Source organism: Eucalyptus grandis, chromosome 9, assembly GCF_016545825.1.
Source record: "Eucalyptus grandis isolate ANBG69807.140 chromosome 9, ASM1654582v1, whole genome shotgun sequence".
NCBI lineage: Eukaryota > Viridiplantae > Streptophyta > Magnoliopsida > Myrtales > Myrtaceae > Eucalyptus > Eucalyptus grandis.
In genome coordinates this window covers 39661944-39790221 of record NC_052620.1, presented here as the reverse complement: position 1 = coordinate 39790221, position 128278 = coordinate 39661944, and the positions used below count along the sequence as shown (strand labels likewise).

General features: G+C 39.8%; 4 protein-coding genes and 1 pseudogene across 5 annotated transcripts; 3 read left to right on the top strand and 2 right to left on the bottom strand.

Moving 5' to 3' along the window:
• The window catches only part of LOC104420807, a 20916-nt pseudogene extending 2482 nt beyond the window's left edge, over positions 1–18434 (bottom strand).
• Positions 18435–39377: 20943 nt separating this feature from the next.
• On the top strand, positions 39378–73169 carry LOC104419800 (serine/threonine-protein kinase TOR). Of its 2 annotated transcripts, XM_010031575.3 has the most exons (57): positions 39380–39797; positions 41458–41796; positions 41870–41944; positions 42146–42318; positions 43085–43183; positions 43585–43744; positions 43830–43973; positions 44499–44668; positions 44754–44958; positions 45037–45231; positions 46840–46992; positions 48097–48218; positions 48411–48510; positions 48588–48683; positions 49813–49943; positions 51547–51649; positions 51746–51928; positions 52079–52171; positions 52316–52351; positions 52447–52545; positions 52632–52721; positions 52833–52995; positions 53477–53601; positions 54603–54655; positions 54949–55072; positions 55166–55351; positions 58062–58214; positions 58284–58436; positions 58651–58722; positions 59011–59145; positions 59268–59329; positions 59974–60071; positions 60803–60912; positions 61006–61179; positions 61251–61316; positions 62160–62228; positions 62322–62432; positions 63446–63586; positions 63680–63805; positions 63911–64076; positions 64157–64371; positions 65421–65627; positions 65937–66050; positions 66129–66332; positions 66550–66630; positions 67838–67912; positions 67994–68060; positions 68148–68308; positions 68470–68643; positions 68778–68906; positions 69027–69110; positions 69627–69688; positions 69760–69832; positions 69948–70082; positions 70423–70581; positions 70660–70919; positions 72223–73169. In XM_010031575.3, the coding sequence occupies exons 1-57, from the start codon at positions 39681–39683 to the stop codon at positions 72239–72241; spliced, it is 7389 nt and encodes a 2462-aa protein (XP_010029877.1). In that variant the 5' UTR covers positions 39380–39680; the 3' UTR covers positions 72242–73169. The 2 variants fall into 2 exon arrangements, 1 of the variants encoding a protein (XP_010029877.1); XR_005546524.1 differs by lacking the exons at positions 69760–69832; positions 69948–70082; positions 70423–70581; positions 70660–70919; positions 72223–73169 and having other exon boundaries at positions 39378–39797; positions 69027–69234.
• A 67-nt stretch (positions 73170–73236) lies between these two features.
• LOC104419801 (inositol-tetrakisphosphate 1-kinase 3) lies at positions 73237–78501 on the bottom strand. The gene is made up of 11 exons (XM_039301743.1): positions 78062–78501; positions 76908–76989; positions 76773–76805; positions 75685–75805; positions 75433–75525; positions 75010–75129; positions 74730–74906; positions 74061–74116; positions 73864–73948; positions 73562–73722; positions 73237–73483 (listed from the first exon to the last, which is right to left on the bottom strand). The coding sequence occupies exons 1-10, from the start codon at positions 78232–78234 to the stop codon at positions 73604–73606; spliced, it is 1059 nt and encodes a 352-aa protein (XP_039157677.1). The 5' UTR covers positions 78235–78501; the 3' UTR covers positions 73237–73483; positions 73562–73603.
• A 4572-nt stretch (positions 78502–83073) lies between these two features.
• LOC104419799 (pyruvate kinase isozyme A, chloroplastic) lies at positions 83074–87645 on the top strand. The gene is made up of 7 exons (XM_010031574.3): positions 83074–84307; positions 84497–84584; positions 84671–84861; positions 85693–85811; positions 85931–86174; positions 86451–86685; positions 87120–87645. Exons 1-7 carry the CDS (start codon positions 83792–83794, stop codon positions 87446–87448), a joined length of 1722 nt encoding a protein of 573 aa, XP_010029876.2. The 5' UTR covers positions 83074–83791; the 3' UTR covers positions 87449–87645.
• A 1010-nt stretch (positions 87646–88655) lies between these two features.
• LOC104419798 lies at positions 88656–91638 on the top strand. Its single transcript, XM_010031573.3, has 4 exons — positions 88656–89066; positions 90050–90264; positions 90423–90530; positions 91271–91638. The coding sequence occupies exons 1-4, from the start codon at positions 88853–88855 to the stop codon at positions 91391–91393; spliced, it is 660 nt and encodes a 219-aa protein (XP_010029875.2). The 5' UTR covers positions 88656–88852; the 3' UTR covers positions 91394–91638.
• The last annotated feature ends 36640 nt before the right edge of the window (positions 91639–128278 follow it).

Below are 128278 nucleotides of genomic sequence, written 5' to 3'. Positions count from 1 at the left end.
ATGAAGATTTGGTCGAAAGTGCCTTTCAGTCTAAAGTAAATATACGGTCTCATCAAACTAAAAATGGTGGAAGGAACTCATGGAAAAACAAAAGAGGAGGAGAAATTAAAAAAAAAAAAGGAAAATTATCTACCTTGTGGTATTTGCAAGAAAACAAATCATTTGGAGAAGGATTGTTGGTTTAAAAATAAAAAACAATGCCGGTTTTGTAAAAGATATGGCCACGTAGAAAAAGATTGTCGCCGAAAAACAAATAATCGAGCAAACTATGTAGAAAAAAAAAGAAAGTGAAGAGAATACATTCTACGCAGGCCAAGCGGCAAATGACAATAAAAGCGAAACATGGTACATCGATAGTGGGTTTAGCAATCACATGACAGGGGACGAAACTATATTCACTAATATTGATAAGTCGGTGAAATCACAAGTAAAGTTGGGCAATGGTGCATTAGTAGATGTCAAAGGAAAAGGCACCATCGCCGTGGAAACAAATAAAGGCCCAAAATATATACGTAATGTATATCTAGTCCCTCGTCTTGCACAAAATCTCTTAAGTGTGGGCCAAATGATACAAAGTGGGTATTCTCTATATTTTAATAGAGATGCATGCATTATCTATGATAAATATAAAAATATCATTGCCTCTGTTAAGATGAAAAATAACAATTTTCCTATTCAGTGGAAATTGGTCAAAGATATAGCCATGAAAGCTCAACTTGATGATTCATGGCTATGGCATCGAAGATTTGGCCACTTCAATTTTGCTGGGCTAAAAATTCTCCATCAGAAAAATATGATGAGAGATTTTCCAGCCATCACAGAAATTTCAGATGTTTGTGAAGGCTGTCTGCTTGGAAAACAACAGAGATAGTCCTTCCCATCTGGAGTTTCATGGAAAGCTAAGGAGCCTTTGGAACTTGTCCACACGGACGTGTGCGGTCCGATGAGGACACCTACACCTAGTCAAAATAAATATTTCATCCTATTCATTGACGATTACACAAGAATGACGTGGGTATACTTTCTTCGAGAAAGATCTGAGGTTTTCTCTATCTTTAGGAAATTCAAGAACCACGTCGAGAATCAAAGTGGCCGAAGAATCAAAGTCCTAAGGAGTGACAGAGGCACAGAATACAATTCAAAGGAGTTTAATAAATTTTTTGAAGATGAAGGAGTCCATCATCAACTAACTATTGGCTACGCCCCAGAACAAAATGGAGTAGCTGAAAGAAAAAATAGAACCGTCATGGAGATGGCAAGATCCATGCTAAAGGAGAAAGGCCTTCCTAACACTTTCTGGGCAGAAGCAATTTATACTGCTGTATACCTATTAAACAGGTGTCCAACTAAAGCAGTTCAAAATAAAACTCCAGTCGAAGCATGGAGTGGACGGAAGCCTTCAGCAAAGCATCTCAAAGTGTTTGGATGCATTTGCTACGTCCACATCCCTGCTCAGAAAAGGAGTAAGCTAGATGAAAATACAGAAAAAGGAATATTCCTAGGCTACAGTGACCAATCAAAAGGCTATCGGATTTACAACCTAAGAACTAAGAAACTTATGATTAGTCAAGACGTCGAGTTCGACGAGAATGCTACCTGGAATTGGGAGAGCGAGAAGATTGACAAGAAGTACATCACCTTGCCAGATATACCACCTGCTCAAGAGGAGTCAACATCACAAGAAGAAGGAGAAGTACCGGATTCCACCACTCATGACATAACTCCACCAAGCTCTCCAAGAGTAACGCAAGAAGAATCTACTCCAGAGTCTCCAATACTAAGGGTAAAAGCCCTTAGAAGAATTTATGACACATGCAACTTTGCTATTTTAGAACCAGAAAATTACGAACAAGCATCCAAAGAAGAAGTCTGGATAAAAGCTATGGAGGAAGAGATCAAGATGATTGAGAAAAATGAAACTTGGGAGCTTGTTGATCGACCCGAAGACAAAGAGATCATTGGCGTTAAGTGGGTCTACAAGACCAAGCTCAATGCGGATGGATCAATCCAGAAGCATAAAGCAAGGCTTGTGGCGAAAGGATACTTGCAACAACCAGGTATTGACTATACTGAAACTTTTGCTCCTGTCGCCGGCCTTGATACTATTCGAGCACTCATAGCCCTAGCAGCACAAAAAGAATGGAAGATCTATTAACTAGATGTAAAATCAGCATTCCTAAATGGATATCTTCAAGAAGAAATATACATAGAACAACCACAAGGCTTTATCCTCAAATGCCAAGAAGAAAAAGTCTTAAAGCTTAAGAAGGCCCTATACGGGTTAAAACAAGCACCACGTGCATGGTATAGTGAAATCGATGAATACTTCATCAAGCAAGGATTCAGGAGGAGTATGAGTGAGCCGACACTCTGTTGGAGAAATCTCTCTAGAGTGTTTTGAAGCTGACAAAACGTTTCTATCAGTCTAGTCTGGAAGCTGTGCAGACCCTTGTACTTTGAGTCTGAAGACATTCAGATCACCAGACTCAGCACACAAGACTCAAGACTCAAGACTATTCTCATTGACAGTTTCTAATCTAGCGACAAAGACGATCCAGAGCTAAAGTGTTTGGTTAAGGATTTGGTCTTATCGACTGGAGAAGATCTCTTGGCTGGATTTGATACAACGGATTAATTATTCGAAATCAAGATCGTTTGAAGATCCGATGATTGACAAAATATTCTTGGAATGTTCTATTCTTGGAAACCAAGATCCTAATTGTATGGGCGAACGGGATTGATGGGCTATCGACATGTTCCTTTAATAGCTCGAATGACCTTCTTAATTGATTCTGTCCAACGGGAAGATTGGAAGAATTCCTTTGGTAAGTGCCAACGGGTATGATGGCATAAAGGAATATAAAAAGAAGACGTTCCAGTTATTCAAGTAGGTGCTCGATAGAAAAATTCCAGAGTCTGAAGCTCCTTGATTATTAGTCAATTCATATTGAGCGAAACTGTACACACAAAGAGAGTTTATACTTAATGATACCTTGAGAGAGTGTGATAGATCTTCTACACCAAGAAATCAAGGAAGAACAGTGCTGTAATATCTCTTTGTTCATAGTGGAATCCAGTCAGTGGGCTGTCAGTGCAAAAGAGTGGACGTAGGCTTGAAATAAGCCGAACCACTATAAACCTCGTGTTTAATTTTCTCTTCCCTACTCTCAGTCTTACTTTGATCGTTGTTTGTTTACTGACGAGGAAAAGTTGTCTCATTTCTATCAACTGTCTAGTATTGTGCGATTATCATTAGAAATTACTCGTTATACCTATTCACCCCCCTCTAGGTACTTATACTAGCTATATCAATTGGTATCAGAGCTCGTGTACTCACTTTACTTGAAGTGTTTTACTTTAGAGTAAAAGATCCATGGCTAGTATGCTAGCTCCAAGGCTGGTGGAAGATCAAAGCAATACCAAACCTCCTTACTTTGATGGAAAGGACTACAACATCTGGAAAAACAAAATGAAAGCATTTCTTCGATCAAAGGATCCTCTAGAATGGGACGTTGTAGAAAAAGGAATCACTCCTAAAGTTGCATCCGTCTCAGAAAGAGGGAAAGAAACTATTGAGACCAGCGGAATGTCTCAGGAAGAGATAATCAAGAGACAAACTCTTGATGCAAAAGCCATATATTCCTTATATTGTGCCTTGTCACCTACTGAATATAACAGAATATCTTATTGTGTTACAGCAAAAGAAGTCTGGGATAGGTTACATATCACCTATGAAGAAACTGATCGAGTAAAAGAGACCAGAATCAACATCCTTCTCAGTCAATATGAAGCTTTCAAAATGAGATCCGGAGAATCTATAGCCGACATGTTTAGCCGTTTTACGAAATTGTAAATGGTCTTGAAAATCAAGGACAACCAATTTCGATCCCATGAAGGTAAACAAGCTCTTGCGTGGACTCTCCAAGGATTGGAATCACATAAAGACTTCAATAAGAGAGACGCAAAGAATCATGCCATTATCTGTCGACGAGCTGGTTGGAACTCTTCAGTCTTATGAAGTAGAACGAATTAACGAAGACGAAGATCCAAAAGGTAAGAAATCCATTGCATTAAAATCAAATGATGATTCTGATGTTACCGATTTTGAAGATGATATGGACGATGAGGAGCTTGCTCTCATGATAAGAAAATTCGAAAGCGAATAGAAAAGGAAGAAGATTCAACTCAAAGAAACAAAGCTTTCAAAGACAAAGACCAAGTCTCGTTGATGATGATGAATCAAACAAAGATATAGTTTGCCTTGAATGTAAGAAAAAGGGACACATCGACCCAACTGTCCTCTTCTAAAGAAGAAGAAAGGAAAAGCTGAAAAGTCTCAAAAGGCTCTCAAAGCCGAAACCAGAGTGATACTGAGTGTGAAGAAAGTGATGATGAATATGCCAATTTGTGTCGATGGCGCAATCGGACTCGAGACTCAAACTCGAATCGACTCGGACGGTGAATTTGAGGTAAGTAATTTTAAAATTCCTGTCAAGGTTTCTAAGTATAATGATGAGCTGTGTTTTAGTCTTAAGACTTCTCTTAAAAGGATTTCTGAACTTAAAAAGGAAAACTCTGTTCTAAAACAACAGGAAAACGTGTTGAAAGAAAGAGTTAAATGTTTAGACATGAATGTTTCTACTCTTAAAGAAAGTGAAGAAAATCTTCTGAAAGAAAATGCTCTTTTGAAAATTGACTCATCAAATATTTCAAAGAAATATTCAATAGGGTCCAGAAACTTGAAAAAATTCTTTCGGCTCAAAGACCTTATTTCAATAAGTCGGTTTAGGTATGACTGCGAAAACTATTCCCTTGATTGATTTTCCTAAAGTAAAAGAAAGAATTAAGCAAAGACCCTCAAGAGGCCTACAAAAATCATTTCAAGAAGGTTTTTGTAAAGTCTCAGTAGATCGAAATGCTCTCGGGTGTTCAAAGTGCAATAGCCCGGATCACTTTGAAAAAGAGTGTCCTATGATTTGGAAACCTGTTAAGAAAACATTGGCTAATACTGTTTATCTTACTAACACCAATGGACCCAAGAAAATATGGGTACCAAAGAAAGCTTGAGACTCTATCTTAAATGTAGGTCTCCATCAAAGAAAATGTAAAGTGGTATCTGGACAGTGGATGCTCAAGACATATGACAGGAGACTCAAATTGCTTTATAAAGCTTGTTCAAGTAAATGGTGGAAAAGTCTCATTTGGAGGAAACAACAAAGGAAGAATTGTGGGATTTGGAATTGTGAAAATTGGAAATCTCACAATAAGTAATGTTTCCCTAGTAGAAGGACTCAATTATAATCTTCTCAGCATAAGCCAACTATGTGATCTTGGTTTTAAGATCTTCTTTCAAGAAGGAATGTTCGGAATCAAGTAAAGACTCTACTCAGTTTTTATGGGACGAAGGCATGGAAATATCTATCTTCCGGATGTGAAACCGGATGAATCGCAATGCTTAATTTCAATTCAAAACGAAGCAAGCTTGTGGCACGTAAAGCTTGGTCACATCAATATGAAGCAGTTAGCCAAAATCTCATCAAAGCAGCTTGTTCGTGGTCTACCCAATTTATCATACCAAAAGTCGATCTATGCACTCCATGTATATTGGGAAAGGTAAGAAATTCATTTAAGCCGTAAATCATGTCTCTACTAATCATGTACTGTAAATGCTGCATATGGATCTCTTCGGACCAACCGAACTCAGTATTGGAGGAAAGAAATATTGCCTAGTAATCTTGGACGATTACTCCCGATTTACTTGGGTATATTTCCTTGCAAGTAAGTCTGAAACTTTCTCGTATTTTGAAAAATTTGCTAAAAAGGTTCAAAATGAAAAAAGGATATGTTATTTCAAATATAAGAACAGACCATGGAGGTGAATTTGAAAATCAAAATTTCACAAAATTTTGTGATGAATCGGCTTCAAGCATGTGTTCTCCTCTCCATACACTCCTAAGCAAAATGGAGTTGTGGAAAGAAAGAATAGATCTCTTCAAGAAATGGCTAGAACTCTTTTAATTGAAAATAAGATTTCTTCACAATTTTGGGCTGAAGCTGTTTCAACAGCGTGCTATATCATAAATAGAGTCTTTTTAAGACCTATTCTAGAGAAAACTCCTTATGAGTTATTCAAAGGTAAGAAGCCTATTGTTTCGTACTTTCATGTATTCGGTTGCAAATGCTTTATATTGAAAAATGCAAAAGATTGAGTTGGTAAGTTTGAAGAAAGATCAGATGAAGGCATCTTCCTTGGATATTTTACATCAAGCAAAGCCTACAGAGTCTATAACAAGAAGAGTCAATCAGTGGAGGAATCAATGAATGTCAAATTTCAAGATTCAATGCAAAATGAATCCAGACAGACTCAACATGAAGAATCTGAACCTACTCCAGACTCTTCAAAGCTTACATCTCAAGAAGCATCTTAGACTCTGGAAGACCAGTATCAAGTTGTTCGTGAAGATTCAAGTAAAGAAATAGATCATCAATCAGACAAATCAACCAATAACTGGAAGCAAAAGTCCAGTCATCCCAAAGATCTCATTATTGGCGAAATTAATGAAGGAATTCGCACCAGATCCAAAAGGCGTGAAGAGTCTAGTGCTGTGGCACTTGTTTCGAAATAGAACCCAAAAGCATAGAAGAAACTTTATCGATGAAAGCTAGATTGAAGCTATGCAAGAAGAGCTCGGGCAATTCAAGTATCAATGATGTACGGGAATTGACTCCTAAACCAAAAGGTAAATATGTTATTGGAGCTAAATGGGTTTTTAGGAACAAGATGAACGAGAAAGGAAAAGTCGTAAGAAACAAAGCAAGACTCGTGGCCAAGGGATATACACAAGAAGAGGGGATAGACTATGATGAGACCTACGCTCCAGTAGCAAGGTTAGAAGCTATTCGATTATTGCTTGCTTTTGCTTGTTATAAAAATTTCAGGTTATTCCAAATGGACGTCAAAAGTGCATTCCTGAATGGATTTATCCATGAGGAAGTTTATGTGGAACAACCACCATGGTTTGAAGACCCAAAGAAACCGGACTCGGTCTTGGACTGAAAAAGGTCTTGTATGGTTTAAAGCAAGCACCTCGAGCTTGGTACGACCGGACTAAGTAAGTTTTTAATACATAATGGTTTTGTCAAAGGTAAAGTAGATACTACTCTATTTATCAAAAATGAAAACAAAAAGCTTTCTACTTGTTCAAATATATGTGGATGATATTATTTTTGGATCCTCTAATGAAAGTCTGTGTAAGAAATTCTCTAAGTCTATGCTGGATGAGTTTGAAATGAGTATGATGGGAGAGTTAACCTTCTTTCTTGGACTTCAAGTAAAACAATTGAAGGAATGAACTTTTATTCATCAAGAAAAATATGCTAATGATCTTGTCAAAAGGTTTGGACTGGAAAAGTGCAAAAAGACCGACATACCAATGTCAAGTTCTTTGAAGATAGACAAAGATGAAGAATGGAAGAAAGTTGATCAAAAGCTGTATGGGGAGTATCATCGGTTCACTTCTTTATCTTCTTGCCTTTAGACGACATTTTGTTGAGTGTGTGCATCTGTGCTAGGTTTCAATCGAGACCCAAGAGAATCTCATCTCGGTCTTGCGAAACGGATTATTAAATACATTGCTTCATCTTCAAGCATTGGTCTTTGGTATCCTAAGAAGGGAGATTTTAATCTTCTTGGATATTCGAGCCGATCTAGCCGGTTGCGGGAATTGATAGAAAGAGCACCTCGGGAACTTGCCAATTGCTTGGGAACAGGGACAGTGTCTTGGTTTTCAAGGAAACAAAACACGGTGGCTCTCTCTACAACGAAGCGAGTATGTAGCTCTTGGAAGTTGTTGTTCGCAAATTCATGGATAAAACAACAGCTACAAGACTTTGGAATTGAAGACTCATGCACCGAGATTAGATGTGACAGACACCGGCGCAATCAATCTTACTAAAAATCCAATCCTTCACTCGAGAGCAAAGCATATAGAGATTCGCCATCACTTCATTAGAGATCATGTTCAAAATGGAGAAATCTCTATTCAATTTGTTGAGTCAAAGAGCCAACTAGCGGATATATTCACAAAACCTTTAGAGAAGAATCAATTCGATATCATCTGTTCCAGACTCAACATTTTAAAGCTTGAGGAAATCAAAGTCTAGAGACTCGAGACTCTCGAGACTTAATCATTCACCGCCATAGACGTAAGTTGTTTAATATTCAATCTCGAAAAGGTACAATCATTCGTTCAGTTATATTTGATTTATCTTTAATTTCCGAGAAAAACGGAATCTTGTCTTTTCAAAAAGATAACCTCTATTTAAAAAGGCAGTTATCATTTTAAAAAGGAACATTTGTTCACTTTCCTTTGTGACGATTTTTTTTTAAACTGGGTTATATACAGTAAGTTGTCTTCTTCGCTTAACTCCAAAACCCTAAAAAGCATTCTCCTCCCAATCCTGTCTCGATTTCGTGTTCATCTTCGAGAAAGTTGTCATCTTTTCTTGGGAAAGCGAGTCAAGGAATCTTTCAATGACAAGAAACGATGTCTTCTTCTAGAAGGTCTTCAAGAATCGCAAGCAGGGGACCACAAAGAATGAGGGAGGGTCCTACCCATTTCGATCTCACCGAGGAAGAAGAGTTACCGAGACAGCAACAGAGCCCGATTCACTCTCAGCCACGTCAATCTCCATTATCTACCCCACAGAGTGTGGATCATCTACCACAGGAAGAAATAATCGAGGAAGCAGACCCTATAAGAGTCCAAAAACCCTATTTTATTTATAAGCTCTATCGTGCCTTGAAAAGCATAGGAACACCGTTGAACTATGTAGATGATTTCCTTAAAGACAAAGGGTATGGAAATGAGTATGTCTTTTTGCGACGGATGGAGGATTTGGGAATTGCTCCCAAAGGAAAGGTGAGGAAGCACTTGCGAACATTCCAAGTGACCCTCGTGTAGGGGATTTAATCCACTGATTTGGAATGACGATAATAAACTGTTTAGTGAATTCCAACTCAGGATGGGTGTTGCTGCGAAGGTAAAGGGAAAAAGAACAGAGTTGTTCAAATCGAAGGAACAAGAAGATCTGTTCTTCAAATTGTTGAAACGTGGGGTGATAAACCCCAGGTGCGTTGATTTTGATTTTTTGGATGCAATCAATGTGAACTTGAAGGAGAAGTTCAATCTGCTTCAACTAGAGCAATTTTGCTCTGACACCACAGACGGCTATGCACAATTGACAGCATATTTCTATTCAAATCTCAGCTTTTTAGATGCGAATAGAATATCCTTCAGTGTTCGAGACCGAGACTATGAGATAGATGTGGACATGTTGGCAAACATAATTGGAGTTGAAAGAGGTCGATATCAACCGATCAAGGTTTCAATCGCTCGTACCACACTGGAACTTGTCAAAGATAGAGTACGAAAGAAGAGTTACCTACACAAGAATGCATGCCATCAACATCTTACCGCACAAAATCGTGATCAAGCGTCTCGGGCCAAAATCAACATCCAAGACAGACGTGTCTAATTACGAAGCGAAATTGATGTACGTGATCAATTCGGGGAAGAAGTTCTCTCTTCCTCACACCATTCTCTTCCACATGTACAGAGCAATGGTGAAGGATAAGGGCCAGTTGCCTTACTCAGGTCTTGTGACTAAGATCTTCAGACACTTGAACATTGAACCTCCACAGACTCTTTGTGTTCGACCATGCGACAAAATGGTGGTGGGTTTGAAAATGCTGACAAAAATGCGTCTGAAATAGCTTGATAAGGTAATGAAGAAGTTCAAAGTGAAAACTCCAGTTAAATCTCATCCAGTCTCTTCTGCGTCGAAAAGGAAAGGGAAGGAGCCCATGGGTGCTCCATCCAAAAGAAAAGAGCTCTAATCTTAGGGGATGAAGATGAAGAGGATGAACTCACTATCTCTGCCTTGGCATTGAAAAGACTCAGTCGTTCTGTATCCGAATCAATGGAACGATAGGAGAAAGGAAAAGAAGCAGAGGAACAAGAACAAAGAGAAGCAGAGGAGAAAGAAGTTGAAGAAGAACAAGAAGCGAGTCAAAGAAAAGTCGCGAGATGAAAGCTGGAGAGAAAGGCAATCAAGATTCTAATGAGCATGACCATCACTATTCCCCAAATGAGGCCTTAGAAACAGGGGGAGATGACAAGCAAGGAAGGACTACACCATATCCTGATCACAGTGAAGGTGTGAGTCGCTCGCAAGCAAATCCAGAAGATATTCAGGCTTCTCAAATGCCTGAGGAAGGACATGACACCTCAACGCCAAATTTGCGCAATTACACCAAAGTTCCATCATCTGCCTTTACTCCATCTGATAGAGCAAATGCCAGCACGCGAGACGGACAATACCGCAGATTTTCGTCGTATCCTTGATCTTCTTACGGAAATGCGGGTCAAATATATGCTTTGGAATGTGAAATTCAAGTCATGAAGAATGCTGGACAAGTGTCTTCGATTACCCTATCGGATCAAATGCAAGACCTCGCTCATCAAATTCAAGCAAATGCTAAAGGAGTAGAGGTGGCTCGTCTAAGGGAAGACTTGAAGAAGTTGGAAGGCGTCATACAGTCGATGGGAGATTTCCAGATTGTGCACGTTCCCAAGCGGACTTGACTCTTTCTCATCTTTTTAATGATGACAAAAAGGGGAGAATTGCCAGCTTTGGCCTGAACTAAACTTTGACTTTGAATCTGCTTTTTTATTATTTTTGTTTGGATATTTATTTTTGAGTATGACTTGGGTGTGGTGGACTTGGCGAATTTGGTGACTTGAGTGTGTGGATTTGAAATTGACTTTGCATTGGTATTTGCATTTATATCAAGTGTTATTGAATGGCTTTACTCATGAAAGACTAACCTATTTTCTATGGATGCGAGTCTAGTTGAGTTATTAATCTTTATGAGATATCCATATTGCTTGAGTAATGTTTTGCGAGTCAAAGTTGTTCAAATCTACGAACGTTTTGTCACCATCAAAAGGGGGAGATTGTTGGAGAAATCTCTCTAGAGTGTTTTGAAGTTGACAAAACGTTTCTATCGAGTCTAGTCACGGAAGTTTGTGAAGACCCTTGTACTTTGAGTGCGAAGACATTCGGATCACCGGACTCGGCACACAAGACTCAAGACTCAAGACTATTCTCATTGGCGGTTTCTAATCTAGCGACAAAGACGATCCGAGCTAAAGTGTTTGGTTAAGGATTTGGTCTTATCGACTGGAGAAGATTTCTTGGCTGGATTTGATACAATGGATTAATTATTCGAAATCAAGATCGTTTGAAGATCCGATGATTGACGAAATATTCTTGGAATGTTCTATTCTTGGAAACCAAGATCTTGATTGTATGGGCGAACAGGATTGATGGGCTATCGACATGTTCTTTTAATAGCTCGAATGACCTTCTTAATTGATTATGTCCAACGGGAAGATTGGAAGAATTCCTTTGGTAAGTGCCAACGGGTATGATGGCATAAAGGAGTATAAAAAGAAGACGTTCCGAGTTATTCAAGTAGGTGCTCGATAGAAAAATTCAGTCGAAGCTCCTTGATTATTAGTCAATTCATATTGAGTGAAACTTGTACATACAAAGAGAGTTTATACTTAGTGATACCTTGAGAGAGTGTGGTAGATCTTCTACACCAAGAAATCAAAGAAGAACAGTCTTTGTAATATCTCTTTGTTCATAGTAGAATCCAGCCCGGTGGGGGGTCGGTGCGAAGAGTGGACGTAGGCTTGAAATAAGCCGAACCACTATAAACCTCGTGTTTAATTTTCTCTTCCCTACTCTCAGTCTTACTTTGATCGCTGTTTGTTTATTGACGAGGAAAAGTTGTCTCATTTCTATCAACTGTCTAGTATTATGTGATTATCATTAGAAATTACTCGTTATACCTATTCACCCCCCATCTAGGTACTTATACTAGCTATATCACACTCTACATCAAGACCCAAGGTAAGTCCGGCACTCTCATTGTCTCTCTATATGTAGATGATCTCATATATACAGGAAACAATGAGACAATGATCCGAGAATTTAAAGAAGAAATGATGAAGACATTTGAAATGACAGACTTGAGCTTGATGAACTATTTCCTCGGTATTGAAGTCAATCAAGATGAAGGAATTTTCATCTCGCAAAAGAAATATACCGAAAACCTCATAAAGAAATTCAAGATGAACTATTGCAAAGAAGTTTCAACCCCGCTCATGACAAATGAAAAACTATTGAAGGAAGATGGAGCAGAAAAAGCCGATGCCTCTCTCTATAGAAGTTTGATTGGCAGTCTGCTATATCTCACTACTACACGACCAGATATTATGTATGCGACAAGTCTACTATCACGATTCATGCAAAGTCCGAGTCAAATTCACTTCGAAGCTGCCAAGAGAATTCTTAAATATTTATGAGGAACTATAGATTACGGCATTTGGTATCAGCCAAGTACAAATGCCAAGCTCATTGGCTACACTGATAGCGACTGGGCTGGTTCAGCTGATAGGAAAAGTACAATTGGCTATGCATTCACATTAGGTTCTGGAATATTCTCATGGGCATCCAAAAAACAAGACTCAATGGCACAGTCTACTACAGAAGCTGAATACATCGCAGCTGCTACGACCGCTAGTCAAGCAATATGGTTACGAAGAATTCTAGAAGACATTGGAGAACCACAAACGGAATCAATGCCAATATTTTGTGACAACAAGTCCGCAATAGCAATATCAAAAAATCCAGTCTTTCATGGAAGAATGAAACATATTGATATAAAATATCACTTCATCCGTGAAGTGCAAAGCAAATGAGAGATTAAGTTGAAATATTGTAAAACTGAAGATCAAATTGCAGACATATTCACCAAAGCATTACCATCAACAAAATTTGAGACATTGAGAGGCATGCTTGGAGTATCACAAAAATGGATCAAGGAGGAGTGTTAAAATATGATCCATTTTGTGAAAACTCTAGAACTCACTAGACTACTCATGCCTAATGGAGAAGGAGCAAAGTCGGCAGCAACAATTTGTACAAGTTAAAGAAGACTCTCATATGTTGGAGAATTTTCTGGTACTATGTGGGCAGCAAGTATACGTATGAAGGAAGAAAGCCAGCTGGAAGTTGGTTGAAAAGTCAACAAAAGTGGCTGGGAGTTGTAAAGAATAGAAAAATGGAGAATAATGGAGAAGCAACTACAAGAATCGGGAGAAGCCGCAACAAGCAGAGGCAAAGAAGCGAGCTGCAATTTTATATTATTTCTTGTACTCAATGTCGGTGAAGGAAAGGCGGTGCTCACGCCTATAAATAGGGGTGTGGTGTCTATTTTAGGTAGCCGAAAAACCATAAAACACTCCCTTCTCGTTGTAATACATACTTTCATAATAGAAGTTCTGTTTTTTTTTAACCCATGCACCCTTGCCATTGTAGTCCTTTTATTCACGTACACACTTGCATAAACACACACGCTTCCGCAAAAACACCAACAGATTCCAAAAATTTCCAGAACCTTTTGTTGAACTTCGCGCTTGTAAATTCTCAAGCTCCCACCACCAATCTAAAGGAACAGATGGATGGCCAAGACAAATTTAGACTCTACTCCATTGTAAAATTTAAGCAAAATTTACCAACAAAAGCTGCTGAAAACGAAAGACGTGCCTCTACTCCATTGTACACCACGTCATAAGCCAAGGCACAAACAGAAGAAAGATTGTATGTCTTTAGGGTTTGGGGCGGTAAAAGAATGATGCAAGGCCTGCAAAAGAACAAGACAATGAAGACAAGATATAACATAAACCAACAGCTAAGAGTTACCAGTTTCTTCGAAACTGGTTCACTAATGAGTCATGAGAAATACACCAATGTGAGGTAACTCAGATCCGTATTAATGAGAATATTGTTATTTTTTCACCTTTGACGTCCACTTGTAAAAAGAAAAGGCTGCTTAACTAGTAAGTGCATCCTACCATGGTCAAAGCAGGGATAAATTTACCTATAAAATAATATGACATTGGTAAACCAAATTTTGATCATGTTCATGCTCAAGCACTCATGTCTGAAAACATAATGTAACTATGTCTTAGATTTTGGACAAAAAGAATTTGTATGTATAATCTCAAGATAGATGTATTTGCTGCTTGCCATCCAAAACTAGATTATGCCAATGCACATACAAAAATGTAGCCCCCCCCAAAAAAAAAAAAAAGAACAAAAAAAGAGTAAAAGAAACCACTTCATGTTATAACTACCCATTTCCCTTAAGTATATCTGAAATATTGCCATACTGCAATCAACCCCTTACATCCTTCACCAATAAAAAAATCCTCGCATATGCGTACAAGTAAAATTTATCAACATCTTGTAATATCTCACTCCATTTTCTAACGACCACATCTCAAGGACACAGAAGATAACTGGTTTTACAGAGCCCATTCCTTAATGCTTTGTTTGGGAAGAAGAGAAGGTGAGGAAAATGAGAGATGAGGGAGGAAATGGTTAAGACTTTGAACTTATGTGGAGAAATTTCAAACTTCCAAGAAATTCTCTCCCCTCTCAGATTATCCCTAAAGCTGAAGTGTGTAACCCAATAGCAATTACCTCAGCTGTGAACATTAACAAAATTCATCCATATGTGGAATCTACCAGATGTCATAGTTGTAGAGTTACACGGCAGATAGCATAGAGAGAGAGAGAGAGAAAAAAAAAACTGAAGAGCAACAAGATAATGACAATGCACACCACATGCAGGAAACTGACTACAGAAGCCATTCGTATAGAAATTTGTCCTCATCTGACTTCAATAGTAGGTAAAATAATGAAGACAGCAGCCATACCTCAAGCCTCTGCTCTGAATCGTTCCACTCAAACACTGGAAAGTCAGTCGACCGCAGAATTGAATGCCTGGACTACAGATTGAGGAAGAAAATTTATCAGGCAGACTACAGAGATAAGTCATGTCATTAGGTTAAATCAGAAATAGACAATTTGAAACCTTACATGATCAACCAAGCCTAAATTTTGTGCGTCAGTCCAGAGTTCTATTGACAGTACCAGGATCTCCAACTGCAAACAAACTAAGGTCACCAGAGGCTGCAGCACATCTTTTCATAGCAAATCTGCCCAAACTTCATATCAATGCAGGAATGCCCTCGATTTCCCCTGAAAGATTTCAATCGAGTAGATAGTTAAATGAGGTCAGCTATAATGAAAAGACTGAAGGCAACATGAATCTAATTATACCATTTTCCAAGACTCTCAGGAAAGGCAGGCCCTTTGCCCCAGATCTAATTGCTTCACTGTTAAGTCCACCTTTTTTTAAGAACTGTGTTTTAGTAAACCTTTGCACCTGAAGGAACACGTAATGCTTTAACAATCCCTCCACTTCTCAAGGTGTCAGAGAATACCTTAAAGGATGCCTCCACAAATATATCAGACACCTGTAGAAGACCATGATAGAGTTACCAATTAATCTGCTTCCAAGATGTCAAACAAGATCAATGGGTCCAGCATTGAATTTCATGATTACATATAAATTTGCTGTCTACAGATGGGTCAAAACCACGACCTTGTAATATAAGCAGCACCAACTCAAGACAAAGATCATGGCCACAATACTCAAAAGCAAGATCCATGTACAACTCATTTAGTATTTGTCCAATGTCTTACAAGGCACACAAAAACTCACAAAAATGGCACGAAATGTGGCTTTATTCTGCTTGCACATGCATTCAGAAAAATTAAAAAAAAAAAAAAGCCATCTACCATGAAAATGTTCCATTCATATACATCCACAATTTAAGTGGATGGTGAGGAGCAAACAATGAAATGTCCTCAAACACATCAAAGGAAATATAAGAAAAAGATTTCCACTATATTTACTTGCCTTTATCCCCATGTTTCAACTTATCTTTATCTCTATTACAGGGATTGCATTCAAATATTATCCAATCATTCACCAAAGAACCAGAAAAAATCAAGCATAATACCATCAGATCAGTTAATATTAAAAGAAAAAAAGGGCGTAAATAATAGGACCATGGCACAGAGAAAGGTCATATGAAGCTGGTCCTAGAATAAAGACAGACATTGCAACATCATTTCATCATTAAGAACGGGAGCTGTCTTATCATATGAGTGGAAGTAGGAGTATCCTCTTTAACAATGCTTTGCAGCATAAATTCAGCAGTTATATTCTAAGGAAAGGTAAATCAAGAATTACATCTTTCAATTCTAGCTCATAGCAAGTATCTGGTTCATCTGAACCATAACTGCTCATTGCTTCGGCATAAGTGAGCCTTGGAAAAGGGTCAGGTAGCTCGATGCCTTTTATCTCCAAGAAAACCTGTAAATCAGATTACTCAGAAGCATGTATTGGCTTATGCCGATGGAAAGATGCTATTAGTCATGTTGCTGTTAAACCATAGGTGAATTTAACTGAGCATATATATACAGAATAGAAATATCTATATAGCAGGACACAACAAATTTCAGGTCACATCCATCCAGAAAAATGCTTGGAGAACAAAGTTTGACGAAATATCTTTCTCTGTCATCCTGAGCAAGCTAAACATATTCATAGTAAACCTACAAGCATGGAATTTGAGCGCAGTTGCTGCCGGTCCCAACACAGGTTTATTATAAAGGTTGACTCAGACTTCCTAAATAATTAAAGATTTACCAGGTACTCAGATTCAAAAGAGCAGAATATGATATCTATTAGAAAGAACATTTCATCCATAGGAGAAAGTGTTTCTATATCAATGTCACAGATGCTTCATCCTTTTTCTACGTAACTCATTGGCAATTGGGATAATCTCCCAGAAAGGCGAATCACCCACTTCCCAATGACTGGTGAGATTGCAAGAAGCATAGTGGTGAGGAGTCAAACAGACCCATGGTGATGAGAGGCTGGTCCTTTGCTGCCACACTACACTAAACCCCACATGGGACCATAGTTAGATGCTTAAGTCTATTTGAATGTTTTGAAGTGCATGCCCCGAAGTTCATAATTTCAGCCCAAAGAAAGCTACTGAAATACTGTCTGTGCTCATAGTTTACCCATTTTTTCTTTTGTCAAAGTGTGCTCACATTCACCTTTGACATTCCTTCTCCCCATAAGCGTTTTCCCCTATGGGAACCATGCCAAATGATTAATGCAAACCCAGGTACTGACTGATCCAACCAAAAAGTTGTATCAACCATTCCATCTGGGATGAAGCTACCTTTCTAATTAAATCCTCATTGAGCTTCAGCATATCTTCCAAAGGCATGGAAGCCATTTCGATATCTAGTTGTGTAAATTCAGGTTGTCTATCAGCCCTTAGAATTTCATCTCTGAAACATCTGCAACATGAAAGAGCTAAATCATCATCAACACCTTTCAGTTAAAAGTAGAGTCATCATAATTAGATTGGCATTGGTTCCAGCCATTAGCTAAAAAAAGAAGCACCAGTCAATCTCCTAGACCAACATAAGCTTGTTTCGTCATTGACCCATTCCCTTCATCTCCTACATTCTTATAACTCCAACAATAGTATGATACTAAACATATAAGAGCAAGTGTTAGGCCAGCTAAATCTATATTTATCTCATTTTGGTGGGACAGGTTCAACCTAAGGACGCATCCCTCAAAAGAAAGCTCATAAACTACCACGAACAGGAACCTCTATTGGCACAATTAATCTAGATGCAGTCTTGCCATTAAAGTATAATGAGTCCAAAGGTTCCGTCTTTAAGCCGCAATATAAAATTGATATTACTCAGTTTGAGTCATATGCATATCCAAGTGATGGCTAATGGTGAGAACTGCATGCAAAAATGACAGCAAAAGGACAAATCGACACCACTTTACCTAGTTATTTGATAATATCTATAAAAAACAGAGACCATCAACATTTTCTTAAACAGCAGTAAACTCTGGGGCAAAGCATAAAATGGTCCTGGCTTCAAAATAAACAACTAAACAATCAGATTAATAACTCAACAAAAAGGCGTGTTTAGTAAATAATTACTCAAAAACTACTGTCCTTCCTTGCTAGAAGATATGCAAATCAGAGGTCCCCAATTGTAGAAGCAGAGAAATAAATAAATAAATATGGAGCTTATTATTCTCCTTTCACATTGTTTGGAGCACATCCATGTATCAGACTAAAAGACAATATTCATTTACATTATCCTCCTATTTCTCATGTGATTTGTTCATCAAAAGGGGTTACTCTCAGCTTCACACGTCTGATGCCAACTATAACTAAGAAATAGTATGGAACTCCAAATTTGATTGTGCATGTATGTAAGCGCAGGAGCAGTGGTGCATGCATTTCAGAAAGAGAAGGATAAAGTATCAGAGAACTCTTCCCGACACTAATTTCAGGAACACATTTGACTGGCTTCTGGAATTTGCGCTGCAAGCTCATGCAATCATGCAAGAAGATGATCTGGCTTAAGATTTTAATCTAAATCCATACTGAATGATTTACAATCTCTGTCAAGGTAATTCGCTTAGTTTATGTACAACAGAATCTACACATTTTTCTTACAAAAACATCTAAGTGGTTTGAACAACTAATCAACAGTTAAAGTTACCTACTCTAGCAAACTAAGCACTTCCTGGTTAGCCCATTCAAGGCTGTCTCCATTTGGTAGATTCATTAGTCTACCAAGGACTTCCTGAGGCTCAACCACTAGATTTGCTACCCTATTTATACCAGTCCATTTTCCAATTCAGACAAGTCATCATGTCAAATGGCATTTTATCTGCAAGATCAGAATCCTTTTTATGCCACAGTAATAATACAAACTTCCTGCAAAGCATCTTCCCTTGGAGGGGATCCTCTCATTTTCTTCCCCAAGACGAGTCTCCGCTACCCTAATCGGCTTTGATTTGACTGTCACTTGCTGGAGCTCCTTCTCGGCTCGGGTTCAACTATCACCTGCGGGAGCTGCTTGTGCTTGGGCCCTCTCGGCTCTGGTTCAACTATCACCTGCAGGAGCTGCTCGTGCTTGGGCCCTCTCAGCTCCGGCTCGGAACGGCTGTGGAGGTCCCGAGCGTCTTTGCTTTGGTTCGGACGTCGCTTGCTGGAGACCCGCTCGATTTTGGTTCGAGACTCACGGGAGCTGCTTGTGCTCGAGCCTTGCTTGACTCTGGTCTGAGGCGGCTGTGGTGGTCCAGAGTGTCCCTCCTCTTGGTAGCTCGGCCTGGTATGGAGCTCCTTACATTGGCTGGTATATAGAGTGTTGTTGACTGCTTGGTGATTCTATGGGGCTCAATGGCCTCTTCTTCGGCGGAACCTCAGCTAGGTGGTGGAAGGGGGAAGGAGCCAAGTTCCCCTCCTCACAAGTCTATGGACCGGCAAGCTAGCAAGTCGGGCCAGCAATCCCAACCCGTAGGAGGGTCTTCTTTGACAGGGGATGACTCAAGCTATGGGCCGATCTCTCGGCCTCTTCGGGAAGGCCAATCTCGGGGACGAAGTCGAGTTCGGGCTCCTACTAAGAGAGCCCCGAGCAAGCCAGCAAGTTCTTCAAGGCCCCCCAAGCCCAATCGTGGGCCAATGCGGCGCGATTGGCCGCAAAGGGCTACGAGCTATCCTATAGTCTTCCTACTGCTGTTGTGGGGGAGAAAGCGGTTGTAAATCTAACGGGAGAAGTGTTGCAGGCTGCGGATCCCAAATGGAAGGAATTCTTGGTAGGTTATCTTGTTGGAAGAAAGCTTCATTTTCAAATGACTGAACAGACTTTGAAGAATACTTGGGGGACAAAGCTAGTAGATATGATGGCCGATGACCAAGGTTTCTACTATTTCCATATCCCGGACCCGGTGTTCCGGAGGAAGATCCCAGAAGAGAGACCGATCACTATTGCTCGGATTCCTCTTATTTTACAACAATTGAAACCTCTTATGGAGTTGAAGAAGGCTAAGCAAACCTCCATTCCTGTGTGGATAAGATTCAAGAACATTCCCCTCGACCTATGGTCTGCACCGGCGATTAGTGCTATAACCAGCTCCGTTGCCAAACCCCTTCATATGGATCAACAAACCGAGGATACGAGGATGATTTCCTTTGCCAGAGTGTGCGTAGAGATCCAGATTAATCAGCCCAGAGTGTTGACGGTTGAAGCGAATGTTGATGGGGTCACTAGGTCCATTGTTGTGGATTATGAATGGAGGCCCCTTGAATGCTCCAAATGTGGGGTCTTTGGACATAAATGCAATGTTGCTCCTCCCCCTGTTCGGCCTCTTCTTGCTTTTGTGGACGTTGCTCGCCCCCTTGACCAGCCTTCCGGGGATTCTGAAGCCCCGGAGCAAGGTTGGAAGCAGGTGACAAACAAGAAGAAAAAGGCTCAACAACCTTTGGAGGGGACGCCACCCAGTTTAGTTAGTCCGAGCGAAGGAGAGAGGTCTTTGAAGCTTAAGACTGCGGCTGTAGAGAAGAGGTTGCCTTGTACATATTCACGCAAGCCCCCTAGGGGACCTTTGATTATTTCAGAGTAGGTTGATACTGTTCCAACTATTTCGGTAAAAGCTATCACAACTTCAATGCCAGTAGACACTATGGTGCCCCGCCCGGAGGTTGTAGGGAGCTCAAACATCTCTTTTTCGGAGGATGATCTCTCCCATGTCCCTTCACTGAAGGCATCTGTAGAGGATAAGAGGCCTGCTAAGACGCCGAAACCTTCTCCTTCGACTATATAGGACAAGCTGCTTGATCTTGCCCCAGATCCTCCCTCTTCGACGGTCCAAACAGCCCCGCCTTCTACTAGGCATAACTCCTCTAAAAGGAGGTAATGCTCTTGCCCTTTTCTTTTGTATATATATGTACATGGGTTGCTAGAACATTAGGGACCTTGGTGCCCCTCTTAAGTAGAAGTAGGAACTTTATCTTGATGAACCGGTTGGCTTTGATCGGGGTAGTTAAGACTAAAATTCTTCACAACCTCTTCAATACTATCTCTAGGAATTTGATTTCGAATTGGTGCTGGCGGGCTAATTCTGACTACTCTAATTGAGGTAGGATTTGAGTTGATTGGGATCCTACTATGGTTTCCTTTGAAGTTTTATGGGTCTCGGATCATATGATTCTTGGAAAGCTTTGCTGGTTGGAGACTGGAGTGGCCTGCTATGTCTCTTTTATTTATGCCAAGCATTCTTTTTCTACTCGTCGACCTCTTTGAGAGGATTTGGTGGCGAGAAGCTACTCTTTGCAGGACGTGTCTTGGCTTATTTTGGGAGACTTTAATGCTATAAAGGATCCCTCGGACAGACTGGGTGGCTCGGACCTTTGGTTACCGTGCTTCGATGAATTTCGACAGTGAACCGGATCAGCGGCCGATGACCTTCGTTATGTGGGGTTTAGATACACTTGGTCGACTTCTTCAGGGCCCTCTCGAAAGATGAGAAAGATTAATAGAGTCCTGGTAAACCCTTGTTGGAGTCAAGTTTTTTCCTTTTCGGAAGCGTCCTTCCTTGTGCCTGGGATTTCTGACCACTCACCTATGGTGGTTAAGGTGGAGAACCCGATCCTACGGAAAAGACCATTCGAATTCTTCGACTTCTGGATGCAACACCCGAACTTCGACTCAATTGTGAAACAAGTTTGGGAGAATCCGGGTTATGAAATGCCTATGTTTAGGCTGGTGCGTAAACTAAAGATATTGAAGGGTCGACTCAAGCAGTTGAATAGAGATTCCTTCACCAACATCTCCGGAAAGACTTATGAAGTGAGGGAAGTTTTAAAGCAAACTCAAGTTGGCCTCCTCAATGACCCCACCAGCATGGTCCTCGCGGACCTAGAGAGGGTTCAGCGGCGTACTTTAGTGGAGCTTAGGTCTTAGGAAGTGTGGCATCCCAAAAATCCAAGGCAAGCTCTAAGGTGTGTTAAAGCCCATGATTAGGTAATGAAATTACATATGGTTTATGCTTTAGCCATTAGTCTCCTTTTAGGACTAAGTGATATATGCATGTGTTCATGAGATTTTAAATTAGATAAATTAATGAGGATAATCTATGCTTGGCTATGCACTTTATAGACTAAGTTTCTATAAATAAAATGTTACAAGATTTTGGCCATGTGGAATTTAGTAATAAGAAAGGGTAAAACTGATTTTTTATTTAGGTTTGGGCCTTAGGCCCAAAGGTGGATTTTAATGGGCCAAGTTGGCCGGCCCATTGAAGCCCACAAGTGGGCTGCTGTCGACCATGAAAGGGGGAGGAGTGGCCGGCCCATTTGCTGGCTCAATTGCTCCCAAAGCCCATGCATGAGCCTTGCCAAGTGGCAAAGAGAGGCTTGCATGCATTGGCCATTGGAGAGGCAAGCTCATCATTGCAAATGATGAGGATTTGGGGAAATAAAAGGAAGAGGAGAGAGAGAGGGTGGCCGGTTGGTGTCATTTGGCCAAGTGAGAAAGAGAGAGTGAGTTGCGAGAGAGAGAGAGGGAATCGCCGAGAGGGAGGAGGAGTCGCCCGTCGCCGCCGCACGCCGTCCATTCGTTCGCCGGTGTGCCGTCCCTTTTGCTGCTGTTCATTCGGTCTTTAAGGCAAGTTGGGACTGATTTCCACCCTTGCATGTGTGGTTGAATTCTTGGATGTTTAGAGGTTAGAAATCGAAGTACATGAGGTTTGTTCTTGGTGATGCATGCTGTTTTCGTATGAACCGCCTGAACCAGAATCTTGTGAGAGCTTGCATGCATGTTTTGAGTTCTATTTTGACTTTGATTGCTTCAAGAAAATTGTAGCCAACATCATAAACTACAACATACTAAAATTTGGTGCAAAATGATGGATATTTAAGGGGTCAAACCCTCATCCTACGGAGACACTAGATCTGGAACTGTTTTGCTGACCTTGTGGTAGATATGTGGTTGCATGTTGATTTTTATCAAGAATATCTCTTCTACTTCTTCATAAAACTTGTATAGAACATCTTAAGGACTAACATACTCAAATTTGAAGTAAAATGAACAAGTGTAGCCTAGTGAATCGACTTACTCTTGAAGACGGTAAATCTGGAGACGCGGTACTGGACACCCGAGACTTCATGGACCCATATGACGACTATACTATGGCAATTTGACTTAGATCCCTTAATGAAAGTTGTAGGGGACCTCTTGAAGTAAAATATATCCAAATTTCAGGGAAAACGAAGAAGAATAAGTGGGTAAAAACTCAGTATTTCGGAGATACATACACTGGACGTTTCGGTGATAGATCTAGAAGCTTCGTACGACTGTATAAAATGATCTAAAACGAATCTGGCCTAGAATTCTTCATTAAAAATATACTTTAGCGTCTTATCTACAACCTGGTAAAATTTCATAATTTTCGGAGGTCGTTCGGATATTTTAATCGAATTATTTCGGAAACTGTGCATTCTGTTTTTATCCGAAATTGCATGCTGTTTTGTGAGAATTGTATCTTCTTGTGTGGAACTCTATTGGGCATGTGTTTTTCATGGAATTGCTATCTTATTGTCTTAGCTATCACATGCCTTGATTTCATGATTTTTGAGAAGCTTATGGATATTTAATTTAAATATTTTCTAAAAATGGTACATCCTGGAATTTTGTAAAAAGGGCATGAAATATGGACCATTTTAAATTGCATGGACTCCATGAATTGTATTGATTGGATGATGGTGTCTTGATGCATGCATGATAATGAATTGAGATACATGTATGAATTCAATGATGAATATGATCTTGAATGCCATCACATCACATGCCATGTTAAAATTGAGCTATTATCGAAGATGAGAATTGAGATAAATGAGAAGACCATCGGAGGTGTGAGCCGACGATGCCCCAGGAGTGTCGGGATGCCTAGCTAGAAGGGTACAGTCGGTTGCCCGGTGGTCATGAATGGCCAGATACCGGAGGGCCTCGGGAGTACCGAGAGGTGTCGAGATGCCCGGAGAGTGGGGGAGCCAGAAGCTCGGCATGGTAATTATGCCGAGGGATACCTCGCGATGCCGATTTGGGTGCGGCCGGTTGCCCGGTGGCCTTGAATGGTTGAATGCCGGAGGGTCCTCGTGATGCTAGTTGGGGTACGAGATGCCCGGAGAGCGGGGGAGCCGGATGGTCTGAATTTGTATCTTGGATACATGTGGGATGCAAACATTGGTCCCAGAAAAGAGAAATGTGGCGGTCCAAGATAAAAATTGAAATTGAATTATGCATGATGATATATGCATGACATGATGATGGTACATGTGATATGATGATGATATATGCATGGATGCATGGCAATGATGATGGTACATGTGATATGATGATGATATATGCATGGTAATGATGATGGTACATGTGATATGATGATGATATATGCATGGATGGCAATGATGATGGTATATGTGGTATGATGATGATGATATATGCATGGATGCATGACATGATGATGGTGCATGCGACATGATGGTGATGTTATATGCATGGAAGCATGGTAAGGATGATGCCATATGTGAGGTATGATGACATGTACATTATCCCCATGGTATGTTGTGCATGGATGCCTGTATGACATGTGATGCTATGATTGTGATGATTGCATGGCATGATGCGTTGTGTGGTTTATTGGTCTTTTACCTGCTGAATGGTTGTACTCACCTCTTCGGGAACCAACATTTCAGATTAGCATAATGCCGCTCCCTGCTGTCACGCGGGGCGTCTTTTACGATATTTCTTCCAATGTAGAGGTCGAGTGTGTGGAGATCGACTCTCCCACCATTCCTAGACTGACATTTATTCGAGTTCGCGCCTTAGTGATGTATGATGTGGGCTTGGCTGAGGGTCTTGTCATCCAGGAGTTCATATCTGTCCACGTACGACGAGATGGGGCAATGCGTGGGATGTTGCCACTGCCACTGCCTGATGCACCGGGATGGGTGTGAGGGCCCGTGCATGTCAAGTAAGAGCTGAAACTTTTTGGGATGGTTAGCCGACACTAGTGATGGGGGATCTTGCACGTTAGTCGTAGTGGGTCGAGTATTTCTTTTTGGGTTTATGGCCGAGTGTGGCTTCATGTTCTGGCATTTCTTTTGATGTACCGACCCAAGGAAATCCATCTTGAAAATATGTAAATAAAATGTCGTGGCTTTGTCTTTTCTCATGATGATTAGTGGTGTGCAATTGTATCATGGTTGGTGGAGGGGGAGATAGTGATGTTATATTTTACTTCCGCTAATGAGTCGCATTGGAACCGTTTTCAAAAAAAAAATGTCTATGAATTACAACGCTTCTTCTAAGAGATGTAATTAGGTATAACGTTTGGTGCCTGTGGCGACCTAAAGGGGTTCGGGGTGCCACAGGAAGAGTCGTTCTTTAGGCAGAAAGCTCGTATAAGATGGCTCAAGGAAGGTGACCAAAACACAAAGTTCTTTCACCAGTATGTCAGTAAGAGACAACTAAGAAACAGAATTCTCTCTGTGGTAGATTACTTAGGTAACCAAACACTGAGCCTCAACTGGTCCAACAGCATTTTGTGGAGCATTTTCGTGATCTCCTTTTGCCAAAGATGGAGCTAGACACCCCTTAGGTATCAGAGATTCGGGAGGTTATCCGCTCTCAGCTGAATGATGACCAGATTACCTTTCTTGCTCGCCCTGTGGCTGATCTTGAGATTCAAGATACTCTTTTTTCCCTTTCCAAGGGTAAGGCACCAGGTCCAGATGGCTTCACGGTTGAGTTTTTCAAGGAGAATTGGGATACGGTGGGTCAGCTAGTCACATAAGCTGTGAAGGACTTTTTCACCTCGGGGAGGCTTCTCAGGGAAATCAATAACATCATTTTGGTCATGGTTCCGAAGGTTCCCAATGCAATTATCGCTAATGACTACAAGCCTATTACTTGTTGCAACACAGTCTACAAGATTATTATCAAAGTGTTGGTGAATAGGGTTGCAACAGTGCTAAAAGACCTTGTCAACCTGTCTTAGAGTGCCTTCGTCAAGGGACGACGAATCAGGGATAATATTCTATTGGCGCAGGAGCTTTTCTTTGGGTTCCATGTCAAACCCTATTCTCCCAAGTGTGCTATCAAAATCGACTTCAGAAAGACGTATGATACTGTGGATTGGTGTTTCTCGAGAGTGTACTACTTGCTTTTTCGATTTCCTGATCAATTGGTTCACCTCATCATGACTTGTGTGAGGACTCATTGGTTTTCCATCGCGTTGAATGGGGAGCTACATGGTTTCTTCCCTAGTGGGCGAGGCTTACGTCAGGGAGACCTCATCTCTCGCTACTTATTCACGTTGGTTATGGAAGTGCTCTTTGGGATTTTTAAGGAGGTGCTCGCTATAGCCGAATTTCAGATTCTACTGCAGATGTAGGTCTACTTGCCTCACGCACTTGTTCTTTGCGGATGATGTCTTCCTATTTTGTGAGGGCCACTTGCAATCTGTGAAGCTTCTCAGGGATAATCTACATATGTTTTCTTCTTGGAGCGAACTTCTTCCAAACCCAAGGAAAAGTGAGGTGTTCCTCTCAGGAGGCCTGCCGACTTTAAAAAATCAAATCCTCCTAGAGCTTGGCTTTGTTGAGGGTAACCTTCCAGTCCGATATCTTGGGATACCAATTATCGCATCGAGGCTCCGGAAGGCAAATTGCGTTGAGCTTGTGAGGCGCATCACCTCAAAGGTACAATCCTAGACTCATTGGTTTCTTTCTTTTGCTGGCCGACTTCAGCTAATCAGGTCAGTTCTTCTCCATGCCATTCAGGCTTTTTGGGCAAGTGTCTTTATTCTTCCTACAACTGTACTAGACCAGATAGAGCATATTCTCAGACAATTCATTTGGAAATGACCTGAGTTGGGTAGGGGGTGCCAAAATCTCCTGTGAAGATGTATGCCTTCCTAAAGTGAAGGGAGGTCTTGGTATCCGGAGATTGCGTGAGTGCAATAAGGCGGCCATGCTCAAGCATATTTGGAATTTATTTTCAAATAAGGAGTTGTTATGGTGTAAGTGGGTCTACTTGACCTTCTTAAAAACCAAAAACTTCTGGGTAGTTAAAAAGCCAACTGCTTGCTCTTGGGCGTGGAAAAAAATTTTACAACTCAGGACAGATTCTCGGCTTCGCTTCCACTGGAGGTTAGGCGATGGCTTATCAGCATCCCTCTGGTTTGATAATTGGCATCACAGGGGTCTTTTGAATTTATATTTCATAGATCCCTACATCTATAGCTCTGGTCTCTCTATGTAGGCTTTGGTTGTTGATCTCTTCTCTAAGGATGGACAAGCTATCAGATCAAAGATTGAGTCTTGGGGTTCGCCGCTTCCTTCCTTGTCTAGAACCCAAGATCGGTTCCATTGGAGGGAGGACTCGACAGGCTCGTTCTCGGTGGCCTTGGCTTGGGAGGCCTTAAGGCGGAAGAAGGCCAGAGTCAATTGGCATTATTTCATTTGGAGTAATGCCATCTTGCCTCGATACTAACTGAACCTGTGGCTCATCACCAAGAGGTGGTTGCCTACACAGTCTCTTCTCATGTCTTATGGTAGGATTGATGATGCTTCCTGCCCTTTTTGCAATGAGGTGCCTGATTCTATCAATCATCTCTTTTTTGGTTGTCGCATTATCTCGAGTATTGCCTTCTTCTGGGCTACTAGATGCAATCTCCCCTGGACTAACAGGACTTGAGAGGAGACTCTCAGTTGAGCCATTACCTTGCTTGTCGGCAAGGATTTTTATAAGTGTGTTGCCCGGTTCTCCTTTGGGGCGCTGTGTCATATCATCTGGAGGAACGGGAACAATATTGTCTTCAGGGGAGAGCCATTATCTATTTTGGCCATGAAGAAGCATCTCCTCAAGGTCATTAAGGATAAGGCCCTTACCTTTAAGAATGTTGAGGACTCTCTTAGGAACAGGCGGATGCAACGCTCATGGGATGTGGACCTCATTATCTTCGCTTCCTCTGAGCGTAGTCTAACATAGGCTTATTGGTGGTTGCTTAGGTGTTTTTGCCAGGCTTGTTTGCCGTTGGCTTTCTGTTGGTCATTTTGTTGCTTTTCCGCGGCCTCCTTCCACTCTTAATAAGCGTGTTTATTTTGAGTGTAAGTTTTTGGAGCCGTGTTGGTTGTACAGTTGGACTTCTATTAATATATTGCTAACTCTTACCAAAAAAAAAAACTTCCTGCAAAGCTTCATTGTTCAACAAGGCTGTTGTTGCAAGGTAAACACCTTGTCCAAAATCATCCTTCTAAAAGCTTCACATATAGACAAGCCAAGCGAATTGTACAAAGAAATGAATTACTTGAATGACATGTGACTCATCATTCCCTTAAGTATCCAATACTTAATGGCGAAGTTAAGAACACACCGATCTCAATAGGATTATTAATATCCACTCAATAATCCATCGACCGGGAACGATTTAAAAATTCAGTCTAACTATGAACCCATCATATATATTCTTGACGTCTCAAAAATAGATCTAGTTACAACTGATCTTATGGAATCATTTATAAATATAAAATAATTGGACAAATGAATAAATGCGTCATTGCCATTAATTAAATAATAATAATGAAAGTACAACTAAAATCCTTAATATGTAACTATTACATAGTAGCTTTAAGGCATACATCCAACAATCTCCCACTTGCACTAAAGCCAACTTGTATGCTACCTCAAACCCATTTTGTCAATATGTCTTTCAAAAGAAGACTAAGGTAAGGCTTTAGTGAAGGGATCAACCACATTTCCCGCTGAGGCAATTTTCTGCAAGGCGATATCACCTCTCTCAACAATTTCTCTAATGAGATCTCTCAATATGCTTGGACTTTTGGTGAGACCTCGGTTCCTTAGCTTGAGCTATCGCCCCATTGTTGTCACAAAACAATGTAATCGGTTGCTCAATTAAAGGAACTACTCCAAGTTCAGAAATAAACTTCTTCATCCAAGCAACTTCCTTTACTGCTTCAAAAGCAGCTACATACTCTGCCTCAGTGGTGGAATTGACAGTTTTGCTTTGTTTGAAACTTTCCAACTAACTGCACCACCATTAAATGTAAAGACAAACCCAGACGTGAACTTATAGTCATTAGGATTCAATTGAAAATCGGAATCTGTATAAGCTATAACTTTAAATTCTCATTCTCCATATATCAAGAATAAATCTTTAGTCATTCGCAAGTACTTAAGAATATTCTTGATTGCTATCTAATGCTCTTCAAGAATAAATCTTTAGTCATTCGCAAGTACTTAAGAATATTCTTGATTGCTATCTAATGCTCTTCTCATGGATCAGACTGATATCTGCTAGTAATACTTACAGCATGTGCAATATCACGTCTAGTACATAGCATAACATATATTATGTTTTCAATAATGGATGCATATGGTATCTTTACCATCCGCTCTCTTTCTTCAGAAGTATTTGGACACATCTCCTACATCTCCTTAGAAAGACGGATCCATTGCCTAAAAGGTAATAATCCTCTCTTGGAACATTGTATGTTAAACCATGTTAATACTTTATCTATGTACGTAGATTGTGAGAGGCCAATCAATCGTCTTGATCTATCTCTATAAATCTTGATACCTAAAATGTAGATTGCCTCTCCTAAATCTTTCATGGAGAATTTCTGTGACAAGAATAATTTTATCAATGATATCATCAGTATATCATTCTCAATCAAAAGTATATCATCGACATACAAAACTAGAAATGTAATTGCACTCCCACTAATCTTCTTGTATACACAAGGTTCATCCGGATTTTTTATGAAGTCAAACGATTTGACTACCTCATCAAAACGGATACTCCAACTTCTGGAGGCTTGTTTGAGTCCATAAATGGATCTCTTAAGCTTACACACCTTCTGTTTTTCACTATTGGATTCAAAACCTCGTGACTGTTCCATATAGATGTCCTCATCGAGAAAACTATTTAGAAAAGCCGTTTTAACATCCATTTGGAATATCTCATAATCAAGGTGTGCAGCTATAGCCAACATAATCCAAATGGATTTTAGCATGGACACAGGTGAGAAAGTTTCGTCATAATCAATTCTTTCTTTCTAACAATATCCTTTCGCCACCAGTCGTGCTTTGTAAGTTCCAATTTGACCTTCAGCATTCATCTTCCTCTTGAAGATCCATTTACGCCAATTGGTATAATACCATCAGGCAGGTCAATTAAAGTCCAAACTTCATTGGAATACATTGAATCCATTTCAGATTTCATGGCTTCTAGCTATTTACCATAATCGATGTCTGACATTGCCTCCTCATAGGTTTTAGGATCACCAGGTTGATCACTATCATTCACAATGAATAATGGTTCAATATGATCAACCGAGTGTCTATAACGAGTAAGTGGGCGAGACGTTCTCGCACTTCTCCTAAGAGGTTGTGTATCAGAAGCTCCCACTGAATTAGAGATTGGTATCTGAACTCGGTTGTTTGGTACTTCATTTTCTTTTTGTAAGACTATTTTCCGCCCAGCACCACCTTCATGGACGAACCGATTCTCTAAAAAAGAAGCGTGCTTGCTCACCAAAATTCTTTGTCCGAATGAAAATAGAAATAATATCCAAGAGTTTCCTTTGGATATCCAATGAAGCGACCTTATTCGAGATCTTGCCTCCAATTTTTCCATTTTCAGCTTTTTTTCACGAAAGCTGTACAACCCCAAATCTTAATATGATTAAGACTAGGTTTCTACTATACCATATCTCATAGGGCATAGTTGGAACAGATTTGGACGGCACTGTTCGGTATATATACAAATTGTCTCAAGGGCATATCCCCAAAGGGATATTGGCAAATCGGTATAATTCATTATAGATCGTACCATATCTCATAAAGTACAATTTCTTCGTTCAGATACACCATTATGTTCTGGAGTTCTAGGAGGTGTTCATTGTGATAAAATGTCATTCTCTTTAAGAAAGTCCATGAATTCAGTACTAAGGTATTCACCTCATTGATCCGATTGAAGAGCCTTAATACATTTTCCTATTTATTTCTCAACTTCAGCCTTGAATTCCTTGAACTTTTCAAAGGATTCAAATTTATACTTCATGAGGTATAAATAACCATACCATGACTGATCATCGGTGAAGGTGATGAAGTAATTATAACCACTTTTAGCAGTTTCATTAATTGGTCCACATACATCTATATGTATTAATCCTTATATGTCAGTAGCTCGCGCACTTTGTCCCACAAAAGGTGCTTTGGTCATTTTTCCTAGAAGACATGCCTTACAAGTCGAGTATGACTCAAAATTTGATGAATCAATATACCCATCATTACTCAACTTGTTAATTTGCCTTCTCCAATATGACATAATCGGAGATGCCAAACATACTTTTTATTTGGACATTCTCTAGAGCGCTTATTAGTTATGGCATTTATATCAATTCTATTTTGCTTATTGACATTGATAATCACATTACTGGACATTATAATGGTATAAAGATTATTGGTTAATAAGCTAGAACCAACACATATTCTATTATGATAAATAGAACATACATTATCAGCAAAAGAAAATTCATAATTTTCTTTACCCAGACGAAGTATAGAGATGATGTTCCTAACAGCATTCTTATAATGCAAACAGTTATTTAAAACCAATACATGTTCAAAAAGCAAACATAAATGAAAAGTCCCTATAGCTAACGCAACAACTCTTGCTCCATTGGCAAATGTCAGGACAATCTCATTTCGCCCTAGCATCCTGCTTATTTCTAGATTCTGTAAAGACATACAAATATGTGAAGTTGCAGTAGAATATAGAACCCATGAGCTAGATTCAACACTAACCATAAGATTAGTTTCAATAAGTATAGACACCATACCTTCATAAGGTTGGTCATTGGGCTTGACCTTTAAGCTCGGGAGGTACTTCCTACAATTCCTCTTCCAGTGCCCCTTGACATTACAGTAATGACATTTCCCTTTATCAATCTTGGGTTTTGGTTGTACAACAAGTTTGGCAGGCCTCTTCCAGTTCTTTTTCTTTAAAATAGTCTTGCCCCTTGAAGAAGAAGCCTTAGCCATAGCTACTACATTTGGTCTCGTGCTATACATTTCATTCTCATAAACTACCAGTGTGCTATGTAACTTAGCGAGAGTTTTCTCCATCTTATGCATATGGAAGTTTTGGACAAAACCAGAGAATGAATCGGGTAAAGATTGGAGAATCAAATCCACAGCTAACTCGTTGTCCATAACGAGATTCAACTTAGCCAATTCTTCAATGTGCCAGATCATTTTCAAAGCATGATCATTAACAGATGATCCTTCAGCCATCCTCATACGGTACAATACTTTAGATATCTCATATTTAGAGGTTCGACCATTCTCATCAAAGTATTCCTTTAAATGCAAAATGATCGACCTAGCATCTTCCATAAATTCATACTTCTTCTGTATTTCATTATTCATCGAAGCAAGCATATATGACCTAACTTTTAAGTCATCATCACGCCACTTATCATAAATGACACACTCCTCTTGAGTCCCACTCTTAAGAAAGGAGGTTGGCATCTTTTCATTAAGTACATACCCAATTTTTTCTAAGAACAATTCTCAAATTCCTCACCTAGTTAGTGAAATTGGGGCTAGTCAAACAATTCTTGTCAAGTATAGAAGCGAATGGGTTTGTGGTCACCATTTTCAAAGTAATAATATATCTGTTGCAGAAAATAAATTGTTAACCGTCGTACTTTTCATAATAATTATTTCATTTTGATCTTTAAATGAAATAGATCCTTACACTAAATTTATATTCGAATCCCATACTCCTTAAGATGGGAAGCGGTAATCTTTGTTGGGTAAAGATTACTAGTGGGGATTGGAGTTCCACTAGCCCAAAGTCCACCTCACCCAACAGTTATTGTTCAACGCATCATATGCGAGTCCCAATCATAACTTCGGCCTCTAGACCATGAATGCCTCACCTAACAGTTATTGGCATCATAATCATAGTTAAGTCTAGCCCATCATCTCATGTAAGTATTGAAAGCACAAACGATTCCCTCACCTGACAGTTATTAGAAATCATTTGGTTCCAACCCCACAGCATCACATGCATAATGGAGTGATCCAAATATTATGAATGGTAATTAACCCTTATGTATCCATAGCCGGTCAATTAACCACTACAATATTGGATCAAACCACGACAATGGAAAGCCACGAGTCCGAAACCCGTTTCAACTTAATATTATTAATAAGGAGATTTTGGTTGTTATTAATGGTCTCATTTTGCACATTAACCGGTTTAACATGCACGATAACATAAACACAATAAATAAATAGATATCACATAAACATTTATCATACGCGGTGATCATAGAATTATGGTTCAATGGGTCTTGAGTCAAAGAGACCCATTTAGCCATTTTAATGTTTTAATAATATGGACCTGCTCTTCACTTTTTCTTCAATCTTTGAACTCTTCAAAGACCGACCTAGAGAGCTCACCGGTTTAATGACTCCTCCAATGGCTCTTCTTCTCTTGTAGTATTTACATCAATAATTGAAATACTAAACTATACTAGAATTACATTTCGTAAAAATAAATATAAAATGAAGGACGCAGCCTCCATTTAATAATTACAACCCCAAAAATGAATACCTGTAATCATCATACATTCATCCATACAACAATCATATATTAGGGATTTTTCTATGATCACCACCCTTCCTTGCGAGCCATAAATTCAAAATTTAAAGCTCTATAAGGCAAAGATAAAATTTTGCATTTAATCAAATTTAAAGTCGAACAACGCAAACCACGTCAAGAAATCAAAATCAATGAAACAAATTTCACAAGCATGATTTCGACGGAAGTTGCATTGTCAACTTTAAATTCACAATCACAAATCATTCGCAGAATATAAATACAAAGTATAACAAGTTGCAGATTTTTTATTCAAAATTAATTTAGTTCTAATTTTTGCTTAGTTGATTAAATTTATCATATAAATTAATCAACTTCTATAGGCCACATAAGAGCAAGAGAACCAATTCTCTTAACAAAAATAAATTGGTCATTAGAACGCAAAAATATATTTGAACTATAAATCAATTAAACGCACGAGAAACGCCTAAGGTTGGCTTTGATACCACTGTTGAGGTTTGATGAATCATGTATAGGTAAAATTAACAAAAAGAATGCAGCGGAAATAAATATATATTTTACACATGATTCTCCAAAGGCGTTATAAGTGCGTTTTAATCAAAAATCTGAATATAAAAAGGAAGTTAAATGAATTACCTCTCGAAGCGCGCTTTACATGAATTGGTTCGGATGTTTTACAATTCGAGCCCCACAAATGTCGGACCTCTAATTCAAACACACCAACAATGAACGATGAACAGAAAAGAGAATTTCTGAATATACACCACTATAATCGTGCTAGCAATCTCGTGGAGATAATCCGACATATCCTTGATATTTTAGTCACGGCCCGGATGAGAGAAATCTCTTCTTTCTTGCGTCTCGAAGACAACACAAGAAAGAACACGCACACACTTTCTCTATTTTCGGCAACGAGCCCTTTTTCTCACGCAACATGTTTCTTTTTGGACTTTCTCTTTGTTTATTCACAAATCAGCAACGGCTGTCAATCGTGGGATCAGCAACCATTGCTGATCCTCATTCTCATGCACGATCGTGCATGAACGGAACGGTCAGCAACCGCTGATCGTTTATGCATGATTTCGTGCCATGCACGAACAAAATGCTTGTATGATGGTCAGAAACCGCTGACCATCATGCACAAATTCGTGCGTGCATGTGCACGTATCGTGTGAAATGGTAAGCAAAAATTACTGACCATTTCCACTTTAATAAATAAATAAATAATCAATCATCTTAAAAGTAAAAAGAACATAATCTTTATATGTGCATTTGGAATGCATTAATATGTATTCACTTTGGGCATGCGTGTGCATCATAAGCATGTAAGCTCGTGACTATAATACAAAATTAAATTTTTTAATCGACTCAATTCAATTGTAGTAATTGCAAACACATTTGCAACAACATTTCTCTCTTGTTTCACGTTATACTAATTGTCTATGGTGTGTGACATCTCTAGGTTTATCAGTAAGCTGATAGTAAGACTTGTACTAACACATTAGTACTCCCAAAAGAATTAATTGTCCCGATTAATCTTTTAGGACCTACAAGCCATAATTGATATCTAGTAATATGTCATGATTACTCAGATAGTGTGAATATTTTAAGAACATAATGAATCTGTCAGTTTTGGCTATAGTGTAATTCAATCACTCTGTCTTACTATGTCCCGATCAAACAAAAACCATGGAATATTTGTCAAGTCATTAATTTGATCATATGCACAAATCTAATTGACAAGCATTTTATTTGAGACATAAACAATTTATTCTTAGTTACAACCTCGGCCGAGGATTTCAATGCAGTGTCATAATTAGATCGCATAAGACATCATTATTATACCTTACATGTAACAAGGAGACAGATTTCATATTACGCATACGTGCAAAAACGAACTATGACCATCAAGTATAAAAACGGACCAACGACCCGGCATTATGTGCACCCGTGAACCATAGTTGTTCAATACACAAGTTAACACTGTGCCTTAGCTCTAAGGATTATTTACATAAGACCAAAGCATGAACAATTAGACATTGACCACGCTAAAAGCTTCCATGTCGCTAATTATTCCATATGCGTCACGTTCAGTGAACTTGTCTAATACAAACACCTATGTTCTAACTCAGGTATCATAATACCCAATGAAATGTGACCCATCATTCCCTTAAGTATCAAATACTTAATGGTGAAGTTAAGAACACACCGATCTCAATAGGATTATTAATATCCACTCAATAATCCATCGTTTGGAAACGATTTAAAGATTCAATTTAAATATGAACCCGTCATATATTTTTTTGATGTCTTAAGAATATGTCTAGTTGGAACTGATCTTATGGAATCATTCATAAATATAAAATAATTGGACAAATTAATGAATACGTCATTGTCATTAATTAAATAATAATAATGAAACTACAACTAAAATCCCTAATATGTAACTATTATATAGTAGCTTTAGGGCATACATCCAACAAAGAGAAGAGAGAGAACTTCAAATCTCTCTCTCTCTCTTTTTCTCTATATTCGTTGTGTCTTCCCGAAAAAGACTATTCTTTTATCACTCGCAAGTGTAGACAAGATACGAGGTTGGGGTCGCCTCCTACATTTTGCTCGAATTCGTGCGCTTGTAATAGTACTTCGAAACATAATTATGATGTGAAATTTTTATTTTTTGTACGTGAAATTGGAAAATGAAAATGAGACAGTTTGGTAAAGGATTTTTATAGTCCGGTAATATACAGAATTTGAGTCGAGGTGGGTATGAATGATAAAGTTTGATAATGGCTGATCAAGTTTGATAAATACAAACTTTATTACTATGTTACGCCCTTCAATCGTATTCTACTAAAGGATTAAAATATGATTAAACGGGTATTGTACACCTTGAAACTCTATAAGAAAATTAGAAAAATAAAATGATTATTGCTGAAGGTTGAAATGACAATGGGAATTGCTTTGTTGAGCTTTGTGTATAAATCAATGCGTAATTCTCAAATCTATGAGTCCGCGTGTTTTGAGTATTTTTCAGGTCGCGTTAAAATTGAGATTATCAATGATTTAATTCAGGTACCAAATTCATATTTAACTATTTCGAATATTGTTATTGAACGATATGCTAAAGAGGTAGTGGTGACAAGCCTATCTACCAAATTTTCAAATTCTTGGTATTTGCAAATTTAAGGAAGCATTAAGAGGAGTTTTTGATTAATAAAAAGTGTTTTCAATTTAAGAGCTAAATCTTTGAATGATGATGCTTCCAATTATGAAATCAAGATAAAATGAGTAACCTAATTTCCAACTTGCACAATAGTTTAGGGCCTATTTGGTAAATGGCCAAATAGTGTCTATTTCTATTTTTTTGTTTTTAGGAATAGTTTTGGAATAGAATCACGTTTAGTAAAAATTTTATTCCCGGGAACAAATTTAGAGTAGAATCAATAAAAAAAAAAAAAAAGTTGATTTTTTGTTCTCGGGAACAATTCTAGAATCAAGTTTACCTATTTTTTCTCTTTTCCTCCTCTTTTTTCTTGTTTTTCTTCCATCTCTTTTGTTCTTCAAGTGCTATTGCCGATGCCCTCTGCCGAATGCTACCATTCACCGCCCATCGCCGCCAGTCGCCGACGAGACTTGGTATCACCAAAAACCAGCGAAGTCGAGCCTCGCCGATGGCCAGGCAAGCTCGGCCCAACCATGACTGGGCGAGGCTCGACCTCGCCCAAATCTAGTGAGGTGAGCTCGCCCAACCAAGGCTCGGGCGATGAGGCATGGCCTTGAGGGCCGGCGACGCTTTGGTGAGGTTATTGGCCCTCGTTTGGCCGTCGCCGATTGTCCCAAGGCTAGCAATCGGCCACCTTGAAGAAGAAGAAGAAGAAGAAGAAGAAGAAGAAGAAGAAGAAGAAGAAGGGGAGGAAGAAAGGAAAAAATGAAAAAATAAAATAATTTAAAAAATAAAAAATATTTGAAGTAGGAATTGGAATTTTGCTATATATAGAATACATATTTAATTTTGTATTTTAATTTATTATTTAGTATTCTAATTTATAGTGTATACTATAGTTTATTATTTACTATTTAATAAAAATTTGATTAGTTAACATTTTTTTATTACTTAGTATAAATATAATTAATCAATAGAACTTCTATGATTTGATAAAATTTTAGAATTTGAATAGAAATTTTATATAATTACCAAACGCATTTCCGTTCTTTTTTTTATTCGGAATTAGAAATTTTGTACAATTACCAAACGCGTTCTTTTACTTATAAATTGTTCTCGGGAATAGAATAAAAATAATAATTTCTAATCAAAAATTGTTTCCGATAATAGAATGATTACCAAGCACGCCCTTAGTAACTTAGGCCTCGTTTGGTTGGTTTTGGAGGAATGTCTTTAGGAAAATGTAAATACTTTTTAGTTAAGGGAGTTTTCTAAAATGCAAATAGCATTTGGTGAATTTTTTAAAATATATTAGAAAACAACTTGACTAAAATGCCATTTGATAAAAATTGCATTTATAAATGACTTTTACTAAATTAAAAGAAAAAAGATTTTTGCAATTTTTTGTTTTGAAGTCTAGCCAATAGGCCAAATCTAGCCGCCGAACCACCGGACGGCCAGATTTGGCCCCTAGATGGCCTCATATGAGGTCACGTGACCCTAGGCAATCGTTGCCTGGGGTCGCGAGACCTTAGGTGCCCGCTTGGGTTGTGTGATTCAAGTCATCAGTTGCTGAGTCACGCGACCTAGGCGTCACCTGAGATTCGGTGACGATCGCCAGGGTTGGGCAACCCTCAAGCGATAGTCCTCGGCCTCCGATTGACTTTTCCATGAGTTGGCATTTGGAGAAGATAAATAGTAACCGAGGTTAAGACTTGCATTCTAAAAATGCAATTTCCCAAAATAGCTTAGGACTTACTTTGGACTAAAGGCCTTTATAATCCTTTGGAGATGCAATTATATTTTTTTAAAGTTGAGTAAAAACACGAACTAAACATATTTGCATTTGCTCAAGGGATTTTAGAGTCTAAAGCCCATTGCAAATGCCAAACCAAATGAGGCCTTAGTCTCCTCAAAAGATTGTGTCTTCTTGATCTGTTGCTAGTATCCATAGATGGTTTATATGGTCCCGAGAGAAATTTAAAGATTTAGGGCCATATTTTCAAGGAAGCTCCTCCAATTGGTATTCTAATTGGACATGTACAGCCATAGACATCATCCTATTTTCTTTTAGTGTATCGAGTAATGTTTATATCCATGATCAATTAATTGTAAATTTATTCAAATGATGTTTCTTTCTACTCAAAATGGAGGAAGACCCAACATAATCCTAAAATGCTAAGAACTATCGTTTGTCCTACTTAAAAAGGTTGTTAAGAGTCATAGTTATATAAAGTCTATATCTCCTTCTGTGCTTATTTTCTACAAAAATGATTTTTTTTTTAATTCCATAAAAAAGACTATCGTTACAAGAACACATTTTAATGGTTGAAAATAACTAATTTTTTATTTTCTTTAGCTGAAAAACAAACGGTTCACTTGCTATCCATTCATAACTTTCCCTTTGAAACTACTTCTTACCTTCTCTTAAAAAATGAACGATGAAAATAATCATCTTAAAAACTCAATAATTCATAAACATTAATCAATTTTTTCACCTGTCAATATTTGATCATCTGGAAAGGCTTTAGACGCGCAACGTGTCATTCAAATGATGGAAGTACCAGAATCGGGTCATTTATAAAAGAAAGAAGGCTTAAAATATGGCGAGTGGAGGGGGCTCGGACGAGGACCTAGAATAAGGTCCAAAGTATTACAGAGAAGAAGGGAAGAGCATCCTGCCTCGGACGCAGCCTCTCAGCCAAAGAAGGGCCCGTCCACTCTCGCATCGCGTGCCTATTCCATCCGCGAAATCCCCGCAGCAGCAAGCTCTCATCTTTCCGCATACCCATGTCCCTTCTCCCCCGTGTCTCCAGCGAGGTGACCGGAGGCATTGCTAGGGTTTAGGGTTTGGCTGCTTTTTCTGGTGGTGTTGGTGGTGGAGGTGGAGGTGGAGGTGGAGGAATCGGGAGGATGGCGGCGGCGGCGCAGGCGCTCCGCTTCCTCGTCCCCGGATCGGCCGCTGGCGGCAGCAGCTTCGACGCCTTCAACCGGATTGTCGCCGACCTCTGCACCTCCGGTAACCCCAGGGTACCGTTCTCTCTCTCTCTCTCTCTACGTATTAGTGGTGTTCTCTGTTTTGGGTGTCGCCAGGTGGAGTTTGAGAAATTGGGGGGGGGGTGGGTCGAAGTTTTGTAGTGGCCTGCGTTGTGGGTCCAACTCCAATTCTTCTGGAGAAGACGGTGAAGCTGAGTTTCTGAGTTTAGTACGTGCCCTCTACTTTCTTAAGTATTAGTGGTGTTTTCTGTTTTGGGTGTCTCCCGGGTGGAGTTTGAGAAATTTGGGGGGTGGTGAGATTGAACTTTTGGAGCAGCGTGCGTCGTGGGTCCAACTCTAATTCTTCTGGAGAAGTAAGTGAAGCTTAGTTTCTGAGTTTAGTACATGCCGTCTAGTATCTTATTGAATTCTAGGTGGAGGATGGATGAAACTCTGAACACGGCAGGACACCGTTCTGTTTTATTTGTTACGACAACCGAAGGAAATAGGGCAGGATGTAGCTTTATATGTCTCGTCTCCTCTTTGGTGGGAAATGGGATGTATGGCCCGATCTCATTCATGTTTTTACGCTCATGATTGGACATGATGTTGTTAGTAAAGAGTGCACAGTAGTTGACAACTGACAAGTACTCTATCATATATAACGAAACGAGCTATGAAGGTGGTCTGATGTCATGTGGGTTTGGACGTGGTGGGGATGAGCCACGCCCCTGCTTCTTTATAAAACATACTCCTCATTAACTTGGTTGGGTTAGCAAAACTAGTTTGATAACAATTCTTGCTCTTGACCCAAAACTAAAATGATCAAATAGAACTTCAACTTGGGTTGACCAGAATACTATTTTGATTTCAACTTCATATTAGCAGTTTTATCCGAGGATGCCACCAAATCTTCCTTGATATGGAAATGATCTACCCTTGGAAAAGTGTTCTCTATGGATTGCTTTGAAGACTGAAACAAAAAATCGCTGCATATTATATGTTATGCGAGACGAATAGTAGAGTAATTGTTGTGAGACCGTGAGAAAATATCACTGACTAAAATTTACGTTGAATTGAAAATACGAGCAGATTACCAACGTAAGTAAGTCTAAGAAAAAGTGAAATAATCAATACCACTTGAACTTGCCCGATTTAAAATATAAGAGGTTGGAATCATTGAAAGATCATTTGAAGTTTTCCTCCAACAAAAAGATTATATATAGTTATTGCATTACTCTCTCCTTGAATGGAAGTGGTGCTGTTGGTGGTTGTGATGTTGAATGAGATGGATATGGCGGTGGAACAGTTGGCCGTGGTGATGTGGTGTTGGCAGAGGTGGTGGCCACGAGGTGGGATGTATAAAGGAGGTAGTGGCAATGATGTGGGTTGTGATGGTGGCGGCATTTCTTAAGCAAGGTAGGCATTCCATCATGAACATTTTTGAAGGTAAAGCACAAGCTCAAACAGCTGTTCGTCACCTCAAGGTTTGGGAAAGTATGACCTTATTCTATATCTTGTACCAATAGGGCTGCCATCAATTTAACGAGAGATTTGATATTTTGCAAGCTGATTGCTCCTCGTTATCCCAATCGATGGGGAATAATCTAGCAATATTCTTATGTATTTTGTCCATACTATGTTGCTCCTGTAATCACTTCCTATGCTATCACTCATCCTTTAACGCCTTTTGATTCCTTGAAAACCACTATAGGAGGGAGCATCATCAGCTTTAAGAAAGTATGTGGAAGAAGAGACTCGAGAGCTTAGTGGGGAAGCTTTTACCCGGTTTATGGATCAGTTGTATGATCGCATATCAGCTCTTCTAGATAGCAATGATCCCGATGAGAACTTGGGTGCTTTGAGAGTCATTGATGAGCTTATAGATGTTGGTCTCGGTGAGAATGCTTCCAAGGTTTCGAAATTCGCATTATACATGCGAGCGGTATTCGATGGAAAGCGTGATAAGAGAATTTTGGTCCTTGCTAGTGGTGTTCTGGGCCATCTAGCGAGGGCTGGTGGAGCAATGATTGCTGATGAGATGGAACGCCAGGTGCGTCGCTTTTCTATGTGTTAGTTGTATACCGTTTGGCATCGTATGTTACATGGACCTTTTATTCTTGTAGTTAAAAATTGCTCTGGATTGGCTTCGTGGAGACAGAGTGGAGCATCGTCTTCTTGCAGCTGTTCTGATCTTGAAGGTAAGTGCTTCTTTATCTATATTCATGCTAAGCAAGTTGTTTTTCAAGTGGAGGTTGCTCGGTTGCATTTGTCGAATTTCATTGTGGAAGAACTACTTGTTTGATGGATTATCTGCCCATCTTCTGGATTATATCAACTGCTTGGCTTGATATCTGACTGTTTTCAAATTTTAAGGATGTATACTCTCTGGTCTGGTGTAGGAAATGGCCGAGAATGCTTCAACTGTTTTCAATGTCCATGTTCCTGAATTTGTTGATGCTATCTGGGTTGCATTGAGGGATCCAGATGAGAAAATACGAGAACAGGCCGTGGAGGCATTACGTGCCTGCCTTCGTGTTATTGAGAAGAGAGAAACGCGTTGGCGTGTGCAATGGTCAGTTCATTCATATGATTTTCATTTTGTTCATGATACAGCAGGCAAGTGCATTCGTTGTCGTCATTATTTGTGGTACTTAAGTTATCATGGAGTTTTCAAGGAGTTTTATTTTTGAAATCAAGAGAGGATTGCTGTTGTCACAGCATAAGTGTGCAAATCTGCCCTCCTTGTTGGGTTTTCTTACTTTATGTTTAGGAAGTTAACTGTATCAGACATCTATGATATTACTGTTGCCAGTATATAATTCACATTAATATGAGGAATACATTTAATCTGTTTTATACTGCCAGGGTCAGTGGCCTCTTTTCTTTACTATCAAATTGCACCTCATTCTGAACATAATTAACTTTGTAAGGCTGATTAAAAGAAGATCTCTGAACTTTAACAGAATTTAGTCATCTTGCCTATCATCTGGCTACCTTTCAACGAGTTCCCTGTTCCAGCAGAGTAAACTCCTGATGATTTTGAATGTCCAGAGTTGAGACTTTAATGGGAAATTGACCCTGTCAAATCACTAATTCAGATGTAAAGAAGCCTGATGCTCCATCTTGGCTAATGAAACAATAATTCTAGCAATTCAATGGAGAGACTGATGTCTTGATGCCGTCTATATTTTAGTGATAGATCCGTATTAGAGGATCCTCGGTATCCTTAGCTTGAAAAATATCCAAGCTGCGTGCTCTTATATTTTTTATGCCAAATTTTTCTGTCCTCCACAGTGTTGAACTTTGATTTAACTTTCTGACTTTTTATTCTTTGACAGGTACTATCGTATGTTTGAGGCCACACAAGATGGCTTGGGCAGAAATGCTCCTGTTCATAGCATACATGGGTCATTGCTCGCTGTTGGGGAACTTTTGAGGTTTGTAATGATGGTCCTCTCTGCTGTAATTAGTTTTAATCTTTATGGCAGATTGATTTTATGGTTGAGTCAGTTAGTTTGAAGTTTCTTATCTTATAAATGTATCGTTTTCTTAGTAAACTTGAAAGCACTTCTGTTCCTTGTTAAAAAATTTAGAAATCCATGTCCATCCTGGGATCGTGATACATATCTGTTGTTCTTACAAACAGAACATAATTTCAGAGGAACAGTATTGCTCCCTATGGGTTATGCTAGTTTGTGAAAATAATGCAATCAACAGAGGAAGAAGTTTGTGGCCAAGTAGAGAAGCCCCAACTGTGGTTATAATGCATGGAAATGTCACTTGTGGTGTAAAAAGTCTTTTTCTTGCGGTAGAAGTTACTTTTTCCTTCCTAATGCAGGAATACGGGTGAATTCATGATGTCGAGGTATAGAGAAGTTGCTGAAATTGTTCTTAGATATTTAGAGCACAAGGATCGGCTTGTTCGACGCAGCATAACATCATTGTTACCTCGGATTGCACATTTCCTTCGTGATCGATTTGTTACACACTATTTAACGGTTTGCTAGCATCTCATCTTGTTTGTTTTCTCTATGCGGGCTCTTTGCTGCTCCTTATGTGGTTTCAAAATTACTTTTCCTACAGATATGCATGAAGCATATACTTGGAGTTCTACAGACACCAGCTGATCGAGCCACTGGGTTTATAGCCCTTGGCGAGATGGCAGGTGCTCTAGATGGGGAACTTATCGATTATTTGCCGACAATAATGCCTTACATACGTGATGCGGTATGTATTTCCTCTCACTTTCAATTGTTGCTTATAAAGTAAACTTTTTGGCTGCAGCAAATTTTTTTAAGTCAAGAGAGTTTGATCATGGTTATATTTTTGAGTATTCGGGCTATCAAGAACCACTTTCCAATTTTGGGTAGGTAGTTAGACTCAGTAGACTCTGTTTTTCTGTAATTTGATAAATGCTTTTCTTGTGTAAAGTTTCTTTGTTCTTTGCTTTCAAAAGAAAAGAAGAGACTTTGACTATGCAGGATAGATCTGCATAATGAAGAGATGCATGCTTCCTGTTGACCAACATGGAAGGATGAATACTGGTTAGAGGCTGAAAGCCAATATGTCCACAATCATGTACTGCCATGTTGGTGGAAGGATTGATATGTTAGCATAGTTATTCTTTCGCTAAAAAAGATATTTTAGCAAATAATCTATTTTTGTTGGTTCTGACCAACTTGTCCATAGTGAGGGAGTGCTCTATAAATGTTGGTGAAAATATGTTAATATCTGGCGTTTTCTGATTTGTAGATTGCTCCACGTAGAGGTAGGCCTTCACTTGAGGCTCTGGCATGCGTCGGAAACATTGCCAAAGCCATGGGGCTGAAGATGGAACCTCACGTTCGTGGACTGTTGGATGTTATGTTTTCAGCTGGTCTTTCTCCAACACTTGTAGAGGCTCTTGAGAAAATAACAATTAGGTACAAGATGGTGGTATATCTCTTGTCCTGGGTTAATGTGGTGATAAAATGTGAAGAATTTACTTTCCGTTTAAATTTATTTCAGTATCCCATCTATGCTACCGACAATACAAGTTCGGTTGCTCAGCTGCATTTCAAATGTTCTTTCCAAGTCACATCCTCCTCAGGCAAGGCCGGCTGTAGCCATGGTTCGAGGGAGCATGATGAATACTTCACAGCAACTCTCCGAGTTCAGTGGTTCAGCTCTTGTGCAAATTGCTCTGCAAACTCTTTCCCGTTTCAATTTTAAGGTGCTAAACGGTGACTGTTTCATTTGAAGCATCCATATTATATCTATCGTGGCTTGATGCTGACACTGTCATCATTAGGGTCACGAGCTTCTTGAATTTGTCAAAGAATCAGTTGTTGGGTACTTGGACGATGAAGATGGAGGAACACGAAAAGATGCAGCACTATGCTGTTGCAGACTGGTTGCAAGTTCTTTCTCTGATGGGACATCCACACAATTTGGTTCGACTAGATCAAATCGAACTGGAGGGAAGCGAAGGCGGCTGATTGAGGAGGTGATTTCTTGTAATTGTTGTGCATTCGATCTTCTTCTATCGGTTTGTGTGTAAATTACATGCATGTGGATTTTGTACATTATGGGTAAAAAGAAACTACGTTATAGCAATGTGAAACTATTCAGTGTTTTAAGTCTTCTTGACGTAGTCCGTTCAGTGTTCTTGTCCATTTTCTAAGGTGGTGTTGTATTATCATCAATCTCTTTTGCTGTTACTTTTTTCCTGACATGAAGATACATATTCAGATTGGCTATTCAAACTGAAACTGTGGTTTCCCCCAGAAACATGTCTCTTAAATGCTGAAGTACCATCCACACTGAAACATCCTTTTTGTAAATTTTGATCTGTAAGGTTAATATTTTGGGGTTCATTTGAAATTCTGAATTGGGCTATATGACCATTGTTGCTGCATTTGAACATCAGTACCATTTGGTTTGATAGGTTAGGAATAGAACAATATAAGATAGGATCAAATATCTCATATTGTATCTTCCGTTTGGTAAATGAATGGATATAAGGTTGGGTATGCACATATACTATCAAACTGGGTGTTTGGTGTGAATGGAATAGGACCAGATTAATAATAAGAAATCTAAAATACATTGTGAAATTGGGGAAAAAAACTCTAGGCTGAGAAGTAACCTCAATGGGGTGGTGGCCAACCCCTAAGTCCATGGACTGCTTCACTGTGATCAGTTGCTGATCTTGGATCAGTGTGTGGATACCGAGAGAAATAGAGATCTGGAGATGATCACTGCCGTGGTGGTGCACCTCAGAATGGTGACTGCAGGAGTATGGTTGCCTTTCACCATGGCCACAGACTGCTGCTGCTCTCCCTCACCTCTCTCTTCGAAGCCTAGTAGCCATGTTTTTTCTTAATTTATTATTATTTTTTTACTAGATAGGGGAAATACTGCCTGGTTATTCCTCCTCTAGGTGGGCTATTTTTTTTTTCCCCATGATGTATCCAGTTTACAACCCCGTTCGATGACAAAACCAAAAGCTTGGATAGGATGAAAAGTATCCTATTTGGTTCCCAAATGTAGCCTATGGGGTATAATAGCATGTTTGCATTGTGTTGGGACCAAGGGAAAGCATGTCTTTTGTGCACACACCATCATGCTTTTATATTGTGGTTTCCAGAAATTACCCTAGATATTTATAATATTATGTGATTAGTATTAATCTGGAGATCATACTTCTACCATTTTTTCCTCTGTAAAAAAAGAAAAAAGTTTACTGAGTGGCACTAGGGGAGTGTTAACCCCTTTACAGAAATCATTTACAAGTCAAGGTGTTCAACATATCTAACTTATGAACCTCTACCAATCTAGTTTGGTCATCAAACAAAGGTGATATAAAACAGCTGTGAATCCTTTATATGTGCAAAATCATCTTCCACACCCCTGAAAGCTCTCTTGTTTCTCTACCTCTATACTGACCAAAAAGCAGTAAGAAGAATCATTTGTGGTTTTCTGCTTGAATTTTCCTTTCCTTTTAACTTCGCGGCTCTCAGTTGGGACTCTACTATGAAAACTAAGTATTAAGATAGCTAAGAATGGAATCTGTGTTGCATTGACCCACTACAATGACTGATCCTTGTTACAGCTTGTTGAGAAACTCCTCATTGCTGCTGTTGCGGATGCTGATGTAACTGTAAGGCGGTCAATCTTCTATTCCTTGCATGTGAATAGAGGATTTGATGAGTATTTAGCACAGGCAGATAGTCTCAGTGCTGTTTTTGCTGCTTTAAATGATGAGGTACTCTCTCATTCCTTCATTTATTTCTTCTTCCTGAAGGATGTCATGAATTTGAAAAAAGTAATGTATAGCTGCATGCACACAAGCAGACATTTATAGTCATGCAAATACAGGTGCACATGTGTACATTTCTGCAAAGCTCAGATGTTTTTTATGGTAACATACTAGGTTAGCAATGTTGATCCTGGTTACTGCCCTTTCCTCAACCCTTACCAGGCATTGATTATTTATTCGAGGACCTGAAAAGATTTGGTAAAGGACCTATAGGGAAACTGGAACGATTTATTTGTTTGACATGGTCCCAATATTTAAGGGTTTACGGACAAAGAACAGAGATAATCCTCTAAGAGATCATAAATTTCTGTATAATGAACTGTTTGCTGTTTGTGATTTGCCCCTCTGAGCTGTTTGGGTGTCTTAGTTTTGAGAAACAAACGTCCTAGAATTTTGCACTTCTCCATAATCATTAGAAATTTTTTGTAATGGAGGATGAAAATTTGGAGAAGCCTTACATTCATCATGATGTTAATTAGTCTACACGTATCACCTAATTGAATTCAATAGTTTTGTCCTCTATGATCAAATAATCTTTCGCCTAAAGTTGACCCTTCTTTCTGTAAGATTGACCGGCTGATGTTCCGGAATGTTGTAGCATAGATTAGCTGGTAATAGTACAGTTACATTGTTTTTTTGCTAGTGGAAGTTGTACTTACATAGATTTAGTACAATTTGTGACCTTTAAGTGGTGAAGTTGTCTGAGTTTATTAAAAGTAAAATCAATACACCTTGATGCAGAATGGGAATGACAGAGTTGTCTTCCAGATATGGCTGTATTGTGACTTGTTTTGTTTTCTCTCTTTAGTTACTGGTGCCTGTTTGTATGTCTCAAATTAATGCTGCTGTCAGTTAATGAAACTACAGACTAAGGATGTAGATCATGTCACACTCCCAATCTTGTATAGCAAAATTCTGCATTTTCTTTTTGCAGATTCCTCTGTGTCATTACTCTTAGCTTATATTTTGTACCTAAGTCCTTTTTTGCGTTTTTTGTCCAATGTTGGGTGTTCATTACCTTTTACTGATGCATTGCACACTCTTTGGAAGGATTTTGATGTTCGGGAATATGCTATCTCAGTAGCTGGGAGGTTATCTGAGAAGAACCCTGCCTATGTCCTTCCAGCTCTTCGTCGCCATCTCATACAGTTGCTGACATATCTAGAGCAAAGGTCATGTGAAATGTTCTTTTAAGTTTGTCTTTAAATACTGGTGTGTGGTTTAACAAATACGTATAAATGTTAATCTGTTGTTTGTTTTGAACTACACTTTTCTTGACAAGTCTTCTTTCACTGATGCTCAAAATAGAAATTGGGTGCTTTTAAGGCAAGCTATTTGCTAAGATGCCCCTTCTCTGTCAGCAGTGCAGATAGCAAATGCAGGGAAGAAAGCGCGAAGTTACTTGGTTGCTTAATACGAAATTGCGAACGATTGATACTCCCATACGTGGCTCCAATTCACAAGGTTTCACTGATAATTTGATGATTGTAGCCATATTCAAAGTGTTTATTTCTGTATTTATTGAGTGAATTCCATTTCAGGCACTTGTTGCTAGGCTTGTGGACAGCTCCATGGGCAATGCTAATACAGGCATTGTAAGCGGAGTTCTTGTAACTGTGGGGGATCTTGCTAGAGTGGTGAGTTAAATATTACTTTTACTGTTCTGATAGTGTGTGGAAATTTTCATGTGCTCTTAAAAGGGTAACATAGAATTTTAAGTTGAGTATATCTATGAATCTCCACTTTCAATGTCAAAACTAATTTATCATCCCTAAATATAGAACTTTAAGTTTATATATATGATTCTTAAATTTCAACATAAAACAAATTCCTTGTGCATAGATGGAGATTGAATTGTCAATAATGATAAGGTTGTACTGATCTTAAATTGCTATCAATTAGGATTGAAATCCCTCAGAAGTCCTGGTGAACTTGATTCTGTGTGAAGTCTAGACCATTTGTTAGGTTTTTGATATAGGAATGTAAGACCGAGAATCATTTATGACCAACAATGATAGTTTTGGGCCCAGATGCAAGCTTGTCATTAGCTTGGTTCCATCCAGAGTTACTTCTTTACTCAGCCACTTCTTGGGGTTCCTTTTATTTCACAAGATCTGAACATGGAAATATAATGGTGTTGAGTGCATGGATTCTTTCTTTAGAGGCTGTTGAGGTTTCCTTTTTTGATTTAGTTAGCAGCAATGTCTTGTCCGCTTACTCTCCCTCTTTTAAAAGAATTTTTTTTCCCATGGTCAATGTTGATTTCATGAGGTTTGTTGTTTTCTCATGGATGGAAATATGGTGATACATTATAGAGGTATATTTCCTATTTTTCCAATATGATTATTTGCATATTTTACTGAGTCTGCTGATGTCCCTTTTTAACTATGTGGTTTGCAGATAATGTTCCATATAGAATGGCTCATAGGAGGATGAGACATTGAAAGACTTGGTTGTGTCCCCACAATTTTTGTCCGACAAACAATTGAATTTCTGGACTAGAATCCAATTAAGTAGGAAATCTCCATTGCTTGACCTTTAACAAGCTTTAGTGGTTGTGTATTTGCATCCCTATCGTTTGAAAACCTCAAGGATGTCTTATTTTATGAGCCCTGTGTTGTCCAAATTCTTTATGTTATGGTGCCATGAGTGAACTCTCTTGCTCTTTTATGCTTTTAGACTTTATTTGTAGTGTAGCACTGGCACCACTAGCAAATGTTCTATTTTCTTCAAGACATTAAAATCTTGGTCATGGTGTTTGTTTAGGGTGGTTTTGCAATGCGACAATATATCCCAGATCTAATGCCTTTAATTGTGGAAGCTCTATTGGATGGAGCTGCAGTCGCAAAAAGAGAAGTGGCAGTGTCCACTCTGGGTCAGGTTGTACAGAGCACTGGGTATGTTGTATTTTTCTTACGTTCTAAAATTTCTTTTAAGTATTTGCTTGAGGATCATTGCCAGTGTAACTTTGTTTTCTAGACAAGCTTTGTTGAGATCAAGACGTGTCCACTGCCATGTTAACCTATGAGTCACATATCATGATATCAAGAGTGCTTGTGTAAAGAAAAAGCTATGCTGGCAGTTTATGGCATAAAATTCTTTATGTCACCTCCCTTTAAAAAGACATGATGTATGCATTTTGATTCTGTTTTCTTTAGACACTCCAGGCTGTTGAAAACCTTATAACACATTTTAATGTTCATTATTTTCCCCTTTTTTTCCTGGTTTTAAATGCCACTCAAGCTGACTGGTCCAGTCAATGCTTACGTGGCAGTCCTTATTAGCATTTTTATTCTTATTTTCTTGAAAAGACCACCAAAAACCAAGGTCAGTAGTCTAGGGATCCGATTCAAAAGAATAATTTCAGGGATACAGCACCTCCTTGGTGCTGTATTGATTAAGTTCTCTTTGTTTACAAGGAAAATTGGTCAGTTTTTTGAATGTGAATCATCACAGGTTGTAAAATGGCTTATGGAGAAACCTATCTCCCAAATATAGCATTATCATCAGGAAATTGTGAAATAATGTGATATTATTTTGTATTATGACATATGCCAAATTAGTACACCATCCAAGGCTCTTGTTTGGTTTAGGAGAAATATGAGCCTAATCTTCATCTTAATATTTCCATTTAGCTCTGAATAAAGCAGAAATCTCAAAAGTATTGTTTTTTTTTTTCCTTGAGCAACACTTTTTGGTGAAATGGGAATACTTGTTCATATTTTCTTTAAATAAAATAGGGTGATGATGAAGGTAGTTTTATAATCCAGATCCTGTATAAGTGATATTGTTGGATTGCAAAATTTTCATTTTGTCGAACTCCAACAAAAAAAAAAAATTATGAAAGAGAAGGATGGTCAAGTCTTTCTTCAATGGTCAGCATGGTTATGGGAGAATCATAGTGTCTAAATGTTACACTTGATTGGAAGTTCTCCACAAGTTGTACCAAATTCAAGAATTGTGATTAAATCTTGGCGAATAGTATGCTTCACACTTGAAGTCAAAGTGTTTGGTATTTTTTGTTGATTTGAATCACATAGTTCTTATGAATTCTACATTTTGAACAATCCATGGGATTACACTAGAAAATGTATTCTAGAAATTGAAATAAATTATTGTCGTGCTTTCCCTGATTACTTAGATATATTTGTATTTATGCATTCACATAGCTGTAAAAAGGTTCTTCATGTCAATTTATCTAAAGATTATTCCATCCCATGGTAAATATGGCATTAAGTACTTTGCAATTTGCATTTGAATGTTGAGGATAACATAGTTGAGTAATCTATTATGATAAAATTTTGTGCCACTGTGGGGTCCTATGTTCACTTCCTTATGTCAACCTGGATCATGCTTCAATGGTGTATGTCTCTTCTCTTGTTCAATTCTTTTCATATGTGAATTTAATGGCTACTTTCAAAGAAAATGAGTTTGTGTTTTCTGAGATTAACTGTAATGCATGTAAAACCTTCAGAATGTTTTGATATTTGATCTTTGCAGGTATGTGATAACTCCTTACAATGAGTATCCTGCACTACTTGGCTTACTCTTGAAATTTCTGAATGGTGAGTTAGCATGGTCAACCAGGCGTGAAGTTCTTAAGGTAAATGAGTTAAAAATTCTTGTATATTTATGCCTACTTATAAACTGTGATGTTTAAGTAATAATGTGATTGAAATTTCTCCTGTGCTTATATCAGGTTCTTGGGATTATGGGTGCTTTGGATCCCCACATGCATAAACGAAATCAGCTCTTGTTGCCGGGTTCACTTGGAGAAGTTGCTCGTGCTGCTGTTGATCCAGGCCAGCACATTCAGACCATGGATGAAGTAGCCATTGATCTTTGGCCATCTTTTGCTACATCAGAGGATTATTATTCTACGGTAGGATATGGACCTCAGAAAAGTCACTCTGTTGTAGCAAGTATCAGATTCTTTATATGTGGGAATCATAGATTTCACTGATCTTTGTTAACAATGTAAAGTTCATGTATGTTTTCATGTGTGTTTATCTCTTTTTGTGAATGACTCCAGGTGGCGATAAATTCTCTGATGCGGATTCTTAGGGACCCTTCCCTCGCTAGTCACCACCATAAAGTGGTTGCCTCACTTATGTTCATTTTTAAGGTATGTGGTTTATTTAGAATTTTCGTTAATCTTCAATTGTTGTGCATGTATGATCTCTCTCTCTCTCTCTCTGAAACATTCCTTTTTCTTTTTTTGATCTGGCTCTCTCTGAAACTTAATCGACTCCTTTTCTTGCAAGATCAGTCGATGGGTCTTGGTTGTGTTCCATACTTGCCAAAGGTAAGTCATCAGAAAGCAGGAGGGGGGATGATGAGGGAAAGGTGAATTTGGCTATATTTTTCACAGTTATTGTTGAGTGTTGTTTTTAACTGCAGGTTTTACCTGATCTCTTTTACATAGTCCGTATATGTGATGACACACTGAGGGACTTCATAACATGGAAGCTTGGAACTCTTGTATCCATTGTCCGGCAGGTGTGTTTTATGTGAAAACTTCCATGGCATCATTGTATTGGGCTCCTATGAAGGTTTTTATGGGGAAGCTTATGTGGTTTATGCAGCACATTCGCAAATATCGGCCAGAATTGCTTTTGTTAATCTCTGAACTGTGGGCATCTCTGAGCTTGCCTCGTCCTCCACCTGGCTATCCAGTGAGCCCCTCTCTATATATATTATATTATATTATATTATATTATGTATAATATACATATATATGTATTTGGCAACATGTGTGGACTGATTTTCGGCGAAAATATTCTCAGGTTCTGCATCTGGTCGAACAGTTGTGCCTGGCTCTCAATGATGAATTCAGAACATATCTTCCTGATATACTTCCATGTTGTATTCAAGTCCTTAGTGATGCAGAACGGTGCAATGACTACACAAATGTTCTCGATATCCTTCATACCCTTGAAGTCTTCGGTGGTTCGTACTTTTATACTCTTCTGATGTTTAGTTTGGGTGAAATTAAGAGGATTAAATGAGAATCTTGCCGAATTAAAGCAGTTTGCAGTGTAATCTTTTGTCCCATTTTATCTGTTCTATTTTCTTGAATCCACTATAGAATTAGTCTATCTTGTATATTCATTTTGAGAGAAGGAAGGATGGATGGAGGAATATTGGAATGCTTGCATGATGAAGAGGGAGTGTTCTTGAAGAGATCAGTGGTTCTAGAACTAATGAGTTAGTACAGGAATTTGTATTAAATTGTATAGATAAGGTTTGAAAATTGGAGTCTTTTCTCATTGGAAACTTTGGGGTAGTAGGACTGTTTTTGCATTGAGTTATAAGTACTAGCAAGTACTCACTTAGTTGACTCTTTGAGTGAAGATCCTTCTGCTATTTTGATGTATTGAAGCATTATCACCCATAGAGGGACACACTCTTTACTCTTAAACAAATACAGGGACCTTGGATGAGCACATGCATCTCCTTCTTCCAGCACTCATTCGATTGTTTAAAGAAGATGCTCCAGTAGACAAACGACGTGCTGCCATTAAAACTTTAACCAGATTAATCCCTCGAGTTCAGGTAGGCAGTTTAATTTCTCATGAGTTAAGCTGGTAATACATGGGATCCTCCTATTGATAGCACAGCACATGTCAAGGATAGGACGATACTACTTTAAAATAAAGATGAGTGCCTCTCTTTTAAGGACTAAAATTGTGGAACTTACTTTTGATGGCAAATATCTGTTATGCATAGTGTTGGTTTTAATTTAGATGGGAATCAATCATGTGAAGAGGAAACTATCTTTGTTGGAGATATGTAAATTTCTCACTCAGGCATATTGACTGAAAATTGCATCCTCTGAGGTAGAGATCAGATAATAGGTTGCAGCTCCCTTGATTTGGATCCTCTTCACTTATTGTAAACATTTACATCCTTGAGAGTTGCTGCTGTTTGCCCCTGTATTAACGAATCTAGTGGATATGAACCTTCTACCTGAAAATATTGTAAGTGTCATGACATTTTCAGTCTTCAATTCTGGTCATATTTCTCAGAGGCAGACTTGATTAACTTAGAACTCTTCATTGGTCCAAAATAACATCGCAAATTGTTGAATGAGTAAAATTTATAGCATTGCTTCACACCAAAAAGGAGGGCATTCTTATCCTATCTCTCAATCTCTCTGTCTTAAGTTGTAATAGTGACATTGCTACTGTGTCAGGAAAGGTGGTTGTTCTGCATGTTTAATACTTCATTGTGGCAAATGAAAATCAAAATTCTTATGTTTCTTTTTGCTCATAGGCAAGTAGAATTTGTGGAAGTGTAGTTGAAGATAATTATCAGAGAATGGAAAAAGGGAGTATTTTTTTTGGGGAAGGATGGGATGATGCCACTTGTTATGTTTGTTGATTTTATGCATTTAAATCTATGAAACAGGTATAGATTATCAGTTTTTGGGAACACATATAACCTTTATCTTTCTTTCTATTCTCGCTAATAGCTAGTTCTTTGTTCTATTTTTCTCCATCTATTGTTTTGGGTGAATCTATTTTGACTCTGATATGCACTCTTTCTGTTATCAGGTTACTGGTCATATATCTTCACTAGTCCATCACTTGAAGCTGGTTTTGGATGGGTTAGTCCGTTCCTAAGTTTTGGAATTATATCTAAAAGAAGTAGAACAAAGTCTTCTTGCATGATGCCTGAATGTTGTATTTGTTTATGCAGCACATATTCTTTTAATTATATATTTCTATTGTATTCCCAGCTTTCGTTTTTCAATTCTTTTTGTTTGGGGTCAAGTTGAAAGTTAAATCTTTTCTGTTGACCGTCTTCTATTTTAAAAAGCAAACAGAAAATGAAGTATGCATATCTTTCTCTTTGTTGATTCTTTAAAACTTCTATCATCTGTTTATGTTCAACTTGCAGAAAACTTGATGAGCTCAGGAAGGATGCTGTCGATGCACTTTGTTGTCTTGCTTATGCCCTCGGGGAGGATTTCACCATCTTCATACCATCGATACACAAACTTCTTTTAAAACATCGATTAAGGGTCCTCTTTCTGACTAATGAATTCCTTACAGATTGCATCCTTCATGTTGCTTTTTTATTGATTTTTATATGACAGTGGCTAATCTATTTTCAGCATAAGGAATTTGAGGAGATTGAAGGTCGTGTCCATAGACGTGAACCGCTGATCTCAGGAAGCACGACTGCTCAAAAGCTAAGCCGACGGCTTGCTGTAGAAGTAATCAGTGACCCATTGAATGATGCGGAGAATGATTCTTATGAAGATGGGTCTGATGTGCAAAAAGAGAATAGAATTGGTCAGGTATACTCTACTCTCATTATTAGTGAAAAGGGGTTTTTGGGGCTTCACCTCATCAGTAAGAGGCAGGCCAAGTGAGTAGGGTTTCTTTGAGAGTAGTCTGGCGTCTTTCGTAAGACACATGGACTATTTAAGTATGAGGGACATTTAATTTTAGATGGAGTGCTAGATTGGAAAATGGAAATATAGAATTGGGTAAGGTGCTTCTTACCCACAAATAGTACGTCGTTACATGGTTACACTATGAAGTTGAGAAATCATTGGGAATTGTTCTTTCATATTTAAATGTTGGTAGTGGGCGAATCACGTGACACCCACTATAGAAGTTAATGAGTCATGGAATAGCAAAATATCACTTGAGTTTTTTTGAGAAATTTATGATTGGAAGTTTGAATCTTCCCCATCTATTTTCTTGATAAGTACTAATTAAAGAAAATTTCGCTAGAACATGGGGTTTCGTGAGAAGTTAAATGAGTAACAGAATAGCAAAATATTACTTGGGGTTTTGTGAGAAATTTATGATTTGAAGCTCGAATCTACCCCATCTATTTTCTTGATAAGTACTAATTAAACTAAATTTCTCTAGAATATAAGGTATTCATAAGAACCACAGATTAAAAGAAACCTAAAGACCCGTCCTTTTTATCTAATTGGGAGCTTTTTCCAATACTATATGTCTATATTGGAGCAGTCAAAATGGTTCACAGGCCCATATTTTAACTCATATTTATTGTAGTGGGTTGTAAATGGGTCACGTGGGTGGTAAAAAGAAAAGGCTAAAACAAATGAGTCTAAGTGGGTCTAAGGTAGACCCACTTTCAATCCACATAATAAATAGGTCTTAGGCTAAATGGATTACCTAACAAGTTTTAAGTTAATTACAAATAGGCCATTGTTATTTATTTATTTATTTATTTTTAATTTTCCATGTTTTATTTTTATTTTTTTCCCTGTTTTCCTTTTTGTTGGTAGCTGGCCATGGCAACGGCCAGCGAAGGTTGAGCTTGTTGATTCGGTCTCTGGTGAGCTCGAGGCTTGTAGACCTTTGGTGCTGGCGAGACTTGAGCTCATAGATTTGGCAAGGCCAAAGCCTTGCGGACCTCTGGAGAGGCTCCAGCCTCATCATGCTGATTTGGTGAGGTTGAAGCCTCATGTAGCGAGACTTGAGCTCGCTAGCCTTGAGCAAGCTTGAGCTTGCTGATTTGGCAAGGTCAAACCCTTGCCAACCTTTGGTGAGGTGTGCCTTGCTCGAGTCTAGCGAGGATCGAGCTTGTTTATAGCCAGTCGCCACTCGCTGCCGTGGCTAATGATCGGGCGAATAAGAAGGAAAAATAAAAGAAGAAAAAGAAAAGAAAATTAAAAATTAAAAAATTGATACTTATCAATTAAAATTTATTATTATTTATTTTTAAAATAAAATAGAATATCTGACCAAAATAAAATGTAGTAAAATAAAAGGCCATAGTCACCTTTGGTCTCTTTGATTCTTTTGTTTTTACATTTTTCATTTTATTTATTTACATCTTCATATTTTGTTATCTTACTTTTTTAATTTGAGATAAAATTTTATCAAACACATTGACATGAAGAGCTTATGGGTTCAATGTTGGTATTTATTTTCATAATTAGGGTTAAGAATGGATGTGTTTTACTTAAATGGGTCAAGTCGGGTCGAGTATGGGTCATTGAAATTGTATTGCATGAAAATGGGTCAATATGGGTCAGACCATTTTCGACCCAAACCTGACCTGCCATCCATTTGACACCCCTAGTCTATCTATAGTTGCAAACCAGCTCAGTACTTTGAATACGAAACAGCTAGGCTCTTAGCATGACTGTGCTGAGAGCTGTATTCCTTCATGCATTAAAAAGTATCCTTACATAGTATTTTTTCTTTCTCATGCATGGACTCATGCCTCTATACCTTTCATTTAATTTTGCTAGCCATACTTGTGGAACTCATTTTTGGCTGAAACTTTTGAATTGCAAATTGAATTACTGATTTTTTTTTTCAATGCCAGATAAATAATGATTCCTGAAAGGTTATGTTTTAGATACTGAATTGTAGTTTCTTCCTGTCTCTCTGTTCAAGTTCTGACTCAAAGTGGGTCATTATCTGTCGGAGTGGTAGTCTTGTATTCGGTCTTTTAGGTCCTGACATCGCCTTGATGTGATGTTAGTATGCATTCTCCGTTTACTCCTTTTAAGCTACTCTAGATGGTAGTAATAATTATTATTTGGTTTTGGTCATTTCTGCCAAATGTAAGATTTGGTATTTAAAGAAACTTAGAAGCAGTTTAACTTTTTATCTACTGCTGGTGTTTGGTCCTTGTTTGGTTTTGATCATTTCTGCCAAATATAAGATTTGGTATTTAAAGAAACTTTAGAAGCAGTTTAACTTTTTATCTACTGTCAGTGTTTGGTCCTTATTGTTTTGTTGTTTTTATCTATCGCTATGGTTTACTCGTCTAGGCTTGCTAATTTTTGGTACTTAGATTTTGATAGAAGAGCATCCATCTTTTATCAATTTTGGCCTTTTGGTCGTTCTCATTTTTGCATTCCACTTTTGCCTTTTGCTTATTGTAGATTTTGTTTGTGTGGTTCTGGAGCATTCATAACTTGAATCCACCTTCACATAATGCTTACATTTTCTGTCATTTTACTATGACATGATAATAGTTTTTATATAACAACTTAAAAATCTTTATTAAAGGTCAATGTTGGTCGTCTACTTGCTGCTGGGGAGGCTTCTCAACGCAGCACTAGAGAAGATTGGGCTGAATGGATGCGGCACTTTAGCATTGAGCTCTTGAAACAATCTCCATCTCCAGCTCTGCGAACATGTGCAAGGTTGGCACAGTTGCAGGTGGGGTTAACATTTCTCATCTCACACTTTTCTGGTTTTGGCTTGAAGATCTAACCAAATGATCTTCAGCCCTTTGTTGGAAGGGAGTTATTTGCAGCTGGCTTTGTGAGCTGTTGGACACAGCTGAGTGAATCTAGTCAGAAACACTTGGTTCGGAATTTAGAGATGGCATTTTCTGCTCCAAATATCCCTCCTGAAATTCTTGCAACACTTCTTAACTTGGTATGTCTTTAATATATGAGCTGCGTGCTTGAGTCAATCTGACTTTGAATATGGATTATGCTTTGATTTGTATTCTTTCAGAAAAATTATCTATCATTTTCCTTTCAGCAATGTTTATGCATTATTGATAATGAAAGCTGATGTTGGAATTCCTTCTTTATTCTTTTTTGGTGCATTTCAATGCAATTTGAAATGTTTGAGGCAATAACTGCAGGCTGAGTTCATGGAACATGATGAGAAACACCTTCCTATTGACATCCGACTCCTTGGTGCTCTTGCAGAGAAGGTGTTGTTGATGCATTCCTGTCAAGAAAGTTTTCTTCATTTTAACTTAAGCAATATCTGAGACCATGTTTAGAGTGTATTTTGGACTTTGTATATAGTTAATAATTAGCCATGGGCCCATATATCATTTGAAGAGAACTGAAACTTTTTAAATATTGCAGGTAGGCAGATTCGGAAATCCTAATTTCTATCTTCTGATTGCTTCTGACACATTGCCGTTGGTGCTGCAGCATCAATTCTGGTTTTACTCCATTGAATCACTCTTTTTTTGGTTGATGTAACGTTGCAGTTTCGTGCTTTTGCAAAGGCACTGCATTACAAAGAAATGGAGTTTGAAGGTGCACGCTCCAAGAAGATGGATGCTAACCCTGTTGCTGTAGTTGAAGCTCTAATACATATAAATAATCAGCTACACCAACATGAGGTCTGCTTTCATTATCTACGCTTATTGACAATCTACATATTGCTTCTTGAAATTGATTATGTCTGCTCTCTGATTTTCATCGCATGATCATTGTATTAATGATAAATGATTCCTACTATTAGGCGGCAGTTGGAATGCTAACCTATGCCCAGCAAAATCTTGATGTGCAACTGAAGGAGTCATGGTAATGTTGATTTTGACTATTCTATTGGATTTGGCATTTTATTTTGTTTGTGCACATGTCTAGTTTCTAATCATGGTTTTAGCTTTTCACTGTAGCCATGGCTTTTGGTGTGTGGCATGTAACATCTATTTTAGATTTAAAAATTACTTTATTTAAATAATTATGATGTTGAACATCTCGAATATTAAAAATATAAAATAAATATTTCATTTCTAGCCGTTTAAATTTTCTTAAATATGCTTTCTAACTAAACTGCTTAAGTGAAAAGCTAGAAAGTAGGTCCCAACTTCTGGCTTCTATGCCAAAATCCCTGTTGTTTGATAAATTGTTGTACTAGCATGGTAAGCCCAAATCATCAAATAATGCTGTGCCCAATTATCACTCGTAGTGTGCCTTCCATGCACAACAACTTCTGCAACTTCCTTCAATTTCTTTGTGATTTTGAAGTTTGGACATTGATCCACTACACAGTTGGATGGCTAGCTGTAATTGCTAGTTGTACACCACATAGATTGATGACATGTTGTGTAATGCCAACTCAATTCCTTTTGCGTATGATGTATGTACTTTCTTGGTCAATATGACAAAAAGTGGATCTTACCCAACCCATTGACATGAATGCTTATATAGGCCTGTCTTTTCAGGTATGAGAAATTGCAGCGATGGGATGATGCTCTGAAGGCGTATACTCTCAAGGCATCTCAGGCATCTAGTCCACATCTGGTTTTAGATGCTACATTAGGTTAGTGATTGTGTGTGTGCATTTAGTTGTTGTGTAGCAAGTCTAACTTATTATACCTTTAATCTTTGGAAGAATTGGTTCGTGATGAAATAGATTGGTTTTTGTGTTGTTGAGATTTTCCCATAGTCCATCTTGCCATATGTCTTCCTGGAAATGAACCGTCTCCCCACTATAAGGTCATGCTTTCGGGCCGAACTTCAAGAGCTTCTACGAGACGTGTATATGTACACCAGTCTTTGGATGGTGTATATTGTGTTTCATTACTACTTTGAGATCAGAATGATTGGACCTGCATGAGTGTGGTTACGAAACTGATATGGCAGGAAAGGTTTACACTGATGAAGTTTAGGAACAAAAGTGGATAGCACCTTGCAAATGTTATACTCATAAGAGATGTGGAAATGCTCAGTGCTTAGTAGAGTTGATTTGTAACTTTAACGATTTATCATATTGGTTGCTTTCCTTTTCCAGTCTTGCCTGGAGTTTACCCTTTTGCGTGTAGTCTCTAGTTAGTGCAACAATTATAATGTGGCAGTGACCTTTCCCTGAGTAGAATGATACTTTGTTGATTGACAATTTGATCGAATTGAATGTGCCCTATCTGTTCGCCATTCAGCAGGTGCTTGATCTGGGTTTTCTTGTTGCTAGATGTGTATAGAAATCTAAAACGCGTATGTGTCAGAACTTTTCTGCCCCTCGTTCCTAGCTCTTTCCACATGTGTGTATTTCAGGCCGGATGCGATGTCTTGCGGCTTTAGCTAGATGGGAAGAACTCAACAATATATGTAAGGAATATTGGACTCCAGCTGAGCCAGCTGCCCGTCTAGAAATGGCACCGATGGTTAGGATGTTTATCATATCAATGCTCCTCTTTATATCACTGCTTCTCTTCTTTCTTGTTATGTATTTTTAATTTTTTTCGTGTTACTCATAGGCTGCTAGTGCTGCTTGGAACATGGGAGAGTGGGATCAGATGGCGGAGTATGTCTCTAAACTGGATGATGGTGATGAAACTAAGTTTCGAGGTTTAGGGAACTCTGCTGGTGGTGGTGATGGCAGTAGCAATGGCACATTCTTTAGGGCTGTTTTACTTGTGCGCAGAGGGAAGGTAGTTTGCTGTGCTCTTCTGTCTCAATTGTTTAGATATATTCAGCATTGACCTTCCCTTGTACCTTGCAGTATGATGAGGCGCGTGAATATGTTGAGAGGGCCAGAAAGTGCTTGGCAACTGAGCTTGCTGCTTTGGTAAGTTTACTCTATCTTAAGAGCTTAATCCTTTTTAGTGAAATTTCTGCTGTCGAAGTTTGTACAAACAATTCCTGCTGCACTTCTTTCTCGTGCATATTTTCCATCATGCTGGTCACCCCTTTTTCTCTTGTATACTCCACTTAACAAAAGTAAAACTAATCTCTGTGATTTTTATTGATATTAAGACTATGCTGGAAATCAAATGAGTAACTAACATTTCACTAATAGGCATTAAGGTTTCCTACATATCTAAAAGAATACATCCAATAAATTTACAAAAATAACAAAAGACAGCACGGTGTATGATATTTGTTAGCACCACAACAGCGGTTTGTAATGGTTGCAGGGCCCACCATTCCTGTTACGTAACGGCCTTTACAGACTGATCTGTAATTCCTTGGTTGTAACTGCTCACTCTAGCATTTGGATCTGCACTTTGCAATTTAAAATGTTTTTTTTATGGCATTGGATAGGCCTGGTGAGAACCAGTTTGTCAGGACTCATGGCACTTGTATTAGATGATAAATGAAACATCGAGTATGTGAGTAAAATTTGTTGACGGAATCTTTCTTGGCCTCCTTTGTCACCTTGGGTGATCATGAGTCTAAATCTCTCCTTATGCGAGGAAGTGGTATCTTTCGTGACTGGTATGTAGGAAGAGAGGTTTTGAACACATTGGTGATAAAAATTATATCTTGCTTCTTGCTAATGATCTGTAGTCACTTTGTTAGCTTTGGTAAAATCTTCCTCGATCTAGACCGTAGGAGCTTTTTCTGGTTGTATGTCCATATAAAGTGGTTTCAGTTTGAAACAAATTTTTATTTGTTGATACCTGCTTAGGTCTTGGAGAGCTATGATCGTGCTTACATCAACATGGTCCGTGTTCAGCAGCTTCTGGAACTGGAAGAGGTTTAACCTCATTTCATCATCTACTACGGTTGGGGTTTGTATATGTGATCAAGGAAGTTACTTCTTTTCTTACATGTTCAATAATCTCGACAGGTCATTGATTACTCTACTCTTCCTTCGGGAAACCCTGTCGCTGAAGGACGGCGAGCCCTTATTCGGAATATGTGGACTGAGCGCATTAAAGGAGTGAAAAGAAATGTTGAGGTAGGCTATGGGATAGCTCGCTAGGTTTGTGATTCTATCATTTTCCACTCATGCATCTATAACCATTTAAACAATCCTCTTGCCTTAGTGGGGGTAAGACAAAAGGGTTGCGGTACTAAGAAGAGTCAAAAGTGAACTGATTAAATTTTCCCATATTTTCACATATTAACATCTGATAGGATCAACCTTACCAGAAAAAAAAAAAAAAAAAAAATCATCTGATAGGATCATTAGAGTCTCTTCACTTTTGTCGCTCTTGGTCATGGTTTGAGGTTTGGAGCCTTCCTGGCCCTGCGCAGTCCTCTCCTGCCTCTTGCTAGGTCTCCTTTGCCTGTTGTTTAGGCTGTTCTTTGCTTGTTTGTTCCATTCTTTGCGGACTTCTTTTGCATTCGTCTCCCTTCCACTCACTCTGACTTGTTGTCTTGTTGAGTGCAAGTTTTGTGGCGCCGGATCTTTTGTAATTGTTGGTTAAAGCTCAATACAATATTACCCTTTTACCAAAAAAAAAAAAAAAAAAAAACGTGTGATAGGATCAGATGTTCTTGCCGTCTGGTGCTCTCTTCTTTTTGTGTTCTTGTTGTAGCCGCTTGGCTTTTTCTCTCGGCTTCTTTCCACTCATAATGAGTTTGTTCATCTTGAGTGCAAGTTTTTGAAGCTGTTGTTGGTACAGTTTGGCCTTTACCCATTATATTGCTTACTTTTACCCCCCAAAAAAAAAAAAAAAAAAAAAAAAAAAAAAAAAAATCTGATAGAATCATTTTGAAATTGATGGACTTTAGGCTCTAACTTGACTTTTTAATGTAACATTTGATCTTATCATCCATCTCTCTGGGATTGACTTGTTTGGATTTATTTGCATTTACCTCGCAAATTATAGCAAAATTTATATTCTTTTCGCTGGAAGTTAAATGGCTATCTGTTTATTTTAGAGTTTAACATTTATTTTGAACTATTTTACTTCTGTTCTGGTGTAGTTTTTCATCTCTCACTTCTTCCTGACGCTTAATTGACAGGTGTGGCAAGGCCTGTTGGCCGTTAGAGCACTTGTTCTACCTCCGACTGAAGATATTGAAACTTGGCTCAAATTTTCTTCTCTTTGTAGAAAAAGTGGACGAATTGGTCAGGCTAGATCTACCTTGATTAAGCTCTTGCAGGTGAGTGGGGTATCTTTACAGCAGTGAAAGAAAAGAAGCATGCAGATATTAAGTTGTTTATCATGATCTGACATGCTTGGTATAAACAAGCAGTTTGACCCTGAAACATCTGAAAATGTGGGATACCGTGGTCCTCCGCAAGTAATGCTGGCATACTTGAAGTACCAGTGGTCTCTTGGCGAGGATATTAAGCGAAAAGATGCATTTCTTAGGCTTCAGGTCCAACGACTTTTATTGAAGGAATCATGTGCAATTTTGTCACATGAGTGCCCTTTCTGATTTTGTTGCTGTGTTTTTGACGGGGGCAAAAATATTGTTTTACAGAATTTGGCTGTAGAGCTTTCAAGTGCACCAATTGTTCAGACAACTTCTACAATAGGTCTAACAACCAGTAAAAGTCCCAGTGCTCGACTGCTTGCACGTGTATATCTCACACTTGGTTCCTGGCAGTGGGTGCTTTATCCTGGTTTAGATGAAGATACTGTAGAAGGTAGTCCTTATTTGTTAGTCCATACTGCCAAGATCTCTTGGGTTATTATGTAATAATGTAATAAGCTCCTTCGCTTGCAGAAATTCTCACTGCATTTGGAAGAGCCACTGAATGTGAACCAAACTGGGCAAAAGCATGGCATAAATGGGCATTGTTCAATACTGCTGTGATGTCGCATTATACCATAAGAGGTTATTCTGAGGTTGCTGCCCAATTTGTCGTACAAGCAGTAACTGGATATTTTCATTCGATTGCCTGTGGGGCTAATGCAAAAGGTGGCGATGATAGTTTGAAGGTAACAAAGTCAATTTCACTTATAAAGTATTCTACAGATGCTGTCTTCAGCAGTCGTTATGTCCTGATGTGATGTGAGATGGCTTTACTTCTATTCAAGATAGACATCTGATGCAATTTTTCCCTGTAGGGCACTGTGAAGTTGTAATTCTGGATTTATGCTGTTCCTTGATATTGTGCACTGAAGTCATTATTTTGGATGTTGGTGACATTTGTGGTCAGGATCAAGATGAATATTCCACTCTCCTTTTAACTATGACTCGAGTGCTTATCATTGAGAGACAGAGAGAGGATCCCCCACCCCTCTCCCGTGCCCCGGGGAAGAAGATAGAGAGGTGTTCTTGATGATTAAAACGAACCTATTAGAAAATTGAAGTTGGACACTTCCATGTGCTCTATGTAGCGGTACGGTGAGGGGGGAGGGGATAGCCACACTATTGTGCAGCAGTAGTAATGAAACCTCACTTTTCACCCCCATGTGTATAACTGAAAAAATCTCCCTACAGTATGGATGAGTATTAAATGCTGACGAGAAGTGTAAATTGGTAGACTTTCTCCCTGAAACTTTGCTTATAATTTTTAAAGTGGTTGCCCAGTCATATCATTTACTCCCTGTATATATTTGTTGGTTGCATTCATCCTGTTGAAAGCACCTATAAGATGTCCAAACACACGCTGCCTTTCGGCAGAATACCTTGCATTCTTTCGTGAGCATGTGTGCACAGTTGAATAAATAAATATACAGAAGGATTATCTCTACTATTGATTTGTTAGTTTAAGTGAGTCCTGTAATGTGGGGGTTTGTAACAAGATGATGCCTTCTACAGTCCTGTGAGATTCTCCACCTAAACAAAGTATCTGGGTTCCTTCTAGTATGGCTTCCTGTGTTAAATTTGATGGAGTTAAAAGAAAGTTGTTGAATTGTAAGCACCTCACAAATGGTTTTACTGTTTGAAGATCGTACTTGTTCTTTGGCATAGAGATTACCAAATCAGGATTGTTTTCTCGTCATACTACTGCCCATGGATGCATAATTTTATTTTACTTCAGGATATACTTCGTCTTCTCACACTGTGGTTCAACCATGGAGCTACTGTGGAAGTTCAAATGGCCCTGCAGAAAGGACTCAATCTTGTAAAAATCAACACATGGCTGGTTGTGCTGCCACAAATAATTGCCAGAATTCATTCAAACAACCAGGCTGTTAGAGAGCTTATCCAATCACTTTTAGTTCGCATTGGACGACAACATCCACAGGTTTGCATTGAGGCTTCCAAAGCTTGCAGCAAACTCCATCTCTAGTTCTTTTCTGCTTGTGCTTAATGGATCAGTGACCTAGAATTCCATTCGTTAATCCCTCTATTACATGCTGGATGAAGTTGCCTTGTATTTATCCTTTTAATATGACTAAATAACATATATTTCCCCCTAAGAATGATGTCAGAGGTGATGTGTGCAGTTATGCACTTTGGCTTGGACAGTCACTTGTTTCAATCTCTGTATGTGTTGTCCTTTGCTGCCATGTGGATCTTCTTTCTGTTGAAGTAATTTTGTTTTTTTACCTAGGCCCTCATGTATCCTCTTCTAGTGGCGTGCAAATCGATAAGCAATTTACGAAGAGCTGCTGCTCAGGAAGTTGTTGATAAAGTACGGCAGCACAGTGGTCTGCTTGTACGCCAGGTAAAATTTGCTTTAACCATGTAGATTATTGATTTGCAAGTTGTTTGTGCTGATCTCGAAGGTAAACCCTTTTGACAGGCACAACTTGTGTCGACAGAGCTCATCAGGGTTGCAATTCTTTGGCATGAAATGTGGCATGAAGCATTGGAAGAGGCTAGTCGCCTCTATTTCGGGGAGCATAATATTGAAGCAATGCTAAAGGCGCTGGAGCCATTGCACGATTTGCTTGAGGAAGGGGCTAGTAGAAACAATACAACTATCAAAGAGAAGGCATTTATTGAGGTCACCATCTGAATGTTGTCTACAGGATGTTTTTATTTATTTATTTGGTCATGATGATTGCATATGCACATGTAGAAAAACTAATCTTTCAACAGCATTGTACTTTTTATGCATCTGCATGACCTTAATATTCTTCATTTCAATTTTTATGTTGATTATTAGTCGTTAATCTGGACTTTCACAGTCTAATTAGATTTTTCTTCCTTTTGCAATGCAGGCTTACCATGCAGAGTTGATGGAGGCACATGAATGTTGCAAGAAATATAAGAGAACTGGTAAAGATGCAGAGCTTACACAGGTATGAGTCCTCATCCATAAAATGGGCATTCTTCTTTGTCAGATAATGGTCTCTCTTTAATTATTTACTTGATGATTTGGAGGAATATTAACATTGGATTTATTGCTGTCTGATGGTGTATTTTATTACAGCTATTGCTGATTATTTGCTTTTCATGTAACATCCTGAGAATTTGTCCTAATGAAGTTCTGCGTGTTACTTGCATCAGTTTTTGCCTGATTGTTCTCTGGGTTGTTCTTTGGTTTGAAAGTTCTGCTTGATGAAAAGATTACTAAAAGGAATGAAAGGAGTTTATTCCTTGGATGAAACATGTTGCCTTTTACACATTATCGAGTTGACTGCCTATTCTCTTTCATGGTGATAGCCTCATGTTATCAGACGCATCAAGCACTCAAAGGGTGCGGGGATAATATTGCTTCTTTTTATAGAATCTGTCTGCACATGCCTTCAGATTATTTGTTTTACCTTTTTTTGTTGTGCAAATTGACTAAAATAACATCAAAAGGGTAAAAAATGATAAACGAGTCATAATTATATGATGACGATGACAAACTAGCTTGATTATAGATTGCAGCTATGCTTCTAGTCTTCCAGCAATTGATATTCTGAATGCGGCTTTGTTTACCATCATTTCATAATTTTAAACAGATCATTTCAGTTGTTAATGACCATAGCCTTTAATAGTCTATTAGGAAGAAACCTTGGGTAACATTAACTCTTTGGGATGTAATAAAAAAATTGTGTGATCATGTGAATTTGTGTCGTGCCTGCTTGCACAGGACATAATGCCCCTCCCCTAAAGCTTGCAGCTATGCTTCTAGTGTTCCAGCAATTTATATTCTGAATGCGGCTTTGTTTACCATCATTTCATAATTTTAAACAGATCATTTCAGTTGTTAATGACCATAGCCTTTAATAGTCTATTAGGAAGAAACCTTGGGTAACATTAACTCTTTGGGGTGTAATAAAAAAATTGTGTGGTCATGTGAATTTGTGTCATGCCTGCTTGCTCAGGACATAATGCCCCTCCCCTAAAGCAGTCTTCCAGATTGGTAGGATTCTTTGCCAAGGCCAGGGCTCGATCAGCTGATTGAATATAACCACTTCCCTAGCCTCCTTTTCACTCAGGGTTCTACCGGTCAATTAAGAGTTTATGAATATCAGTATTACCATATGATACTTATAATATGTGCTACTTCTTGACCAGGCATGGGATCTTTACTATCATGTATTTAGGCGAATAGACAAGCAGCTTCAGAGTCTCACCACCCTGGACCTCCAGGCAAGAAGTAGATTCTGTCATTAACATTTGCACTCGATATCATTGCAATTATGCGCTGACCCCTATTTTGTGAATTATCAGTCTGTCTCTCCGGAGTTGTTGGCTTGTTGCAACTTGCAGCTTGCAGTGCCTGGGACATACCGTACAGGTGAAAAAGAGAGAGCAAATTGATAATTTGTTGTTAAAGGAGAAATAAGTTAGTTTAGTTGATACCAACGAGGTGTTTGTTTTCCAGATGAAGAAGTGGTGACAATTGCATCATTTGCTCAGCAGCTGGATGTGATAACCTCCAAGCAGAGGCCTCGAAAGTTAACTATTCATGGGAGTGATGGCGAAGAATACACTTTTCTGCTGAAGGGACATGAAGATCTACGTCAGGATGAACGTGTCATGCAGGTTCATCTTGATTTTCTTCACATTATCCTCTTTTTGGGCCATTATCAGGCATTTGGTGGCTGAGTCACAATCAGGCCCATTGTTTTTGCTCATGCTTTGTGTTACCACTCTCTCTCTGTCAAGTGAATATCTATACATCCTAACAAGTTTCTTCCTCTCAGCTCTTTGGTCTGGTGAACACTTTGTTGGAAAATAATAGAAAAACGGCTGAAAAGGATTGGTCAATCCAAAGATATTCTGTGATTCCATTATCCCCAAATAGTGGATTAATTGGATGGGTCCCAAATTGTGACACTTTACACCAACTGATCCGAGAATATAGAGATGCCAGGAAGGTCGGTTGACTTCTATATTATCTTCTTGTCAGTACAATTAACACTTTTTATTATGCACTTTCTGTGATCGAGCGGTTTTGTTTGGTCAAAGGGAAGCTGCCTTCATTCAAGAAATGTTTTATTCTTGTTAACAGATCACTCTGAATCAAGAGCACAAATATATGCTAAGTTTTGCCCCAGACTATGATCATTTGCCCCTGATAGCCAAAGTTGAAGTTTTTGAGTATGCACTACAGAATACAGAAGGAAATGACCTTGCAAGGGTAATCTATTGTTAACATTTTTTGGGGAAGAGGAAGTGATAGGGAGAGGGTTGGAATAATCAGTCTGAAATCTATAACCAATGATTAACAGTTCATAATGTCCTCTTTGGATTTTGGTAGGTTCTCTGGTTGAAGAGCCGCACTTCTGAGGTTTGGCTGGAGAGGCGGACTAATTACACTCGGAGCTTGGCAGTCATGAGCATGGTATATGCTTTCTGGCATCTCATATGAACAAAAGAGGAAGATGTCTCCTATCTTTTTTCTGATTCTGCAAGAACTGTAATTACTTGCAGTAGCAAATATAATATTATCTCTTAGAATATCCACGGTAAGCACTTAGACATGTGTGATATAAAATTAGATGTGCTTACTGTGCAAAGAGTGTGCTACAAATGTTTCATACATTTATCCTTGTTTTTTCTATTTAACTTCCTTATTTCAAATAGTCTGGCTCTCATCAAATTATTGGTGTCTAATAAGGAGAGAATAACATGTGATTACATGGACAAAAATCATTGGGTTCTCAAATGTAGGCATACATGAACAGGTTTGAATATCTGGTCGGAGTAAAACAACTGATTTTGAATGGCTTCGTATAAGAAACCTTTAGCTTCAGCACATCAGTGGAAAAACAATACGCATTTGCATTTTTTTAATTTGGTAAGACTTGAATTTGCATAACTTTGCGTTAGATTTACTAATTTTTGGATTTGATTGCAGGTGGGCTACCTTCTTGGCTTAGGTGATCGCCATCCAAGCAACCTTATGTTGCACCGTTACAGGTAATCCTGTGAAGCAAGGAACAAGGTTGGATTTTAGTTTCAAAGTATGCTGAATGTCTCTTGTGTCACAGTGGAAAGATCTTACACATTGATTTTGGAGACTGCTTTGAAGCTTCGATGCACCGAGAAAAATTCCCTGAAAAGGTAGAATGCTTTTCTCTGCGTCACGCTCTAAGCTAACAAACAAGGCATGATGATGTTAGTTCTGTGCATGAATTAAGTCATTGGGCTAATTATTAGAGTATATTCTGTGATCCAGGTACCTTTCCGCTTGACTAGAATGCTTGTGAAAGCAATGGAGGTTAGTGGCATTGAGGGGAACTTTCGTTCAACTTGCGAAAATGTGATGCAAGTACTTCGAACGAATAGGGACAGTGTAATGGCAATGATGGAGGTACGCCTTTCAGATTGGTTCCCTTTTTTTGTTGTCTCTTAATTTTGGGCATGAATTGATGGAACGCATTATTTAAGGCATGGTGATTTGTATGTAGTGAATTATGTATCCAAATATTTGCATGGTGGAAGGGACGGGGGAATAATTATTCGAGTACTAGGCATTTTTTTTCGCTCTTCCTTTCTATCTCTTTAACTAATAGCCATGTGTCTTGAAGTTTGTGATTGCACTGATGTAAAATTTTGCTAATTGTGCTCATGCAGAGATGATAGAACTTCTTCTAAGATCATGGATGATACAACTATTGAAGGAATTTAATTCCCGTTTCATCTGTTTTCAGGCTTTTGTACATGACCCTCTTATTAATTGGCGTCTTTTTCCCCAAGTATCAATGTTTGCTAATACTCACGTCCCACCTGTTGTGAATGCTGAAGAATCTTCTCAAAATAGAGAGCTTCCTCAGCCACAGCGTGGTGCCAGAGAAAGGGAGCTTCTTCAGGTAGACAAATTCAGAAGAGGAAGAGCTTGAAACTTCCATGATTTAATAGATGCTTACATTTTGATATGTTTTGTATAGGCTGTTAATCAACTTGGTGATGCTAACGAGGTGCTAAATGAACGTGCTGTGATGGTCATGGCTCGGATGAGTCATAAGCTTACTGGCCGTGATTTTTCCTGCTCTCCAGTATCCAGCAGCCCTAACCAACATTCCATGGTTCACAGCAATTTATTTTCAGGGGATTCTCGTGAAGATCATGGTTTATCTGTTAAACTTCAAGTTCAAAAGTTGATCATTCAAGCTACATCACATGAAAATTTGTGCCAGAACTATGTTGGGTATGGTGCTGTAATTTCACTTTGTTGGTTTGTGCTGAAACTGTAGCTGTCTTACATGCATGTGCTTTACGCTTCCAAATGTCTCGAGGCTTGTCTTGATTGCTTTTAGGAGTCAAAATGACTGGATTGGATGTTGGTCTAATTTTCCCTAGTGTATTTAGATTCTTACATGCATTGCACAAAGCTAATTTTCTAAAGATACGTTCGAGGTATAGATTTAATACTCAGCAAATTGAAGATGATCTGTGGAAAGTGGGTAGCTAGTCCAATTCTAGGTTTGGTGGTTGGGTTACTTGTATTTTGGCATCGTATAGTTTGTCGTTTTTAAATGTGTTTTTGAGTTTACAAGGGTCATTGCTTCTGCAAAAAATTTTGGAAAATCAAGTTTCCCGGGTTTTGCGTATAGAATAATCTGTCAACCACAAACAAAGCCTTATCCCACTAAGTGGGATTGGCTGAATGAATTCTACTACTCCATTGAGCTTGATGCTTCATTGGGTCCGCTGGAAGTTCTAAATGCTTCATTAGATCTGCTGCAAGTTCTTTGAAGTAGCTTTCCACATCTTTCTAGGTATTTTCCTTCCCCTTCGAACCCATGTGTCCATCCCTTATTCAAGTCTCCTCACTGGGAATTCAGAAGTCTTTGTTCAGCATGGTCAAACCATCTCAAACGACCTTCTCGTATCCTAATCTCGATTTCATCAAGAGATGACAAAAATCATACACTTGCTTATCCTGTTGATCTGAATTGTAGCTAAACTGTAAGAGATATTCACATCCTAGTGTTATATCTCATTCTAAAATCCATGTCTTGTGTTTCTCAACTGTTCTAAGAGCAAAGCTATTCTGATGTTTTAATTCTGCCATATCTATACTTGATAAACAATGCTTGGGTGGTCTCAAGGAATGCTCATCTATATGAAGCCTGATATTTTCTTGGTTTGCACCAATAAAAGAGTCCTAAATGAACTCCAATTGCAGAGCAGAGGCTTAGAGGGGCTGCTTGTTTGGTTGTCATGTTTTAGGAGGTGGCATAACATCTTTGGGAGTACACAGCTGTTTTTTTTTTTTTTTTTTTTTTGGGATGCTTAAGGTTATGAATCTATTGGTTCTTTCTAGACCATGTGATTAAGTTTCTTGTGTTGCTTGAGACTGTTTGTGGCACTGTACTCATGGGCCCATCATAAGTTGTCAGACTGACACATGATCCATCTTTGGCTGTGAAATATTCCTCCTCTTCCTTCTTCTTTTTTTCAAGTTACAGCAGTTCTTAGTCTAATTATCTGTAATCTGCTCATTACAGGTGGTGTCCTTTCTGGTGAGCTGAAGATAATCATATGTTGTATATATCTTGTGCATAGCTGGGATTTGTCTTGGTACCTCAGAGGTAGCATAATGTATTATACGGTTTATTGTAGTTTTTGTACGGAAACTCATGTTGTATAGATGCAATCTGAATTAATAGGGGACTGAGTACTTGTGCATAGGACCAGCAATATTTTTATGTCAAGAAGCAACTTGTAAAGCGTTGATGTGATGAGAATGTACGATGGAAATCATGAGGCAACGGCCACAACTTATCTGGGCTGACGAGGCATATGTTGATAGACAAGGGCTATCCTAAGATTATGCACTTATTGTCTAGATGTTGAGCTCCCAGTAGGGAGACAATGAAGAAGTCCAAGTTGATATGTATATGGAATCAAAACATACTATATCATTTACAATTAAGAGAAGCAGGGAACAAGTTTGGGTGGGGAAAATTTCTTGCTTTGCTTCACTGATAAGTACAGAGTCTAGTTGCATCAACATTTTCTTAATGGTGTGAACCATGTGATATTGGGGTTTTACTTTTGGGTTTAAGTTATTGCTGTGGTGGTGTCATCGATGTTGATGTCCTTCTTTAAGAGAGGGACCCCATTCGTCCTCATGCTGAGCTGGCACGTGCCGTCCGGCACTTGCACAGAGATGATCTATTAACTATCTTCCGTGGCTCCGTGTTTGTGACCTTTCAATAATGGGTGAAGCATGCGGTTGAATGATCGTTACTGTCAATGGCCTTCAGTTATGAGGTGTTGGTGGTGGTTGGCTCCTCTAAGAACCTCAACAGTGGTAGATTCTGGGACGAAATCTGGGGGGATGCTTTCATGTTATGGGAGACTTGTCTTTTACTTCTAGTATGATAGTCGCGCCCTTACAATTTTGGTGTAAAATATTTTCTGATGATCAACTCAAAAATATTTGCTAGTATTCCCTTTGTCCCTCTTTAAACTGCATAAGATACTGAAATGTTGGATTGTGACAATTGTGTCAAACATGAAGAAAAAGATCCTGTTTTTATTGGAACGAATTAAGATAACTGTTAAAATGTTACATCAAACGTGATGCTATGAAAGATTGGATTATGTATATTGACAAATATAACTGGACATGACTTTGAAGGTGCATCCTCTGCAACAGAATGAGTCTGATGCTCCGTTCCAGAGATGAAAGGTGCTAAATTCCTGAATGCTATCTGAAGCAGATTGGCGGGCACCGGGTACTGGGTCGAACTTACCTGAAAACTACAAAATAAAAACTTTAATGTTTAGGGGGATTAACCCTGGGTTCTTGTTGGCGGCTGGGCAAATGGCATTCTATACCAGTCAGAGATATATGTCAACTGTGCGGATTCCGAGGACCGTCTAATACTGCATGCATAATTTGAACTTGTTTCCCATAGTTCCAGTTTTCTCCTTGCTTTTGCTGGCGCTCAGTAAAAAATCGGTAAACATATGCTCGTAGCCGGGCAATTTACCGTAACCTGCATTGGCATTCAAAAGCTGTTTTATAACCAACCATGACGGTGGAGGAAGGATGCAAGTTTTATGAGTAGATTTTCACAAGCTTTTTGTTCACCAAAAACCACTAGGTTGAGATGAAGATGTGTTTTTATTTTACTTGCCTGGAAAGTAGTTGATGTCAATGACAAAATACATGTCTCTATTCACCTGCTCCCTTATCAAATCTATGTTGAACAGCTGGAGACCCTGCAGTGAGATGGAAATAATTAAGTTACAAAGAAGGCTACACCAGATATAAAAGAGGCGCCGACCGCCCCATTGGCATGGTATAGACAGGATGAAGCGCAAAATGCATTACCAGCCGGTGGCGGAGCTCTTTGGCAAGCCTCTCCAGTAAGGGTCTGGGAGGGAGTTCTGCACGGGAAGCCAAACTTATGAAAGGGTCTAAGGAAATGGTCTATGCCCACTCATAAGTACGTGTTTTATCGAGAAAGATGACAAAACATTTAGAGATATACTAGGGTAAGAAATTGTTTGTGGAACATTGAATGAATCATGAACCACAAACGTTTCATAAATAGTTTCAAAAATAAAAGAACTTTAAAAGTTTCATGCTGCGATTTCTTGTGTTTGCGGATGCTTTAAGATGAAGTCGACAAGCATTTTGCGAAGTTGTAATAGTGAATGAAAAAAGAGAAAAAGGAACTTCTCTCTGATGAATCTCATGTTTCTTCCTCTGAAAGGAAACCGTGCCTTCCCCAATTTTCACTTACCTAATAGAACTTCAGAGGACGTTATTAAATAGGAAGTGTCCAATCCGAACTCGTAGATGGAGATGACATAAACAGCATAAATCTGGACGGAATACTAATACTCAGACTTACATTCACCAAAAAATACTTGATAGAACGATGAAACCCACAATTTTCATGGTTTTCTGGCCCCGGCAAAAGAACACCTAGAAACTGACTTGAAAATTTTCACTCATCAAGATATACCTAAAACAAAGCTGTTTGAAATCTCTTACCAGCTACACCGGGGTCGAGATCTGCATCTTCCGCAGAAGATGCAGCAGAGGAAACCCTTGGGAATGGAAACAACCCAGTGAGTTTAGAAAGTTCCCGCCTGCTGATATTTGGGAGAGAGAAACGCCTGACAACCTTTACAAAATCGCCAATAACATATACCTTAAAGAGAATACCGCCTTCAACAAACAAAGCACAAGTTGTCGCACAGTTAATTTTCGTGATGTGATTGTCAGGCTATCTAGCAACAGATACCCCAAAAACATAAAAGAAGAGTTATACCGTGATTGACAAACTCTTGCAAAACAAGGGGAGGCTCAAGCTCTACAAGGGAGGACTGATCATAAGCAAGAAACAGTTCATGGGACTTGGAGGTTCCATCCACCACTAGTGGCTTGGCAACTGAAACAGCAACAACCAAGAAAACTTAGTAAGCCTGCCTCAGTAACGGAGAACTCACTTGACTCTCAGCAAGTGTCATTATTGTTTAATCCTGACACACTCAGTGCATGAAAAGTATGAAAATCGCCTATGCACCCCACGCTTGCTCACAGGAATTTAGAGGGAATTCTTTTGAGACATTGTCAACCCTATAACGCGAACCCTAAATCTGGAAGTCACGCAAATTTTGGAGGAGATAAGTCGTTGGAGGAAATGCAAGTTCTATTCCATCCGGTGTCAGAATGACTTCAAGCCACAACGTACCTAGTGGCAAACATAGTCCAGCTTCAGCAACCTCACGCGGGATGGATTGAGAATCTTCTCTTATGACCAATTGCTTTGGAACTCCCACTGTGGCTACAAAAAAAAATTTATTTTTTTTAGTTAGAAATAGGAGTCAGTCAGCATCAATGAACGGCTAATTTAGACATTATGCCATCTAGTTCCAAAACAGGAGATTTCCATTTAAGCTAATGCACTTCTCGCAAAATACGAACTAAAAAAGAAAATTACTACCAGAGCAGTCATGCATGTTTAGATCTGCAACATCCTGGAGCATAGATTGGCGATCATGTAAATGTTCAATAGCATCAGGAGGATCAACTACAGCTACTTCTGGATGTTTTCTCTGGTAGTCCTTCAACAAGGATAGATAGAAACCATGTCAACTCTGGCAGGCTAAGTAAAGTATCAGAGGAACTTGCTTACACTAGGAAGCTCAGAAAAGAGATTAAAGGTCCATCCAATTGTTGTACCGGGGTCAAACATATTTGTACCAGATGTTAATTAAGAATGGAATCTAAAAAAGCACAGAGCTTATCTGACTGTTCTAATGATCAAACCATTCCAATCCCTCAGAAGATTAAGCCACATAATCCAAAAAATACCTCTCAACACCAACAGTGAAATGAGCTCCTGGAAATGAGCCTACTTGGTTGGCAGAAACAAAAGCCTCAAACTCTATTGAGGAGGGCTTCCATCATTCACAATCTTATCCTTAGATTCTGAGAGAGTAGACAACAAAGTCCAGTACAAATTATACTTTGAAGGGGCCAAAAAGCATTGAATTTTCTGGAAGCCCCAATATTTTCTGGCATGCAAATAAGGTAGATGGAGATTTGGTCTGACTAAAAAGCAAAGAAAGCAGTTCATGTGCTAAGGTCAGTGGATGCTAAAACTTAGAAGTTCTTTGGGTCTCACTTTTTGTCCCCAGGCCTCTGCTTTTGGCTTTTAGTACAAGTATAACGATTTTTTTCAACCAAAAGTTGCTGCTTCTACAGAAAGAAATATAGAAACTTAGGGAGTGAATTTTTACGTCCATTGACCCAAGAATTTCCCATTAGATTGCATTCTCGAGGAACAGATTTCAACCATCTGGTAACGGTTATTAGGAGATAAGCAAGGAATCTACAAATTGTCTCAGAATAATATTTTCTCAAAGGTCAGAGTTTTCAGGTTCTAATCATTTATTCACAATGGAATAATATAAAATTTTGAGTAATCTCATGGAACAGTTGGAGAGGCACTTGTCAGAGTAATTCTATAATTTTTGTTCAATGATTTGAGAAGATAAAACACGCGGTACATTGCTGAGAAGGACGGACCTCAATGATCTTGAACCATTCCTTTCCTGATATCTGGAAGGAACACAGGCTAGTCAGTCGCTTAACAGCAGTTCGAAAAGTACAGAGCTTTTCAGGTAGTCCGCAAGTTGACCTGTGCATAAAATATCAACAAACCTTGTGCAAAACAACATTGAATGGACCTTGGTCTGCTAGGGGCCTGCTGAGATCGATGGCAACAAACAGTATCCCCTTGTTTCTGCATCAAACAAAATGTTATCTGACGGTCCACCATTATAGTTTCAAATGAACGCTTCTCATCCTAGAAACAGTGAATTTCTAGAGACTCTTAAATTTGACATCTTCCATTTTCTAACTCAATGGCGCTTAATAAAGATCACTTTCCCAACTTTGAAAAGCACATGCTATACAATCTTTCCACCAGACAAAGCCAAGTCTTATTGAAACTGCTGATACTTTCAGTTTTTATTTTCTTGTTTCAATTTTTTGTCCTTCCGATGAAAGCTAAACTAATTGATCTATCAAATCCAAGCATGGGATGCAAAGCCGAGAAGGAACCGGGAGTGATTACATGCTGTAGACGACTGATAATCTGTTATTTTCTTTTACATACACCATGACACCGAGACGATAATAAACAAACATGACATTTCTTTAGTCTGGACTTATATGAAATTACTGAAACTGCAACTGACGGTCAGCCAGCAATTAAGCCAGGGATTTGGACAAAAAAAAAATTAATAAGATGAGTATAGTAACTCCAAGGACACATGGGGAAATAAACACCCCAACAGGCGCGAAACCAGAGGTCGGAAGTTTCCGACCAAAAGCATGCCAAAAAAAGATTACCAAATATATTTTTTTTGGGGGTCAATACCAAATATTGACTTCAGATCCCATGGCGTTGGACTCATCCAAAAGGTATATATTTCGGGATATTCCTCGGAAACAGTTGGCAAAGAACAACGAAGGTACCATGGTGATTTGATAATAGGTCAAGCAAAAAACAGTTGGATCAATCCGGGAAAGCGAGCGCTGCCTACCCAATAAGTACCCGCAACTGTAGCAGGAAATGCCAAGAAGAGACGAGCAAGAAACCAGAAACATTTCACCCAAACTTAGCAAAAACCCCATACGAAGTAAGGTAACCAGAACCATAAACTTTTCACAGATTTTTGGGGCCTTCTTGCTTCAAGAACTTGCGATCTAAGCACTTATGGAACCTAAAAACGAAAAGTTTTCACGGAAAGTTTTCACGGAAAGTTTTCACGTGATCTGCGCACGCGTGTACCGACAGTGAGAATACCCACCTCGCGAGCCCTTCGAGCTTCGGTTGCATGAAACTCTTCTTCTTCTTGGTAGTCAGCGCGTAGCCCACCACCACCTTGTAATCGACGTCGAGTGAGCTCGGACAGATGCGTGGACTCACCGGTGTCTCCTTCTCTTCCTCGTCTTCGCTGGAAGTCTCCCTACTTAACCTCATCCCCACCGTCGAATGCAGTATCGCCGCCCGAGTCCTAAATGCAAATGAAGGACCAAGATTTTGGCCTCCGTCCTAGCTCCTGGATCCCTCCCGTGTAAACACAAGAAAATGAGGCCAACCCAGATCCTTCTTTCTCGAGCTTTTTACTGGGTTCCCTCGGTCTCCACCATGGAGCTCTCCAATCTATCTAGAATTGCATCACGGAGAGAGAGAGAGAGAGAGAGAGAGAGGGAGGGAGTTTGCATGTAACCTATATAAAGCCGCGGGGTGGTGGGGTTTGAGGGAAGGAAGACATTTTACAGCGGAGTTGAAATGCGTTGCGGGGGGGGAATATTCACTCCCCAGAAGAGAAAGGTCCGGTTTTTGACTGTGGTCTTGAGAAAGAATAGAAAGAAGAAATTATCATTTTTTTTGGTAAGTTTGTAATAATAACCAGGGTCGATCAAAAAAAGATTAGTCGGACCGCCCAAAAATATTTAAAAAGATTAGGCAGTTCAATCTCCTATCTTGTCCCTACATTTCTGGTATTTCACTAATTGTTTATTGATATCCCACAAGATTATCTTATTAATCTGATCCATATCTTTTTCTTTTTTTAAAATAACTTCTCATTCATTATGCTAATTAATTAGGCATCTGCATAAATTCATGATTCCAAATCTCTTTCCTATTTCTCCTTTCGGCACTTCAATCCTAATAGCTAGTGAATTCCGCTAAACTATAATATTTTAATCTCCTTTTGACCAAAAAAAAAAAAAAATCTCCTTTATTTGGACTTCTTTTTGTAAAGATGTATATAAGATATAAAATATCCAAATATACGCGATATCTAAACATAATTATCTATGTACGGATTCGTCTATCTATAAGATATCTATTAAATAACTAATCTAGAACAATTTGGGAAGAATATTAAGGATTGGAATCTCTTACGACAAGAGATCCTCTTTATTTTATGTAGTAGTACGGATTTCGTTTGGTAAGATTTTCTAGTGATAATAAAAGAATCCGACACGATTGTTTTGCTACTTCGTTATCTCTCTTATTGCGTCCTCAATGTTGTATGTGGAAAAAAAAAAGATATATTCACAAGTATAGCAAACCAACCAAAGATTAGATTGTATTCCAAGATTGACTTAATTTCCGAAGGAAAAGACATGATGATAACATGATTGACTTCCATGTGTTTAAGTCGTCGATGTTTCTAATCCTGAAATTACGCAGTGTCCCTTTCAATCCTTCATAAATTTAGGATACCAAAGTACGAATCGCATCAAATTTAGCCCATTTGAATATATGAAGTAGGTAGGTAACTTTGGACGGCAAAATCATTAGTCTTTTGGGTTTGAGAATATGCTCAGAATCATGCCTCAATTGATTCTTAGATTATCCTTGACATGGTCATTTTGATATGTTACTGCTTTCCTCCATGACCTCGCCGAGAAACCTATTGATTGGTGTTCTTCATTACTTTATCACTACCCGGACAACACAAAGCCTATCAACAAAAGAATACAATCATGACATTTTTACATTAAGTGTTTTGAATCTCGCAAGTGGCACGACATGTTCCATTGGTCATTTTCATATTTTACCGTTTTTGTAGATGACCTCGTCAAGAAATCTATCGAAGTAATCATTTTTATTTGGAGTGTTTTTTTATCACTTTACTACTCCCAAGACAACCTAAAGTCTTCCAACAAACGAATACAATCATGTCATTTTTATGTTGTGTTTTGAATATTGCAAATAGCAAATTCCATTGATCATTTTGATATTTTACTTTTTTCCTGGATGACCTCATCGATAAATTTATCGAAGTAATCATTTTTTATTTCGAGTGTTTTTTTAATTATTTTAACAAGATAAAGTCTTCCAACAAAAAAAAAAAAATACAATTATGCCATTTTACATCAAGTGTTTTGAATATTGCAAGTAGCACGACAAGTTGCATCGGTCCATCAAAAGATGACAGAAGTTGCAATCATGTTTGGGGTGAAACGATGGAAGGCAAGAAATATGTTGCACGTGATCCACAGGTCTCTCGTTTCTATGTTGATTTAAATTGTATTGTAAATTTTTCGAGGTGACACGTTTTATCAATTTTGGTTATTTGCACACGTGCTTGAGATGACAATTTATGCCTCATGTATTGAAGTATTGTTTAGTGAGATAGTACCCCAGTTCGTTGGCTCATAAAATTTAGTGGGTGACATGACAATATTTCAAAAGTAACTAAATTTCAAGTCTTGATTAATAAAAATTGACCACAACCTACGTGTCCATTGCCCCAAAGTGAGGGATGTTGTATCGAGTCAAGTGAGAGAATCACTTTTTTAATTAAAGTAAGAAAATAAATCTTTTTCTTTATTTGGTATCTTTAATAGGCACTAAGTCAATTCTTAATTGCACAGTAAATTTTTTTCTAAAAGGACAATACTCTAAAATATATGAAATGACACATACTAAAAGTTATGTAACGAAATAGTTCGCTTCATGTCTAAGGGGTACATGACAACCGCCTATTTATTGTTTTGAAACAATTTTTCTATTTAGGACCTATTTTTGGAATAGAAATTTGTTTGATAAACTTATTCGTTTTTCTATTTTTGAAATAGTAGTTTGGAATATATATCGGAAATAGAAATTTTTATTTCTCTATTTCAGGAACGAAATGAGAAATAAAATTTTTCTTATCGTTTGTCAATCGGTCTTTCATCCGTTGTCGCTAATCACTATCCATTGGTTGCCACCGCCCGCCCACCCCCGGTTGCCGTTCTTTGCGGCGTCGCCGACCATTCTTTGCCGTCACCGGTCGTTGTCGCTGGTCGCCCGGTCCGTCGCCCGTTGCCGGTTGTTGCCGCCGTTGCGGTTGCCGCCGTCGCCCTGTCGCTAGTCATCGATCACGGCGGCGGCGACCGCTGTGGCCGCCGCCGTTGCTTGCCGCCGTCACTGCCGGGTCGCATTGCTAGGTTGCCAATTGCCACCGCCGCTAGTTGTCATTTGCTAGTCGCCGCCGCCGCCGCGGTTGCCGCTCGCCGCTCGTGCCGCCGTCGCGCGATTCTTGCCGCCGCCGCTCATTGCCGCCGTTGTTCGCCACCGCCGTCCGTCACCACTATCCGCCATGGCCTCCGCCACCTGTTCAAAATGAAGAAATTTTGTATTGTTATCAAACGAATTTTTATTTTTAGAGTAGAAATTTTGTATCGTTATCAAATGATTATTTTTGCTTATAAACTCTTTTAGAAATAAAAATAGAAAAATATATTTGTTCCAAAAACTATTTCAACAGAATGGTTGTCATGCACGCCTATGCATAATGAAAGATGAAGAAAATGATAAAAACATAAACAATGATGTTTTTCTCCGATTAGTGAAGTTTGTCTTGCAGTTCAAGGCAAAAGAGGGCATTGTCCTGGAAAAATAAAATTAAAACAGTGCATAAAGACAAGTTGGAGAGAAAAGGAATGCTTTTTATTAAAGCAAAAAAAGAGAAAGACAGAGAAGAAGCGAGCGGAAAAGAAATAAAGTAAAAAAAAAAAAAAAAAAAAAGAGGAGGAGAAAATCCACATTTTGCAAAACCAAACCTAATTAATGAGTTGAAAAATATGAAAGCGACTCAAAAATCATTCACATTCATCTCGGTATGATTTGTGAGTAATGAAGACAGAGCAAATGCTTACACATTAGTCCTTGGAGAAACATAAAAAAGAAAGTATCAAATGAATTACCGGTTGACATGGGATGGAGAGGGTATACACCGTTGGAAGACACCAACCCAGCTCTACAACTACAAGATACGGAAGAACGAAGTAGAAATGCCACATTGCTGCTCGATCCGAACGTGTCTGAGCACGCATTTCCAGGACAGATACGGTCTGTTCAGAGATTTCCAGGACAGATACGGTCTGTTCAGAGATCTTGTAGTGGCCTCTAGCTGGCTTAGATTTGGTGGACCCTTCACACTACTAATAGAATATGCCTTCCATGCGCGTGCATATTCCTTGGGTCCCTCCCCTTCGTTTTATTTCCTGGTTTGGCGAGCGACAATTTTCTTCTCCAATCCCAACTTTTGACAAGACAATGTTGCCTTCGAGGAATTCGAGGTTGTCTTGCCTTGCCCTCCACGAAATGCCAGATGCCTAGGCATCGCGGACATTTTATTAGAATGGGATTCTTCCATCTTGTCATTCTCGTTAAAATAATGTTTGATGCGGTAGGTAAAATATTTCGTCTTTGCAAGAGTATGTTCCACCACGATAATATGACTGCGCATATGACAACATTTACGTTACGGAGAAGAGTTTTTTTTTCAAAATAATTATTTTTTATTTTTGTTTGAAAACAATTTCTAAGTAAAATAATCTTTACCAAAAAAACAAATTCTAAATAAAAAAATCTGTTTGGTAACTACATAAAATTTTTACTTTTGAAATAGAAAAAAAATAGAAATGTGTTTGGTAACGCAACAATTTCTTTTTTGTATTTATTCATTTTTTATTCTTGCTTACGCGACAGTGGCGGGCAGCGGCAGCGGGCAGTAGCGGTGGGCGCAACAAGAAAAAGAAATAAAAAAATAAAAATGAAAATCAGCTTATTTTTAAAAATTATTGTAAAGCTTAAAAACAACTTTTTTTTGCTTCTCAAAACTGTCATCGGGAACAAAAAATTAGAGAAATTATTTCCGGGAACAAATATTTTACCAAACGATTTCTGTTCTTTTTTTGTTCCGAGGAACAAAAGAACAGAAATTGAGAGAAATAGGAGCATTACCATGCACTACCATAATCTACTAAACGTACGCGGCTGTCTCGCATCACAGTTCACGGACCACCCAAGTTGGATTTTTTCTTTAGGCTTTGAAGCGAGAAAGGCTGTCCCTTTGGGTCAGGAAAACTTGGGGACCATCTGACCCGAGACCAGGACAGAACATCCGATTTGAGATCTGTTCTTTGTCTGTAGTCTCATGTCCGTGTCCGTACAACAGAACACTGGAGAAAATGGAGCTGACCCGTGATTGCTATTGGTTTACACAGGAGAAAGAAACGACTCAGAGAGATCATGGAGATTCAGCTTCTGCAAAGCTAAGAGGTTGAAGTCAAAGCGGACATTTGGCCCCGCTAATGATGGCGAAGAATGGTGGTTGACCGTTAAGGTTGGAAGACCCTTTAAAAGTTCCCACCGCCAGTGAACTACTCCGTCCTTTGAACCCATCTCCATTTTTTTCTTTAGTGCATTTATTTAATGCTAAACCAATGGCGGCAGCAGATGTACCAGAATTTGCAGCAAAGTTGGTTTCTTTGACCTATTGTGGTCTCCTTCTTGCTTTTAATAATTGGTACTCTCTCAAAGAAATCGGACCCTCGTTGGTATCTTCACTCTCTCTTCATCATAAAGTCCAGATCTTGACGGACTCTACGATTTCAAAGCCTTAATCCGTCTCTACTCGATACATTTTCCGCCAGTGCTTCTCCAAGAGTTCATAGGAAGCTGATTCCTGAGCTTGGTCCCCAGGTTTTCATCTGCAAGTAAGCGATAATAATCGATCGTGAGAAACATGGCAGTCGCAGGGGAATTAACTGTTCCTTGTGGTCAGATCAGTTCAAAGATCCCAACCTTCGATTTCAAGAGCCACATTTCTGGTGTGCCCATGATTTATTGCTCTGGAGGGAAACTGAAGAGTAGGATTTCCACTGGAGTTAGAGCAGTCTTGCAAGTGGGAGTGGAAGCAGCTGAGAGTGTGGGCAAGGTTGAGGGTGCTTTAGGGTTTGATGTGGTGTCGGAGGAAGAGTTGAGGGAGAAGGGGTTTCTAGGGATGAGGAAGACAAAGCTCGTGTGCACTATTGGCCCTGCTTGTTCCTCCTTGGAGGATTTGGAGAGGTTGGCATTAGGAGGGATGAATGTGGCGAGGCTCAACATGTGTCACAACTCGAGGAAGTGGCATTTGGATGTGATTAGGAAGATCAAGAAGTTGAATGAAGAAAAGGGATTTTGTGTTTCGGTCATGATTGATACCGAGGGCAGTCAGATTCATGTCGTTGATCATGGTGCTCCTTCCTCTGTCAAAGTAGAGGTCAGTGTGCGACCAAGGGATCAGTTAATGCTTCATAGTTTAGGAAGTGTCGATAGTTCTGGACTTCTTTTTTGTGAAATTTTGTCTGGTCTGGTCTGCATTAATGTTTAAGCTTCATCTTAATGGAAAGATACATTAATTTGCTTACTCCTATTCTCATGTGGCTTTGTTTTGCTATGAGAAAATTAGGAAGGATCATTTTGGTTATTTACTACGAAAAAGTTTGAGGGTTCCCGCCCTTTCACCGTCCAAGCAAACCACTCCGGTTTTTCTGAAGGTATGAGTTACTGCAAAGACAATAGTCTTTTAATGTTATTGACATATTTTGATGTCTAACCATCCCTCTTTATGTTAAACGTGCAGGTATCGAGGTTGGTGATGAGCTCGTTATTGATGGAGGCATGGCAAGTTTTGAAGTCATGGAAAAGATTGGGAATGATTTGAAGTGCAAGTGCACAGATTCTGGTTTGTTTCTACCTTGCGCAAAGTTCAGCTTTTGGAGAGATGGGAAGCTTGTTGAGAGGAATTACAAATTGCCTACTCTGTCTAGAAAGGTGGATTTCATAATCCTGGTTTCTTGTTTATATTCCTTGGACATTACTGCTTTCGGTAGTTCTTTGACACTTCAAATGACTTGTTCTTGCTTCAATGTGGACATTCTGCGTGGTGTTCATTCATTGCTGGGTCATTGAATTTTATAGTCGACCATAAGAAAACATGAGAAAAGGAGAAATCCTAGATCCACATGCGTTTCCATTTGTGCTAAAATTTGCAAGAAATAAGGGATGAAAGTTGGTTCTGGCAAACCATTAATAGACCTAAACCTCGCAGCTTCATTTATAAAGTCTTGCTGTGGCCCCTTATTTCCTTTCTTCTGAAGTAGGCGATTCATAATATTGTAAGTTGAAGAGTTATCCATGGGTTACACATACTATATCAGTATTTCTATCGCATGGTATGGGGCTTAAGACTTACCACATGCCCTCAGCACTTCATAGTACTGTATTGATGCTGTTACCATCTAAATCATTGATACCTTCATATTTGATGGAAACAGTGGTGAATATAGAAGTGAGAAGCGAGCTTTGTTTTACAAGGATGGTATGAAAATGGACTCATCTGCTGGGAAGTATATTACTGGAGATGAGAGGATTATCAAGCTGGTGTTCTCTCTTCTTGATTCCCACTAATTAAACAACAGAGTACATATGTCAGAAATTCTAATTTGATGCTCCTTGGTCCTCTCATTGTCATTGAATAATCTGATTGGTGTCCGTAGATGGAGAAATTGCACTGCAAGCCTACAATTGATGATTTCAAATACAAAAAATCCACAAATTCCTTTCAAGTTTGTTACTTCACCGTCTTATATGGTTGATTTGCAGGACTGGGCTGACATAAACTTTGGAATTGCTGAAGGCGTAGACTTCATTGCAATGTCATTTGTAAATGATGCTGATGCTGTCCGCAACCTTAAGGATTACATTTCCACCAAATCATCCATGTAAGTTGAAGTGGTGCATGAAGTACGCAAGAAAGGAAGTCCTGTAGTTTCCTTTTGTACTGTTGTATGTAACCACTAGATATTGGAATCTACAACATAAATTCTTTCTTTTGTACCAGATCAATTAGAGTATTGGCAAAGATAGAGAGCCTAGAATCTCTTCAGAAATTGGGGGAGATTGTTGAAGCCTCCGATGGTCTCATGATTGCTCGGGGTGATCTTGGTGTGGAAATCCCACTGGAGCAGATTCCAGCAGTCCAAGAGGAAATAACTTATGTCTGCAGGCAAATGAATAAGCCTGTGATTGTAGCTTCGCAACTTCTCGAGTCCATGGTTGAATTTCCCACTCCAACCCGTGCCGAGGTACTATTATGAGGAATGAATTTTGTCATATAGACAGGCCAATTACATTCACTGAGAGGGATATATCTAGTTATTAGCAGATTTTTACTCTTAGCTGCGAACGTCTGTTCTGTGCAGATTTACTGCACTTGTCCCCTTTCTTCTTCCCCTGTCCATTCTGAAAAACCCATAAATTCTCTCGGTAATAGAACAATAATGAAATATTAAAGTATATTACTAGTTGCCTGTTATTTCATCCTATGGTCTAAATCATTGATTAGATGCTCGGATCATAAGGTTGCAGATGTGTCTGAAGCAGTTAGACAGTATGCCGATGCTTTGATGTTATCTGGTGAATCTGCGATAGGATCACATGGACAGAAAGCTCTTTCTGTCTTGCGAATGGCTAGCAATCGGATGGAAACGTGGAGCCGGCAGGAGAACCGACAGAGCATGCTCCATCATCGTAAACTAGGAGTGTCATTGCCTGACCGTATTGCTGAGCAAATTTGTGATTGTGCTGCTGAAATGGGTAATATTCCTTTTTCTTCAGCATTCTAATATTCTTACATGTATGTTTAATCATAATGCAAGATATCTCATATATACCCCTAACCAGCATTAGATACTCCACTATAATATTCTTTGCTTTTGAAGCACCATTAGACTAGCAGTTGGTGATTATATTGGGAGCCAAGAATCAAGTACCTTCTCTTAAAATATTGCATGAAAATTGCGATCAGTTCGTGCCGTTAGCCAGGTAGACTTGTTTGGTACACCCCAGGCTCTCAGGTTATGGTCCAATAAATAACCAAATCCCAGACACTCTGTATAATTTATCCGAGTACCCACAAATTTTAGTTCATCACATTTGCTTCTAGTTAAGTTATGATCTATTGTTGGACAGACCAGCTGTACTAGTTGAAATTAACATGGATTTTGTGCACTTATTTATTCACTTCGCAGCTAACAACCTCGGCGTGGATGCCATTTTTGTGTACACAAAACATGGACAAATGGCATCTCTTCTTTCACGGAACCGTCCATGCTCTCCCATATTCGCGTTCACGAATGACAGAAGCACCAGGATGGCTCTCAATTTGCAATGGGGAGTTATTCCCCTCTTTGTCGACTTGACGGATGACATGGAAGCTAACATCGTGAAGTCCATCGATCTGATGAAGGCAGAAGGATTGGTGAGGGAGGGAGACGCTGTGCTGGTGGTCTCGGACATCACTCCCACCGCTGCACGCTCTACTGCTTTCCAATCAATCCAGGTGAAGACCATTTCTTAAGCACTCAAGAACCACACAATAAGTCCGAAGACGCACGCGGGATCCTCCGTATATCAAGTGCAGCAGAAATCTTCTTTACACTATGCCGTTCATGTATTACCCGTTGCTATTGGATAATGCGTGATTGCTTTTTGAACTTTTAGAGGATAAATAAAAAACCTCACTTTTGTGGTCTGATGCAACGCCCTCAGGCTCAATCTTGCGTCCTTAACTGGTGACCCAATATAATCAGGCTTGCCCTAAAGTTGGCTAGTTCAAAGTTTTAATCGCTTGCTGTCTGTTTGCGCGACAAGAGGAACGCAAAGGATAGGCATACATACACTTACTGAACCTGGACCGCTTAAGTAGCATAAGTGCAACACTAATCAGGAGCTTGTTTATGCCTCTGTTCAAAAGCAATTGTACCTGAAATGCTATGCATCTTGAACAGGGAGTTTAGATATCCTATCCACATACGTCTGAAGCTAACGATATTGGAGAACTTTGACGAGGTAAAACAATCAATGTCAATCGCGAGAGAGAGAGAGAGAGAGCGTTAGTTCCGGACTGGAGAAGGCAAGGAGAAATGGAAGAACAAGAGGGAAATCCGATACAGACGTATCAAGTATGCAGATACAATGTTAAAGTCATTGCAAAACTCATATCCTCCTTGTCCCATTTGCAACCCAAAAGGCGTGCAAGAAAGCGGTTGAAGAGTTCCGTACGTGCATGGGCCGTCACGTGGACTAAAATGGAGGTAATAGAGGCAAGCCATTTTCTTGTCCAGGAGAGACTCTTTTGGCGCACGTTGGATGAACCAATTTGGACTTTCCGCTTCTTTCCTATGCAACGACGTTTTCGACAGTAATCTTTCACGGAATCCTTTCATCGGAAAATCGCCCGAATAATCGCTTCGAGTTTCGAACGTCCGTTCTTATTCATTGCAAATCCATTTCATGCCAATAACAAATATAATAAAAACTAAATAACGATAATTTCTCCATCCGACGCCAAGCATCAAAATGGGACCGCCCTTCTGCGGGAGCTTCGACCGACCGTAGGCGGCCTCCTAAATCCACGTCGCCACCTCTCTCTCTCCTCTCTCTCTCTCTCGATCTCTCGAAGCGCAGTCACGTACCCACAGCCACAAAACAAAGCCGCGCACGTTAGTCCACGCCCCGGCCCCACTCGCTAAGTTGCGCTCCCCTGATTGAGAACAGAGGAGAGCCACCACCCCCTCCCCTGCGTTTTGTCACCACCGGATACTTTGTCCCTCTGGACAGAAGGCAAAGCGCTCCACGCTTGCCGCTGCTTCCTTCTACGCAACTCGATTCTCTCGTTGTTCACGTGGGAGCATGAAATTCTTCCTTCCGCCGATGCAGATTGTCTGAAAACAGAGAGAACTGAACAGAGTCTCTGTGGCTGATGGCTTCGCTGCAAATTGCGAAACCCGCTTTCGCTTCCGCCCCTGTCCCCCGATCGGAATTTAGCGGGCGCCCGAGGTGGTTTAAGGAATCGGAACATAGAAGGAGGAATTTGAGATTGGCGAATTGTGGGTACTCGTGGGATGGTTTCAAAAGGAGGTCTTTTGTCTCGTGTAGAGTCCAGGAAGGCGGCGAGGGGAAGGGCAATGGAAATGGCAAGTTCCCTTCTTCTTTTTTCCCTTTTCGTCCTCTGTTTCTCGTGTTGAAAGATGCTTCCTTTCGTTTCTGGGCGGTTTCCTCGCGCGGCTTGATTCTTGGGCTGCCTTTGCTCATTCTTGTTCGTTTGAATTTTTGCGTTTTATAGGTATGCTCTGCAATTTCATCTTTCAAGCTACACTCACAAGACATGTATCTTGAGCGGGACGAGATTGCCCCGTTGGATGAATTGAGACTATATGGGACAAATTCTTTGTTGCATGTTTTTTTATTTCATCTGAGAAGTTCTTTTTGCTTTCTTGCTTTACAAGTGCAGTCTCTCTCTCCTGAAAACTGCATGTTGTGTGCGTTAGAAGGAGCCACTGCTCATACAGCGTCCCACAATGGTTGATGATTTTGAACCGTCTCAATCTTGTAGTCTTCGGGGGATGCGTGAACCTGGATGCGAGTGGTGCTGGTGATAATTAGTTCTTGAGTGGATTCATTTGTTGGACTTAGTTTATTTGAATGGTGCAGTGCGCTTTTGGCAGCTCATTTGTGGATCTTAAAAAATTTGCTTGCTGAATCACAGTCTAGGAGCAAAAGGGGTCTCGGTTACTCGGATTAAGCAGGATTTCTTGTCACCACTGCTAATAGATGGAAATTGAGGAACTCTCTTGGGATTTATTGAGTTTCCCCCTTGTCCAAAAAGAAAAATGAGAGAGAACAGGGGTGTTGTGGGGAGAGAGGAGAGGAGAGGAGAGATTTTGTCGCCCACCATTTACTTTCTGAAGCTCGTAAAAGACATCTGGAGATCAAGGTTTCCTTCTTTAATCTTGTCAGTGAAGCCTGATTGTGAATTTGTGATGCCTCAGTGAGATGCGTTGATTCCTGACCAGTACTAATCCTCTACACATTACCTTTTCTTAGTTTAAAATTAGTGTGAATGCATAAGAGTTGAGCTGTCCCAATTATTTATAGTGACATTATAAAATTACTGCAGGTGAAGAACCTCCTGAATCGTTGTTTATGAAAGAATTAAAAAGGAGGGGCATGACTCCCACTTCATTGCTTGAGGACACAAAAAAGAGCACCTTCGACAATGAATTAGAAGAAGAGAGGGGTTTCTCAAAAAGAAATGCTGTCTCTACCGAACCAGGAAATAATTTAACCAACCAAAGGGAGCAGTCCATGGCATTGAACAGTGAGGGCCTTGAGGTTGGCAAATTCAAGCTTTTATTTTTCCTTTTTGTTATCAAGTTCCAACTTTTATAGCTCAAAGCTTAAAAAATAAGTTTCAACTGTTTTTCTCCCCCTTGTTCTGGCTGATGCGAAGTGCATTCAAGAAACTGAAATTATATATTTCTTCTTGGCAGGGACTGATTCCACGGGCTAAACTTCTGTTAACACTTGGGGGGACTTTCTTCTTGGCATTTTGGCCGCTGATACTTATTACTGTAGCATCCTTTTCTGCTCTGTACCTCGTAAGCTACCTTTCTTGGCCTTCCTGCTGTACATGTGACTTCTGTTAGATTGCCGCTGGCCAGACACTTATTACACTATGAGAACCAATTCTGTGGAATATCGTTTTCTAGCTGACTTGTCAGTGCCTAACGTCATAGCTATTTGCCACACACTTATTGTGCTATTGAGAACCAATTCTGTGGAATATCGTTTTCTAGCTGACTTGTCAGTGCCTAACATTATAGCACTTTGCCAAACACTTATTATGCTACTGGTAAATAATCCTGTGGATTTTTATATTTCTTGCCGACTTGTCAGTGCCTAACATCGTACTAATATAAGCACATTTGATGTTCTGATATGTAAGTCCATGAATAATATTCTAAATCTCACCTGTTGAAATTGATTTAACGCCTAGGGCGTTGTCTCAGTCTAGAAATGCTGTGGCACTTGCGTTTGTTCTAATCGCCAGGAAAGTATGATGTAACACCTCTCAACATGAAATGAATGGTGACTTGCTCTATCATTTGCAATCTTTTCCTGTCCTTTCGATGATTATATCGTACTAAGTGCATAGTACAAAGATGTGGACTCAATAATGTCGTAGCATCATTTGAACTCCGCAGCATTTGCTCAGGCTTATTTCTATTCGATTTTCTGTCTACTGCTGTCTCTTCAGAACTCTTGACTGCGTTTTGATTTGGAAGCGCTTTGCTGATTCCATGATCTAAATGGTAATACCCTTCTGTTTATTTGACAGTATTTTGGAGCGACTTTTGTCCACGACGGAAGTGATGTGCAAGCGTCACCACCCCAGTACATCGATCCATATGCGCTTCTCGAAGATGAAAGAATATCCCAAACAGCTCCTCGAGTTAAGTGAAGCAGAAAATGTCACCACTCAAGCCAATTCATTGAAGATCCCTGTTGCAACCAGCTACGCTGGCTTATGTTTATCTCCCTGTAAATCCTTAAATCAGCTAGAACCTTCGTTGTTCTTTTGTTGGTTGCCGGTTGGCTTGTTATCTTCTTGCAATTGCTTGAAAGATGTAATTGCTACTCATACCGCTGTGTTCAATTGGATATATGTTCCGAATGAAGCAGGCTGCGGAGGCTGTTTCTTGTAAATACGTATTCTTAATCATCTAAATGTGCAATGGCAGCACCATCGGTCTCTTATGCCTTGATTTCGGCCGTGAGCTCAAGCTATACATACATGGTAATACTAATTATAATCTATCAGGTTAATCATATGACATGAATAATAGGATGCAATCAAGTAACTCTTAAAATGATCTGTACGTGTACGTTGTCTAGTTCGAATTGAACGGACCTCGTGAATAAGCCAGAACGCAGGCCCTTCTATCATCACCTGTCAACGCAATAGTGACATCAAGTCAGCTCTAATTGACTTCGTGGCTGGGAAAGAAAATCTTTTTATCTACTTTATTCTGCCAAGAGAACCTCTAGTCAACTATATGGAAACATGAAAGTGGGTCTCAGGAACACTTCATGTGCAAAGGATAACTCGGGATTGGCAGCATGGAAAGCGAGACTTCAGTAGAACTAAATTGACAGTAAAACTTCAACCTTTGTCTAAGTTCAATCAAATCCTCATCCTAGTTTTATACCCTCCTCATCTTCCCAAGTGCTAAGCACCCAATTCTGTCTTTACAGCAACCATTTCATATACCTCCAGTGCCACAAATCTCAGCAGCCATTGCGCCACGGTCATGCAAATCTATGCAGATCTTTACTCAAGTCAGCAATTATATTCCCCCAGATTGCAGTTGGGGTAGGAATCGAGCTCGACGAAGTGGCCGCCTGAAAAGAGGAGGAACCCCGAGACCGAGTGAAAGCGATCATAATTGCATCCTATTATACTTCCTAAAACCACAAGGCTCCCAGTCTGATCCTAAAAGAGCAAAGCCTGTCCAGTTGCGAAGGCATCTCCGACCAACCACTCTCCCTCTTCCCTTCTTCTTCGCCTCCCACAACCTCGCGAAACGCTGCTTCCAATTGATCGTCCCTCAGCCTTCTGTCTTCTTCTTAAACTCATCCACGCACTTATGCTTCCACAGGTCATTGTCGGATGTCAAAGACCGAAGTTCCGAACACACACACCCTACCCTTGCAAGGTCAATGCCAGAGAGCGATTCGAAAATCTTGAGCTTCAGTTCCGTGAGAAGGCCTGGGAAACAAGATGGGAGCGGCAAACCAGCCCTTTGGCAATGCCAAGCCATCTTTCACAATCTTCCAAAACTCGGACACTGCTTTTACGGGATACGAACTCGAAAAACCACCATCCTCTTCCACATCGTCGCCTTCGCCTTTCGCGCACATCGACCTTATGGAAGGAGCAAAACCCGGCGGTCCAAACAGAGCCTACGCAATCCCAACTCGGCTTTAGGCAGACATCTATAGACAACAATAAATTGACCTAGGCTCTGAAACTTCACAAGCAAACTCCCAGGCACATTCAGACTCTGGTTCCTAGCCACAAGCAGCTCAGGCAGACTGTACTGCAGCGACGTTGACCGACATTGATCAGAGAGATGGAATCGATCACCAGGCATTCCAGTCGCCGGATCAACCGCGACAAAACCGGATTCCAGCATTAACTGCATGCACCGCTACGACTAGAAGCCTATGCTCACCACCGTCGCCACCCGATTCCTCTTTCAAAACCCTCTTAAGAAAGTAAGGCTCGGAGAACTTCCTACGCACCACAACCCACCCATCCACGGAGACAGCGCCGTGGCCATCAAAACCAACAGTCCCGGAAGAAGAACTACCTCGGCCCTCAGCGCTTCCTAAAGCACTGACTTAATACATAATATGGTTCATGAATTAATAATTTATTCAACATGATTCATGAATTTTAACTCTATATATAATGTGGCACCTGAAGTTTTGGCGTGTTCAACGTGATTCTAGACTTTTAGTATATGTTCAATGTAATCCCTAAATTATATGAGAATATTTCATGTTGTAATTTCATTAAATCAAATTTAGGGATATAATTGAATATTTTCTATAGTCCAGAGATTATATTAAATATATACCAAAAGTCAATGGATCTCATCGAATAAATTAAAAGTTTAAGGATCACGTTGAATAAATTAAAAGTTCATGAATTACATTGCATATTGAGTCAAAGTTCGTGAGCCATTTGTGTCATTTTCCCTTTATAAAACATGGATATGTTGTTCAATCATGAATTAGCTTATTGCACTATTGTATATTGCCTTGAATTGATTATACTTTATAGAAAATCAATTGAATCATCCGCAGAGTCCTAGCGTGGCAAATGAGCTATACAAGAATAGTGCTAATAAAAAAACCATTTAGATATCTTAGGAGGTGTTCACAAAAGAATTCATGGATTTTACCACGAGATTAATTAGTTTCAAAATACTTGCAATTCCTATGCTAAAACTAAAGCCCATGTGTTATATATAAAAGGATCCAAAATAGGAAATTTCCTTTTCAGGAGACCATATTCAAATTACAAAAACATTAAAACTAGGAAACCAATTTAAAATAGGAAATTTCCTACTTCAAATTTTCTTGATCGATTTAAACTTGAGACACATTCTTGACATTTGTTATGGCAGAGCTTTGTCGTCTTGTGGCCATTGGCCATGGAGTGCACTATACGGACGGGTGACCCGGTTCATGAACTGGAGCATCCATGAATGGTAAAGTTCGATGGATGATCACATCTTTTCAAAGAGCTAATAATTTGGTAATCAAGGACTTGCACTATTGCCGAAGTAACTTTTGAGTGTGTATGTACATGCCAGGGCATTACAAAGAAGGTGGTGCAACTCGCACTTGAGTGGGGCTGTGTTCGCAGGCTCTTCTCCATCTCCTCCACCTTCCCCAAATTGAAGCATGTTCGAGTTCTTAGCTATCGAATGATCTATTCAACATCAGCACATGTTGCTGTCCCCTGTCCTATAACTAGACCTATCAATATAGGTTAGTAACTCATATTGACAACTTTAGCCGGTGCAAGTGTCGCCACCCCAGTGCATTGGTCCATATGCGCTTCTGGAAGACGGAAGAATATCCCGAACGACTCCTCGAGTTAATTGAGGCAGAAAATGCCATCACTCGAGCCAATTCATTTAAGATCTCTGTTGCAACTTGCTACGCTGGCTTATGTTTATCTCCATGTAAACCCTTAATCAGAAAGAACCTCCGTTGTTCTTGTGTTGGTTACCGGTTGGCTTGTTATCTTTCATGCAATTGCTTGAAAGACGTACTCACTACTTCTATTGCCGTGTTCAACTTAGTCCTGTTTCACGTAAGTTCTTATTTTTAATCACTTAAATGGGGGACGTCACGCCATTACACAGAATCATTGATCTGTGATGCCTAAACTTCGACAGAAAGCGCAAGCTATATACACATGGTAATACTAATTTTAATCCATTAGGTCGATCATATGACATGAATCATATGATGCAATCGAGTGATTTTGTGTGTATAAGTTGTCTAATTAGAACCGAACAGACCTCGTTAATAAATCAGAATGCGGGAGAAAATATTAAGTACAACTTTAATGTCAACTCAGCAAAAAACTAGTCCATTCACCTTGCGAACTCTCCCTTCCTCACGGTCTTGCTCCTCTCTTCTCATCCTTCGCTCTCCTCTGCAACACTTGCTTTTTTTTTTCTTTTGCCTCATGGCTGCGAAGCTCAAGCCCAAGGTTCACGGTCGCCATGGCCACAGAGTCAGAGAGAGAGAGAGAGAGAGAAGGAGACCGTGACTAACAGGTGGGCTCGCGTGCGACACGGGTCATAAGGTGAATGGGCTAATTCTTTACTAAGTTGGCATCCGAGGTGTACATAATATTTTCTCACAATACTGGCACTTCTATCATCAACGGTCAACGCACCCATGACATCAAGTCACCTCTAATCAACTTTATTCTGCCCAGAGAACCTCTAATCAACTTTACTGGAACAAGAAAGTGGTTGTCAAGAACACAGCTTCACATACGATGGATTAGTCAGGATTGGTAACATGGAAAGTGAGACTTCTGTAAAACTAAATTGACAGCAAAACTTCAACCTCCGCACACACATCCTCATCTTTCAAATTTACGCAATATCCATCTTCTCGTCCTCCCGTCATCCCAACTACTATCTCCCCGCCGTTTAACTTTACGCTTCCACAACCGTTTAAATTTACGCTTCCAGTATATCGTCCCTCGGCGTTCTGTGACTTCTGTCTTCCTTTTAGACACATCCATGTACTCTGTCTTCCTTTTAGACGCAGCCATGTACTTCCGCTTCCACGAGTTACTAACCACATCCATGTACTTCTGCTTCCACAAGTCATTATTGGCTGTCGAATACCGGAGTTCCGAACACACGCACCCTACCCTCGCAAGGTCAACGCCAGAGAGCGATTCGAAAATCTTGAGCTTGAGTTCCGGGGGAAGGTACATGAAATAAGACGGGAGCGACAAACCGGTACTTTCGGTCAGGTCTCGTAACAGAGGCGATGCCAAGCGATCTTTCACCATCTGCCAAAACTCGAACATCTTTTTTACAGGATATGGAGTCGAAAAACCGACATCCTCATGCGCTTCCATATCATTCTCATCGCCTTCCACCCACAAACACCTGCGCATATCCAAACAACAGACCCTAGGCGATCCCGCCAAGACGGTACGCAGATCCGAATTGGCTTTAGCCAAAGATCCATAGACAGTGATGATCCTACGCAAGGCGGAGGCGGAGGCAGCGGCAGAGGCGGAGGCCGAGAGAGCAGTGGGGAAATTTCCGCAATGGGCGGAAGCCCGACAAACCAATGCCGTGTGGAGGTAGGAGGCCCACGGCTCGTGAACTTCTTTTCCCGAAGAAGAAGGGATGACGGTATTACCTAGGCTCTCATACGTCAAAGTTACGCACTCGGGCATATTCAGACTCTGGCTCCTAGCCACGAGCTCCGGCAGACTATACCGGAACGAAACCGGATTCCCGCATAACCGATCAGCAGGCATTTCGGTCACCGGATCGAGCGCGACGAAACCGGATTCCTGCATGACCGCATGCACCGCTATGACTATAAGCTTACCGCCGTACCTACCCAATTCCTCCTCCGAAACCCTCTGTGTCAAAGCCCCCTTAAAAAGAAAGTAAGGCTCGCCGGACTTATTACCACCCGCAACCGATCCATCCGCGGCGAGAAGGCCGTCGCCATCAGAATCAACACTTGCAGAAGAAGAATTACCTCGACCATCGGCCCTTCCCGAAGCATCGACTTCCCGTCCATCTTCAGGAACCAAATCGGTGGTCATCTCCGAATCCGCAGCCTCCTCAGGTCGCCCTCCTAAATCGGGCCAATTTTCAGAATCCATGCCCTCGCGTCCTTGAGAGACCTGATCAAATGCTCCTGCATAGAAATCGGGGTTCGAGGAGCCGCGATCTTCCGGGGAAGCGAAGCCACCAGGGTCGAGGGAGTAGAAGACGAGGTCGCCAGACTCGAGGCCGAGAGACTGGAGAGAATCGGCAGGATTCGACGACTGAAGCTCGTCGGTGCGGTTGAGAGAGAGACGAAAGGAGGAGCCAGGAGGATGAGAGAGGCGATCGGCGAGGATCTGGCGGAGCAGGGGAAGGGAGCAGGGGTCGGGCACGTCGAGCTGGAGGGTATCCTCGGATTCCAGGGATCGGAGCCTGAGCTTCATGACCCAATCGCGCCGTAAACCCTTGCGCTCCAAGCGAGAAGGAAGCAGAATATGTAGAACCCAGAAGCAAAGAGAGAGCAGAGCAGAGCAGAGAGCAAAGAAGCAGCAGAGAAACGACGCAACAATCAAAAAGGCATGGGGGAGGAACAACAAGAGCTCGCGCACGTTCAATGCGATTGCGTAGTAACCCGAAGTCGGCCTCACGACCGGTCGTCGACCTTGTCTCTCCCACTCTCTCTCTCTCTGTCTCTCTCAGTGTCCAGAAGCAGGCGAAAGCGAACGCGTCTGCGAAATCAGTGCTGGTTTTCACTTGGGTTATATTCACATCTTCCCCCAAGCAAAGTGCCGGAGAGCGAGAGGGAGAGCTCCGCTTTTTCTCTCTCTAGACTCTCTCTCTCCCCAAGCGAAAGGCTCTTCGAAGCACGGATGGTTTCGTTCATCGTGCTTTAGCTTTTGCTTTAATTCTCGCTTTTTACAGTGGCGTCTTACATCAGGCCCATTAGGAACTTCGCCATTAAGGAACGCCTCACATTCTCATCATGCAATCAACCATTTGTAGGTTTGCCAGGACTATTATAACCTCTCCTTAGCTTCATTCACAGAATTTTGTTGCTGCCCCCCTTCAGTGTATGACAATTTCTCTTGCATGCTTGACATCATCATTTCTTATATTGTAATATTGGCCTTCTCAGTTGACCAAGTCAAAGGTGGTGGGACCTACCTTCAATGGAAAAAAAAGAGAAAGACTCGGTAAAAAAAATAAGAAAAAAGGGAAAAAAAGAAAGACCATCGTCGTAAGACAAAGGAAAAGGAGAGGGCACGCCGGAAAGGGAAAAGAAAGAGAAAAGAAGAAGAAAGAAGGGAAAAAGAAGAAAGGGGAAAGAAAGGAAATGGTTTCGCCTGTACACATGCATATCACGGGGACATTGCTAAGCCGATTTAACTCCAATTTGCAATGCCGAAAGTTGCTTGCACCCCTCGTTTTTCCGCTCGGAGTAGTTTTTGGAGTTAGGTTGTATATTTGAAGTTTTGTGAGGTTTAAGTTGCGGAGTCCAATGTTTGAGATGTTGAGTTATGAGATTTCATAAAAATGGTGGATTATGACATTATGGAGTTGTGCGGTTTGACTGAGTTGGTTTAGAGCAACGATTTAGTTGGAGTGAAATTTTAAGGTTTTTTTGTGTGAGTTTCACATTACGTTTAATATGAATAATCGATTTGAGTGATCAATTTATTAACGCGTAAGAGTTGTTTTGAGCATAGTTTAGCCAATCTTAGTTGTTTATAGTATTTTATTTGGTTTTGACATAAATTCTCGTTTAATTGTTAGGAGTCTCGATTTGAGTGAGCGTTGTTGTTTGGTCTTTAGGCATTCTAGGTGAGTGGTGTTATATTTTCTATGAATTCATAAACTCATGTCATGAAAGTGATAAATATTTGAGTAGCATATGAGTTGTTAAAGCATGTTTAATTCATAATATCTAGGTCAGGCAATTTCTATCTTTTAGTATTTGTGGATTTGAGAATGATTTTACGAAAGGAATTATGAAATAATATATATATATATTTATATATATTTATAGCTTTATGAACTAGTTTATGAATTGACTTTGAAGATTGTTTTATAAATGTTTTACATAAAATATTTCAAGCGGAAAGGTGTGTTGAGAAAGATTATATATTTGATTTATGAAACTGTTTTGTGATTTGATTCCGAATTGACTTGTGAGTCCATTGAGCAGCTTGTGGGTATGTATATCGGTTAGGATATTCTTGTAAGTTGAGCCACCGACTTATAATTAACGAAGACCTTATCAATGAAGAATTTTGGTCGCCTTGTCACTAGGCGACCATAGTTTGAGAATGAGCAATAAATTGGTCAATGATGGACCATTGACATGTTAATTTAAGATTGGTTAATGAACGGTTTATTAGCATGTGATTTTGATGAGATTGATCAATGAACTTGATCATTGATGTTTTATAATGATTTAAATGAGTATTTTCTAAGTTGTACAAAATAAAACAACTTGTATAAGATTTGATATATACATATATATATATATATATATATATACATATATATATATATATAATAGTGCTTTACACTTTTAAATATGTATAGTTGTTGTTTGATCTATTTAGAAGAAATATGTATTACAGATTGTGATTACTCATTCCATTCATCTTTCGTATTTTTTGAAGTCCCTCAATTAGTGGCTATTAAAGCGTGTCCTTCAAATAGAAGGACAGCCATGTCATTACTCCTATTTTTGTAGGATTTGGAGTGTGACAAAAATATGACAATTCATAAACTTATTATCACGCACTGAGGCGGCGCCTTCCATAAATCGAAGGATTTTTCCTGTCTCATGTACATGCACGTTGCAGAAATTCATTTGCAAAAATTGAAAATAGAAAGAAAGAAAGAAAGAAAGAATAGATTTCTTCATTCATTTATAAAACATAAAATTTGTTGTTCGATCAATTGTGAATTAGCTTACTGTGCCATGCCGTTATTATCACTATTATATTTCGTCTTGAACTAGTTCTACTTCATAGAAAATTAATTAAATCATTCATAGAGACCTAGCGTGGCAAATGGCTACTTTGCTGCTAAACAAGAGTAGTGCTTATGAAACATAACCATTTAGATGTTAGCCTTGAACACCTCCTAATACATAAGCGTCTTATGAGATGTTTTATAACTGGATTAACTAGTTTCAAAACACTGGCAATTCCTGTGCTGCAACTAAAGCCCACCTCTCATAAATAAAAAGAATCCAAAATAGGAAAATTCCTTCTCAGGAGACTATATTCGAATTAGAAAATCACTGAAACTAAGACACCTACTCAAGTAAGGAAATTTCGTGAGTTCAAAATGTGGTCACCTCCGAATTTGCGGTCACCTCAGGCCGCCCTCCTAAATCGAGGCAATTTCCAGGATCCACGCTCGCGCGTCCTTGAGAGACCTGATGCGATCCGATGCTCCTGTATAGGAATCGGGTTCGAGGAGTGCTATGATTTCCTGGGGAAGCGGAGCCACCGGGGTCCAGGGTAACGTGGTCTGATGTGTAAATGATATATGAACTTTGGTTTAATACGCAATATGATCCATGAATTAATAATTTATTCAATGTGATTCATGAACTTTAGCTCGATGTATAATGTGGTACCTGAACTTTTGGCGTGTTCAACATGATTCTGAACTTTTAGTATATGTTCAATGTAATTCCTAAATTATATGAGAACATTCCATGTTGTAATTTCATTACATCAAATTAAGGGATATAATTGATATTTTCTATAGTCCAAAGATTAGATTAAACACATACTAAAAGTCAATGGACCACATTGAATAAATTAAAAGTTTAAGGATCACGTTGAACAAATTAAAAGTTCAGGAATTACATTGCATATTGAGTCAAAGTTCGTAAAGCCATTTGTGTCATTTTCTCTTTATAAAACATGGATATGTTGTTCAATCATGAATTAGCTTTTGCACTATTGTATATTGCCTTGAATTGATTATACTTTATAGAAAATCAATTAAATCCCAGTGTGGCAAATGAGTACTCTACTATACATGTATAGTGCTAATCAAAAAACCATTTAGATATCTTAGGAGGTGTTCACAAAAGAATTCATGGATTTTACCACGAGATTAATTAGTTTCAAAATACTTGCAATTCCTATGCTAAAACTAAAGCCCATGTGTTATATATAAAAGGATCTGAAATAGGAAATTTCCTTTTCGAGACCATATTTAAATTACAAAAACATTAAAACTAGGAAACCAATTTAAAATAGGAAATTTCCTACTTCAAATTTTCTTGATCGATTTAAATTTGAAACACATTCTTGACATTTGTTATGGCAGAGCTTTGTCGTCTTATGGCCATGGGCCACGGAGTGCATTATATGGACGGGTGACACGGTTCATGAATTGAGCATCCATGAATGGCAAAATTAGATAGATGATCACATCTTTTCTTTTTTTTTGGTCCAAAGTAACGATTTCATTAAGATAACTAAGACATATTTGGAGAAAATACATTAAACGCATCAGCACATAATAAATCAAACAGAGCAGGTGGGGGATTTTCTAGCCAATTCAGTGGAAGGAGATTGTTCCTGCACGCTTTTGCCAGCCAATCCGTAGGCCGGTTCAATTCCCTATTGCAGTGGGCCAAAGAAATAGCCCGAAACGCCTTCATTTTTGTTCTGGCCCGGCCCACAGTAGACTCCGCTTCCCAACTAAAGACTTCCGAAGTGTTGCAACTGCGCACGAGGGAGAGGCAGTCGGACATTAGTTCCAGTGAAAGGTGAGTTCGGTTGGAGAGAAAGATTAGGGTTTCAAGGAGGGCTATGGCCTCCGCCTGTTCTGCCGAAGACGCGACCACCAATTTCGCATAGCCGTCGACAACCCGACCCCTGGAGTCTCGACACACGCAGGCTATGGCTCCTCTGTTCTCGCGTTCTCCCCTGTTTCTTCTGGTGTCTGGTTCGGCTTCGCTGCTTGGGAGAAAGGATGCGTCGAAGTTGATTTTCAGCGAATCAGGAGGTGGGGGCTTCCATCTTTGAGATATGTTCGCGTTGTGTTGCTCCCCTTTCGTTTTGTTGTTCCAAGTGGTGTAGCTCTCGTGCAAAGCCACGGCCTTGAAGAGTGTTTGCTGTGGGTGCAGGGGGTTATGACCGTATATGCACTGGTTTCGATCTTTCCAAATGCTCCAAAGGGTAATCGCGATGAGGTCGAACCTTTTTGCACTGGTTTGGCTTTTTTTTTCCGTGTACAGCCAGTCGTCGAATCTGGTTAACCCTATTCTTGACACTCTGATGTGCAGGGGGGCAGCTTTCCAGATCTTTGTCGTCCAGGGGCATAGCAGTAGGGTATGTTCGATTGTTTCGGCTTCCTGTTTGCATAGAGGGCATAGCGGATCAGGTACTATTTTCCGCCTGTATAGATTTTCCATAGTGGGTATGGCGTTCTGGCATGCGTTCCATATGAAGTGTTTAACTTTTGGTGGGCTGTTTGATTGCCAAATAAACTTCCATAGTGCTGATTGTGGCTGATGCGAAGAGGTTGCTGTTGCAGCTTGATAGGATGGGTTGTGTGCTGGTGCTTTTTTGTTTGGTTGATTATCTCTGTTGGCATAGTATCCGCTTTGAACTGTGTATATCCCTGTTTTGGTCTTCTCCCAAACCAGTCTGTCCTCTTCATTGGGCATTCCTATTGGTGTTGCTAATATGTCTTGGACTCTTTGGTCATCAAACAAAGCTTTTATCAATGATTCATTCCAATTTCCAGTTTCTTGATCTATTAGACCAGCCACCTACCTTGGTTCCCCATCCATAGCCGAGCCCCCAATCTTTTCGCTTTTGAGCCATTTGTCCTCTCTTATCGATATTGCATTGCCGTTCCCAACGGAGAACATTATATGCGGAGAAATAGAGTCTCTTCCCGTCAATATACTCTGCCATCCCCATGAAGGTCTTGATCCTTTGCCAGCCTTCCAAAACTCACTCTGTGGGTGGTACAACCCTTTCATTACTCTGCTTAGAAGGGACTGAGGATGCTGTGATATTCTCCATGCTTGCTTTCCCAACATAGCCTTGTTAAAAGCTATTAAATCCTTGAAGCCAAGACCCCCTTCATCCTTCTTAATTTTCAAATTTTCCCATTTTTTCCAATGTATCCCAGTACTCCTGTTGCTGTTTTTCCACCAGAAGTTGGCCACTTTCATCTCTATAGCCTTGCAAATCGAAATAGGAATTTTGAAGATAGACATAGCATATTGAGGAATGGCTTGAATGACTGATTTAATTAAGACTTCCTTCCCCGCTTTCGTTAATAGATTTTCCTTCCAGCTTTCCATTTTCATGTGTACCTTTGCAAGGATCCAGCCAAACATATCCTTCTTTGAAGCCCCCCAATCCGACGGCATTCCTAAATACTTCCCAGTTTTTTCAATTTTTGTCACACGAAGTTCCGAAGCCATGTTTCTTCTCAAGCTGTTTGGGCAGGTTTTATTGAAATATATGCCTGATTTATTGCGGTTTACAGCCTGACCAGATGCAAAACAATATTGGTGTATGATGGTGGCTAGGTTTTGACACTCCAATATTGTTCCGTTTAGGAAGAAGATAGAGTCATCCGCAAATAATAAGTGCGATAAAGTAGGGCAGCTGCTATTTAACTTGATTCCTCTTAAAGTGCCGTCATCTATTGCTCGTTTCATCATGTTTGAGAGCACGTTGGCCACTAGAATGAATAAGTAAGGTGAAAGTGGGTCACCTTGTCTAATTCCGCGTGTAGGCTTGAAGTAGGGCAAAGATTCCCCATTGAAATTTATGCTGAATGTGACTGTTGAAACACACTGCATAACCCATTGGACCCATTGCTCACAGAATCCCATCTTGATTAGGCTTGCCCTGAGGAAGTCCCATTCAATTCTGTCATAAGCCTTCTGCATGTCTAACTTTAAAATAGCTTGAAACTTTCGTTTGTTCTCCCTTGTTCTCAACCCGTGTAAGACTTCCTGTACAATCAATATATTGTCTTGGATTTGCCTGCCCCCCACAAAGGCGCTTTGTTCTTCAGCTATTAGGCTAGGTAGCAGCGGTTTAAGTCTGTTTGTCATGACTTTGGAGATGATTTTATAAATGAAGTTGCATAGGCTAATTGGTCTGTATTGCTCAAGTTTTTCAGGGTTTGGGGTTTTTGGGATGAGGGTGATATGTGTTTTGTTCATGTCGGGATTTAAGTATCCTGTGGTAAAAAAGTGCTGTGTTTCTGTGAGGATATCCTGACATAAATCTTCCCAATGTCTTCGAAAAAACAGTCCGTGAAGCCCATCTGGGCCAAGGGCTTTTGTAGCGCCTAATTGTTGCATAGCAGTAGTCATTTCCTCCATGCTTACATCTGCCACTAACCTCGTGATTCATGTTTTCATCCACCAAGGCGGGAATATTCTGTAGTAGAGGCTGAAAATCTCTGTGGCCTACTGATTAATATAGATTTTGGAAGTATTGCCCAGTCATTTCCTTCAAATATTGCTCCTCTCTTACCCATACATCTCCATCATTCTTCAGCATGGATATTCTATTTCTGGTCCTTCTCTGTAGTACTGTAGCATGAAAGAATTTGGAATTTCAATCACCCCATTTAAGCCATCTAATTCTGGACCGAATGCCCCAATACATCTCCTCCTATCTCCACAGTTGGTCTATTTCTTGTGTGATTTTCTTTGCTGCTGCACTTTCTTGTAGTTCGGCCGTTCTATTCATCAAAGTTTGAAGTTCGTTGGTTAGCCATGTAATTCTCGTTTTAGCATTTGAGAACCGGTTTTTGCTCCACTTCATCAACTTGTTTGCTGTAATTTGTAGTTTGTCTACCACTGATGGTTGTTGGGTACCTGGATCAGCCCAAATTTCCTTGACTACTTGTGCACATTCTTCTTCCTCAGCCCAGAATGCTTCATATTTGAATTTCTGTGCGCGTTTCTTCCGTTACGGGTTTAGTAAGACTAGGATAGGGCTGTGATCAGACCCTATAGGTGGTAATGCTATACTTTCTGCTATAGGATATGTTGTTCTCCAATTAGCTGTGCAGAGTGCTCTATCCAGACGCTTCTTTACTAACTGATCCCCTTCTCTGTTGTTTGTCCAGGTGAACGCACAACCTTTGCTCTCCAAATCCATTAATGAACAGCGCTGAATGAAGTCCCGAAAGGCTGTTAGCCGGTAATTTTCAACACGGTGCTTTCCCACCTTTTCCCAGTTGTATAAGATCTCATTAAAGTCCCCTAGACATAGCCAAGGCTGGTGATAGTGGAGGCTTTCTCCGTATATAGCTTCCCATAATAAAACTCTCTCTTTAAACTCATTTGGAGCATGAATAAAAGTCAGCTGCATCCTCTGTTGTGTTACTTTAATTTGACATTGAGCATTTATAGCATATGCCGATGAAGAGTCAATAGACATACTAACCTGATCATCCCAAAAGAGGGCCAGACCCCCTGCTGTCCCTGTTGGATCAACTATAAAACTGTTTTGAAAATTCAATTTTCTCCTTATTCTAAGCACTTTTTGCTCTTGATTTTTTGTCTCCATGATAAACATAACGCTGGGCCTTTCTTGAGTCACTAGGACTCGCAGGGCTTGAACTGTTAGGGGTGTGCCCAACCCCTAACAGTTCCAACTCAGTATTTTCATGGCTGATTTGGTGGCTTATTAGGGCTAGCCACCAAAGCCCATTGGTCTGACTTCACAACCACTGTTATAGGAGTTTCCACTAGCTGTGTATGCTCTAGTGTTGGGGGTGATTGATGTATTAGCTCCATATGGACAGAACCTTTTCCCTTTTTTGATGATGAGGCCTTTGCACTTTTAGATTTCTTTCTGATCAGCCCCTTCTCACTTATTGAATTCTCTTGCATTGCCTCCTCTGCTGCCTTCTGCTGTTCCTCATATATCACCATTTCTGATTCTTCATCCAGGCAATTGCTCCCTCTTTTCTTGGTATCTTTTCCTGCCATAGGAATAATTGCTAAAGGGAGAGTGGGGTAATAGTTCTCCTCTGTTGGGGCGGTGGCATTCTGCTGTTCTCCTATAGGAGTTTCAGGGACTTGCTCATCATCTTCTGGTGGAATCTCTTGCTTGCCGTAAAAGATCTTGCCATACGGACTTAGTGCCTTCCCTTCAGCTCTCAACCAGTGCCCGAATCTTCCCGGTAAGTTCTCAGCCAGCCCTGTGGTATCATATGGGAATTCTTTGCAATCAGTTGCATAGTGGCCTATTTTCCCGCATGAGTAGCAATAATGCGGGAGTCGTTCATATTTAAATTCCACCCATAGCCGTTTTTTATCCAGATTGACTAGGACTCCTGTCTTAAGGGAATCTTCCAGATTTATCTTGACTCTTGCCTTCCCTGTCTTGTAGCTACTGTTGCCCTTTGCTTCTAGTTTAACGTCTAGAACTTCCCCTATTTTTGATGCAATATTTCGAACTACTGCAGCTGACGTTCGCCCAAGGGGAAGGCCCAAGAGATTCACCCAAAATGCATAGTGGGTAAAGTCATAGCAGATTTCAGGGGTATCCGGTTCACATTCCTGCATAACTAGTAAGTTGCTTGAGAAGGACCAAGGTCCAGAGTCTAATACTCTCTGTTTTTCTGCCTCAGACTGAAAGGAGAAAGAGAAGTACCCAGGTTCTATCGTTGTACAGGTAACATTATCCACTTTCCAGGCTTTTTTCATAACACTGGTAAATGCTTGATAGTTCACATTCGGCTTTGAAAAAAGTTTCCCAAACAGGGTTTTACTACATGCTATCAAATTTTCTTCCGAAATCTCGCCTATTACATCAACCACATCTCCTTCCGACCACAACTTTCCTAAGCTTTTGCAGAGTGCATGCACCCTTCTCTCTTCCTCATACTGATCATTCATCTTTTCTTTTCTCCAGGGGTGAGATAGAAGAGAGGTCGCAGCCTTGACTTACCGGTTTGGATTTAGATGATAATGGACACTGTTCGTTTCTGATTGAAGGGGGCTCTGGAATCGAGTGTGGTGGCAGGGTCTCCGAGACAGTGCTTTGGTGAGGGATGAAGGGGTTTCGTTTGGTTGCAGAAGACCATTGTAGATGGGGGATTAGGGTTTTACCTGCAGACGGTGAAGAAGATTCCAGACCATCGCAGGGGAATGGGCATTTCTGTGGGCTAGGGTTTTCTGCATTCCGAAAGATTTGATCGGAAGAAAAGTTAGGGATTGGCGTGTACCTTCAGTGGTGAAGGTGGAGGGGGACTACCCAGCTGGTAGGGAGAAATCTCCATCGCAGAGAGGAGAGGGAGGTTTAACCAGCACAAAATTTTTGCATTTCACCAGCAAGCATTTATTATGACCTTGATCACATCTTTTCAAAGAGTTAATAATTTGGTAATCAAGGACTTGCACTATTGCCTAAGTAAGTATGTACATGCCAGGGCATTACAATGAATGTGATGCAACTCGCACTTGAGTGGGGCTGTGTTCGCGGACTCTTCTCCATCTCCTCCTCCTTCCCAAAATTGAAGCATGTTCGAGTTCTTAGCAATCGAATGATCTATTCAACATCAGCACATGTTGCTGTCCCCTGTCCTATAACTGGACCTATCAATATAGGTTAGTGACCCATATTGACAACTTTAGCCGGTGCAAGTGTCGCCACCGCAGTGCATTGATCCATATGCGCTTCTCCAAGACGGAAGAATATCCCAAACGGCTCCTCGAGTTAATTGAGGCAGAAAATGTCATCACTCGAGGGAATTCATTTGAGATCTCTGTTGCAACTTGCTACGCTGGCTTATGTTTATCTCCATGTAAATCCTTAATCAGAAAGAACCTCCGCTGTTCTTGTGTTGGTTGCCGGTTGGCTTGTTATATCTTCCATGCAATTGCTTGAAAGATGTGTTCAATTGGTTAATATGTCCCGGATGAAGGAGGCCAGCCGCTCTGTCCTGGTTCATGTAAATACTTACTTTTAATCTCTTAAATGGGGAACGTCATGCCGCTAGACATCACCACTGGTCTGTGATGCTTAAATTTCGACTGAAGGCACAAGCTATGTACATATAATAATGCTGATTTTAATCCATTAGGTCGATATATGACATGAATTATATGATGCAATCGAGTGATTCTAAATTTATAAATTGTGCAGTTAGAAATGAATAGACCTCTTTAATAATCAGAATGCTGGAGAAAAATATTAAGTACAACTCTAATGTCAACTCAGCAAAAAATTAGTCCATTCATCTTGCGAACTCTCCCTCCCTCACGGTCTCGCTTCTCTCTTCTCATCCTTCTCTCTCCTCTGCAACATTTGCTTTTCTTTTTTTTCTTTTGCCTCGTGGCTGCGGAGCTCAAGCCCAAGGTTCACGGTCACCATGGCCATAGAGTCAAGAGAGAGACAGAAGGGGAGATCATGACTAACAAGTGGGCCTACGTGCGACACGTGTCGCAAGGTGAATGGGCTAGTTCTTTACTAAGTTGGCATCCGAGTTGTACATAATATTTTCTCAACTTCTATCATCAGCGGTCAACGCACCAATGACGTCAAGTCAACTCTAATCAACTTTATTCTGCCGAGAGAACCTCTAAACAACTTTACTGAAACAAGAAAGTGGTTGTCAAGAACACAACTTCACATACAATGGATTAGTCGGGATTGGTAACATGGAAAGCGAGACTTTTGTAAAACTAAATTGACAGCAAAACTTCAACCTCCGCACACACATCCTCATCATGCCAAGTGCTAAGCACCCAATTCTGTCTTTACAGCAATCATCATATAAGTATAGTGAGACAATATCTCAGCAGTCATTGCGCGACAGTCGTCGAGATCCGTTTGAATCTTCTGGCCAGAGTTGAACTTAATGAAATGGCTGTCCACTCACGGCATGTCTGCAACCAACTACCACCCCCCTAACCTTCTATCACACCCAGAAACCATTATGAATGGAGTATGATACGGCCGTCCTTTCAGCCAAAGGACGCAGCCTCAAAGCTCCTAAAATCCAACTCTTAAAAGTCCCCTCATCGATATCACTCTCATACTACTTATCATTAGCTGAGAAACTTGAAAAAGATTGACAAATAGAGGGGTAAGCAACCATGGCTTAGTGAGTAGTACATCTCTTCTAAGCGGATCGAACACCTACTATGCATATTTATAAATCAGACCACAACTCTAACTCAAATCCATAATCTAACAAATATAAAATAAGAGAATAAGTCTCATATGCTTTAACATAACAGCAAAAATATTCATTTCACAATAATATTAGAACAAATATCAATAGTCAAATCTATTAATCAATCTTATTAAGTCACACGCCATAAGTCCATTCCATTGGTTAATCTCATGCCAGACATCAATGGTCTATTTCATTGATCCATCTCATATGAAACCAGACGTTGATGGTCCATCCTAACGATTAAACTCAAATCACATGTCGATGGGACCAAACTCATATCACATGTTAATGATCCACTCCATTGACCAATCTGTTGCTCAATATCAAACTATGGTCACGATACAACGCTTAGTGACAATGCGACCAAGATTTCCTTTTGGCAAGCTCTCCACCTATTATTAACCAATGGGTCGGCTTACAAAGATATCCTAAAATAGTATGCGAATACCTACAAGCTTCTCATTGGGCTTACCACGATATTGAGTATCAACATCAATCCAAAATAATACCATCCACAATCCATAAAGCCAAATTCATAAATCATTTCATATATCACCAAAAGATTTCGCAGCTCAGCTTATTCACCAAAAATATTTTTCATAAAACATTCTCAAATAATTTCAAGACTCTTCTCATAAATCAATTTTACAAACCAAATCAAATCAAATACATTTCAAAAACTTATCACAAATCGATATCTATATAACATTCCATAAACCATCTCGAAGTCGAGCTTTTCGTTAAAAGGTTTTACAAATCCAAAATATATAATATTTCTCAACTTCGTTTATCAAAAGGAATATATATTTCCACCAAAAAGTTCTCATACTATTCTCAAATACCAAAACGTAGTAAATGCCCGATCCAAATTTTATGCAACAAACATGCTTATTCATAACTCATAAAATATCGAATCTTTATAATTTTGAAGATATGAGTTTATAAATTTTTAGAAGAGATAACACCACTCACCTACTCACTTGGGAACGCCGAAAATCAACTTATGTGGTTACTCGAGCCAACGAACTCATATTCCTATTAATAAATCGAAAACGATATTAAAACCAAGTAATATACTATTCTCCAACTAACGAATCAACTAAATTATGCTTATTCATCGACAAAATGACACATATGCGCTAATAACCGTATATCCAAAGCAACTATTTAAGTCGTTCGTGATGTGGAACTTGAGTGCGAAACTTGGTCACGTCATAACTTTCTCCACCAAACCCCATTTCAAGTGTACTTACAGTCAATAGAAAGCCCTTTTAACATACTTCAAGAACCCTAATTTATTCAATCCAAAATCAAGCCAAAAACCAACAAATCATGGCCTTGAAATCCTGGTCGCGCACTGTTCATCACACGCGATAAACTTCAAAATTTTGTTTCGGGCAAACCGTAAACTCAAATCATGATCCGTAAAATCCTACAGCTCCACAACATCCTAAACTATCATTTTTACAAAAATACACAACTCAATGACTCAAAAATCAGATTTCGCCGTTTGATTTTCTCAAAATTCCGAATTTCAGTCCTTAAACCCGAAACTACTCCGATTGAATGAACGGGGAGCACGATGTGACATCCTGATTTTTTGCTCAACAAAATAATGAGCTCTCCATTTGACTACGCCATTTGCATCCTCACCGCAACATCACCGAGTCGTCGTCATTACCTCGTCATCAATAAAAGGAAGACATTCCTTCACCTTCAATTGTTATAAGGGAAAAACCAGAGCAGATGATGCCATCCAATCCACTAGAATCTTTTTTAAAGGATTTAGGTAACCAAGAACCACTTGATTCTACCACACCAAATGATCGATTCTATTCCCATGAGAACAAACTCTTCCTAACATCTCGATATTGAATCGACTCGGTATCCCTTTCATCCCCTTCATCCTTCTCCATCCCTGTCATTGATTCCCCTTCTATTGCTCCAGTAACATCATCAATATTCATGGCTGATCTGTCGGATCAGGATATGGAATCAAACCCGTCCGAACTAGAACTTGTTCAAATAAGTAATTCTAGACAAAATGTGTCCACAGCATCAAAACAGTCTTTCACCCTTGATGATATTCCTTATCACAAATGGCCAGAGAGACTTGAAGAATTTCATACTTGGCTGAACACTCAGGTGATTATCAATCATGATATGAATGATGTTCTTTTCAACTTTGTCACAAGATTTACAGGTAGTCTCAAACTTTGGTGGAAATCTGTGTCAGAACAAGACCAGATTCATTTCCTGTGTTCACCTGATTTCAGTCATGCCATTAGTCTTCTATATCACTTCTTTGTGGGAAAACTTGCTGATCTTCAAGAGCTGAAAATGAGAGAATACTTTGAGAGAAAATGTTGCTCTCTCCAGAAAAAACATCTTGATAAGCATTATCGAGAAATGCTTAAGCTCTTTTATGGTATTGGAGCTGATCCAAACCTGAAGCATGTCTTCTTGACATCCATCCCCAAAGAATTATCCCAAATGGTCGAGAGAGCCTTCCTCAACAGGCAAGAAGAATACAGGATGTTCAATTAGGAGAAATCCAACAAGAAATTCATTTGTGCCTTGAAGAATTGTGTCTAAAGCGACAGATGGTCCAGACTTACATCACAGATAATAGAGAACTTGAGACAGCTTGTTCTTGCCAGAAGTTAAAGATCAAATGATCCAAATGAGACTGTGATGGTACTTATGGAAAAGCTTCCCGAAAAAAGAAGCACTTCAAGAAGTTCGGATAAAGAAATCCAAACATGGCCACAAGAACTTTCAAAAAAAAGAAATGACGATGCCTACACAAAAGGAAGGATCGCACATGCCATAAAAAATCAAATCACTGCTTCATTTGCAATCAGAAATGACATTTTGCCAAAAATTGTCCCCAAGCTAGAAAAGGTCAGCATCATTTGATACATCAAATTGAGAATGAAACAGGTATTTATCTTGAAAATGATGATATCGAATCACTATTCTCTATTGATGAAGAACCATCTGAACAAACTCTTTGTGTCATTCCATGTTATCCCACTTCTAGCGAAACTAGATTAGATTCGAAATCTGAAGATATTTTTCATGTATCACAAACATTTTTAGAACCAAGCCATGACATATTTTCAAGTCAAACTCATTGTCCCCATTTTCCTATAAAGATCTTCACCTCAAAGTTTGCAAAACCGATCACTGTTATTGCTCTCATTGATACCGAAACAAGTTGTTCAATTTTGGACACCAAAGTTCTTCCTGAAGAATACTGGACTCCTTATGTCCAATATTTCAACTCTGCCTCAAGAGACACTTTCTCCACAAATGTCGAACCATCCTCGTAACCGTCCAATTCTTCCCCCAGTGTTTCTTAACCACAAAAATCTTTGGATCCAATCTTCCTAACAAAGATTTAATTATTGGTTGAGACATTATGACCCAGATCTCACAGTTTCGCATCATTCTTGGAAAAGGTCTCAAGTATAAAGACCAATTTTCAGAATTTGTCAATATTCAGAGACTTTTTTCCATCCAAATGAGTCTGTTAGATCCAATCATGCAAAAGTAGTTGGAATCCTACTCAGAATCCCATTCTGGATTTGCCCAAAAGTGTTCTCATCCTTTATGGGAAAATCCAGAGTCCTTTGTCCTCCTTCCATTAAAAAAGAATGAATACATCAATCCAACAAATGCGAGTTATATGAGAATGAAGTCAGAACACTTGGTTTTAGCTCAAAGGGAATGCTCAGAACTATTGCAACAAGGCCTTATTGAAATCTCCAATTCTCAATGGGCTTGCGAAGCCTTCTATGTCAACAAACAAGGTGAGCAAAACAGAGGAAAAATGAGACTGGTAATTAATTATCAACCCCTTAATTTTTTCCTTCAAGACGATAAATTCCCTCTACCATCCAGAAATTCCCTTTTTACTGGGCTATCCAAGGTCCACATCTACTCCAAATTCGACCTCAAAGCTGGATTTTGGCAATTGGGCATTCATCTTGAAGACGGACCCAATATAGGGTTCTGTATCCCATACCTGACATTTCCAATGGAAAGTTCTTCCTTTTGGCCTAAAAGTAGCATCATCCCTTTTCCAAAAGGCCGTATGTAGAATTTTCCAAACAATCATGTCAAGTGCAGCAGTATACATTGACGATATCCTGCTCTACAGCCCTAATGAGCAGTCGCATTGCCAACTTCTCGAGCAGTTCACAAAAATCGTGAAGAAGCATGGCATCATGCTTTCTCAAAGAAAGATGAATATTGCTCAGACAGAGATTAAATTCCTTGGTATGCACCTCAACAAAGGAACATATTATTCAAGGCCACATATTGCTCAAGAATTATTGAAGTTTCCTGAAGAAAACTTCACCACAGAGCAAGTTCAACAATTTACTGGGATAATCAATTATCTTAGGGATTTTGTCCCAAATATTGCAAAACTTCTTATTCCTTTGCAATCTATGCTGAAGAAGAATCCCACACATTGGGGAAAAACTCAGACTAAAGCAATAGTTGAACTTAAGGAGATTATGTAGAATCTCCCACCATTGTAAATACCATCAACAGGAAAGAGAATTCTTCAAACTGACGCCAGTGATGAATATTGGGCAGCCATCCTGCTTGAAGAAATTGATGGTAAGAGACACCTCTGTGCTTATAAGAGTAGAAAGTTTTCTCAAGCTGAAATGCATTACCATTCCAATTTTAAAGAAATCTTGGCAGTGAAAAATGGAATAAAAAAAAGTTTGAATTCCATCTCATCGGTCACCACTTCCTGGTGGAATTAGACATGGCATCTTTCCCTCAGATGACCAAGTTTAAACAGAAGCATATTCCAAATTCTTAACTGCTTCGATAGGCTAAATGGTTCTCAAAATATTCTTTTGAAACCAAACATATTCCTAGAAAGAAGAACGTGCTTGCTGACTTCTTGTCAAGACCAAAAGCACTAGCCAAAATCAACATGTACATCAAGAGGCCTGCTTTTCATATACTCAATCGTGGAGTAAAATATAAGATTGAGAAGATCAAAGATTTGCCAAGTTGGAAATATTCCAAGGAGATTGTAGAACAAATTCATAATGACAGTCTCACTGAAAACTTGGAAAACCTCATGTGGCAGTGCCACACAGATCTATTTAGATTTAATGGAGGTTCGATTCTTTATCCTTTCGGGCTAAATTTGAATTATCCATTCATACATCCTCTTATCTGGAAGGAAGATGATTTCCCTGATTAGTTCAAGACGTTATTATGGTACTTAACCAATAAGTACTTAATAGCTATTGAAATTCCAACCAGAAGATTCATTGCCAACCTCACCAGGATATTCTCACTGGGAAGAAACATCGAAAAGGAAAGTGATAAAAATCTCTTAAACTTTCTCAACTAGTTTTATCCTCCCACTCACTAGAAATATCTTTTGGAGAAAGAACTAAGAATTATGACAACAAATCCTAAAGTCCACACTATCTTGTTTTTCCGACGTCCATGGCATTTTTTCAGAAATAATGACAACATTATCAATTCCCCACAGAATATAGGAACCATATCCTATAAACCTCACTAGGACAGCAGAGAAGCTCGAATTCATAAATCTTATCTAGGACCTGTTGGATGTTGTGAACACAAGTACCGAGAACTCTAGAGAATTTTGTGCCAAGAGAACAAGACAATTCCTAAAGATGCATGGAATTATAATGTACCAACTGCATTGGATCATTATGACCTAGCACTAGAAGCTAAGAAGCACTCAGGCAATGCAGACAGGCTACGTCATCCCAAGATCATGAAGTGACAGGTACATATGACATTGTCCAATCTACTCAAGACCCCTATGCACGTTGGGAAGGTCCTCTTTCCCAAGATCCCTATGATCCAAGACTTTCGTCCTTATCTCAAAGCATGGACACGTCCTTTTATGCACAGCCGTCCAATTGGCCTCAGCCAAGCATTCTTGCCGATACTACAAGAGATGACACAAATTGGGCCGAAGAAGAAGCATCTCACTGGGCATATAAGGAAGCCTCCGCATCCACATCTCGTTAGCTCAACTAGATTCTATCACCAGAAAACCTTGAAGCACTTGAACAAAAGTATGATGAACATTGCCTAGCAACAGTACACAGCTCGGATGACTCCGATTATGACTACAATGCTCGTGACGGACGAGACCGCTGAGTCCGTACAATTTCATTGTAACAAGCTATTGTTCACTTTTACTGTAACATTAGGCTAGGGAAAGTACTGTTCACAGTACAATCACTGTTCATAGTGTGCGAATAATTCCCTCTCGAAAGTTTCCGGTGCCTCTGTTTGTATCTGGACCCATGAGCTTGGTCCTTATTTGTTTGCGACCTCTTATTGTCTATATAAGGCAATGAGGATGTAATGTGTTGGGCAGAGTCCCCTGAAGTAAAGTGTGTGCTTTGTGAAAAACCTTTCTATGGCTTTCTAAACTTCTCTTTTTCTTCAGCCTGGTAGGATCCTCCGAGAAATGCAGCTCGGGTAGGTTAGAAACGTTTCCATCCTGGCATCTCTGAGTGTCTCTAGGCTCTGAACTAAAGGGCTGAGTGGTTTTCTGCTAAAAGACTGTCCCTGAAGGGCTTGAACGGGAGTTTTTCGCCCACTGTGGGAAGGCATATTTGCAGAAAATTGACTTTGTCCTCCCTGGTTCTAAGTCTAGGTCTATTCTCAACCTCAAGAATTTCCAAAGCATTGGCCTTTAAAGAAATAGCTAAAAAAAAAATTCCATGACTCTTGAATCTTGTCCAAGGTACTTCACGTTTCAGCTGGTCAAGGAATAAGGATCTAGCTGGCATGAATTGAGGTAGCTTAGTCAACAAATTGATGCATGAGAAAGAGACAATGGCCGTGGAAGGGGTAGCATTGATTGGAAAAAAAAAAAAGGGGAGGGGGGCGGAAAAGGGGGCACGCAGATGGAGAGATAAAGAGGGAACCAATAGTCCCCCATCTACACTCCTTCTTCAGCTCCTCCAGCTTCTTTCCCCACTTCTATTTTAGCCGTGATTCTAAGAAGACAGTAAGTGCAAGCAGCAAAGACCGTCTCTCGCTCTGTTGCAGCTACTTGTGTCACCATCGTTGACCTCATCTTTGTTCCGCCAAGCCACCATCACAAATCACGAGGACCTGAGGCAAGCAGATATCTTTCGTTCTATCCTATATTGATCGTTTGTTGTGTGACGATAATAGTTTATCCTTTGTTCTAACCTATATTGATCGTTTGTCATGTGATGAGAATAGTTTGTAGAAACCCAAGAACGTTGTTGAGATTTTCGTTAAATCAAAGTTTCGACTACGTTGTTCGTTTAGTTGGAAGTTCCGACTACGTTACTTAGCTATGTTATTAAGTTCAAAATAGTCGAACTTGTAATTAGGTCATGGAGGCATGGATAGTCGATATTTGGCATGTGCGAAGGCCGGAATGGCAGAAACCTTGAAGGAAATTCGTGACTGGGCTGAGGGCGGGTTCGGATCTAGCCCAACCCAGAAGTTTGCTAATTTTGTACCGACTTATGTGGTGCAAATCTCATGGGGTTTTCTTCATGAGAGTTGTCCCTTATTGACTGTTCTACGACATAATTTAATTTCAGAATTTTTGGGTTTCATATGACAAAAATATATTTGAAAAACTTCAGGATTCAAAATCCGTTTTTGGGTCACTGGACCAACCTCTTTATGCTTTTCATTTTCTACAGATTTCTTAGTCCAGGATTCTAAAATATGTTCTTCACAAAGTTGTAGAGCACATCCCGAGCTACCACAGAATAAATTTTCATAATTTTTCGGTCTCAATAGGTTAGTGAAATATTTATATTTCTACTCAATTTCGTCCTGGAGATTTTGACTATTTTGAGCCTGGATTGCAAAAATATTTAGAATTGTATGAATTGAACCGGATTTTGAGTTCTTCACAAAAGATATTCCTTTAGATCTTGTCCACCCTGTACTAAAACTTTCATAATTTTTTGGGGGATAAGTGTTCAGAAGTCCTACAACTTGTCACGAAAGTGCATTTTCTAAAACTTGCAAAAGTGCATTTAAGTCTAAAACTTGTCAAATTGTTTCAAATGAGTCTAAAATCGGCGCGCCGTTAGCATTTTCCGTTAAAAATGGAGACGTGGCATTTTAAATAATTTTTATTTTCCACGTGGATTTTAAAATAATTTTTATTCATTTTTTTAAAAATTAAATTTAAAAACTAAAAACTTAAATTTATTCTTATCTTATTTTCAACAAAAACTAAAAAGGAAAGTTAAAAAAATTATTTTTAAAATTGTTAAAAAAATTCAGCGGGCTCCTCTCCCCGCCGCCGCCGCCCATTGCCGGAGGGGCCGGGCCACGGCCGCCGGCCCCGGGCGGGTGGCCGCCTCGCGGCCCTGCGGCGCGCCGCGACCGTCGCCCGCCCAGGCGAGGCCTCGTCGGCCCTCGCCGGGCCGGCGAGGATCGCGATGCCGGGCGAGCTCGCGGCCCGAGCGAGGGCCGACGAGGCCTCGCCCTCTGGAGGGCGACGGCCGCCGGCCCCCGCGAGGGCCGGCGGGCCCAGATCGGGCACCTCGCTCCGCGCGGTGCTCCCGATCTGGGCCCGTCGGACCCCTCGCAGGGGCCGGCGGCCGTCGCCCCCGGGCGAATCGTCGCCCGGCCCTCGCGGGGCCGGCGACCGCCGCCCCCCGGGCGAGGCCTCGTCGGCCCTCGCTCGGGGCCGGCGAGGCTCGCCCTGGGCCCGGCGATCCTCGCCGGCCCCGAGCGAGGGCCGATGAGGCTCGCCTGTGGCGGGCGACGGTCGCCGGCGTCGCCTGGGTCGGCGAGGCTGCCACCCCGCCCTGTGGCCGGCGGCCGTGGCCCGGCCCCTCCGGCGATGGGCGGCGGTAGCGGCGGCGGCGGTGGAGAAGGAACCGCTGAATTTTTTTCTTTAATAAATATTTTAACTTTTTTTTAAAATTTTTTTGTGAAAATAATATAAAATGAATAAATTTGATTTTTAGTTTTTAAATCTAATTTTTTAAAAAATGAATAAAAATCATTAAAAAATCCACGTGGAAAATAAAAATTATTTAAAATGCCACGTCAGCATTTTTAACGGAAAATGCTAACGGCGTCGATTTTAGGACTCATTTGAAACAATTTGACAAGTTTTAGGACTTAAATGCACTTTTTGCAAGTTTTAGGACTGAAATGCACTTTCGTGACAAGTTGTAGGACTTACAGGAACACTTATCCCTTTTTTTGGAGATCGATTACCTAGACAATAGCAATCGACTCTAGAGGCGTGCGAGATGCCTTATGAGGCTAGTTTAGGCTTGGAATGTGGGACCTTCCCCACGGTTCACTAATTTCTATTTGGATGAGTTTGAATGAATGATGATTCATTAGATGCATGCTTGAATCCTTGAATGGTAGTGGTGTAACGTGCTTTTAATTGAATTATGAAATTGCTACATCATGGTTTGAATGTGTGATTGAGAATGACGTCGGTCCTTGGGATAACGATGCGTTGTAGTAGGGATGCCAGGAGGGGTAACTGAAGCCTAGGGGGTGTAACCCAGTTCCCCTAGATGCCTTGTGATGCCAGATGGGTGCGAGATGCCCGGGGGTAACAAGATTCCTTGAAAGATGATGATAGTATGTACTTGTATTGATTGTGACTTTGGTATTCTTGAATCGAACTATTGGTAATTTGTTAAGGAAACTTATTCTTTATATTGATCAACCGTGTATTTTGAAAGGTTCTCGGGTAAGCTATTGTGTATGTGATTTACGGATCTTTCTATTGAGACTTTCTTTGTCATATGGTGACCGATTTGTGTGGTGTAGACCGGTTTTCTACTTGTTGGGTTGTGACTCACTGGTTGTTGACTTCATCTTTTCTTTGTCATTATAATGTCGATCCCACCTACCTCCCTGAGATTCGCTACGGGGTGTCAGTGAATTTCATTTAGGAGGAGGGAACAAGATTTTTGGAGTTCGGAAGATTTTGAGAACACCAGGGCCACTGTTAGACGACACTTGTACAGTTAGGTGGGGAGAGGTGACCAACCTAGAGTCTAGTATAGTTAGTCTAGTGCTGACCTTTTGTACTTCCCCATGACATCCCACTTGTCGTCTGATGTACATTATGAATAGATAAAAAATAAAGTTGCCCTGTTTACAGAAAATCACTATGTACCTTGAAATTTTCTGTTGTCCCTTACGCTTCAGCATACTTAAGAAAAATTATAATGAAGATAGTAGTTCTACAATAGTCGTGACATGCTGGGTCGTCACACACGAGCACTTACCAGACGTTGTAGTTGAGGTGGCTTGGCAAGGCTCCCATAAAGAATGCGCGAAGCCCCTTTTCTTCTTTTCCTTCCTCCTCCTCCTTCTTCTTTCTTTCTTTTTCTTTCTTTGTGCGAGCTCTCTGCCGTCCCTCCCTCTCTCTCTCCTTCTTTCCATCTCTCTTTCCTTTTTATCTTGTCCTTTTTTTTTTTTCTCTCTCTCTCTCTCTCTCTCTCTCTTCTCTTTTCCTCTCTCCGAAAACTCTTGGTCTCTCTCTGCTTTTATCTCGACCTTTTTTTTTCTTTTCTCTCTCTCTCTCTTCTTTTTCCTCTCTCCCGAAAACTCTTGGTCTCTCTCTCTGCTAAAGCTTCTACCGTTTTCCTCTACCTTTGACTTTTCAACCCCTAGACCTAGTTGAGATAAACCTACTCCATCCTCTCCATCTTCTCTTCCTCTTCGCCTCCCACTGCCGTGCAAATTTTCGCTTCCAGTCTATCATCCCTTGGCTTTCTGTCTTCCTTTTAGACACATCCATGTACTTCTGCTTCCACAAGTCATTATTGGCTGTCAAATGCCAAAGTTCCGAACACACGCACCCTACCCTAGCAAGGTCAACACCAGAGAGCGATTCGAAAATCTTGAGCTTGAGTTCTGGGAAGGTACATGAAATAAGACGGGAGCGACAACCGGTACTTTCGGTCGGTCTCGTAACAGGCGGCGATGCTAAGCGATCTTTCACAATCGCCAAAACTCGAACATCTTTGTTACGGGATATGGAGTCGAAAAATCGACATCCTCATGCGCTTCCATATCATTGTCATCGCCTTCCACCCACAAACACCTGCGCATATCCAAATCCAAACGACAGACCCTAGGCGAACTAGGCAAATCCGAATTGGCTTTAGCCAAAGATCCATAGATAGTGATGATCCTACGCAAGGAGGAGGCGGAGGTGGAGGCAGAGGCAAAGGCGGAGACAGCAGTGGGGAAATTTCCGCAATGGGCGAAAGCCCGAGAAACCAATGCCGTGTGGAGGTAGGAGGCCCACAGCTCATGAACTTCTTTTCATGAAGAAGAAGCGATGACTAGGCTCTCATCCGTCAAAGTTACACACTCGGGCATATTCAAACTCTGGCTCCTAGCCACGAGCTCCGGCAGACTATACCGGAAAGAAACCGGATTCCTGCAAAACCGATCAGCAGGCATTTCGGTCACCAGATCGAGCACGACGAAACTGGATTCCTGCATGACCGCATGCACCGCTTTGACTATAAGCTTATCGCCGTACCAACCCAATTCCTCCTCCGAAACCCTCTGTGTCAAAACCCCCTTAAAAAGAAAGTAAGGCTTGCTAGACTTATTACCACCCGCAACCAATCCATCCGCGGCGAGAAGGCCGTCGCCATCAAAATCAACACTTGCAAAAGAAGAATTACCTCGACCATCGGCCCTTCCCGAAGCATTGACTTCTCGTCCATCTTCAGGAACCAAATCGGTGGTCATCCCCGAATCCGCAGCCTCCTCAAGTCGCCCTCCTAAATCGGGCCAATTTTCAGAATCCATGCCCTTGCGTCCTTGAGAGACCCGATCAAATGCCCCGCATAGAAATCGGGTTCGAGGAGCCACGATCTCCTGGGAAGCGAAGCCACCGGGGTCGAGGGAGTAGAAGACGAGGTCGCGGACGCGAGGCCGAGAGATTGAGAGAATCGGCGGGATTCGACGACCGAAGCTCATCGGTGCGGTTCGAGAGAGACAAAATGAGGAGCCGGGAGGATGAGAGAGGCGATCGGTGAGGATCTAGCGGAGCGGGGAAGGAGCGGGGTCGGGCACGTCAAGTTGGAGGGTATCCTCGGATTCCGGGATCGGAGCTCGAGCTTCATGACCCAATCACGTCGTAAACCCTTGCGCTCCAAGCGAGAAGGAAGCAGAATATGTAGAACCCATAAGCAAAGAGAGAGCAGAGCGAGTAGAGAGCAAAGAAGCATAAGAGAAATGACGGAACAATCAAAAAGGCATGGGGGAGGAACAACAAGAGCTCCTGCACGTTCAATGCGATTGCATAGTAACTCGAAGTCGGCCTCACGACCGGTCGTAGACCTTGTCTCTGTTAAAGAGACAAAACAAAGATTACAAACACAGAACAAAGAAGCTAATAGAAGTAGAGGAGCAGAGCAAACTCGAAGTGAAGATGAAAGATGAGCGGCAAGCTATAAAGAAGTTGAAGAAACAAAAGCTAACCTGGGTGATCCGTAGAAAGCTGAGTTGGCAATCCTTGTGAAGAATCGACTATACAAGAGATTAAAACCAGGAACAAAAGTTGATCAAGCTATTGAAGGAGCTGCACGTGCGTCAAGATTAATCATTCTGTTACTAAAGTTGTTATTTCTGTTTTTGAGCTTTAGTATAAAGGGATTGAAGAAAACTGTTGTATGTTAATGATTCATTCTTCTGAAAACTCGAATCACTCTATTCTCTTAATTCTCTCTCTGTTCTTCTCAAGTTCTCTCTGTATTTTCGTTCTTCTTCATATAGTAAAACCTTGTAAGGTTGAACAAGAAGAAAGGTGAAAGGAAATGTTCAACTGATGTATTGCAATTGATTGTTCGAAACTACGTATCACGAGAATTCTCTCGTATACAGGTTATCTTCTAGATTATGTTTCTTCTCATGGTATCAGAGCATTTCCTGGGAGTTCTAGATCTAATGTGTATTATTGAAAGTTTGTGTGAAAGATCACATGAGCAAGACATTACGAAGATCTTGCTGATTTCTTAGTAAGCTGATCTTCGAAGTTTACTTGATTGTTTCTTCACATCTTCAAAGATTCCTGAAGAAATAGTATGGCAACAAGATTGCAGAAGTATCCTTTTCCTATCCATGTGAATATAGCCAACTTTGTTACAATCAAGTTGAATGAAGAGAATTTTCTATTATGGCAAGCGCAATTTAGCAGGTTTATGAAAAGTCAAGATCTGATTGGCTTTATTAATGGTGAAACATTACCACCTGCTCAAATAATGCAAACTGAGATTGGGGAAGTGATGAATCCTGATCACCTGGATTGGATAAAAACTGATTAACTAATCTCATCATGGATAAGTGGTGCAGTATTAGAGAATATTCTAAGCTTGATAATTGGCTTAGAAACTTCATTCGAGGTGTGGCAAGCTCTTATAAACCGGTTTACTCAGAAGTCTGTAGCAAAAGAATTTGAGTTAAGAGGAAAATTACAGGCTTGTAGGAAGAGAGATAGACCATTGAGTGAATATCTTCGAGAATTTAAAACTATCTGTGATCAATTGAATGCGATTGGAAAGCCTGTTGATGATATAACCAAGATGTTTGGCATACTTGAAGGGTTAGGTTCTGAATATGAAACCTTTAGAACAACCATGTACTGTCTCAAACCCCAGCCGGAGTATGATGAGGTTATCTCCCAACTTGAGAGATTTGAAACTAGATTGCAAACATATTATGTAAACCAATACAATACTAACATGGCATATTATGGACAAAGAAAGACTTAAACATGTCTGCAGAGGTTTAATTCTAGTAGTCAAGGAGAAAGTATTCAAGGGGGATACAACTCTGGCAGAGGATAGTTCATTAATAGAAGAGGTCGTGGAAATAATTTTACTGGAACAGGAAGGAATCAATAGAGTAGAATGAATACTCTGAACCTAACAAAGCAATATCAGGTCAATAAGGGTAACTGATCTAACTATGGACAAGGGTTTAGACCATACACAAACTCTTCTCAGAGATATCAAGGTGTTAGATCCTATCCACCACAAGGTTCAAATGGTGATAAGCACGTACAGGATACAAAGCCAATGAATAATGGTCCTTTGGAATGTCAAATCTGTAAAAGATCAGGTCATACAGCACTTAGATGTTGGTATCGCTTTGATAATTCATATCAAGCAGATGAAATACCAACTGCATTGGCAGTTATGCATATTGAAGAACCGTATGGCTCAATGGTATCCGGACAATGGGGCTACATCACACACACGCGGAACCGGTATGATTTGAAACTATGCTGCATATAGTGGTAATGATACAGTTATGATAGGAGATGGGTCCTATTTATCAATCTCATGTATTGGTAATGGAACTTTAAATACAACAACTAGCATATTACCACTAAATGAGGTTTTAATAGTTCCTGCAATCAAGAAGAATCTCCTTTCTGTATCAAAATTAATAGATGACTATCCATGTTCTTTTATATTTGACAAACATGGGGTATATATGAAGGACAATTACAATCATACAACAATGAAGCTAGGAAGGAAAATCAAGGGGTCAGATCGAGTGGAATCTAGAGCAACGAAGCTTTCTTCACTCGGACTCAACATGAAGTAGGAGAAGATGTACGGCATCAAAGACTTGCTCATACCGTTAAAAACAAGTAAAAGATTCTGCAAAGTCAACATCTAATTCAATATAATTCGAACGCTCCAAGTATGTGTAGCAACTGTCAAATTGCTAAGAGCTCAGCTTTGCCCTTTCCTCTCTCAGACTATATCTCTAATGTTCCCCTAGGAAAGATACATTGTGATGTATGGGGACCATCACCAATTTCATCTGTTCAGAAATTTCATTACTATGTCATCTTTGTGGATGATTTTTCTCGATACAGCTGGATATATCCAATGAGACATAAGTCAGAAGTGTATGATGTGTTTGTTATGTTTCAAAGACTAGTAGAGAATTAGCTTGATCACAAGATCAAAGTGTTTCAGAGTGATGGAGGAGGAGAGTTCACTAACATCAAATTTCAGAGTCATCTACAACAGTGTGGGATTAAGCATAACATTTCTTGTCCTTATACACCAGAACAAAATGGTGTCTCCGAGAGAAAGCATCAACATGTGGTTGAATTGGGCATAGCAATGATGTATCATGCAAGAGTACCATTAAAATACTGGGTATATGCCTTCATGACAGCAGTCTATGTAATCAATTTGCTTCCCACAACAAAACTACATATGAACTCACCTCACTATAAGCTGTACAAACAGAAACCAAATTATGCTCATCTACGAGTTTTTGGATCAGCTTGTTATCATTGTCTCAGATCCTATACAAAGCATAAATTTGATCCAAGATCTTTCACGTGTATATTTCTTGGATATAGTGAAAAACATAAAGGCTACAAGTGTCTTTTGCCTACTAATGGACGTATCTATATTAGTAGACATGTAGTCTTTGATGAAAAAGTATTTCCCTTTACTCGAAAAACTACTGTTGAGTATCAACAAGGATCTAAACTATACAAGCAATGGATAAGAGGTTTGGCATCCATTATATCCAATACTACAGACTAGATTCAGTCACAAGTTGATCAATCGAGTGAATCGTTGCAGAATACTGGATCAAGTCAAATCACTCCAGAAATACAGAACAGTGGGATCAGCATAGTAAATCCTACAGTTATGCCACAAATGAACATAGTACCTGATGTTGAGCTACAGATCACTCCTGATAATGCATTCAGTAATGTTGAAACATCTCAGATATCTCCAAATATTGAAGAACAAGTGTCTATCAGTCAAGAATCTGACTTGACATCACCTGTTAATACAGAACAAACACAAATTAGTTCTGTATCAGAAAGTACACAAGGTACATTATCTACTCATCCTATGCAGACTAGACTAAGATCAGGGATTATTAAAGCAAATCCCAAATATGCATGTCTGGTTGAATATTAGGTTCCTGTTGAACCAAAGTCAGTAAAGTCTGCATTAGCACACATAGGATGGTGTCAAGCAATGCAAGAAGAAATGGATGCTTTGTATCAAAACAAAACCTGGGAATTAGTCCCTAGAACTGATCAAATGAATGTCATTGGCTGCAAATGGGTGTTTAAAACTAAGCTTGCACCAGATGGGAGTTTAGATAGATTGAAAGCTCGACTTGTAGCCAAAGGTTTTCATCAAGAAGAAGGTCTTGACTTCACAGAAACCTATAGTCCTGTAGTGAAGCATGCTACAATTTGAATAATTCTCTCAGTAGCAATGATAAAACAGTGGCCAATTCATCAGCTAGATGTTAAAAATGCTTTCTTACATGGTAACTTGAGTGAAACAGTTTATATGGAACAGCCACCAGGTTTTAAAGAATCACAGAGACCTCATCATGTTTGTCTCCTCAGAAAATCCCTCTATGGACTTCGACAAGCTCCTCGAGCTTGGTTTGATAAGTTCAGCAGTTTCTTACTAGAATATGGATTCTTTTGTAGCTCAATTGATCCCTCATTGTGCATCCTACATGCTGGTAAAGAAACAATCCTCTTACTACTGTATGTTGATGATATCATTTTAACTAGAAGCTCATCTCAAATTCTCTCTAGTCTCATTACTGCTCTAAGTCTTCAGTTTCATATGAAGGATCTTGGTTCCCTACACTATTTCCTTGGCATTAAAGTTAAGCGTACTCCTAAACATTTGTTCCTTTGCCAAGCTAAATATGCTATAGATCTTCTCACCTGAGCCCATATGCTCGAGTGTAAACCAATTTCAACTCCTCTTTCATTAAGACCAACTATTTTGATCAATGACTCTATGGCCTTGTCCAATCCTGCTGAGTATAGAAGCCTAGTTGGTGGTCTCCAATACCTCACATTAACTCGACCAGACATTGCCTATGCCACAAATCTACTCTGCCAGAAAATGCAGAAACCTACCATTGCAGATCTCCATAGATTGAAAAGGGTACTGAGATATGTTAAAGGTACAATCAGATTTGGCTTATTCATTCATTCACAGAGCACTATGCATCTCTATGGATTCTCTGATGCAGACTGGGCTGGGTGTACTGAAACCAGAAGATCAACAACTAGATTTTGCACATATCTTGGCTCCAATCTTATCTCTTGGGCAGCAAAGAAACAACCAACAGTTAGTAGATCTTCTACAGAGGCTGAGTATCGTGCTCTTGCATCAACCACTGCTGATCTCACTTGGATCAGCTTTGTCTTACGAGACATAGGTTGTTCTCTTACTCCTCCTATTCATCTATATTGTGACAATAAATCAGCTATCTCACTCACTGTTAATCCTGTCTTACATGCTCGAACAAAACATATTGAAGTAGATTTTCACTTTGTTCGAGAAAATGTATCTTCTGGGTCATTACATGTAAGATATATTCCAAGTAATTGCCAACTTGCTGATATCTTTACAAAACCCTTGTCAAGAGTAGCACATTCTCATATGCGAGTCAAATTGGGAATTTGTGCTCTCCCCATTCCCAATTTGAGGGGGGATGTTAAAGAGAAAAAACAAAGATTACAAACACAGAACAAAGAAGCTGATAGAAGCAGAGGAGCAGAGCAAACTCGAAGTGAAGATGAAAGATGAGCTGGCAAGCTATAAAGAAGTTGAAGAAACAAAAGCTGACCTGGTGATCCGTAGAAAAGCTGAGTTGGCAATCCTTGTGAAGAATCGACTATACAAGAGATTAAAACCAGGAACAAAAGTTGATCAAGCTACTGAAGGAGCTGCACGTGTGTCAAGATTAATCATTCTGTTACTAAAGCTGTTATTTCTGTTTTTGAGCTTTAGTATAAAAGGATTGAAGAAAACTGTTGTATGTTAATGATTCATTCTTCGAAACTCAAATCACTCGTTCTCGAATTCTCTCTCTATTCTTCTCAAGTTCTCTCTGTATTTTCGTTCTTCTTCCTATAGAAAAACCTTGTAAGGTTGAACAAGAAGAAAGGTGAAAGGAAATGTTCAACTGATGTATTGCAATTGATTGTTCAGAAACTACATAATACAGAATTCTCTCGTATACAGGTTATCTTTTAGATTCTATTTCTTCTCACTCTCTCCCACTCTCTCTCTCTGTCTCTCTCTCTCTCTCAGTATCCAGAAGCAGGTGAAAGCGAACGCGCGTCTGCGAAATCAGTGCTGGTTTTCACTTGGGTTATATTCACATTTTTCGCCCAAGTAAAGTGCCGGAGAGCTCGAGTTCGAGCTCTGCTTTTTCTCTCTCTAGATCCTCTCTCTCCCTCTCTCCCCAAGCGAAAGGCTCTTTGAAGCACAGATGGTTTCGTTCATCGTGCTTTAGCTTTTGCTTTAATTCTCACTTTTTACAGTGCCGTCTTGCATCAGGCCCATTAAGAACTTCACCATTCAGGAACGCCTCACATTCTCATCTTGCAATCAACCATTCGTAGGTTTGCAAGGACTATTATAACCTATCCTCAGCTTCATTCACAGAATGTTGTTGTTGCCCCCCTTAGTGTATGACAATTTCTCTTGCATGCTTGACATTATCTTTTCTTATAGGGAAAAAGCCACAAAAAACCCTCAACTTTGCCTGGAGTGACAGATTTACCCAAAACTTTATTTTGTGACGTGAAAAACCCCGAACTTTGTTAACTGTAGTACATTTACCCCAAACTTTATTTGTGACATAAAAAACCCCGAACTTTCATTTGTGTGACACATTTACTCTAAATCATAGGGGTATTTTGGTCTTTTTACTTTTAAAAACTTTTTTTTTTCTTCTTCTTCTTTCTTCCCTCCGCTGGCCATGGCGGAGGGAAGCCGGCGTCCAATGAGGGCCACCTCGCCGACGCCCGGCGAGGCCCTCCCTCACCGACGGCAAGGGCACCCTCGCCGACGCCGGGCGAGGGCACCCTCGCCCGACGCAGCGAGGGCGGCCCTTGTCGGCATCGGTGAGGGTCGCCCTCGGGATCTCCCTGGGCGAGGGCACCCTTCGCCGGGCGCAGGCAAGGGCAGCCCTCATCGGCATCGGGCGAGGGCCTTCCTCGCGAGATCCGGTGAGGGCACCCTCGCTCGACGCCGATGAGGGTACCCTCGCCCAATGTAGGCGAGGGCGGCCCTCGTCGGCGTTGGACGAGGGCCTCCCTCACCAGAGCCCTCGTTGGCACGGCACCTCTCGACCGGGGCCTCCCTCGCCCAATCCGGTCGAGGGCGGCCCTAGCTGACCTAGGCGAGGGCGACCCTCGCCCAATCGGTGAGGGCCCTCACCCGACGCCGGCTTCTCTCCGCCATGGCCGGCGGAGGGAAGAGAGA

Bases quoted from the DNA above. Each gene is read 5' to 3' on its own strand.
- LOC104419799 (XM_010031574.3), top strand. From the start codon at position 83,792: ATGGCAGTCGCAGGGGAATTAACTGTTCCTTGTGGTCAGATCAGTTCA. The intron at 84,585-84,670 runs GTATGAGTTACT...TTAAACGTGCAG, and splicing joins CCACTCCGGTTTTTCTGAAG to GTATCGAGGTTGGTGATGAG. The intron at 85,812-85,930 runs GTAAGTTGAAGT...CTTTTGTACCAG, and splicing joins ATTTCCACCAAATCATCCAT to ATCAATTAGAGTATTGGCAA.
- LOC104419798 (XM_010031573.3), top strand. From the start codon at position 88,853: ATGGCTTCGCTGCAAATTGCGAAACCCGCTTTCGCTTCCGCCCCTGTC. The intron at 89,067-90,049 runs GCAAGTTCCCTT...AAATTACTGCAG, and splicing joins GGGGAAGGGCAATGGAAATG to GTGAAGAACCTCCTGAATCG. The intron at 90,531-91,270 runs GTAAGCTACCTT...TTTATTTGACAG, and splicing joins CCTTTTCTGCTCTGTACCTC to TATTTTGGAGCGACTTTTGT.
- LOC104419800 (XM_010031575.3), top strand. From the start codon at position 39,681: ATGGCGGCGGCGGCGCAGGCGCTCCGCTTCCTCGTCCCCGGATCGGCC. The intron at 45,232-46,839 runs GTGATTTCTTGT...TCCTTGTTACAG, and splicing joins GAAGGCGGCTGATTGAGGAG to CTTGTTGAGAAACTCCTCAT. The intron at 69,111-69,626 runs GTATATGCTTTC...ATTTGATTGCAG, and splicing joins GCTTGGCAGTCATGAGCATG to GTGGGCTACCTTCTTGGCTT.
- LOC104419801 (XM_039301743.1), bottom strand. From the start codon at position 78,234: ATGAGGTTAAGTAGGGAGACTTCCAGCGAAGACGAGGAAGAGAAGGAG. The intron at 76,806-76,907 runs GTTTGTTGATAT...TGTTCCTTCCAG, and splicing joins TCAATGTTGTTTTGCACAAG to ATATCAGGAAAGGAATGGTT. The intron at 73,949-74,060 runs GTAATGCATTTT...ATCTCACTGCAG, and splicing joins AAGAGCTCCGCCACCGGCTG to GGTCTCCAGCTGTTCAACAT.